Raw genomic sequence first — 115,233 nt, forward strand, 5'->3', positions numbered from 1 at the left:
AGCCTTGTACTATCCTTTTTATCCCTAAAAAGAAGAGAAACTATATGATGCTCGACCGTCAAACAACAAGGGCGGAGAGAGAGAAAACCCGCGCCCTTGATTTCTGATCCAGCAAAAAGTCAAAAAAGGGAGCCGGGTGGAGGGGTTCTCTCTCTCCGCCCTTGTTGTTTGACGGTCGGGCACCATATAAAATCTCACAAAAGAAACCCATCATCAATCTATAGAAACTTCTCCTCTCTAAGTTATCATTTTTCATTTGAAACCAAAGAAGAAGTTCCAACTTGTGCTCTTACCCCCTGTCACACGTGTGCAAGCCATGACCTCACATGTCCACTTAAAAGAGAAAATTTCAGCTATGTGATGAATACAACACCACCAATTGGAAAGAAAGAAAGAAATAGTTTATCCAATCCAAAGAAAGAAAAAGGGGTAATAAATGTGAGTATAATCCATCCTTTCCATGGTGTTTAAAACCAACCAACTAATGAACAGCCCCAAAAAGAATAAGAACACAAAAACAGGCGTGCATGAAAAGATAAGGGAAAAAAAAGGAAAAGTGTGAAAAGTCCAAGTTTTCACAGTCTATTATTTTTCACCCCTTTTGTAGGAAAGTGATGTTATAAGTGGGTGTCTATTTCTAGTTTGGTAACATGGTCTCAAGTCACTACCACGTCAGGCATTTGTAAACTAAAGCTAAGAGCGTTGAAATGGAGTCTTGCAAGAAAGAGAGAGAGAGAGAGAGAGAGAGAGATTGGGTGTTTTTATGATTGCACTTGTCTTTTCCCTTTTAATTAGCTTGTGAGAGTTTTTGGGAATTGTATTAAGCTTTGAGGTCTGCTTAAATAGTAAAAGTCAAGATGATCTAGTGCAATTATAAAATCATGGTAGTGCCAATATCAGTGGCCTTTCAGAAATAAAAAAGATGGAGAGAAGGAGAGGACTATAATTTCAGAAATAAAAAGATGGAAAGTTATATGATGAATGATACATGCCATTATTTATGGATATTGTCTTCTTTTAAAGCAGTTAGCTGCTAATATAAGGGTGGGGGTAGGAGAGATGTAAGAGCAGATTACAAATCCATCTAGAGAGAGAGAGAGAGAGAGAGCAATAAATTCATCCAATCCCTTCTGTTTTTGTTTTTTTTTCTCTACCCTTTTTGAGTTTTGATAGTATTGTTTTTTGTTTTTTTTTGTTATTCTTAGTGCAACCCATCTTCTGAATGGGTTCATAAGATCTGGTCAGAAAACAAGCTCAGTTGGCAGTGAAGTGAGGAGAGCAGAAAGCATGGAGGTGGTTCAGTTGCAGAGACGACTGATTGACCTGACATCATCTCTCTTTCGTGAGGTGAGTTTGAATTGCTAAAAAAAATTTCCCAGATTTTTTCTGGGTTTTGTTTTTTATTGTTGATTATTTCATGTTTTGTTTTTTTTTGAAGCCATGTTGATTATGGGTTTTTTTGTTAATGTTTGTTGATTATTTCATGTTTTGTTTGTTTGAAGTGATTTTGATGATGGGTTTTTTGTTAATATGAGAAGGGATTCCTGGATGATCAGTTTACCCAGTTGCACCAATTACAAGATGAGAGCAATCCAGATTTTGTGTTGGAAATAGTTTCTCTTTTCTTTGATGATTCAGAGAAGATTCTCAATGCTGTGAGCAGTGCCCTGTAAGAAAACTACTACTATTTTCTTTTCTTTCTTTTTTCTGGATTCTGGGTTTTGCTTGTTTTGGACTTAGTGATACTGAAAAGGAACTCGGTATTTATGTTCTTCTTTTGTGTGTGTGTGTGTTGAGATGGTGTCTTGAATTCAATCCGATTGGGGTCTGAAATATTGTGTGTGACCTACCTGGATGTGGCCATTATGCCCGACCCATTTTAAGTGATTTCTGCCCGATTAGAATAAATTGTGGCCCCCTTTATATGAAGGGGTTTTAGGGCTTATTTTTGTATTCTTGTCTAAGAAGAGGGATGGGAGCTCAAAATGCGGAAAAAAAGGTGTACCAAGGAGTTTTGGTAAGAGATACCGATCTTCTCTTGTAATCTCCTGTTTCTATAGTGGATTTTCTCATCGCCTCTGTGGACATAGGCTATGCCGAACCATGTAAATTTTTGTGTTTCTGTGTGTTTGCTTCTTTCGTTTTGCTTTGCCATTGAAATCGAAGATTGCTATTATGCGTTTTCATAACATTATGTTTTTTTTTTTTTTTGCTTCTTTTTACTTTCTTCATGAAGAGAGCAGCCGACGGTAGATTTCAAACAGATTGATGCCAATATTCACCAGTTGAAGGGCAGCAGCTCCAGGTATTTCATCATCCATCCAATATATATATATATGTCCAAAAAATAATAAAAAACTTTGAAATTTCTTGCAATAGGTGTGTATTTGTATTCTTAGAAAGGTATATTATTAAGCCCAAAGATTTCTTCGCTAACCCCAGAGTTAAGCTGCAGCGAAAGAAATTAAATTATAGCAATATGGCATTGTTTAATTTCTCTGTTTTAGCTTCTTACTTGATATATTTCGGTAGAAATAAAGTAAAAAAACTGGCTTGTGATGAAATGTATCTGAAAATGGCTTCTCTTGAACAGTATAGGTGCACCTAGAGTTAAAAATGTCTGTGCTGCATTTCGCAACTTCTACGAGGAGAATAACAGAGAAGGGTGAGTTTTGTTCAAATTTACAAACACAGATCACAAAATTATTCCTCCCATGAACATTAGTATGGAATAACCTTTCATTCCTAGATATCTAACACTATATGAAATATTCTTGTTATGTAGCTGTCTGAGATGTCTGCAGCAAGTGAAACATGAGTATTTTCTGGTTAAAAGCAAGCTTGAATCTCTATTTAGGGTAAGCTGAACTCTTTCTTAAAGCCCTTATGAAAATAAGCAAGATCTCTCTCTCTCTCTCTCTCTCTCTCTCTCTCTCTCTCTCTCTCTCTCTCTCTCTCTCTCTCTCTCTCTCTCTCTCTCTCATTTTTTCATCCATATTTGAGTGTAGCTGGAGCAACAGATATTGGCAGCTGGTGGATCAATTCCTCCCATGTAGTAATTTGCTTGCTATGTAATGTACATGATGCCAAGGAAATTCCCTGCAAAATAGGAGGAGAATGGAGGTGTAAAGATAGGTTATGGTTTCTACTGTTGAGAGTTTGGGTGGAAAAGAAAATATATAAGCCTCTTTCATACATGAGGGTTCTCTAACTGTTGAGTAAGAATTAGATTGTGTGAAAGACAAGAAAGTCTTATATGAAAAGCCCCTTTTATATCTCTTAATTAAGCATTTTCTCCTGTTGAATGCAGTACCATTGATCAACTATTATTCCTGGAGGCCCAATTTGGATTGCAGGATTTTCTGGAAAAGTTTGAAAAGGAAATTTTTTTTCCCAAAATTTCCAAATTTTCAATTGTTTGATTAAGCATGAAAAATAAAACTTAAGCTAACATGGCTCAAGTTTTATTTAGAGGGGACCTTCAATTTATGATGATCTCCCACTAAATACACCATAGCCATATCATTTCTCTCTAAATCATGAAAAGGAAATTTTCCACATAATTTTTTTTGTTAGAAATATTTTTCTTTCAATCCAAACAGGGCCTTATTTCCGTTATAATTGCCGTGGAACAAAATCAGAAGGCAGTTTTTTTATGTATATGCAGATATAGAAAATTTTATCTGAACAAAGACGTAAATCAGAAGGCAGATTTTCTTATAATTCATCACTGTTATGTTTTTCATTTTTTTCGATAAAATGGGTGTAAAAAGATTTTACACCCATTTTTCCTTATAAAAATGGATGTAAAAATTTTTTACACACATTTTACGTCAAAAGAAACAGTAGAGAAAAAGAGTTTCATGCCCAGAAATACTCAAGTAGATTCATAGTTGCATTACTTATAGCTTCCTGGTTCGTAGACAAAGCTGATTCGGAATCAAGTGGGGATAGCATTTTACATGCTCGAGACATATTCCTTCAGTTAGCATGTACGGCTTTACTGCCTTTTAAGTTGTTTGATTTGGCGTATCATGTTATGTACATTCGATCGTTGGATGATAATCATTGTGAACGAGAGTTATACAACATCTTTGTAGTAATGGCTTTATTTGTGTTAATCACTGAATCCTTTTATATTTGCAACAATTGAAGTAAAAGTAGACTTTCCTCTTTTGCTTTCAATAATAACTATGTTGAATCATTGAACAAAGTACATTGGAATATTTGGGGAGCTGCCTTGGTCAGTTCCATTCAAGGTATTAAGTAGGGAAAATGACCAAATAGAAGGGGTTTCTACTGACTATGACATTTGAAGAGAGGTGTTTTGTAAATCACCAATCAAGAGTGCATATGACTAAAATGCCATTGATTCTCTCTCTCTCTCTCCCTATCAAATCACCTTTTTGAAATGATTACATTTAGAATACAAATCCCAAAACCCACCTTTTTCTCTCTTCTTCTTCTTCCTCCCACCTACATACGTATGAAAAACCAAAAACCTCCATTTTTGAAACCCAAAAACCTCCATTGTTAGATGCCAAAAGCTCCATTCTATTGCTGAAAACCTCATTTTTAGATGTCAAAGCCTCCCTAACCCTTCATTGCATTGGAAAACGCCTCCATTTACAACAACTATTGCAAAAAAACGTTATTAGATTCCGAAATCGCAAAAATCTTTACTAGAAACCATCATTCCATTGCACAAAGCCTCCATTCAATGGAAATGTGTGTATTTCTAGCCCTCTCCCTTCTCTTTCAATTATAAGGCATGTTTATAAATTTGAATGAAAGTTTTTCATGTTAAACTACTGTTTTTCACTTTATAATCATTGTTATTTTACTGTTAACCACTAATTTCTTAAGTTAAACTATTATTTCACTACGATAAACCACTACTGAAGTGGGTGTTTATAAGTGGTTTATATAGCTTCTTTGGTTAAGAATCCTCAGTAGTGGTTTATAATCCTAAGTAGTGGTTTATTAAGGCTTACCAGTGGTTTAGAGTGTTTATAATTGGTTTATAAGGATTAACAATGGTTTAAAGTGTTTATAAGTGATTTATACAGGGTGAGCAGTAGTTTATAGTGTTTATAAGTGGTTTATACAGGCTTATCAGTGGTTTAGAGTGTTTACAACTGATTTATATAGGGTAAACAGTGGTTTATATAAGCCTATCAGTGATTTAGAGTATTTATAAGTGGTTTATATAGGCTTATCAGTGGTTTAGAGTGTTTATACATGGTTTATACAGGGTAAGAAGTAGTTTATAAGTGGTTTATATAGGCTTATCAGTGATTTAAAGTGTTTACAACTGGTTTATATAGGGTAAACAGTGGTTTATATAAGCGTATCAGTGATTTAAAGTGTTTATAAGTGGTTTATATAGGTTTATCAGTGGTTTAGAGTGTTTATACATGGTTTATACAGGGTAAGAAGTAGTTTATAGTGTTTATAAGTGGTTTATATAGGCTTATCAGTGGTTTAGAGTGTTTACAAGTGGTTTATATAGGGTAAACAGTGGTTTATCTAAGCCTATAAGTGGTTTATATAGGCTTATCAGTGGTTTATAGTGTTTATACATGGTTTATACAGGGGAAACAGTGGTTTAGAGTGTTCATAAGTATTTTATATAAGCCTGGCAGTGGTTTAGAGGATTTATAAGTGTATAATATATGGTAAACAATGGTTTAGAGTGTTTATAAGTTGTTTATATAAGCCTTACAGTGGTTTAGATTGTTTATAACTGGTTTATATAGGCTTAACAGTGGTTTAGAGTGTTTATAAGTTGTTTATACAGTATAAGCAGTGGTTTATATAGGGGTAAGCAGTAGTTTAGAGTATTTACAAGTGGTTTATATAGGGTAAACAATTGTTTAGAGTGTTTATAAGTTGTTTATACAGTGTAAGCACTGGGTTAGAGTGTTTATAAGTGGTTCATGTAAGCCTAGCAGCGGTTTAGAGTGTTTATAAGTTGTTAATATAAGCCTAACAGTGGTTTATAGTGTTTATAAGTGGTTTATATAGGCTTAACAGTGGTTTAGAGTATTTATAAGTTGTTTATACAGTGTAAGCAATGGTTTATAGTGTTTGTAAGTGGTTTATATAAGGGTAAGCAGTGGTTTAGAGTTTTTACAAGTTGTTCATATAGGGTAAACAGTGGTTTAGAGTATTTATAAGTTGTTTATACAGTGTAAGCACTAGTGTATATAGGGGTAAGCAGTGGTTTAGAGTATTTACAAGTGGTTTATATAGGGTAAACAGTTGTTTAGAGTGTTTATAAGTTGTTTATACAGTGTAAGCAGTGGTTTAGAGTGTTTATAAGTGGTTCATGTAAGCCTAACAGCAGTTTAGAGTGTTTATAAGTGGTTTATATAGGGTAAGCAGTGGTTTGGAGTATTTACAAGTGGTTTATATAAGGTAAACAGTGTTTTAGAGTGTTTATAAGTGTTTTATATAAGCCTAGGAGTGGTTTAGTGTGTTTACAAGTGTTTAATATAGGGTAATCACTGGCTTAAAGTGTTTATAAGTGGTTTATATAAGCCTATCAGTGGTTTAGAGTGTTTATAAGTGGTTTATATAGACTTAGCAGTGGTTTTAGAGTGTTTATAAGTTGTTTATTTAGGATTACCAATGGTTTAAACAACTGAGAGGGAGAGACTACCAACCTGTGAGAGGAGGTTCACTTAGAATCAGAGGATACCGGAGAGAGGTGCATGAACTTGCGGGGCATTGTGACCCTCTAATGGACGGTTGGGATCATCCCATGAGAGAAAGAGGGCATTGTGGCCCTCTAATGGACGGTTGGGATCATCCCATGAGAGAGAGAGAGGGGCATTGTGGCCCTCTAATGGAAGGTTGGGATCATCCCATGAGAGAGAGGGGGCATTGTGGCCCTGTAATGGACGGTTGGGATCATCCCATGAGAGAGAGAGGGGGGCATTGGGGCCCTCTAATGGACGGTTGGGATCATCCCATGAGAGAGAGAGGGGCATTGTGGCCCTCTAATGGAAGGTTGGGATCATCCCATGAGAGAGAGGGGGGCATTGTGGCCCTTTAATGGACGGTTGGGATCATCCCATGAGAGAGAGAGGGGGGCATTGGGGCCCTCTAATGGACGGTTGGGATCATCCCATGAGAGAGAGAGGGGCATTGTGGCCCTCTAATGGAAGGTTGGGATCATCCCATGAGAGAGAGGGGGGCATTGTGGCCCTTTAATGGACGGTTGGGATCATCCCATGAGAGAGAGAGAGGGGGGCATTGGGGCCCTCTAATGGACGGTTGGGATCATCCCACGAGAGAGAGAGAGAGGGGGCATTGTGCCCTCTAATGGACTGTTGGGATCATCCCATGAGAGAGAAAGAGAGGAATTGTGGCCCTCTAATTGATGGTTGGGATCATCCCATGAGAGAGAGAGAGAGAGAGGTGACGGTATTTTAAAAATGAGGGTATTTTTGTCCTAAACCCTTGCAAACCAGTCACCATCACTATAGATTGGTTATTTCCAAGTCTTCCCTCTTCAAATGTCATAGTCAGTAGAAAGCCCTTTCATTTGGTCATTTTCCCTATTAAGTATTATGCATTGCTTGTAGTTGATTTCTTTCCACGTATATAGTTGGTTGTTTCCTTTAAAGAGAAAATTTGACTTTTTGATAAATATTAATCGTTTCAAAGACTTGTTGAAAAACAAGTTATTCAAAATTCTCCAATCATACGAGGTCAATCGACGTATTCTTAATGAAAGAGTTTCTTGATCTCTTGGCCGATCATGGTATTCTCCATCAGTACGGGTGCAACTTGGGTCGGTTTTTCGAAATTTGGGTTGAGCTTTTACCATAAAATCAGGTACGGTTTGATTCCAATTCATTTTTAGCAAGACCTCAACCCAACCCGACCAAAGTTGCACCCCAATCCACTAGTCAAAGCAAAATGATGTATCCTGGGGTTGAGCCTCTAGCTCAATTGGTAAAAGACTATGTTCTTCAGCCCAGAGGTTGGAGTTTCAATCCCAGTTTGCATACCCAAATAAAAAATGATGTATCCTAATGTAAGCATGACATATCATTGAGATTGGTTTGACTATGATGTATCAAGTATAAATTGTTATTGCAATTTTTCTTATTAATCATTAATCCTCTCCTCACTTAAAAATGGACTATCCATATAGAAAGTTGTTCCACAAGGATCCAATCTATTTCTAATTGGGTAGTTTTATTTCACATTATTTTCTATACTTGTGCAATTGTAAAAATAAATTTGAACCTAGATCACTTGTGTATTTCTTAGCTATAGTGATAAGCACAAGGGGTACAACAGTTTGCACCACTCCACCATATGAGTTTACATCTCTCGTCGTATTGTTTTTAATAAATAAGTGTTCTCTTTCCCTTAAGACTCCGTTTATTTCGACGTCAAATGGCCGTAAAACAAATCTTACGACCATTTTCTTCACTTAAAAATGAACGTAAAATTTATTTTACCTTCTCTAGAGTTTAAAACAAGAGGTAGAGATGTCAATCTACAGAAAATGTCTTTTTGCATAGTTCAACTCTTCCAATTTTCGCTAAATATGGTTCTCATATATTTTAATTCAGCAGATTGCTCCCCTTCATCCATTATAGACAATCCTTCAAAAGACAGGTACGTCTAAAATAAAGAAAAAGGGTTTAAAGATGAAAATAAAGAGTACCAACATCAGCTCCAATGCTTAACTTCTAAACATAGTTTATACAAAAAAAGATTGATTAATTGTTGAAATGTTACATGCCAGTCATAGACAAGCCTTGGTACCTTCTTTTAATAGAGAGGATAGGCTCCAAGGGACAGAAAATTATCTATATAGTGGGAAAACTTGGGTGGCCACCTAAGGTTATTTTAAAGCTTATAAACGCAAGCTTTTCCTTATTTATTAAATATCTTATAAATGTAAATTTCCTCATCATCTATAGGGTTTTCATGTGCATATACATTGTGCTATGTGGGACCCAAAGTCAAATTAGTGTGTCCAACAAAAACATTAGTCATAAAAAGCATATGTTTTTTCAAGAGTCACCCACACCCATGAAGGGTTGGTGATGACAAATCCATCATCATCATCATCATAATCATCCTCCTCCTCAGGAGTTATGGGGCGCAAAAAGTACTTGTTGGAATTATCTCGAAGAACACTCTCCCAATGAAAATAATCCTTTGTTAATGTGCATACCGTAGCCTTAGAAGAACTTAGAAGAACATTACCTGGGCCAATGGTTTAAATTTCGGTTTCTGTACCGATTTCGGACCTCACCGAAACCGAAATTACGAAATTTTGGCCGAAATCCGTCGAAATGTAAAAAATAATATTTTATTTGTTACAAATTTTTTCCGAAATCACCAAAATTTCAGTAATTTCGGTCTAAATTTTAGGGAAATTAATAAAAAATTTAAAAATTGAGAATTTTGGTCGAATTTCCTAAAACTTCGAATGAAATATCGGTCGAAATAAAGTAACGTTTCGGGTACGTGTTATTTCGGTTTCGGTCGAAATTTAAAACAATGCCTGGGCCATATAGGCTAAGACAGGGGGTAGTGCCAATATCAGTAGCTTTCATAAATAAAAAGATAGAGAGAGAAAGAGATAATTTAGAAAGGATACTGATATTAGTGCTACCATGTTTTGATAATTGCCCTAACTGACCAAGTCTTTTTTTTTTTTTTTAATTAGCTTGTGACAGCTTTTTAGGAATTAATGAACTTTGACATTGGTTAAATAATAAAAGTCAAGATGATTTAGTGAAATTATAAAAACAAGGTAGTGCCAATATCAGTGGCCTTTAGAAATAAAAAGACGGAGAGAGATAATTAGATAATTAGATAATTTCAGAAAGGACGCCGATGTTGGCACTACCATGTTTTGATAATTGCCCTAACTGGCCTTCTCTTTTTTGTTTTAATTACCTTGTGCAGCTTTTTGGGAATCAATAAACTTTGAATTGGTTATATAATAAAAGTCAAGATGATTTAGTGAAATTATAAAAACAAGGTAGTGCCAATATCAGTGGCTTTCAGAAATAGAAAGGGGGAATCTCACTGCCCTATTGGGTTCTGTTTAAGCACTTTGCTGCTAATATAAGGGTGGAGGTGGGAGATGAGATGTGAGAGCGTAGCACAAATCCAGAGAGAAAGGAAACGAAGGGTAATTTTATGTCTGTACAAACCCTTTTGAGTTTTGAGACTATTTTTTGTTATTGGTTTACCGGGTTCTTCTCAAAACAAATAAATCCATCCAATCCCTTCTGTGTTTTTTTTCTCTACACTTTTGAGTTTTGAGACTATTTTTTGTTATTCTTAGTACAACCCATCTTCTGAGTTTTTGTTTGCAGTGGAGTAAGGAGAGCAGAAAGCATGAAGGTGTTTCAGTTGCAGAGACAACTGATTGATCTGACATCGTCTCTCTTTATTGAGGTTAGTTTGAATTGCTAAAAAATGTCCCAGATTTATCTGGTTTTTTTTATATTGTTGATTATTTCATGTTTTGTTTGTTTGAAGTGATTTTGATGATGGGTTTTTGTTTATATGAGAAGGGGTTTCTGGATGATCAGTTTACTCAGTTGCAGCAATTGCAAGATGAGAGAAATCCAGACTTTTTGTTTGAAGTTGTATCCGTTTTCTTTGATTATACAGAGAAGATTCTCAATGATGTGGGCAGTGCCTTGTAAGAAAACTTGTGCTTGTTTTGGACTTAGTGATACTGAAATGGAACTCAGTATTTATGTTCTTGTGTTTTTTTTTTTTTTTTCTGATTTTTGTGTCTTTTTCCTTTCTTCCTGAAGAGAGCTACAGACTGTAAATTTCAAACAGGTTGATGGCTATGTTTTCGAGATGAATGGAACCAGCTCAAGGTATTTCATCATCCATCTAATATTATTTCTTTCTTTTCTTTTGAGAGAACAAACCATCTAATAGATTTTCCACAGGAAAACATTTTGCACTTAAAACTTCTTTGAAATATCTTTTTAGTATTTGAGTGTATTTTTTATCTTAGAAAAGAATATTATTAAGCCCAAAGATTTCTTAGCTGTTGGCTTATGGGGGGCAGCGATGGCCTGTGCTGAAAGGGCTGTCCCAGTAGGGTGCTACTCAATAAAGATAATGGTTGTGCCTTTCCATATCAATTGGTTTTGGCATAGGTTTTTTTTCCCGGGTAAGCTAGGGTTTAGCGGGGACCCCTACTGATTTATTTGAAAAATAGAAAGATGATACAATAAAAACACAAAACCAACCCTAACTTGGAACATATGAGAGAGGGAGAACCAAGGCTCAGCACATATGAGCGACAAACACTAAACCTGAGAGATCAAAATGCTCAATACTTGTGAATTACATAATCAGCTAATTTGGAAGGGGTATGTTGGGCTCTTTGTGAGGGCCACGATCCTACATTAGCTAATTGAAAACAACAAAATATAAAAGGATAATTTTTTGTATAAGTGTGAATGAAACAATAGATAAAGAAAATAAATGAAATAAATGACTGGATGATTAAATGATATAAATAATTAATGATATATGCTTGAAGTTTAAGAAAAAAATAGATTAAAGAACTATAATATAAATAATTAAATAAACTAAAAGAATTCGGTGCTTCCCCAATCTATGCAGTTTGTTGGTCCGATCATTGACAGTGGATTCCTCGTGAGTAGATGAGGAGATGTGGTGGGCCGTGGGAAGCCCTGTGTGAAGATCGGAAAGGATGTCCGCTTTTGATGTGTTACTCCGGTTTAAAAGTAATTGAAAGGTGGAAAGAGTTGTAGAGAAAATATGAGACCTTTTCTTTTCTCTTCGTGAGGAAAGAGAAAAAAAAATAGATTGTTGTGAGACTTGGAGAGAGTGTGTATTCTCTTTGTCTTGTTTTTTTTTTTTTTTTGAAGAGATGAGTGCCAAAATGAACTTTGATGGGTCAAGTAGGGGGGGGGGGGAGGGGACCTCAGATTTCTCAGAGGTGTGAGGCTCCACCTATTGGGATGCTCAAAATGAACTTTGATGGGTCGAGTCTTGGAAACCCGGGACCGGGTGGGGTTGGCGATTTGTGCCGTGATGATTGTAGTAAAGTTGTGTGGGCTTATTCCGGCCCTATTGGGATTTGTGACACGTCAGAGGCCGAAGTGAAGGCGGTATATTACGGCATTAAGAGACTAGATAAAGAGAGTTTGAATCGTACCATTGTGGAGGGGTATTCACTTAATGTGATTCATTGGTTGAGAGGGGCACTGGTGCCCCCCTTGGAGATTTTTTTCTATTTTTGATGAAATAGAAGATTTAATCTCGGGCTCTGCTTTAGTGTTCAATCATGTGCGGTGATCGGCTAATGGAGAGGCGGATTTGTTGGTTGGGGGGGTGTTAGTCGTATGGGTTTGGAGTGGTTTGACTTCCTTCCTCCGTGAGAGTTGTATTGCTCTTTTTTCTGTGTTTTTTTGTATCTGTGTTTCTTGTACTCTTGTTGTGGTCCTCCTCGGCCCACTTCCTTTTTTTCATTAATGATATTATTCTGCCTTTTCAAAAAAAAAATTTGAGTGCCAAAATATATATATTTTTCTTTTGTAGAGAGAAGGGGGAGGAAAGAGACGTTGGAGAGTGGAAAAATTTAGGAAAAATGTCTATTTTGGGATTTGTGGGATCTCCTTTTGGGGAGAGAGATGCTTCTTGCTAAAAAAAAGTGAAACATTTAAGGAGAGTTTGAAAGATAAACATAGAAATGTTTTGAATTAAATTTTAAGAGTGTTTGGTCAAAAAAGGAAAGCAATAGATTTGCTAAAGTTATGGTAATTTTCTATCTTTTGATGTGATTTAGAATATTTGCTAAAGTTAGGTGTTTACATTTGCCCCTCTTTGTCACTTGTTGTAAGCGAACAAGTGGCAATGAAGTAAACACATAAGTTAAAGATGGTCTCAATTTTGAAATAAGGTGGGATTGGAAGAGTGAGACACCTATAGGATGCCCCTCTTGGATGCCTCATGTGAAAACGTGGGGTATCCAAGTAGATAGGCGTGAAAAAAAAAAGCAAAAACATGGGAATTGATGACTAATAGACAATGGATATGGGGCAACTACATACAACGTTATCCAGTGGATTGTGATCTTCGGGTTGATTTGACGAGTGTGGTAGGTGAGAACAACAAGAATGTTGGCTCGATCCATTGTACTTGTCTTGTAAATGCCACATTAATAGTAGAAAAATAAATAATAAAAGAAGATAATAATGAGAAAAATGAATAGCAAAAGTAGGTAGATATAAAGTAGAAGAATTTTGATTATGCAACTGAAAAATTATCAAAGTACATGATGAAAAGTTTAAGTGTGTAAGTGAAATGACAAAAGAATGCAAGTACATGCTATGAAGACGACTAGACGAGTAAGGGATTGCCCCAAATTACATTGGAGGTGAAATTTCTAAGTAACGAAGGAATAAGTACCAAATGTTTGAATCATAGAATAAAAGTAGTTAAGAATTATAAGTGTTAAAAGATGATGCCCCCAACATATGTGAATCATAGAACATAAATATTTCACCGTTAAAATGTCACTACGGATAAAACTTTAAAGGATAAAGGTTTTCTCTATGTATTTGTGGATGCAGATTTAAGGGGTGAGAATAAAAATGGGGAAACATAAGTGGATATGCAATATGAGATGGTGTAAATGAAGGACTCGTTAAATGATATTGTGGATGTTCAGAAAATGGGAAGTGGCAGCTCGCGATAGTGTTGTGATAGTTGTGTCTTAATGGTATTCTTTAAATTTGATGAGTATTAGGAGAGTTAGTTTTTAGAGAGTTAGAGTTGATCACAGAGGATTGAGTTGATTGTGGAGTTTGTAAATGGATGTGTTGACTATGTCTTTGTGGAGATTGTGGTTTCTTAGGATGAGTTAAAATGGGTATTTGATTTATTTAATTTAGTGAATATTGGTGTTGACCATGTAAAGTATTAGATTGATAACTTTGTAAAGAAGTTCTAGGTTTAGATGTTGAAAATTGAGGAGTGGAGATTTGAACAGGTATATTGGTTTGTGGTTTTGGCATAATTTGGACATGGTTGATTGCATGTCTAAGTGGAAAATTTATTGAAAACTGTGATATTTTTCGAATCAGATGGTTAGAGTGTGGGTGAAACAAAGTGTTTAGCAGAATGTCATTGAATGCAGAACTATGAGCTGAAGAAGATTGGAGTGAATGGAATAGGGAAATTTTATGAGCTAGTGGTAGAGTTGTTGGTATAGATTGCGTGTGAGAAGGCTGATCAGTGAGAGAGGGATGTGATTGTTGGGTGATTGGTGGTAACATTGTGAATAGAATTTTGTCTATATGGTTCTGTGATTGAGGGTTGACTTGGGGCTTGCGTAAGTGCGTGAGGGGTGTCATCAATGTCGAGTTTATTTTTAATGATTAAATCTTGTACAAAGTATTTGAATGCTATATAATTTTCTATTAAGTGTCCAGGTGTTTTGTGAAAGTGACAAGGTTGATTTTCATTATAATTTTTATGTTTAGGTGTATTAGGCTTGAGCTTTGGATGCTGAATCATGTTTTTGGAAAGTAAAGTGTGGAAGAGATCAATTTAGTTAATATTGAGTGGCCTAAGAGATGGTTTTCTTTTGGCATTTAGTTAGCTTTGTTTAAGGTTTGATGGCATATATTGTTAACTGCATGGGATTGAGGGTGTATTTTAGGTGAAGGATCTACATTTGATTTAAAAGGAAATTCTTCACTAGTTTCAAAAGCTTTTTGAATTTCAATACCATGTTGAAGGACTTTATCGAAGGAAGTGAGGCATAGAATAGATATCTGAAAGCGCATTTTAGGAGCAAGAGCACGAATAAAGATGGAAACGAGAAATGACTCGGGATAGTGGCCTGGTAGTTGGTTTGCGAGTGTTCTCCATCTAGAATAAAATTTAGAAAATGGTTCGTCAATTCTTTGTTTTGTGTTTAAGAGATCTTCAAGTGTAATTTCGGCGTCTATGTTGAATGCGAAATGATCAATAATAAGACGTGATACTGGACAAAGGAAATGATAGAATGGCTGGGGGGGGGGGGGGGGGGGTTGGAGTTATAAACCAAGTGAAAGCAAGGTCAATTAAGCTTTGGGGAAAAAGTTGTAATAAGAGTGCATCATTTTATGGTCATGCATTTAATTAGAAATGATTTTAGGTGGTGACGTGGGTTTCTGGTTCCATCATATAAGGCAAATTGAGGTATAATAAAAGTTGGCAGAAAGGTTACCAATGTTATAGATGGAAGGGAGTACAGTTCGTGAATTGATGTAAATTGATTTTTATCATTTTTATTTGCAAGTTGTTCTGTTAGAAGATTTTTTATAATTTTTTTAAGGTCAGTGTTTGACATTTCATGAATGTGCAGGGTATTGTTAGTGGCAGTCACAGGAGAGACTCTAGGAATGATAACGTGCTGTGCCATAGTGATATTCTCAAGAATTTAATGTGTTGATTTGAAGAAGTATTTTGTTAATAATTAGGGAAGATAGTTACGCGTATGATTATCACCAAGTCATATGAAAAGTGTTAAAGGACAATTGTATTATACCAATGATATATGTATTAGAATATATAGTAATGAGTGTGATACGTTAAGGATTACAAGAATTTATCAAAGTTAGATATATAGTAATAATGAGAGAATTTATATGGGAATAAATGCACAAACAAGGGGCTACTAAGAATTAACAACAGGCAATGTAAAAAAAAAGAAAAAAGAAATTAAATACATAAACAAAAATGTGAATATGGAGTGCAATAATAAAATTAAATAAACAATCAGGAGTGCGGGGAGCTTGGGCGTTCCAAATTGAAAACAACAAAATATAAAAGGATGATATTTTGTGTACAAGTGTTGTTAAAGTATAAAAAGATTAAATACTGCCTTTCTCCAACAGCTTACGCTTTTGGAGAAGTTGGTAAGTTTCAACATGGTATCAGAGCCAAAGGCCTCGAGTTCAAACCTCCCGGATAGCAAAAATCCACATGCAATGGCCGACCCAACATGGGACCATGTGCACATGTGCCACGTGTTTGCCAAGTAGTCTACATGTGAGCGGGAGTGTTAAAGTATAAAAAGATTAAATACTGCCTTTCTCCAACAGCTTAGCTTTTGGAGAAGTTAGTAAGTTTCAACAAGTGTGAATGTAGTCGATTAGTAAATAAGATATGAAACAATAGATAAAGAAAATAAATGAGATAAATGAATGGATGAACGTAACTGTTAAGTATGGATAATTAAATGATATAAATAACTAATGATATATGCTTGAAGCTTAAGAAAAAAATAGATTAAAGAATATAATATAAATAATTAAATAAACAAAAGAATTCGGTGCTTCCCCAATCTATGCGGTTTGTCGGTCCGATCATTGACAACGGATCTGTCGTGAGTAGATGAGGAGATGTGGTTGGCCGTGGGAAGCCCTATGTGAAGATCGGAAAGGATGTCCGCGATTGATGTGTTGCCTAGGTGTAAAAGTAATTGAAAGGTGAAAAGAGTTGTAAAGAATGGGACCTTTTCTTTTCTCTTTGTGAGGAAAGAGAGAAAAAGAAAAAAAAAAGAATGTTGTGAGACTTGGGGAGAGTATGTATTCTATTTGTCTTGTTGTTTGAAGAGATGAATGCCAAAACATTTTTTTTCTTTTGTAGAGAGAAGGGGGAGGAAAGAGATGTTGGAGAGTGGAAAAATTTAGGAAAAACGTCCCTTTTGGGATTTGTGGGATCTCCTTTTGGGGAGAGAGATGCTTCTTGCTAAAAAAAGTGAAACATTTGAGGAGAGTTTGAAGGATAACATAGAAATGTTTTGAATTAAATTTTAAGAGTGACTGGTCAAAAAAGCAATAGATTTGCTAAAGTTATGGTAATTTTCTTTTTTAAAATCACATCTTTTGATGTGATTTAGGAGATTTGCTTCTTTTTTTTAAAAAAAATTTAGGTGTTTACACTAACCCAAGATTTATGCTGGAGTTATAGTAATATGGCATCGTTTAATTTCTCTGTTTTTTGTTTCTTTCCTTCTATATTTTGGATTCACCTTCTGATGAAATGGAACTTGATACATTTAGGTTGAAATAAAGAAAAAATATATGGGTTGTGTTGAAATCTATCTGAAAATGACTTCTCTTGAACAGTATAGGTGTACTGAGATTTAAAAATGCCAGTGTTGCATTTGGCAACTTCTGTGAGGAGAATGACAGGGAAGGGTGAGTTTTGTTCAAATTTGTTCAAATTTACAAAAACAGATCACATAATTATTCCTGCCATGAATATTACTGATCTGAAATCAAAGTAAGATGATGGGTATAATCTTTCATTCCTTATACATCTAACACGATATGGAATTTCCGTCTTATGCAGCTGTCTGAGTTGTCTGCAGGAATTGAAACACGAGTATTCACTGGTGAAAAGCAAGTTTGATTCTCTATTCAGTGTAAGCTGAACTTTTCCTTGAATCCCTTTTGAAAATAAGAAAGATCTCTCTCTCTCTCTCTCTCTCTCTCTCTCTCTCTCTCTCATATTTTCTTCTGTCTTTGTGTAGCTGGAGCAACAGATACTGGCAGCTGGTGGAGCAATGCCAATGCTAAAGTAGTTCTTATTGCAATTTTCTTGTTAATAATTTATCTTCTCCTTTCTTAAAAATGGACTATCCATACAGAAAATTGTTCAACTAGTATCCAATCTATTTATCATTGGGGAGATTTATTTCACATTATTTTCTATACTTGTGCACTTGCAAAAATAAATTTGAACCTAGATCACTTGTGTGTTTCTTAGCTATAGCTATAACCACAAGGGGTACAACAGTTTGCACCACTCCACCGGATGAGTTTAAATCTCACATCATATTGTTTTCAGTAAAGAAGTGTTCTCTATTACTTAAGGCTCCATTTATTTCGATGTAAAATGGGCGTAAAACAAATCTTATACCCATTTTTTCACTTAAAAACACAATTCAACTTATTGCTCCCCTTCATTCATTATTGACAATCCTTCAAAAGACATGTAAGGAAGTTTCAAATAAAGAAAAAAGGGCGTAAAGATCAAAATAAAGAGTACCAATATCAGCTCCTTTGCTAAACTTCTGAACATGGTATATACAAAACAAGATTGATTAGTTGTTGAAATGTTACATGGCAGTGATAGAGAAGCCTTGGTATCTTCTTTTAATAAAGAGGATAGGCTCAGAGGAACATGAAAATATCTATACTATATATAATGGGAAAACTTGGGTGGCCACCTAAGATTATTTTAAAGGGGCGCAACAAGTACTTGTTGGAATTATCTCGAAGAACACTACGCCAAGGAAAATAGATGGGAGTCCAATGGGCAACTAAATAATTGGAAAAAAAAAGGTAGTTAGGGGGAGCAAATGGAATTTTTATTAAAGTTCATTTTACCAGATTTCATGACTTTTTAGAGTCTTACTTATTTTCAAAAGGTTGTAATTAGCTTTTGAGCAATGCTAGACTGAAGGGCGCCCTTGAAGAAATTGGAGGAAAGGCGCCCCCATTGGTTGCAACTTCACAAAGTGTATTTATAATATGTAAAACTCAAAGAGCATCTATTGCATTTTGTGAAGTTGCAACCACCGGGGTCGTCCTTTGCTACAATTTCTGCATGGGCGCCCCTCAGTCTAGCATTTCCCTTAGGTAAATTAAGTTTAGTTGAATTGGGAAGTTTTACTATTTTTGGTCAGGAGAGGAAAGTCATGATTCTTACCATTCTAGATTTAGAGTTGAGGTCTATAAATATCTCATTGTAACTCTATTTAGGTTTGAATAACATTGAAGTTTTTCAATTTTTCTCTCTTTTTTTTTTCTCTTGTGGCTTCAAGGTCTGTTCTTAGGTCCATATCCTCATCATCATCAACTGCCCCAAACCACTCTTTGCTCATCAAAGAAGATAAAATAATCCACCCAACATGATGCAAACTCAATTGACATGACTAACTAAAAAAACTCTTCTTGGATTCATATCCAAGAAAGATTTCTCTCTTTTTTTTCTCACATCTCTAACTAGAAAGGGCAGGCGGTGGCTCGCGGTACCTCTCCAAATTGTGTCTTGCGGCAATCTCCACCATACACATGGCATTGTTGGACAAGCCAATATGTGGGACGCACGATCAATGATCACGGGCGAAAAATGCATTAACCAGACCATCATAACCATTTGATCAATGGATTTCTTTGTACTAGTGGCAAATTTTTGTTTTATAATTCTCTGTTTGTCAAGTCTCCATGAAACAAACATGCATATGTGCAATGGTGACTTGGGTGACCCACAATTTGTGGTGGTATTGCGAGCGACCAAACCAGACTTACTTGTATTAATTTATTGGGTTGTAAGTCAACAGTTTACTTTGATGCCATTGATAAAACTATCACATGACATGGTCTATCGTATACAAAGGGGCCAAAAGAGTTGGTCGATTTGAAGGAGTGTCAGAGATGGCCTTTACTTTGGGGAAATGAAATTCAAACTCCCTTGTTTTGACACTGAAATTCTTAGATTTTTTTATTAATTTAACATGGAATTTTACAATTCCCAACAAGCTAGGAGACGATCATGGAGTTTCAAATAATGAAATTAAGTACCAATATCAAAACAAGGAGTGTAGATATAAGCTTTTTAGGGTAGCTAACAAGCTGTGACATGCAAATACTCAACTCAACTAAGCCTTTGTCCCAAACTAGTTGGGGTCGGCTAATAAATCCTTTAGAAAATTTTCATGAAAAAACTGCGACATGCAATGCAAAGGAGAAAAGTGGAAGCAAGGGCATTAATATGGGAAGAAATTTGGGTCACCTTCTTTAACCATTCTCGATCGGCGAAAATTCGCATGCTCTTGCTGTTTCTATATTTTTCGACTCTTACCGACATTTGTTGGTGATTTAGGATGAATTCTAAGAGCGAAGCCGAGTCGCTCCAAGCAATTCTCTACCACCCTTTCGCATGCTTGTTTAACCTATCATTGAAGCTAAGAGCATGAATGGACTAGAGGTGAGGCATGGAATTTAAGGATGTACTCTCTCTTTTTTTGGCGAAAAAGATATCATTAATTAAATCAAAGAAGATAACAAATGCACTTCAGGGAGGAGAGAATACCCCATATACAAGTGAGCTCTAGGAGATCCTGATTTGACAAGGTTATCAGCCAAATTGTTGGCACTTCTAGGAATGAGAGAAAAAGAACAAGCAAACATAGATTTTTTTTATCTCATCCAATAGATTTGCGAGTTGGACCACTGCTATTCCCTTTGACCCATGACACAGTATTGGAAGAGTCGATTTCCACTTCCAAACTCCCTTACATTTAGTTGAAGGAGATAGACAATCCCTGGTAGAGGGCACGGACCTCAGCTTACATAGAATCAACGGTTCCGATAGCTCCAGCAAAAGCATTGATGATGTCACCCAAAGAGTTCCCAAAAACACCACCAATGCCTCACATGCCTGAGTTGCTTATCTTCCAAACATTTCACTTGAGAGATGAGCCTCTACCGATTATGAAAACCAATTGTGAGTTCAAAACCTATTATTTTTTTTGGTAGGCAAGTTGGGATGAAACCTCGACCTCAAGGTTGATGAATAAAGCCTTAACCATTGAGCTAGAGGCTCAAAACCTATTATTGGACTCAAAATTAAACGTAATTTTGAGTCCAATAATAGGTTTGGGACTCACAATCGGTTGTCATGATCTAAAACGAAAAAGGCAAGCTTCTATTTCTTTCTCTCTCATCGAAATTATAATTCTTGCCTCATGAGATGGCGAAAGTTTGTATCATTTCTTACCCTTTCATGTCTGACCCACAAAAATGATGAAAAAAAAGAGAGGAAAAGGTTTCAGTTTCTAGGAAAAATGTTAGTTACTATAAAATCCGGACATATGGTCTTTACCCATTCATATGAAGTGTCATTCTCAAAACAATCAGTTGTCTATTTTTCCTTTCTTTTGTAGCCTTGTCAAAGAAAGATAGGAAAAGAAGCAAACATACTAACAAAATGGATAACAATGATCTTATTCTAGCTAAAATGACTAACAGTGATCACCAAGATTGTATATTTTCAAACATGATTCTCAAGGGAACGACTGAGTCTATGGATTGGAGTATGGTGTGTACCTAACATATTCACTGTGTGATGGGGTCACCAGGAGATGCTTTCTTTCGGCGCGATCTGAAAAGGTACTTGATACGGCCTTGATCTCGACGAATTATATCTTCCGAAGTAAGATGATTCGGAGACGCTTTCTTTAGGAGTGATTCGGAGCACTGGAGAAGGGCATTTTTCAGAGACTGTTTGTTTCGGAGGATCCATTCAAAGTACTCAGGACTGCAGATATCTTCATTAATTTGATCGCCCATAGTAGGACTAATTTGATCTTGCTTAGGAGCATTTGGGTTATAGAAAGGTACACCAAAGCTATGAGAAACGAGGAGGATGAAGAGTAAATTGATGAGTGTGGGAGTGGTGACTGTCATGTCTGTCAAATAAAATGAAAGATATGGTAAGAAAAATATGAGTATAACTAGTATGAATCAACTGTAATATAGAATGAATGGCGTAGAACGTTTTGATTCTTTAGGAATAGTAGCGCACGTTTACTAACGCGAAAAATAACTCGAATTCTTATGAATTCATGGTCACATATATGTTACTAGTAAAGATAAGCCGTGCGCAATGGGCAAAGCAACCAAAAAAAAAATGAATTCGAAAAAAACATCCATTCCATGGGATGATCCAAACCGTCCATTTGTTGAAATCATTTCCATAGGATGATCCTAACCCTCCGATTTATAGAGGGACTCACAGTCAAGTGCATGCTACTAAAAGAAATGGATCTTCACAATCACACTAATCATTCCAGTACCATTACTTGAGATTCAATTAGAAAGAAAAAACTTGGCAAATGGTTCATGAAAACAAGGTGCAAAGTGAGCACAAAGTTCATAAATTGATCGAATTTAGTTGACACAATCTGTTCATGCAAGTAGATCAACAACTTCCACGCCCCCCCTCCCCGAGTCGACTCTCGTTTACCTTACTCGTGTTCGTTTGATCGAGTTTGCGTATTGCCCTACAAAGTCAATCAAAACTCCTTTTAAGTCTTCCGAGTTTTGACTTCTTCAACTGAGTACTCAGCCTCTCTACTCAACTAAAATTTGCCTTGGCTGTTTTTTTGACCTGCATCCACATTTTGAAACATTGCTTCAAACACCCAGAACAAATGAACAGGGTAGAGCTTTATTACTTTTTTTATGAAGAAAACAATTTTATGAAATAATATTATATTACAAGTAGACGAACCCAACTAGTGTCAGGATTAGACTTAATCATTTTGAGCCGGATAGATCCTTTCACCTTCTTCAAGAAAATTTTCTAAATGATTCATTAGCCGACCCCAACTAGTTTGGGACAAAAGCTTAGTCGAGTTGACTTGAGAATAATAGATTACAAGTGAACTTCAGGGGTTTGGATTGCTCCATATAAAATGACTCATCAGAAGCTCCTGATTTAGCTTAGGCCGTGTTCGTTTTGGATTGTGAGAACCGGTTGTGATTCCAAATCTGATTATTGGACTGAATATTATACATAATTTTGAGTCTAATAATCGGATTTGATCACACAATCAGTTGTAACAATCTAAAATGAACAGGGCAAAGCGATCAGCCAAATAACAATGGATTAAAAGGCAGAAATTTATAACATATTGAGCATATTGCTTTGGGTAACAAAACTAAAATAAATTTAGTAATCTCTTGTAACTTTCAAAGATACAAATTGGTTGATGATATTCCATATATATGGAGTAAGAAGCAAAACTATAGATTCTAATAGATTCTAATACTCACACCCATGGAGGGTCGGTGACCACAACTCTATCATCATCAAACTCTGCCTCCAAACCACTCTTCGCTCAGCAAAAATAAGCTAGAATAATTAGCCCAAAATTATGCAAAATTAATTGACATGACTAAGACTCGTCTTGGATCCTATGTAACCAAGATTTCTCATATTTTTTCTCTCATCTCTAACTAGAAAGGGTAGGCAGTGGCTCACCGGACCTTACCAAGTTGTGTCTTGCACCAATCTCCACCATTCACATGTCTTCGTTGGATAAGCCAATAGGCTGTCAAGATACAAAACGAACAAGGCTTACCTCTCTCTCTCTCTCTCTCTCTCTCTCTCTCTCACACACACACACACACACACATAGAAATTATAATTCTTGCCTAATGAGGCAGCATAAGATTGTATCATTTGTTTCCCTTTCATGTCTGACCCACAAAAATGATGAAAAAAAGAGTAAATTGTTTCAGTTACTAGGAAAAATTAATGTTAGGTACTGTAAAATCTGGAAATATGTTCCACTTTACCCATTGATATGAAATGCCATTCTCAAAGCAATCACTTGCCTTTTTTTCCTTTATTTTGTAGTCAAGGAAAGATGGGGAAAAAAAAAAACAAGCAGACTAACAAATTGGATGACAGTGATCTTATTCAAACATTGATCACCGAGATTGAATAATTTCAAACATGGTTCTCATTGGAGCGACTGAGTCGATGGATTGGTGCCAAGACATAATCAATGTGTGATGGGGTCATGACCATTAGGATTCCTCATGATCAATGGTATTCTAGGACGAATAGGTAGTCTAGGACGAATACGTATTCTAGGCAGAATTTCTTCCAAAGCCATTCAGAGACGCTTCCCTTCGGAGTGATTTAATGCACTGGACCTAGTACCGGACTTAGTACTCGTAACTGAAGACGCACTTCTTTGGGATCATGAAGTAGTTGACACGAGCTTTGTCTCGGGCCATAGTTGCACTAATTTGATCTTTCTTGGTGGCATTTGGGTTATAGAAAGGAGAGAGAGTGAAATTGTGGCGGATCAAAAGTACAATGAAGCCGACGAGGGTGACGAGCAAAATGATGATTGTGGGAATGGTTACTGACATGTCTGTCAAACCTTCCTTTTCCTGATCCTCTCGGCTGGAATCTAAAATGGTTGTCTCCCTGTACTTCCTGTAGAGGAACTCTGACTATACCTTTACTGGCTCGTTACATTTACTGAACTCGCTCCTCCCTCTACCTCTACTCACCGAAACAAGTAGAGTTCACCGACTCACTATACCTTCAGCCTACCTCGCTACGTTCACTCAGGCTTATCTTGAGGAGAATCCCTTCTTTCGCTTGTTATTTATAGCCGCGCCCCCTCTGATATGGGAAGAAAATGTGAGTATAACAAGTATGAATCAGCTGTATTATAGAATGAATGAAGTAGAACATTTTGATTCTTTAGGAATAGTAGGGCGCCTATAGTAACACATAAAAAATAACTCAAATTCCTATGAATTCACTGAAATTTGAAATGAATTGGGAAAAAAGACGTAAATAACAACATTAAGAGAACTTAGATTTCGATGCATCCAACTCCTGCAATTCAACACAATTCAACACGTCGATGAAGAAGAAATAGATCAAAAAGCATATATATCTCTTTGTCAAAACAACAAAACCTAGCTTAGTGGATGGATTGTAGTATGGTGTGTCCACCTATCCACTTTACTGATGTGGGATCTTTGCTTTCACATGGAACCCCGAACAGATAGGACCATTAGGGGGCACTTTCTTCACCTGCGAAATGAAAAAAGGCACTCGGCACCTGAAAGGAACTCGGCACGGGCCATAACACTTCTCATAATTTGATCGTTCATGGTAAAAGTATCAATCAGAAACACTTTCTTTTGGAGCCATATGAAGTAGTAGACAGTTGCACTGATATAATCTTGAATAGTTGGATCATTCGTAGACCAAGATTTGACACGGCGAATAGCTTCACTAATTTCATCATTCAGAGTCCCTTTCTTTATGCGTGATTTATAAAGGCACTCGACACAGGCTTTTTCTTGAAGGAGACTTGCTCTAATTTGATCTTCCAATATAGTTGTACAAATTCCATCTCGATTAATAGGAGTGATAGGAGAAATGAGGAGGTTGAACAGCAAAATGATGATAGTTGTTAGGCCTAAAATCGGTAACAGATATGACAGTGACGTAAGAGCCGAGCTGGAGGACCCAAAAGACCGAGGTGAGGGAGCTGAGTAGCTGAGCCCGGCCGCGTTCTGCACAGAAGCAAACGAGGTCAGAATGACCAACCGGAGTGTTACTCCGGACAGGCCCTTCGACACTCAAGTCAGTATGAGCAAGAGTGCAGAGCTAGTTTGGAGTGGTGGGTGAAGAAGTTATTACCCTGTTTATGAGCTTTGGGAGCCCTTTTATGGAGGAAAAATGGGGTAGTTGGGGAGTTAATGCTCCAAGACAGGTGCCGACCAGCTAGAGGTTCAAGCTCACCTACTCTGCTATAATTATCAAACTACCCCTGCTGACGCGGGGTCTACGGCGGGCCCCCTCGAGACACGTGTCGACTGCTAATAGGTTGGTATGTGGTGTCTGTGGCGGGCCCTCCCCGGGACACGTGTCGACGGTTGATAGGCTGGTCTTTTTACACCCCATCAATAGTGGAAACGGTGACATCCATGACTGTCAAACAAAATGAAAGATATGGTCAGAAAAATGTGTGTATAACAGCTATGAATCAACTGTATTATAGAATGAATGAAGTAGAAGGTTTTGATTCTACAAGAATAATTTTAGAGAGTAACACATAAAAAAATAACTCAAATTCCTATGAATTACAATACAGGACGCACCAAAAAAGGAAATGAATTGGGAAAAAAGAAATAAGAGAACTTGGATTTTGATCCCTTCAGCTCACCTATACAAAAAAAAAACATAGATCAATAAGCATTAAAATCTCTCTAAGAAGCATAGATACCTGGACCGCCACAACTTTCTAGTTATTCGACTCCAAGAACCTCCTCAGAACATGAATTTTACAGCTTATTTAAAAGGGATTTTGATAGGGACCTTTGCAAAAGGCATTTCGCTGAACGTCTTTCTCATGAGAGCAGCCACCTCATGAATAATGACAAAATCTGTTGAAAAGTGAGCCTATGTGGCTGCTCTCTCATGCAACAGGCGTTCTGCGAAATGCCATACGCGATGGTCCCTAGCAAATCCCTAATTAAAATAGAAAGAGAGGGATATATGAAGAACAACAGGCACATACATCCCTTTCTCAAGAACACCAAAACCCAACGGTCAAAAGAGCATCCTTTATTGTTTTTGAAAAAAATCTTTAGAAACAAATTGTTATAGGGCAGTGGTAAATCCACTCCTCAAATGGATAAATCGACTCCCCATGTGTCTATCTCTCTCCTCTTTCTCTCTCTAACCTAGAGGAGAGAGAAAGACACATGGGAGTCGATTTATCACTCCCATTGTTATATTATAATAGATAGAAGCTTGGGGATGAAGAAAAAATATAATAAATCAGCTTCTCATTAATTTTGGGGACAGACTTAAACAATACCACCTAATACGAATCACACCCATCTAGTTCTACAAAGGTGTTTGCCTTGTCCTATCCATTTAATTAGGACGAATTAAATGATTGAATCATGACTGTAGGGGTAAATTAAACATGGGGAACATTAATAGCCTATAGCTATCTATTCAAGGACAAAAAACCCCCATTAAACGCATGTTTTCCAAGTTAAACATGGGGGACTGTTCAACACTGAAATCCCTATAAAATCACCATTCTAATTAATAGAATCTCGATCAAGTACTTAAGAAAGAGTTGAATGGACTCAATCCGGATTAAGGATGGCTAAAAGAGATGAACTCACTTCTTATAAAGCAGAAAAACTTGATCATGTTGTCGAATAACTCAAGCATATCATTGTATAATCAAGCTCTTTAAACTCAAGGTCAAGTTTAAGAGAATCCCACTTGGCTTCTGAATTCAATTATCAAAGCGTTCGTCTACTTTCTATTAAGAACCCAAATCGGTTCGTAACGGAATTGATCTTCTTAGAGGGAAGATCTGTTGGGAAGCAAGGCTTTCCTATTTGTGTTTGAATCAAAGATCAAAGGAACCCAACCCACAAATGATTATACGTATATGCCAAGAACATAAACCACACTTGTAAAAAAGTAATGTGAAATCGGAAAGCAAGAACAATAATAAAATGCAACTACAAGCCAACCACAACACCAGATTTATCCACTTTCCTTTTTCAGTGGGTTTCCTATTTCCTATTAGAAATAGGTTTCTAATGAGTTTTGTGTGGATGTGTGGGCCCACAACAAGATCAACCTCTTGACCCAATTCGAGGGAAAGGTCCATCCTCGTTCTTGTGCAAAAACACAATTTCTAGGATAAATTTCTTCACTCACTCGAAAAAGACTAATTGAAGATCATTTATACCAAATAGAAAATCAACTTGCAGCCACTTAACTACTTCCTCTAAAACTCCTAACAAATAGAAACACTAACCCTTGTCTCTAACAATCCTACACTTACCAAACAACTAAGAAAGCAAACTCTAAAAGGTACATAATCAAAACTAATTTATTCCACCCCCAAGCTAATCTTGGCACATAGCATTTTCATTGTGAAAGGGTAGCTTAAACAGAATATTGGCATACCTGGATCAGTACGGAGGTCACTGCTTTGAAAAAGATTGATGGGCATAAGGAGAGTTAAAGGAAAGAGAAGGGATTTGCCTTAATAAAATGGTATTAAGATGGGGATGATATGTTAAAATAGTTACTAAAATCGTGGAATAGAGATGAGAACTAGGGGTGTCAACGGATCCACTTCGGGTCGGATCCACCTATGTCACAGTCGCGATCCATTCAAATTCCTTATCGGTCAAGTTGGAGTCGGATTATTTTTCGGATCCTACTTTCCACGTCATGATCACGATCCATTTTAATTCGGATCGTCATCAGAGTGTCCTATTATGTCCCACTAAGCTAAGTAAACAATTAATTTTTTTAAGGCGAGCAATTTAACAGCTTGAAGAGATCTCAGTATAGAGGGATCGATCTCGTTGATGGCGAGCTGCAGAGGAAAGAGAAATCAGAACCCCAGATCTAAGTTTTTTATGTTAAAAAAATGAAATGGAATAAAAACCTGAAAGCTTCCTAGGGAAATGTAAGATCTACGAACAAGGGAGTCTCTCTGGATGGAGTCCTCTTGAGTTTCTTGTCTTCTTGAGAGAGATTGGGATTTGGAATTGCCGTTGTTGTTAATGACAGACGGGTAGCCAAAAGAACAAAACCCTAAAACCCCTCTCTCTTTTCCTTCTTGAAAGTATGAAATGAAACGACTGAAATGAGTGAAGTCGCATTCCCGTCAGATTCATTAAGTGATAAGAGAGGTTTTGACCAAAATACCCTTCATAGAACGGTTATCACAAACAAAATTTGGAGGGTATTTTTGCAAAACATTTCGGATCGTGACTATCCAATGGGCATCTGTGGCGTGCCCATACCCAATCCGAAATTTTTCGGATCCGAGATTTGATTATCTGAAATATGCCCATGGATCCTATTCATATGTTTAGATCCGTTCATTAAATTTCAGATTCGGACGATCCATTGGACCGTCTGGATCCATTGGCACCCCTAATAAGAACCAGAAACTAAAATTGTGGAACATTTTAAGTGTATTAAATTGAATGGGAAGGAGAGGGATTTTAGGAAATTTTCTAAAAATTAGAAAAAAAATTAATAAATAAAAAATTTCCATTGCCTATTAAATTTGTTGAAGGGGAGAGATTTTAGGAGGGATTTTAGGAAAGTTTCTAAGATTTTGGAAATAAATAGATTTAGGGAAATGTTATCAGCACTGCTCCATTTTGATGAGGGCACTCCTGATCACTTTATTAAAAGAACGGTATGGCCCGCATCATAGGATGATCTAAACTTTCCATTAGATGGGCCACAGCCTAAATAGGTTGTGCGCCAAAAATCATTTGATCCTAACCCTCCGATTTGAATGTTAGAGGGTTGACCCTAACCCCCTATAGATCATGCCTTTAAGCATTTACTTTTTCTTATCTCCACCTTCACCACAATCCATATTATCCAACACCCTTCACCCACAACATCGTATTTGAAGAGCCACTTTCCACTTCCAAGCGCCCCTCCATTTGGTTGAAGAAGATAGACAACCCCCTTGTAGAAGGCGTGGACCTCTACTTATGTGGAATCAGTGGCTCCAATTGGTCCAGCAAAAACGCCACCAATACCTCCCATGACTGTTCCCGATCCTCCAAACTACGGGTGCAACTCAAGTCAATTTTGAGAAATTGGTGTTGAGCTTTTACCTTAAAATCAGGTCGGGTTCAGGTTCGGGTTGATTTCAATTCATTTTTTAACCAAAAGCTGAACCTGACCAGACCCAAGTTGCACCCATATTCTAAACCATACACTAGAGAGATGAGCCTCTACCTTTAAAACCTATTATGACAATTGAATGTGAATCCAAAACCTATTTTTTTGGTCGTTAAGTTGGGATTGAACCTCCAACCTCTAAGTTGAAAAATAATGGGATTGAACCTCCAACCTCTAAGTTGAAAAATAAAGCGTTAACAATTGAGCTTGAGGCTCAAAACCTAATATTGGACTCAGAATTAAATGTAGTCACTAGCCATCTTCTCCTTTATTTTGCAGTCTTCTCAAGGAAAGATGAGAAAAAAAAACAAGCAGACTAACAAAATGGATAACAGTGATCTTATTCCAGCTAAATTGATCAACATTGATCACTGAGGTTGAATAATTTCAAATATGGTTCTCATTGGAGAGACTGAGTCAATGGATTGGAGTTTGGTGTGTAACTAAAATGCCATGACATAATCAATGTGTGATGGGGTCATGAACATTAGGATTTCTTATAACGAATATAGGATTTCTCATTACGAATAGGTATTCTAGGACGAACACGTATTCTAGGCCGAATTTCTTCCCAATTAAGACCTTTCAGATACGCTTTCCTTCGGAGTGATTCGAGGCACTGATCATAGTACTCGGAACGGATGCACTTCTCTGGTATCACGAAGTAGTCGTCGACACGAACTAGGTCTAGGGATATAGTTGCCCTAATTTGATCTTGCTTAGTAGCATTTGGGTTATAGAAAGGAGAGAGAGTGAAGTTGTAGTGGATCAGAAGTAGCATGACGCCGACGAGGGTGAAGAGCAAAATGATGATTGTGGGAAGGGTTACCGCCATGTCTGTCAAGTAAAATAAAAGATATGGAAAGAAAATGTGAGTATAACAACAAGTATGAATCAGCTGTATTATAGAATGAATGAAGTAGAACATTTTGATTCTTTAGGAATATTATGGCGTGTATAGTAACGCATAAAAAATAACTCAAATTCCTATGAATTCATTGAAATTTGAAATGAAATGGGAAAAATACGTAAATAACAACATTAAGAGAACTTAGATTTCGATCCATCCAACTCCTGCAATTCAACACAATTCAACGTGTAGATGAAGAAAAAATAGATCAATAAGCATTAAAATTCCTCTAAAAACATGGATAGTAATTGGAAATTTCAAGAGGACCTCTACAAATTTCTTGTTGTTTGAATCCGAGAACCGCCTCAAAACATGAATTTTACAGTTAAATTTTAAAAAAAAAGGAAAGACATATATGCAAAGACGTATATATTTCTTTCTCATAACACCAAAACCCGCCTTAGGTCAAAAGAGCCTCCTTTTAATTGTTTTTGAAAACAACCCTAGAACTTACCATAAAAATTCTTTAGAAACACCATTCAAAAAAAAAAAAAAAAAACTTTAGAAACAGATTGTTATAGGGAAATGATATCAGCACTGCCATGTTTTTATTTTTCCACTAACCTTCTTGTCTTTTATTATTTTAAAGACTGTCGAAAGGATATTTCAGTTCCCAAAAAGCTCTGAAAAGCCAATTAACAAAGAAAAGACAAGCTAGGATCGCAGAAATATCAAAACATGACAGTGCTGATATCATTTCCCTTGTTATAATATAATAGATAGAAGCTTGGGGATGAAGAAGGAATCTAATAAAACAGATTCCCATCAATTTTGGGGTGTGACTTGAATAAAAACACCTAATATGAATATGTTACGTACTCAAGATTAGCTGGAAGATCTTCTTGATTTCCTTAGTAGTAGATTTCCTTATTTCTTGCTATAGCTAGGATATTCTCCTTAATATTAGTTTCTTTTTATTATTATCTTGTTTCCTAAGCATCCTTTAGAATTTGGGAAGTTTGGATTGTTTCCTAAACAATAGAAATGCTAATTCTATAAGTACGTAATCTTAACGTATGAATGGAAAAGCAAGGACTGTTTTAGGAGATTTGGCCATCTCGAATAGGCCTACATTGTTTATTTCTCTCTTATTTTTACTTTTATCCAAGGGGTCGTATCAGAATCACACCCATCTAGTCTACAAAGGTTTTTGGCTTGTCCTATCCATTTAATTAGGACGAATTAAATTATTGAATCATGACTGTACAGGCAAATTAATCATGGGGAACATTAATAGCTTTATAGCTATGAAAAAAAAAAGAAGCTTGGGGATGGAAACTGAATATAATAAATCAGATTTCTTATAAAGAAGCAATGTCATAAATTACTTTAAATACAAAAAATAAGAAATATCTATCAAAAATTTCCAATGGAAGGAAAATCATTCAATTTCCCAAGAACTCCCCCAACTGATTCCTTTCAAAAATAGTTATAAATTAAACTATTTCCTTAAATTACTCTCACAATCTCATTCTTCTCCCAGTTGTACAATTCTAGACCCCAAAATTCAGAGAAAGGTGGGGAAAAAAAGGGAAAACATAAGAACATTCAAAACCAAAAACCAAATGATTCCTCTCCAAAAGCACAAAAACCCCCATTCTGATTAATAAGAATCTCGATCAAGTACTTAAACACTGGCTTTGAATCGACTCAATCCGGATTAAGGATGGCTAAAAGAGAGGAACCCACTTCTTATAAAGCAGAAAAAAATTTGATCATGTTGTCGAATAACTAAAGCATATAGAGATTTAATATGATGTTTGTACGTATAAACCCGTATCTTTCAAAAAGTACACTACGGCACACAACATAGGATAATCCAAACCGTCCATTTGATCCTAACCCTCAGTCCTAAAGAGTGGACTGCACAGCCTATTTACGTTGTGGCCCAACAAATGGACGGTTTGGATCATCCTATGATGTGGGTCGTACTGTACCTTTCGGAAAAGACTGGTTTACATGGCCACACATCATATAAAATCTCCATTGTAAAAGCTCTTTAAAAACTGAAGGTATTGAGAAAGGGTAGCTTAAACAAAATATTGTCATACCTGGATGAGGAGGAAGGTCACTGCTTTGAAAAGGATTAATGGGTAGAAGGAGAAGAAGTTTAAGAGATATAGAAGAGAGGAAAAAAGGGATTTGCCCTATTAAAATGGTATTGAGATAGGTTTGAATGGGAAGGAGAGGTATTTTAGGAAGGGAAATGTAATCAGCACTACTGTATTTTGATGATCACACTCCTCACTTTATTAAAAGTATAGTTTGGCCCGCAATGATCCAAACCGTCCATTAAATGAACCGCACCCTAAATAGGTTGATCCTAACCCTCTGATCTATTAGGGTTAAGATCAACCCTCTGACATTCAGATCGGAGGGTTAGGATCAACCTATGGAAATGATTTTTGGGGCACAACCTATTTACGTTGTGGCCCATCTAATGGAAGGTTTGGATCATCCTATGGTGCGGGCCATACCGTACTTTTAATAAATTGTGGAGTGCCATCATCAAAATACAGTAGTGCAAAGGAATATTTCTAAAAATTAGAAAAAATTCCAGAGAGAGAGATTTATCAGTAATGAAAATTTTTCATTGGAGAGAGATTTTAGGAGGAATTCTAAATATTTGGAAAGAAAGAGACTTAATAATAAGAAAAAATTTCCCTTAAAGATACTAGTGGAGAGAGAGAGAGAGAGTGAGAGATTTAATAGTAATAAGAGATTTATACGGATATTTTGATCTTTTTACAAGGTAATTTAGGGAGAAAGTGAGAGATTTATACGGATATTTTTATCTTTTCACAAGGTAAAAAATGTTAGAGTTATGGCTTAAGATAAAAAAAATGGGTAAATGTTAGGGTTAGTCTAATACTTATGAAGTAATTTCGAGATCTACAGTTTAATGATATTCAAACTTTAAGATGACCCAGAAGGTTGGATGGATCATCCGAATCCAAACTTAAACAGGACCTAGAGACATTACCATGATCCATGGACACATTTCGGGACCCTCTCATAAGATCCAAAATTATTACAGATCGGATCAAGACGACCATCTAATACCCTCAAATTTTTATTAGTTTAAACATTATTTTAGGGGTATTTTAGTATTTTTTTTCATTCATCTCAAGTCTCAAGCCACCCTCTTCTCTCCTTCTCTAACTATTGAACCCAAGTCCATAGCCCATTGTGTGGCCGCCATTGCGGCTAACAGCAGCAGCTATTGCCCACAGTTGCATTCGCCCTCTTTTGAGAATTTTAATGTGTAAAATGTAAGTACGACCCACTAGGAGAACTCTATTGTTAGAGAATATCTTAGGTTGTGTTGGCAGATTTCGTTGTAAGTATAGATAAATCTCTTGATCTTATCTATACTAACTACGCAATCGGCCAACACAACCTAAGTGCTCTAAGATTTCTATTAAGCTTGGATGGATTTCATTAACACTATCATGTGCTTAAATAATGATAAGGATAAGATCAAGCGAATCCTTTTCTAAACAACTTGTCTTATACTAACTACCCAACCTACCAACACAACCTAATGGTAGATATTCTCTAATACCTATGGATGGTCCGATTTGAAATGGATTGTGACTAAGAAATGAGAAGTAGGACCAAATTTTATCCAACAGATAAGAGATTGAATGGATCGTGACTAAGACATAGATGGGTCCGATCCAAAGTGGAACCATGGACACTCCTAGAGGCATGGTTTTAAATTTCGGGCAAGACCGAAACTGAAACGTTCTGAAATCGAAATTGGCGAAACGTACAAAATTTATGCCTAAATTTCGGAAATTTTGTCAATTTATGTAAAATTTGTAAAAAATGTTAATTTTTTATTCCTTGGCCAAATTTCAGCCTAAATTACCGAATTTCGGCTGAAATTTCGGTTTCGTCAGGGTCCGAAATTTATGCCGAAACCGAAATTTCAAACCATGTTTAGAGGTAATTGGGAAAGAGAACAAACCATAGATTATATTTCTACCACACTATTGTTTCTAAGAACACCCCCTCTCATTCGTCCTTACCTCCAAAACTCAGTCGCTATTACTTATGACTTTATGCTGTTCTAAGTTCTAACCTCTGCAGCATCACGTGCTCCTCGTTGCCACCAATTTGATGAGCTGTCATCCGAACCTCAGCCTCCGCCCTCCACCTAGGCTTGGTTAAACGTTAACTTTTCCCGAACCTAATCCCCAGAAATACAAATAAAATAATAAGATAAAACAATTAAGAAAACGGAAATGATATCAGCACAACCATGTTTCAAGAGTTGCACTAAACCATCTTGTCTTTTATTATACTGCCTAAGGCCTAATAGACCTGCATTTTTTTAACAAGTACTGTACGGACCACTATATGATGATCCAAACCGTCCATGTGATGGGCCATAACGCAAATAGGTTGTGCCCAAGCAAAACATTTCTATAGAATGATCCCAACCCTCCGATCCATAGAGGAACTCTATATTACTGAAACCTCTATAGATCAGAGGCTAGTATCATCCTATGGAATTGATTTTTGAGGCATAACCTATTTACATTGTGTTCCATCACATGGACGGTTTGGATCATCCTGTAGTGTGGTCCCTACAGTACAGACAAGCTGAGTTCGTGCAATTATTAAAACATGGTTGTGTTAATATCACTTCCCTAGAGAGAATAAAAAATAGAAGAAAAATAAAACCCAGGTTAGTAGTCGTTACAGCTCTCTTCCAAAACCCAAAATAATGCAAACAGAGACCATCAAACAAAAAGAAAACTCTCTCACCTTCAAGCTTTCAATTCCTCTTCTCTTCTTCTCCTTCATCTCTGTTCACCTGTTTTCTCCATTAAATCCCTCACGGATTTCTCACAAAAAACTGACATTTCACCTTTCCCTACACTACCCATTAAAAACCCATCTCCTCTCCCACCAAAAAAAAAAAAAAAAACCAGACCTTCTCTCACCAAAAAAAATGGAGCTCCACAAACCCAGTGGCGGAATCGTAATTCTCTTCTTCTTCTTCTACGGGCAAATAATAGCATTTGCTCAACTAAACCCTCTCGATTTCCTTTCCCTACAAACTATCCGTAATTCCCTTTCCGACCTACCAGGTTCAAATTTTTTCTCCTCTTGGGATTTTACTTCCGACCCTTGTAATTTCCCCGGTGTTTTTTGCTCCTCCAACAAAATTTTCGCCCTAAATCTCGGTGACCCAAAAGCCGGTTCACCCGGTTTAACCGGCCGGCTCGACCCGGCTTTTGGAAACCTCTCTTCTCTAACTGAACTCTCAATCGTTCCTGGTCGAATTACCGGTTCTCTACCTCAAACCCTTTCCCAATGTAAAAACCTCCGGTTCATCGCCATCAGTAAAAATTTTCTCTCCGGTTCGATCCCAACCGGATTTTTTTCAAACCTCCAAACCCTCCAAACCCTAGATCTAAGTTTCAATTTATTAACCGGTTTTATTGAACCGGACTTAGCCGGTATCCCGTCCTTAACAAATCTAATCCTTAGCCATAACCGGTTCTCCGGTTCAATCCCACCTTTTATCTCCCAAACCCTAACCCGGTTCGATTTAAAAAACAATAATTTTTCCGGTTCTCTTCCCCTTTTTTTTTCTCCTTCTCTTAAATACCTTTCTCTTTCTCAGAACCGGTTAACCGGACCTGTAGACCGGGTTCTTAACCGGCTCAACCGGTTAAATTACTTAGACTTGAGTAATAACCGGTTCACGGGTAGGATCCCGGGCAGTCTCTTTTCTTTCCCAATATCTATGCTTCAACTGCAGAGAAATCTTTTTACCGGGCAGATCCAACCGTTGGATCGAGTTACGATCTCGACCGTTGATTTAAGCTACAATGGGTTATTGGGTGAGATCTCGCCGTTGTTTTCTTCTGTGGAGAATTTGTATTTGAATAATAATAAGTTTTCCGGGCAGGTCCCGGGCAGCTTTGTGGAGAGGTTATTGGAGGCGGGTATTCAGGTATTGTATCTTCAGCATAATTATTTGACTGGGATTGAGATTAATCCGACGGCTGAGATTCCTTTGAGTAGTTCTCTTTGTTTGATGTATAATTGTATGGTCCCACCACTTGAGACTCCTTGCCCACTCAATGCTGGGAGTCAGAAGAGTAGGCCCACGGCGCAATGTAGTGAGTGGAGGGGTTAGAGATAGGGGGGGTAGAGAAGGGAAATGGTTAGAAGTAGAAGGGTAAAGTTGGAAGAGAAAAAAATATTTTTAGTTGTTATTTTTATTTTATTTTTATTCTTTTATTTATTTTTTTGTCATATGAATTCGTATGATTTTATCATAATAAAAGAGAAAATTCTTGGGGGAATGATATATTCGCCCCTTTTTCTTACTTGGGACACCATCCTCTAGTAAAAGAGTACTAGAGGGGGCTGTCCCAAGTAAGGAAATGGGGCGAATATATCACTTCCCAAATCCTGTGCAATTTTTGGTCATGTCATGTGAAGATGTATGTATAGTTGATGTGTAGTAGCTAATGTGTGCTATTGAGGGCATCAGATACACCTACTACCCCCATTTGGAATGTGTTGCTTGTAACTTTATGAATGGAATCATAGATACAAAAAATAGTAAAGTTTTTGTATCTATGATACTTTTTGCAATTTTTGGTCATGTCATGTGAAGATGTATGTATAGTTGATGTGTACTAGCCAATGTATGATGTGTAGTAGTAGCCAATGGATGTGTTACGTGCCTAATAATTGACAGTAACCATGGTTTTAAATTTCGACCGAAATCCGAGATTTCAGACCGAAATTTCTGATTTTGGTGGAGACCGACACCGAAATCACCCAAAACCGAAACGGTCATTTATTTCGGTTTTTCCGAAATTTGACCCCAAAAATCTGTTTTTTTTTTTAATATTAATTTAATATTTCACCGAAATTTTGACCGAAATTACCGAAATTTAATATTGAATAAAATATTGGTTTTGGGTTTTGTACCAGATTTCGACCGAAATTTTGAAATTTCAGGGTCCGAAACCAAATTTCAAACCTTGGCAGTAACACAAATGAACAAAGGAAAAGAGAGGGGAGGGATTGATTCGAGGCCACCAGACATGATAAAGAGGAACCATACTCCTAAGAAAAGTTATTTGTTGATACTAAATTCATCCCCCCTTACATCCGTTTACAGTACATATTTAAACAACAAACGCCACCTTTAACTACTAAAGATGCTTGAACCAATGATAACCCTGCGACACATCTACATAACTACACCATTACGACATGTCAATATAACAAACTGCCAAAAGGAGATCATTACTCTACAGGCCGTTTGGATAATCGGATTTTAGAATCTTAGATTTCCTCCAAATCGTAGTTGGGAGACGAGAGAAGAAGGAGACCAGCCATTGTTTTCTGTTTCATCACCCTTCTTTTTGTAAGCAAAGAGAGCAGGAGATCATCCCATCTTCCCTAGTTTTAGAAATCTCAGGTTGTGGGAGAGATTTCTTACTTAAAATCCAAGAACCTAAAGAAAGTGAAGCAGTAGGTCTCTCCTTCCTCTCCCATCGTCTCCCAACTACAATTTTGAGGAAATCTAAGATTCTATGATCCGCGTTCACAATCACTACTCACTACATCCCTCTATTTCAAACTAATTGGAATCCCCACAGAAACTGGGACTATGCCCATATCAATATGCGAATGAGGGCACCAGATACCACACCTACCCCCATTTGGAATGTGCTGCTTGTAACTTTATGAATGGAATCACAGACACAAAAAATAGTTTGGCTTCATAGCTAGTGGAGTAACTTATTAATCTGAGAATGATGGTGGGTTGGTTTTGTTGCAACCCACTTCTCCTTACCTGGCCTTTGGGGTGATTGCAGAGTTTCAATGGATCTTTCGTTAGTAACCATTCAAAAAAGTAAAAAAAAAAAAGGATCTTTTCTTGGTATCAGACTTCGAGTACTTTTGTCTTGTCTTGATTTAAGGAAAGCAGATCCTCTCATTAGCCTTTTAATCCTTTGTTTGCTTTCTTGTTTGGCTTCTATTCATTCAATTATTCTTTTGTAAACAAATAGTTAACAAATCATAAGCCATGTGATTAAGGTACGAGGTTATTTGTTTGACAAGACTGTCTACATTCACGGGCGAGCAACAAGCACAAGTCACGGTATGCTCCCTGTTGACGAGTGTTCGAATCCCACCTCCGACTTACCTGATACACATGGTGTGTGTCGTTGCGTGTATCTGTAGGGACTAGTCCTACTCCCGAAGGGGGTGGGGACATCCTACGTCATTAAAAAAAAAAAAAAAAAAAACAAGCACAAGATATGAAACAAATAAATTTTTTTTTTTTTTGTTTTGAAAGTGTATACACGGGGTATACAAATGGTAGGGACAAGGGGTATACAAATGGTAGACAATCCTTAGAAGTGTATACACGAGAAAAGAGAGGTACTCTTAGCCCGTATGGTAGGGCCCACATTATAGGATGATCCAAACCGGTCATTTGCTGGGCCACAACATAAATAGGAAGTACACCATAGATCATCTAAAAGGATGATCCTAACCCTCCGATCTATAGAGCTTTCTATAATGTGCAGACCCTTTATAGATCGGAGAGTTAGGATCATCTTATTGAAATGATTCATGGGGTACAGCTTATTTACGTTGTGACCCAACAAATAAATGGCATGGATCATCCTATAAAGTGGGCCCCACCATATTTTCAAATCGGAGGGTTTGGATCATCCCATGGAGATGATTTATGGGATACGGCCTGTTTACGTTGTGGCCCACCAAATGAATGGTTTGGATGATCTTAAGAAGTGGCCCCACTGTACTTTCTGTAAAATACTGTTCACAGATACTTATCATGTAGAATCTCCGAAGAACTATACTTCAAATGACGCCTTCCTTGCCTTGGGTTGCCAAACTACAAAGCATCTTGTCTAATGAGGCCCAAAACATTGACTTCTCCAGCTTACTGTTGGGGGTGGAAGTTGGAAATGGCACCCATAAATTTTAGCCCATATAAAACAAACCCATATATGGTGCCTAAAATTTATGGGTGCCATTACCAGCAGCCACCCCAAATACTGAAAGCTGTAGAAGTCAATGTTCTGGACCTCATTTTAAATAGGGCTGTAATAAATTCACCCTCTTCTATGATGAATTCACCCCCTCTTTTTCAAAATGGATGGTACAACCCACACCATAGGATGATCCAAACTGTCCATTTAATGGGCCACAATGTCAATATGTTGTGCCCCAAAAATCATTTCCATAGAATGATCCTAAACCTCCGATCTAAAGAGGTTTAGAATCATCCTATGGTAATGATTTTTGGGGCACAACCTATGTGTTGTGGCCCATTAAATGGACGGTTTGGATTATCCTATGGTGTGGGCTGTACTGTCCGTTTTGAAACATTGGGGTGAATTCATCATAGAATGGGGTGAATTTATCACGGCCCTTTAAATATTTTATTTGGGATACTTACATTGGCACTTTCATGTTTTGATAATAACACTAACTGACCTTGTCCTTTCTTCTTTAATTGGCTGCTGAAAACTTTTTGAGAATCATATTAGCCTTCGATAGCTTGTTAAAATATAAAAGACAAGGTGATTTCATCTTATTATCAAAACATGGTAGTGCGAATATCATTAGCCTTTATTTATTGTAGTGTGCTATAAAATCCCAACCAAAAGAATTTGTATCCGATGTTTCAATAATTGCACAAACTAAGCTTGTCTTTTCTTTTTAATTGGCCTATCAGAGCTTTTTGGGAACCATAATAATAACTTTCGACAGCTGTTTAAGTAATAAAAGACAATATGAGTTAGTGTAATTATCAAAACCTGGTAGTGCCAATATTAGTAGCTTAGAAAAAATGAACCCAAATGTTATTATGGAGGTGAGTCTAGTTTTCTTTTGGTGCCAAGATAGTTGAATATTTGTTTGCCAAACACAATTTTTTTCGTGGTTGGTTATCTCACCGTCCATGATGATCCACAAAATCAATGGTTTCGATTACAAACACGTCCAATGTGGGGCCCAATTTTGATCCTTAAGAGGAATAATTTAGGGAAATGTTATTTTGATGAGGGCACTCCTCACTTTATTCAAAGTAAGGTATGGCCCACACCATAGGATGATCCAAACTGTCCATTAGATGGGCCATAGCCTAAATAGGTTGTGCCCCAAAAATCATTTCCGTAGGTTGATCCTAACCCTCTGATCCCAATGTTAGAGGGTTGATCCTAACCCTCTATAGAAATAATTTTGTGGGCACAACCTATTTAGGCTGTGGCTCATCTAATGGACGGTTTGGATCATCTTATGGTGCGTGTCGTACCTTACTTTGAATAAAGTGAGAGTGCCCTCATAAAAATACAGTAGTGCTGATAACATTTCCCATAATTTATTTTCTCGAATTCATGTCCATAACCTTTGATATTCCCACGGAAAACCTTTTCCCATTCCAAAAAAAACCCTCTGAAATTCCTTCCCACAAGATAAATGCGAACCTTCTAAAATAAACTATATCCAATTAAAAAACTTCCACGTCGATATGACCGTTATCCGACCGTTCAGTTTCGTGGACTTTTAAAACTCCAACGTTCCGATCTTCGTGCCACAAATTCAAATTCCGCAAGTACTCTCTCTCTCTCTCTCTCCACATTTAAACCCTAAAACACAAGACCCTAAAACGCAAAACCCTAGATTTTCAAGTCCTCTCATATCCTATCCCCATTTCATCCCTACTTTCTTCCGTTCTACAAAACCCTAAAAAAACCCCTACATTTTCAAGTCCTCTCATATCCTATCCCCATTCCTTCTCTCTTTTGGTCCGCTTTACAGAACCCTAAAAAAACACATCATTTTCAAATCATCCTCTCATTTCTCTCTGCTTTGTTCTTCTCTACAAAACCCCAAAACCCCAAAACCCATCACTATCATTCATACCCTCACCCTAAAACCCAGTCCATAGAGAGAGATATGGCCAAGAACAAAGTAGCCAAAGTAGCCTCAACTAATCAAGAAAAAGCCCAAAAAACCACAACCCAAGAAGATCAGTTAGTAAACCTCAAAACCCTCAACAATCTCCTCATCAAAGAGACAGTCGAGAAAAGAGAACAGGTCGACTCGCTTATTCGCTCTAAAGAGATGATCGAGATGGAGTTCGCCCGTTCTTTCGCCGAGAATCAAAGGCTGAAAGATGAGAATTCACTCTACAAAGATCAAATTTTAACGGCTGAGATCGAACGCAGTATAGGCGTAACTCTAGTGTCTTCCCAAATGGCAGAGGCCTTGGCCATGGGAGAAGCAGAGGCCAAATTGGCACTGGCCCAGAAATTGAAAATGGCGGAGGCCATGGGGGATTTGTTGAAGAGAGACAATGAAGAAGTGAAAAGGCAAGTTTTGGTTTTCGAAACCGCGATGAAAGAGAATATTAGAGAGAAGGAAGAGATGGAAAGGGACAGAGGTGAGAAAAAGATTCAGATAAGGGTTTTTCGGGAAGAGAGGGATCGAGTTCTTCGCGAGATGGATGGGGTTCTAAAGGAGGCTGATGGGTTGAGATTGAGAGTTTTGGAGCTGGAGAAAATCAATGTAGGGATTCAAGAGGAGAAAAAACTGTTGGCAATGGAGAAGGATGGACTAGTGGAAGAAAAAGGTGAGATGGAGAGAAGTTTCAATTTGTTGATGGATGAGAAATCTTTGTTACATACAAATTTGGAAGAGTCCTTGCATCAGTTTGAGGTTCTGAAGAGGGAGATGGAGGTTACTGTTAGGGAAAAGAATGAGATCGAGCAAACGAGGATTGAACAAGATTTTGTGATAACTGAGTTGAGGAAAGAGGTGGGGCTGCTTAGGTCTGAAATTAGTCATGATAAAGATGCTTTTGATTGTGTACTTCGCGAGAGGGATGCGGTTCAAAAGGATCTTGATGTCCAGAAAGAGGAGACAGAGGAACTAAAATTGGAAGTTTTTGAGTTGGAGAAGAGTAATGCCTTGATTAAGGAGGAGGTTCAGAGGCTAGAAATGGAGCGTGATCGACTAGTCGTAGTAACGAAGGAGAGGGAGAGAAACATGGAATCATTGATGGCAGAGAAAATTTCAATCCAGAGAAATGTGGTGGAGTTGTCTCATTTAATTGAGGGTCTGAAGATCAAGATAAATGAAACTGTTGGAGATGCTGAAAAGATCGAGCAGGCGAGGGCTGCTCAAGAGCTTAAGATAAACGAGTTGAATGTGGTTCTTAGTCATCATAAAGATTCACTTGATCGTGCTCTTTGCGAGAGGGATGCGGCTGAAGCGAATATCAATCTGCTGAAGGAGGAGAAAGAAGGTTTGCAATCAAAAGTTTTTGAGCTGGAAAAGAGTAACGATGAGGTTCAAGTTGAACTCAGTCGGATACTAATGGAGTTCAATGGAGTAGTGGAAGAGAAAAAGGAGAAGGAAAGAAACTTGGAAACATTGGTGGAGGAGAAGATTATAATGCAGAAAAGTTTGGTGGAGTCCTCGGAGCGATTCAAAGATTTGATGAGAAAAATGGATGAAATTATCAGGGAGAAGGACGGGATTGAGCAAGTGAGAATTAAGGAGAAGTCCCAAATCTCTGAATTGCAAACAGAGGTGAGTCAGCTCAACACCACCATATCTGTACTACATGACTCATGTAGAAACCATAAAGAAGCAAATGATCTACTGAAAGCTGATATTCGTCGTCACAAAGATGCCTTTGATATGCTTATGGAGGAGAAAACTTTGATACAAAGAAACTTGGGAGAGACTCAAAAAAGTTTTGTTGATCTACAAATGAAGTTGAAGGGTGCTGAAAATTGTTCTGAAAGAGCCATATCTATGTTGAAGAACACTGTGAAAAGGATGAATGAGTCGGAAGATGAAGAAAAGGATGGGAAAGGAGTTGGAATCGAGGGAGGGGAGATGGAAGAGGAGATTATGATTCAACCATTTGTGGCAGAGTTGGAAGGTATCAAGAGGGCTTTCAAAAGCAGAGTCCTCAAGGTGCAAGAAGTGAGCCAAAAGCTCGAGATTTTGCAAACATCGGCTGCGGAGGCACAGAAGAAGAGGAATTGGTGGGCATTGCTGTCTTCTGCTACAACTGTTTTGGCTGCTGCTTCAGTTGCATATGTCGCTCGAGGCCGCTGATGATTTGTTTCCCTTTTGCAGTTTCAATAAATTTTGTAGCAGGTTGTAGGGTTTTGAAACTTTCTTTTCATCAATTTTGTTGTTATCCTTTTAAAGTTTCTCAACACCTGTAGCAGGTTGTAGTTTTGTTTGTAGCTGAAATTATCATTTCAGACTTTTGCTATTTGAAATGTCTATGCTATTTGGTTTCTTTTTGGTGGGACTCTAAAAACAAAGAACGGAGTCCTTCCCTTAGGTTTTAGGAAACCTAGTTACATAGGACACGAGTGGCAGAAAACAAGAGACGGCTTTCTCTTGGTGCGCGCGCGCGAGTGAGAGAGAGAGTCTCCTCTTGGGTCTTCTCGAGTTACTCGTGTATGGTCTTGGTTGAGAGGACAAGGGAAGGGTTGCGGTTTGCGAGTCAGCAAGTTAATCTTGTTGTAATCCTTGCATTTTGTTCCCATAGAGGAAGATCGTGTTCTTGCCTGTGGACGGAGGCATCTTGGCCAAATCACTTAAGAACTTGGTGCGCGCGCGTGTGTGTGAGAGAGAGAGAGTCTCCTCTTGGGTCTCCTCGAGTTACTCGTGTATGGTCTTGGTTGAGAGGACAAGGGAAGGGTTGCGGTTTGTGAGACAGCAAGTTAATCTTGTTGTAATCCTTGCATTTTGTTCGCATAGAGTCTTGGCCAAATCACTTAAGAACTTGGTGTGCATTTTGTGGCTTGTTTATTTTTTACTATTCTTTTTATTTGTCCACGATCAAATCGGATTTTGCCCAGGCGGTTTTCTCTACAGTCTACATTGTCATTTATGCCTACATGGTTCTCATATGTATCTTCTGTTCTTGTCTGACCTTAGTACTCTTGCCAAATATCTTAAAACAAAATCAGTAAGAATATCACAGAATTTGTATATTAGGAAAAGGATTCAAGTGGAAAGGAAGCTTTCAGCTTGTATCTTCCAAGCTGAAATAAAGCCTACCTTGATGGGTTCAAGTTGCAGTACCATTCATCTGCCTGCCTCTGACCAAGCTCCAAACAAGAAACAAATGGGGAAAAAAAAAAGTTGGGCCTATTTAAAGTTAGGATTCCTAATTACAGTGTTTGGGATTCTTCTATTTGGGTGAAACTGAAACAAGATTGGCTTCGATTGAGTCATGGGTGAAGTGCTAGTAGATGGGCAACTCGGGAGTTTGGGTATGAATATCACAGATTTAGAAACTTCAGATTATATTTAAGTTGTGTTTGCAAAGATGTGTACGAAAGCAAAAATGCAAAAGAGGAGATAGAAGAGGTAAAAGAACTTGTATCCAGCAACCTTTGCCTGATGAACTTACCACAAAATTGAATCCTCATGAACAAACCTCCCTGATGGAACTTGACACCATTTGCAATGTTTCCAAAGCCTACCCCAAAATTCAAATCAAGCACGATTTCTTTACCCCGTTCTTTAGATAGTGCAGGGCAATTTTATCCTTTCAATTGGAAAGCCCACTAATCAATTAATCAAGACAATATTTTCAATTTGTCTTCTTCTCAACATTTTCTGGTTTTAAAGGGGATGTTGAGAATTTTCAGCTCTGCCTTGAGGTTTCAATATACTCTATTCCTCTTTAGAGCTTGGATTTCAGTATCCTCTCCGCCCTCCTTGTGTGACTCATAAACAGGCAGAGACCATTTTTTTTTTAACGGAAGTTGTCAATGATATGCCCAAAATACACGAGGGTTTGGCACAAATAACACCATTTCATTTATCTATCCTCGTACTAAACAGCCCCGTTAGAAACATCCCTGAGAAAGGAAAGTAAAATGTATCATTTCCTCTTTCCCAAGGACGAGTGTGGGTTGTTGCTACCAAGGTTTTAAATTTCGATTTCGGCAATAATTTCGGTCTTTACCGAAACCGAAATTTCGGTCGAAATTCGGTAGAAGCTAATGAAATGTCGGATTTTTCTCCTGAAATTTCGAAATTTCGGTAATTTCAGCTGAAATTATGTAAGGGCCCGTTTGGGTACCTTATGCATTTGTATTTTGATTTGGATTTGAGTTTTGGATACAAAACACATCAATCATCTCCGTGATCATGTTTTAAGAGAGGGAGGGATGTCTCGCTGCCGCCGGAGCTACGTCGAGAAGCAGCGATGGTGAAGGAAATTGCCACAAATATTGATTTCCAAATAATGTCTCGCAGAAAAGATTTGAAAATCGGAATTTTTTGAACTGTTGTAGTTGATTTGGAAATTTAAGGATATGATCCAGTTCAAAATATCAACTAAATCCAAATCTAAATCTTGTTGGTGTGTGTGTGTGTGTGTGTCTGTATATATATATATATATATATATATATATATATATATATATATATATATATATATATATATATATATATAGAGAGAGAGAGAGAGAGAGAGAGAGAGAGAGAAAAAACTGTTGGTGCGCTTAAGCTCACCATTTTTTTGGTGCGCTTAAGTTGTTATAACGCTTCCCATTCGTTTAAATGTTTGGGTCCCTCTTAAGCGCACCAATGGGAAGCGTTATAACAACTTAAGCGCACCAAAAAATGGTGTGCTTAAGCTCACCAACAGTTTTCTCATATATATTATTGAAATTCAAAATTGACGAAATTCCGAAATATCGACCGAAATTTGTTAGGTTTCAGGGATTTCTGTTTCGGTCGAAATTTAAAACCTTGGATGCTACTTTTCTTGTCCGCAAGGAATTTTTCGAAATTTAAAACCTTGGATGCTACTTTTCTTGTCCGCAAGGAATTTTTCAAATAATAGCCTCTCGAGTACTCTATGGAATCAATAGAAAACAAGATTATTAACTACTTCATATTTATTTGAAAAATAATCTCATTTTACTCTCCTGCTACTTTATAGAGGTAAACAAGCCCCATTGGCATGTGAGAAAGAAGGCAAGAACTACAATGAAGAAGAAGAAGAGAAACAGGATACCATATGTATCTTTATCATTTTAGCTTTTTCTTTCAAGTGCTTTGTACAATGCTGATGATGGGTAAAGTCTTTATAGAGGTACCTGATTCTTTATTGTCACAGTACGGAAAACAAACGATGCAAAAAGGGCTAATCCATAAGCCCTGTCCCAGTTTATATACCAAAGATATTCCGGTTCCAAAGTAAATTATATATCATTTTGGGCTAATCCATCAGCCCTGTCCCCGTTTGTATTTCATATATTTATTCATATTCCACAGTAATTTATATCATTTTCAGTTACTACTCACCATCGGATTTCGTAATACATCCAACTGAATGACCAAGATCCTTTTGAAGTCTTCAATATCGATTATGTCGCCTCCGTTCCTCAAGGACCAAGGCCGGTAGTGCTTCACCATTTCCTGGGAATTCCCATCTTGCAATCGTGCCGTCCCAAGATGAGGTCACAAGCATAGGGTAAAACGGGTGCCAGCTACAATCTCTTACGATCGATTCATGGCGTACGAGTTTCCCAACTTGGGCTCCAGTTACCTAAAAGGTTGCCAAGTTCAACATTTGTGAAAGTTAAATGTTATAATGAATTGCAATCTGCCAATCTCCAAAACAAAAACTTAAAACTAGGTTCAAAATTGTGAAAACAACCAATTACTCCAAAAGCTTAAGCTTTTATAGTCGGTGTTATTTAATCATTTATACTTCGACACTCCACCTCACGTGTGGCCCCTCTTTTGGGGTTGGTCGTACACGTGGCACATGTGGGCCCTCTTTTGGGTTGGCCGTACACATGGATTTTTAATATCAAGGATTTGTTGGGTTTTGAACCCACGACCTGCCTTGAGGCTACGGTGAGGCAACAACTCTAATATCATGTGAAAACAACCAAGTATTGCAAAAGCTTAAGCTTTGAGAGTTGGTGTTATTTAATCATTCATACTTCAACAAAAAACGATGAATTTAAATAGTAAAAGAGACGTGGTGAGCGCAATACGTACTATATCATAAATATAAACGTTGGTGTCATGAGATCCAGTATAGATGTACTTCTGACCAGTGCTGCGACAAGAGATAATAAGTTAATAATGGATTCTTTGAACTGATACCACTATTAAATTTAATGGGTAGATTTTACCTAGTCTAGTAAGCCTTGTCCTATCCAGTCACAAAAAATATCACGGTACTATACCTATTTTGATTGAAATTGATGTTGTGGTTAGTATAATACCTGTATGCGGGGGAGAAATAACAGCGTATGAGAGTACGCAAGACTGAATGACCTCTGTATGTAGCCAGTGATTGATCACATGGATGTTTCCAATCTTTTGCATGGTAAGGGACGTTCATTGATCTATAATCCCATCGATAGTTGGTGAATGTGGGACTGGAGCATATGGAGACATAACATCAATACAGTTACTAAATTCAATTTAATATTGATCATCTGCATAAGTATAAATATCTGGACAATAGTAGAAACCATATCTACATATATCTGTGGGCCATCATAGAAACCATACTTTTGGAAAAGAATATCTGAAGGTGAGAAATGCTGATTTAGCAGAATTAAGAAGTAATTAAAATAATCATTCTATTATATGCCTATGGCTTGCATCATTTATCAACACATGGTCCCTGAAAATGCAACCATTACGCAGGTTTCCATGCATCCTCTGTCTATCGATGATGCATGCATATTTAGCTTCTCTCAACAAAGCATATGCATTTATGTATTCATAGATGATAGCTAATGCATAAATATGTAGCTTCTCTCAACATAGCATGTACATTTTTGTATATGTAGATGATAGATCATCTTTCATAAGCATGGAGAGTTGTATACATACCTTAGTAAATACATACCTTAGTAAATACACACTAAGCTCAATTATTTAATGCAAGAATACATATAATACACGTGTAAACACCTAAATATGTGCATGTAGGTACATGCTCACACACATCTCCAGTGCATATCAATGTGTGGTTGTGTGAATTAATGTTTCATTAAAGGCTATATTAGCCGCTGTTCTGGGTGCTCATGGATTAATCACGATTAGCAAAAACACAAAAGAGCGCCCAGAACAGCGGCTTTTGATGAAAACAAGAGGAAAGGGATGAAATGATCCCAACAATCTAGAAATAGTAGCACACACATACACGTACATACATGTAAAGTTATTGACACTTCTAGCAGTACATTTAAAAGTGTCTAAAGGAGTGGGGACATGGGTGTCATGTCGGACATGACATGACACGTGTGTCGGCAATAAATTCAATGTGTCGGCCAAATCATAGGTCTAAATGTGTGATATCAAATTATGTGTTTATCTGGACCAAATATTGATGAAAACAGAAGTGCAAAAATGCAGAAGGCACGATGAGAAATAAACAACAAAATCTTAAAATGTTAACAAGTGTTTTATTCGAGAAAATATAAACAAGAACTCTTACGTCAAATGGAAGTAACAATTATCATCGCATGTGATAACATCAAGTGGGATTGTTATTGCGATATTATAGGCAAGGTCATATTCTCAAGAATTTATCACGTATTTATTTACAATACTGAATTAGCAATCTTTTATATAGAAATACAGACTATCGCAAGAAGTATTTTGTTTTTTGTTTTTTTTATGTGATGATATATAAGAACGAGGGTGGTTCGACCTTGAGGCTAACTTGTCTCAGATGATCGTTCTACATTCCGAGGCAACTACATGAATCCGCACAAGTAGTAAAAAACATTAAGAGGAAGAAAATGCCAATACACCCTGCAATGCATCATTTTCATTTCTTATCTCGTTACCCGGCAAGAAAGCCTAAGCCCTGCACCAACAGGGTTCAGGGTTAAGAGATTTAGATATTTATTTGTATGGTCGGTTCCAGCCATGTTCGACGAAAAAAAGTAGGTATAAACCAATGTAAATGAGAAGGGAATAGGTCTTTTATCAATTTTTCGGAAACTAGCAGACCACCTTTCACAGGCTCCAGCCTTCTACAGTGTGGTATCATGGTTCGGACCAATCAGTTTTTAAAAACTCGTTGACTCGACTCGGAACTCGCCCGAGTAGACACCTTTTACTTAGGCCGCGTACCACATTGCACCGCATCTGCATTCCGAGCTTTGCCCTACAGAGTCAATAAAAACTCCTTTGACTCCTCCCGAGTTAGGACCGCGTCAATCGCGTTCTTGGCCGGATCCGCGCCGAGTCGACAAGGATTTTTCTTGGCTGCGTTCCGCGTCACATCCGCATTTTTAAACACTGGAACCAACATTGGCTTTATCTGGTGGCTGAATGAATCATCTATAAGAATGCAAATGCAATGGAAAGAGACGGATTGTTGCTTCAGTGAAGGAGAAGCGGTCGGCGAAGCCTCCCCTTATGCTCGCATGTACTCATATTCAAAGGTTTTCAGGTCTATGGAATGACGGTTGCTTAGAACTTCCGTTTCTCAATTACAGGCCGCTCTATCATTGTCTGGTTTTCGGTTGTCTGATAACACTCGATGTTGCAGGGTACAAAACCCACATGGTGTGGATTCATCATTCATCATCATGAAGTGAAGAAAATAAACCACAGAAACCCCCTCACCAGGGTTCACATGAGCACTCGTTTCAGTGCACCTCGCATAGGAGTAACACATACTTTTGATTGGAAGGCTATTTTCATCATTTTGAGGGAAAAACAAGACTGCCTGGAGTACTCATTCTAGTTGCTATTTGACACATGGAGACCACCACCAGCTCCGCGTTAGCCTCAACGGTGAACCGACAATGTCTTCCTGGCCTAAGTCACAAATATAGTTCTCTGGAGTTTCTCGGCAAGGGAAAATATCAAGAGATATTAATTTTTTTTAATTTTTTCGGGTTTATATCGGGAAAATGATAAATAAATAAATAAATAAAAAAAGACATTGTGTACTATTATATCTTTTTGTTAAAAGACTATTTTAAGGAAATAAAAGACATTGTGATAGTTCTCAAATATCCTTTCGCCGCATTAGAAGATCGGCAAATGGTGGATGAGCTTGCAAGGTTAGGTTCGTTTGGAGGCATTGGAGCAATTCAATTTTCTTCCCCCCCTGACTATCGTATTTCATTTTATTGTTTCATGTTTCTTTATAGCTTTGTTATATTTTTCTCTTTGTTTCTTGACCATCTCGCTCTCTTTTAATGAAATCTTTGACCATTAAAAAAAAATGATAAAAAATAAAATTATTTAAAAGTATATAAAAATAGAGTTTAAGAAAAATACAAAATAAAAATATCATAAAAAGTATCGCGGTATTTTTCACGGTAAATTATTAAAATGAAAATATTGTTATAATTTTAAAATCTCATGATTTTGTCGTTTTATCAAAGGGAAGTGATATATCCGCCCCTTTTTATTACTTCGGACAGCCAGCAGCAGTGTATCAATGACTGCAGAGGGGCTGATGTACTTCACGTCAGAAAGATTCAATGGGGTTGATTGCCACATACACTGGCCCTGGTTGTCCCAAGTAATCAAAAGGGGTGGACATATCACTTCCCTTTATCAAAATGTCGCGATAAAATCGCTATATTTTGAAAATATCAGAGATATTTGTGACATAGTTAGCATTACTCTTGCTATAATCAAAGAAAACAACTCACTAAGAATGATTATTTTCTGCTCTTGAATTGATACTAAAATAGCTCTGATTAATTGTTGGATATTTCTTATCAAGTTTCTTTCTACTATTCTTTTTGGTCAACTATTGTTTTTGCATTCAGAAAATTTTTAAATAACAGATATGACCGAAATTCATTTATTTTCATGGGATAATATCTGTAATACCCGGTAAAAATAACAATTATTATGCATAAAAACTATTCACATGTTACTATTCCCCTCAGTTTTTCCTATAAAGAGAGCAGCCAGGAAGAGAAAAAGAGAAAAGAGAAGAGAGGAAAAGGAGAGAAAGAAAAGGCCTCAGAGAGGGAGAAGAAGGAAAAGGCTAGGAGAATCACTTCTCCCTGATCATTGTCATCTTCAAGGTCAAGCATCTTCAAATTTCCACTTGTCAGGTTTGATAAGGCAGGTGATAGCTAGACCCAACTGGTATCTTTTCTCAATGAAAGTGATAGGGATATGATTATATGATGTTTTATTCAGATATTTCTTATCCGTTTTACTTCAAATATTCATTGTTTACATTTGGAAAATATCAAATCATATTTGTTTCAAAATGATGAAATGTGTTTAATTTTGGAAAATGAAATGAAATGTTAGATTTCATATGCACGAAAAGTTTGAACGAAAATGAGAAATGGAAGAGGTAAATGTACGATAGTCTCTCTCGTGTGAAGTGTTTGTACCTCTGAGCCGTCGACTTACCCAAAAGCGGAAGCGGGCCAAGTCCAAAACAGACAATACAAGGGTGAGGCGGATCGTTACAGGAAACTTCAGAAATAGAAACTATTGGAAACTATTGGGCTTTAAATGGTTTGTTTTACTATCTGATTAAATTGTTTCTATAAAAAAATCCTATTAGTATTAGTTTTAAATTCGCATTATGTTCTATACAAAATACTGCATATTTTATAGAACTGTCTCTTATTATTGATTTCAGCTACTTGTCGAAGCTTCTATATATCTGTTCTCCTAACCCACTTTTTCCCACCAGGATTTAAAAATTTGGATGCGGAAGTATTTGTCAATGAGGAACCTTAATTATGAGAAGTGTGAAAGCAACTTGAGGAAATACGAAAATGATGAACCTAGTCAATCTCCTCAAATGTAAAACGGTTTTAAATATGTCATACTTGGGATTTTTGTAAATTCAGGATGTACTTTAACCTTCCTCTGTGTAATTACAAGAATAAATATGTTTTGTTGCCCGTAGCGATCCGTGCAGTAAAAATCTGGGTCGTTACAATATCGGATTTATTGTGATACATTGGACGATAATACAGGTGGTTTATTTTATCACAACATTACCACCACAAATTGACAAAAAAAGTAAGGTATTGTTACTAAACTTCTAATGAACATGGCAACTGCATTATGTTCTTGCAATGTGAAAGGCTGAAACGAAGAGCTTTAACCATCGAGGACATTTCTTCGTGTCTGGAGTTATGTGACTTGCCTGCACGACAATCATTAAGATACAATATTTGTGATTCATCATGGCAACCAATACATACCTTGTGGCATTTGAGGACATTTTCCGGATGTCCCAAAGTTTGATGCTCTGATCTTTACCATTTGAAATAAAATAGCGGCTATCCCCACGGCTGTCAAGAAACGTAATGCCTTCCACATGCCCCATCATGATCCCTGCTGGTTGGCCTTTGGCAATAAAACAGCGCCTGTCCCACACCTGAAGATGCAAAATAGTTTATTTTTCTAATTTCATGATCAAACAAATTGAGCCTTCAGTGCCCAGCAATTATTCACAAAGCTGCAACGAATACTTCACACACTAATTATCCACATACTTGGTCCTATTGAAACTAAATGATTAAGATGTTAATGCTAAGAACAACCAGAGGTTCTTTTTTTCTAAGAAATAATGAGGATTTATTAGAGAGGTAAAAAAAACACAATAAAGAAAGGGATGAAATGATCCCAACAAGAGGAAGAAAGACAAAAAATACAAGAACAAGAAACCAAGTAACCGACTACTAGCTTGCCACAAAAGAGACAAAACATTACACAAATCAAGCCTTAAAACAGAACGTCTATCACAAAATATGCCCACAAGAGTTCCCTAAAACTAAAACTACAAGGTAACACAAATATGAGTGAGAAACAAATGAACCTAAAATAGTGACTTGTGAGTTGTAACATTAATAATATAAATACTATCACGGTCCATGGTTTTTATGTCTCTCCATAAGCATGCCTGAGTTTGGAACACCAACTTGCAAAGCTTTGCTAAGAATTCAAATCTAGAACTACTCAAAACACCCCCAGGTAAAAGTGCTTTTTATGCTAATGTTCAGTTACAGGAATTAGACTATAGTTGTAGTTGTAGTAGTTGTTGTTGATTGTGTGTGTGTGTGTGTGTGGGGGGGGGGGGGGGGGGGTGTTTGTTGTTGTTGTTGGGGCGGGGGAAGGGGGGTTCTTTTCAATGTCATGTAGGGTTTTATCATTAATACACAAAAGTAACACAGATAGGGAACTATTTCACACTCTCTCTCTCTCTCTCTCTCTCTCTCTCTCTCTCTCTCTACTATTCAAATCTCCAAAAACTCCATTTTGGTATCAGAGAGATTTTTCACATTTTTTCTAAAAGAATCAACGTCCTTGAATGTCCATCGGCGGTTGTACAGCCATGGAGTAGGCCTGAAATCTCACATATGTTTCTTGTTATTAAGGTGAATTTTTAGAAATATTTTAGGAGTTATTTGATTTTTTCTAATTTTTCTAGAATAAAACTTAGAAACTCCGTTTGTTGGGTTGATGAGAGTTTTCTCTCAAATAGGTACGACTTTGGAAGGGGGGTTACAAACTTTTAGGCCGTTTTTTGCATAGAAACACAGTGTTGGTGTCGTCTTTACGATTGGAGCTCGTGTGAGGGAGTTCTATCGACTTTTATGGCTTCATCCAGAAATCCTGTTTATTTTTATTAGGTTGACAGAAGTTTTCTTTCTTTTTTTGTTTTTTTGAATGGTGATAAGAATATTATTAATAACTAAAATAAGAGATGAGCTCCAAAGACCACAGCCATAGGTGTGCAAGCAATAAGCCTAAAAAAGAGAAAAACGGTACAAGAAGAGGAAGACAAGGGGGCGATCTCAAGGGGAAAGGAAGACGCAAAGCTCCAAATGAAGGCTAGAAACAGTGTTTAAAAACGGGGATGTGGCGCGAAACGTGGCCAAGAAAAATCCTTGTCGACTTGGCGGGGACGCAGCCAAGAATGCAGTTGACGCGGTCATAACTCAGGAGAGTCAAAGGAGTTTTTATTGACTCTTTAGGGCAAAACACTGAATGCGGATGTGGAGCAATGTACAGCACGACCAAGAAAAATCCTTGTTGACTCGGGCGAGTTCCTTGTAGTGTCAACGAGTTTTTAAACACTGGCTAGACACATCATTGTGAGCTGGACGACATGCTTCTAAATGCTGAAAGTGCACTTTTTGGCCTTCGATTCAGTCAAAGATTTCGTCGATCGAATCGGCAAATCTCCATGGGATTGGTTGGTTCCATTTTTTGAGTCACCGAATGACGTTTAATGAATGCCCCTCAAAAATGGCGTTATTTAATGCCTGAAAAAATCGATCAAACAGACTCCTTGCAATACCGCTTGAACTTCCACTTCATTTGAGTATGTTCGACCTATAGGCCCCAAGAAGGCTGACTTGATCAAGTCACTGTTATCCTGAAGGATACCCCCCACCCCAGCTGGGCCGGGATTCCTTGAACTTGAGCCATCAAAATTCAGTTTGGTCATAGTTCACCATCGGTCCCCTAACAATAGGTTGTTCCATACCTAACATCATGTGTCTTTAAGGGAAGATGTTATGCTTGTATTTTTGGGAGTTGAGGGTACAATTTCTCTAATTAAAGCACCTTCACTTCTCACTAAAAGGTGTGGAAAAGAAACAATCAAGGAAACAGTGTAAAAAATGACTAGATGCTAAGGTTGTATGCACCCATGGGGAAGGCTAAAAAGTTATATGTAATCGAAAATAGATAGGTCTAGTGGAAAATTGTAGTAAATGTGGGTGTTCATTTTCTGTAATTTTTTCCTTCCTTATCGAGTTTTTAGACTACTTTCAGACTGCAATTTGACACTCTCTCAAGATATTTCTCTGTGGTTTAATTTTCCACCCTTGATTGGACTAGTGTGTAGCAGTTCCTCGCCAGTCGTAAGTTTCATATTTTAAAGATTGTCTTCAATGTTTATAAATAAGGTAGTCAATACAACAAAGATGCACTTGAAGAGATGTAGATCATCTATCAAGAATGTTAAAGTATAAAAGATAAATAACACCTTTCTCCAACAGCTTAGCTTTTGGAGAAGTTGGTAAGTTAACATGGTATCAAAGCCAAAGGTCTCGAGTTCAAACCTCCCGGATAGCAAAAATCCACATGCGATGGTCGGCCCAAAGTGGGACCACATGTGACATGTGTTTGACAAGTTGGCCACACGTGCGGGGGAGTGTTAGAGTATAAAAGATAAATAACGCCTTTCTCCAACAGCTAAAGCTTTTGCAGAAGTTGGTAAGTTAACAAAGAAAAAATCAGAAGGATTTAGTTCAGTATGGGGGCGCACAAGGGTCCATGCAGCCCAGAAATTTCAAGAACCAATTGCTTTTATTGGCAATCTTTTAGTATTTTTTCTAGAATTCTCCATCAAAGTTCTGATTGCTTCTAAAATTCATTAACTTGCTGGGTTCATGAATACAGAAAAGTGGGAAGTTAGGTGTGTTTCTAACGGGGGAAAGTTTCCTGCAACAACAGTTGAATTACTTTGCTGGGTTCAACTTCAACAAAGCCGTATTTGCTAAATTCAAACAGGGAGCAAATAGAAAATTTGAGTTTGATTAAAATACAGAATCTTTCCAAGAAGTAGAGAGGTAGATCTAGGTTGTGAATCTGATCAACTGATAATTATAGAATGAAGGGGGGAAAGAGAAGGATTTGAGTTTGGAAAAGAGTTGTAACATCTATGGAGAGTTTTTCTATAGGAATTGGAGGGCATTTTTAGTGTTTCTGGACTGTCTATACAATAGTCACAATTTTAGTATTTTCAGAATATAATAGAGTTTCTACTTTTGAGATTTTGTGTCATTTGAGAAGTTAGGAACACTACCGATTTGATCTTGTATTGATCCATCATTAGAAATAGGAGATTTGGGAGGTTTAGAGACGTCTATATATGCTGTCATGTAGCAGATTCATGCATTCTCCATTTATTCCTGCGTTATTATTTTGTTCTAGTTGAAGCAATTTTGAGTAGTTTTTTAACATCTCACGTGTTTTATTCATTCTCAGGGGATGATCCTCCTTTCTATTACTTTGATTTATTTTCTGCACCAAAAGAATACTCAGGCTTGGTCATAATTAATTCATGAAGGGCCCTATGTAGATGTTGAATCATGCTATAGAATGTCTAGATGTGAAATATAAGATGCAAATTTTACCTAATTAGTACCACAAGATAGATAATTATGGTTTAGAAAGTACCTTGCAGAGAGTATCATCACTTCCAGAATATATGAGATGACCAGTTTCATCAGCAAAGGATACAGTGTTCACATCAGACTGGAAAATGAAACAAATCGAAGCTCAGTCACTCCAAATCAATGTCATCGAAAGTTGGCACTACCAATACAGATAAAATGCATGTCCACTTCAAATATAAAAAAAACTTTATATGAACAAAAGTTCAGGACTAAACAAAAGTCAATAGAAAACCAAAAGACTTCATTCAATTTCAAATCACCCTTCATGCACGTCAAAATTCAGAACATTTACAACATTTTTTTTACAAAACAATTAGACAACAAGCTTCCCTACGAAAAAAAAAAGGTAGACTAAAAAGTAAAAAGTTACATTATGCATCTTAGACCGCATGAGGTTTTTCCAGGCTTGCATCTGTAAGGGGTGGTGCGTCAAGAGCCTCGAGGTGAACCCCATACAGCAGCTACATCAATGTACAAGATTGTACCTTAGCACAAAGAGGTTGTGGAAAGGTGTGAGAAGATGTGGATGAGATGTATGTGAAGAGTGTCCAGGAGCAAATCTCTAACTTTAGACCCAAGTAACATAAAGGGCAGCCAATCAGTATCTGCTCCTCTCTTCTGGAGGAACCTTAACCTCAATGACTCCAATTGCGGAGAAGGTAACATCCACAATGCATGACTCCGATAGTGGACAAGGCAATTATGGCTAAGGTCTGAACAACTCTGACATAGAACTATAGGAGAAAGTAAGATCCACAAGACAAAAAGAAAAGAGAGAAGTTAGTCCATGCCTTGACTTTGCTCGAATACCTTGTTGAAGTTAGAAGATCACCTCGAGGAAGAAAGGAGAAGAGATCCTTTTTCTTTTTTTTTGAATGGTAGGAGAAGAGATCTTTTTTTTAAGGGTTGAATTCCCAACCCTATGAAATAATATATTTATATTGAAAAGTCACACATTTTTACAAGAGAAGCCACTAGGTTCATCCAATGATGGGCCCTATTACATAAACAATAAATTTAACTGATTAAAAAAAAAATTAAGTGAGTGGGCCCTACGAGAGGAGCTGTAATGTGTCTGCTGAAGGGTATATTCGTCATGCAATTAAACTTCTGTCGAGGGCCAAGATAGAAGTTCCCACACTTGCTCAGTCTCTCAGTTAAAGATTCTAGCCTCATGTTATTTTCATGGACATATAAATTATACCTGTGTTGAACAATTTACATCAGTTTAGCAATGAATCTAGTTGAAAACCATTTTATACGCATGGAACAAAGGTGAGAACTCATTTTAGCAAAGAAAGTAACGGAAATAACTGATTATAGTTCAGACATACAGCTGCCAAAGTAGCAACTTGCAAGGTAGAATGCAGAAAGTAACAACAGATCAGACTCGATAAGAAATTATTATCCTTTCGAAATTAAACTGTCTTGGCTTACAAAAGCAAAATTTGACCATGACCCCGCAAAGAAACTTCCACAAGGGATTTAGTTTGGGAAACGTCCTCCAGATGCACTTCTATTAAACAAAGGATTATCTACTTTATTCAAATAAATTAAAGATGAAAGAGAAAAAACTGTAGTTAAGAAACGCAACTAAAGAACAAAAATAGCTGCAAGCCATTACCGACTTAGTAAGATAAAATCAGAATGGAATTAAATAGCTTTCAACCGCAAAAGTCAGAAGTGATACCGAGTGGGCTGAAATTCGTAGTGTCAATTTATTTGCTTCAAGGTCATAAACATATATAGAATGGTCATTAGTTCCAGCTACAAGCTCTCGCCCATCAGTTGAGAATTTCACAGAAAAGATTCCAAAAGAGTCATCGTCACCATTGGGAGAAAAGTCCAAACCCTCATGAATCTCCTGCACACCAGAAAGGCTCCATCTAGTAAGCATTTCTCACATTTGAGAGAGATGGAGATTCCTTAAAATCTTATTCCGCAACATCATGTTCAAAAATTCCTAGTGAACAAACTACAGCGACTTTCACCAATGGATTCAAAGAAAGGAGCAAGTTTGTTCATGGAGCCCATATCTAGAAATGATATCCATTAATTCTCAAGCACGTGACTCAAAAAATGAAATGTCGTGAAACCATTGCTAAATTGTATGGTGAACAAAATTCTTTCCAGCCATGACAATGACAAAGAAAAAATGGTCATGGAACATTGTTTCTCATTCTTTCCTTTCTTCATTGCTATTTTATAGATCTTGTTTAGCTTCCCATTCTTTTCTTTCTTTATTGCTATTTTGTACATCTGGTTTAGCCTCTCATTCTTTACTTTTGTAGTTTCATGTCATGTAGAGCATTGCAAGCATATTAAGAATTGAGAAGCTGAAAAAAAAAAAAAAAAATTCCTATTTGTTTAAGACTTGTTTGGTAAAATTGTTCTTATATACAGCTGGCACTCTCATATTTTATATTCTTGGTGACATCTTTTTATATAAAATACTAGAGAATATTAAGTATTAAAAACTAAGTCTATCACCACTGCCCCTTTTTGGTCTGGAAAAAACTTAATTTCCCTTTGGATTAAGTGTATAAACAGATGTTTCATTTGATTGTTTCTAACAAAGGCATTTTATCTTCGAGTGATCTAGGCTAAGAGATGGATTGATTTAACCAGAGTTTTCTTGACTATAATAGCTATGAAATTTTTCATCATCTAAAATTCTATACAAATAAGGAAGTAGAAAGTTACAATTAATTCGCCTCAATGCGTGTGCCTGTGACAATAGTGAATGCTTGACTCAGAAAAGAGTATTATCAGTACTTAACTGATGATCAAAACTGAAACTATTACCAACTTCTCCTATATTGAACCAACATATAGTATTACAAAGTATATGTGCTTCTAACAACATTTTCTAAGAAGATACTCTCTTATATCTTATAGCACTCTAAAATTTTCTATTAAGTACTAGAAATAAGAGATAATAAATTACCAAAGTAGGAAAAATGTCAATTCCTGAGTGTGAGCATAAGATATAAGAGATTATAAATTTATGGAGCATTAATTATAAGAGCAACAACAACCATTCAAAAAAATTATGAGCGTTCCAACTGTATCTTGCATATCCTATTGCCTTCCACAATGAGGGTTAGTAGAGTTGTGATAAGGATTGGTGATCAATTTGTTTCATAAAATATTTATTTCAATAAAACATAGATTGATTTTTTTCCCTTTCTGAGGATTTTTTTTACCTTTTAGCATTCACTAATCCGGCTTCTAATCTTAGGTACTAGGCAAAGTATCTCAAACCTAACTCAAAAGACTTTCAATGATGATAAATAGAATAACACAACTCAACTCAACTAAGCCTTTGTCCCTAACTAGTTGGGGTCGGCTAAATGAATCATTTAGAAAATTTTCATGAAGAACGTGAGAATCTACCCGGCTCAAATTGACTAAGTCTAATCCTGACACTAGTTGGGTTCGTCTACATGGATCATTTTCTTCCATTCTCTCCTATCCAAGGCCATGTTCTCTGTTATGATCCCAGCCATCAAGTCTTTCCTCACTATTTACCCAAGTTGTTTTCGGCATGCCCCTACCTCTTTTTACTCCATCAACTTGGCATGAGTCACTTCTTCTCACTGGAGCATCCAAAGGCCTACATTGGATATGCCCAAACCATCTTAAGCGATGCTCTCTCATCTTCTCCTCAATTGGTGCCACCCCCACCTTTCTATGGATGTCTCCATTTTTTACTCTATCTAACCTTGTGTCGCCGCACATCAATCTAAGCATTCACATCCCCGCTGCATTCATCTTATGCACATGCTGCTTCTTGGTGGCCCAACATTCTGAGCCGTACAGCATGGCTGGCCTCACAGTTTTCTTATAAAACTTTCCCTTCAACTTGGTAGGTATTTTACGGTCGCACAAAACTCCCGAAGCATGCTTCCACTTCAACCAACCTGCTCTTATTCTGTGGTTAACATCCTCTTTAATCTCTCCTTTCTTATGTAGGATTGAACCAAGATAGCGAAAGATATCCCTCGTAGGTACCTCCTGTCCAGTCATATTTACTACATCCTCACCCCGCCTCCTTACATTACTAAAGTTGCACTCCATATACTCTTTCTTAGTCCTACTCAGTCTAAAACCTTTGGATTCCAAAGTAGTTTTCCATACCTTTAACTTGGCATTAACTCCTGCTTTGGTTTCGTCAATTAATACTATGCCATCTGCAAATAACATACACCACGGCACCTCATCCTGGATACCCTCCGTAAGTTCATCCATAACTAGCGTAAAAAGATAAGGGCTTAGAGCTGATCCTTGGTGCAGTCCTATTGTAATTGGAAACTCACTAGACTTGACATCCGTAGTTCTAACACTAGCTACTGCTCCATCGTACATATCCTTCATCACATCAACATATTTAGCATGCACTTTTTTCCTTTCAAGGACCCACCACATAACACTCCTGTGAATCCTATCATACGCTATCATAGTTATTCTATGATTCAAATAAACAGAAGTGATGTTGCCATCTCAAAACTGTAGATTCTGTGCCACACACTTAATTTTGCTCATTTCCTTATTTATGTTTCTCTTATTCTCCCCTTTCTTTCCTTTTCTTTTTATTTGTGCACCCATTAATTTCATGGAGTAGATGGGAACAATGGTATTTAGAAATCCGTCCATATGAAGCATGAGGCAGCACAGATTGTAGACAAATTAAACAATAAAACTTTCAATGGCCGCCAATGGTGCATAGAGATCTAACCACTGATGACATTTTGCACTCCAGCAAATATGTTCAAATTTTCCAAGTCCAATGAAAATCCTTCAACAACAATAAATTTTCTGTTGCCTATGAAAATATCAACATATAGAAATGGAAATGTCACAAAAATGTGGTCCATTCAAAAAAATATGTAAATGAATAGAAAATGATTTAAGAATTTATTAAAAAAAATATAGTGGGGTAGCTGCGGAAGCAATGCTCAAGAAAGAAAGATAGGTAATTAGACTTGCTCCAAAACAGTTAAGGAAGCACATGTGCCTAGTGACAAATAGCCCGGAAGGAGTTAATTGTCTATCTGAACGATAGTTACCAGGGTGGGAAACGAATTCGGGAAACGAAACGTGAAACGGAAACGTGAAATGATTGAAAAAATATTAGGGAACAAGAAACGAGAAAACAATAGAAAATCGTATGAGAAACGTCTTAGGAAACACATTAGAAGCGTTGCAGAAACGATAGAAAAAACACACATGAAACATAATTAAAACACGAAATATTTGGTTTTGTAGATTTAAATTTGTTAATTTGAAATTTCTATTTGAATTTTTCTTATTTTTATTTTTCTTACAATATATGCTATTGTTTTCTCTTTTAATATCTATTCCACAATTTTTGATGTGTTTTTTCTAAAATGATTTTCGTAAGTTCCACATATGTCTCCTACACATTTCACATGCGTTTTCTACGAGTGTTGCATACGTTAATCGTGCGTTTCACACATGATTTACATGAGTTTCTCATATGTTCATATGCATTTCGGAAACATTTCTCTAATTTTTTTTATCATATTTCGGAAACGTTTCCGAAACGTGTTTCCCACGTTTTAGGGCAAACGAGTTTCCCACCCACGAGAAACGCGTTTTAGGGGAAACGGGTTTCCCACCGGCACAAGGAGTTTCTGGCAACTGATTCTGAACCATGGATCCGGTAATAAAAAAAGTATTATTTTATTCTTTCCAGAATTTTGGCAGAAATTTGGGAAATCCGAAATTTCGGATTTCGTGAAATTTCGGTTTTGGTCCCAACCGAAATCGGACGAAATTTAAAACCATGATCTGAACTAAGCCAAGAAGCTACCTTGGTTCAGTTCTCGTCTGCCAATTCTGAAATGTTAAAAACCAAATTATTCTCAAATTGATGTGACACTTGTTAAATTGGATAAAGAAAATCTGTATAAGAGGTATCCACGAATTCCAAATGTAATACTACTCTCAGCTGGGACCAAGAAACCAATATTCACATTCAAATGAGTCTTGTTATCAGGTATAAATAGCATTCAGTGGGAAAACTATGGAGTTAATAGTGGCTTAAGCTTCAGGGTCCTCTGATTATAAGAAGAAAATTGAGCCAGCTTGGATTAAGAGTTTCAAATATCTGCAAGTAAAACCTGGAAACATATTAACAACATCCACTACACAAGAATTCAGTTTTCACAAGGCAGAACAGAATCCTGCTCCAATTGAGGCGCTGGTTCAATTTTTAGGCATACATTCTGATTTGAGAGATATAAACCGAGTACAGAATGCTTCTTTTTATCCCTTAGGGCTGAGATTCAAGTCATCGTTCATTTTCTCTTAGCATAAATTCCGTACAATTCTGTAATGAAAGGCAAGAACTCCATATCTCTTTGCATTCTAACAATTGAGTTTCTAACTCAACCATAAGCCACTTCACAAGAGATGGTATTCTTAAATGCAGAGGTAATGTGATTAACACTAGTATCCAGCAACTCGAATCCTTTTCTAAATACCTTGGTCACTGATCGAAAGGAGATGAGCTTTTAGATCTGAAGAGCTTCCTTCAATTGATCCCTTAGATCCACTCGAAATTGGACAGTTTCTTTGCAAGTTATGTGATGCATGCGGTTGTGCTATGTAGTTCTCCAAGGAAATAGCTATGACTGATTAAAACCTACCAGAATGGATAGAGTTTCATAGAGGTACCTGTAGTTATCTAACTGAAGTAAAATTCCAGTAAAAAGGGTTGGCAAAGATCCAATCGTGCAAGAAAGGGCAGAATTCTATTCTTTTATTCTTCCTCAATTGCTAGAAATTACAGTGATCTCGTAGATAAATCCAGGTGAGGAGACGCTAGGATTTCAAAAGAGAAGAAACGAACTTGACAACAACATGGTTTACCTTCGATCTCACAAGACCTCAGCAGAAGACAGCCGAAAAACTAGAACTCCTAGTTCACAACAGCTAAATCTTGTAAAGTGATTCCCACGACTGCAACTCTCAGCTCCTTCTAAAACTGTCTCAGGAGCAAATCACACCCCCCCCCCCCCCACCCCACCTCTCCCCCCACACCAAACAAATATATATATATATATATATATATATATATATCTCTCTCTTTAAACGCACGTGCGAAGTAACTAAAGAAGCATGTGAACAAATGGCATGTAGGTGGCCTGCTAAGTGTTCTTGCCTTCGACCTTGACATTGTTCTCGGATGTTCCTAAATCGCATAGCCACCCTAGAAATTCTTCATAAGAAAATACCACTTCTACCATCTTCCATTTGCACATACAATCGGGATTACTTTCTTAGCCTATTATTTTTTAGGCATGATTAAAGAATTCATCTTGAAACTCATGGTCAGTACACAAGAAAAAGAATCAGATTCTCAAGAAAATCATATAAAATATAAACACTTGCAACCATTTCTAATATTTACAGCATGTTTAGTGACCTAATTTATGCAATAAGCAAATTCATAACGCGTTAGAACAAGTGTATCCATCTAGCAAATACCTAGCAACACCCAAACAAGAATATTATAAATTCAATGAAACATTAGTATCTGACAGAATACCAGTTTCCATTATGTATAGTGACGTGAAAAATGATGGAACCATGGGTGGGAGTATATGCCCGACTCTATTAAATTTTGAGAAAGATGAGCAGTATCCATACAGTGATGTTTGCATGTGACTCTACAGAAGCGGATCCCACATTAACAATATGAATGGTAGGTGTCAAACTGGCATAAACCTGCAATAAAATTAAGCAAAAAATAGAATGTTAAAAGAAAGTTTGATTAAGATTAACCCACTGAAAACTAAAATAATATTCATCTAGACCAAAACCAAATAGGTATATCCAACTGAGAACCATAACATATTAAAAAACTAACCAAGTAGAATCAAAACCAAAATACCACGTATGATATATCTGTCAAACTGAAAGATGTCAAAATAGAAATAAATTCATCAATAAATGACACAATGTGATACTGTAACATGTTCTGTCCAAAAACATTCAAGTTCAAGTGGAAGAAAATAACAAGTTGAGCTGTCCAAAGTCAAAGAAAGAAGGTCTCTATCTTGCAAGAAGATAACGAAATGATAACGGTCGAAGGTCATAAGGCATTCGAGTACAATAAAGGGCATAACGGTTGAAGGTCATAAGGCATTCAAGTACAATAAAGGGCCACACAACAAAAATCAAGTAGGTATGAACATTATCACATGACCCGATCAATTCGATCAGGCACTCGCCATCTATTTTCATTGTTCAACTGTTTGACAACATGAAAAAACCAAAAGCTCCAAGGCCCACCCCATGGCATCCAAGTTGAGAGAGATAAATTGAACAAGTATGGTCGTCCCCTATTGGGATGTACTATTAAACCAAAATTGGGGTTATCCGCCAAGAACTAAAGAATGTTGGCTCTTTGTTGGGAGTGGCCGATTTGTAGATGACAGCAGCTACAAAGATGACTGTCGTTGAGGAAAAGAAAGTAAGAAAGATCTGGAGGGGACTGATCTTGAGGCTGGAAGAAAGGGAAATGAGGCTTTTGGTTGCAGCCTACTAGATGTGATGGCCGACGGCTATAGTAAAAGCAAGGGGAGAAGGATATAGAGGAAAGGAAGTAGAGAGAGAGAAATGTGGGGAGGACTGTTGGCTGCAAGGGGAGGGCCAAAACTGCAAGCCGGAAGTAGGGGACAGAGAAAATCGGCACAGAGAAAGAGGAAAGGAAAGAGAGGAAGAGAAAAAGAGGGAAAGGAGAATAAAGAGAGAAAAGGGAGAAATAAGGGGGGAGGAGAAGAGACAGAGGGAAGAAAGAAGACAAGATGGAGGGCACGGCTGCTCACCTTGTGGCTGCCAAGGGAAAGAGGGGAAACTATTTCTAGGGGTGTAACGACCCGATTCCCGTGACCGGATCGCTACAAGCAAACACCAGTCAAAATACTCACAATATTTTTTTTTTAAACAAACCATCTATGAAACTTAAACAACTGCCATTCTTATTCCATAACTAAAATGTTCCTTACAATAACATCGACATTTCAATAACATGTTCTACTAAATAAAATTCAAACTAGAAATTTCTTAAATAAAACCGAGACGTCGACGAAGGTATCGTCATTTCAATTATTTCTCCCATCGCTCTATGCTCCTAAACGTCCTCGTGCGCAAACGCACCCTCGTGGGCATCCTCTAATCCTGGGGAGAAAACAACGTCAAGCAGAGTGATAGTAACCTGGCAGGTATGATAGTTCAATCTAAACAACAGATCAAGATCCATTTTTATTTATCAATTCAAATAAACTGAACAAATACTTTTCCAACATGATAATTTATAGAGATTTTCGAAACCAGAATAAGAGAATTCATTTTAACATATAATATAAAAGACATAATTTCATTTATTTATAGAATAACTTAGAATCAATATAAATCAAATACTTCACCATTCTTGTTGGATAAATTGAAAGCCATACGAGCAAAATTAGGTATCACCTGCCTTGTAAAGACCTCGGATGTATATATTGGGACGGCCTCTAAGTGAAAGTGTGAGGGGAATCAGCCCGAAGATAAAATCATATCAATGTTCTTTTAAGTCGATGTAAAGAATTGATAAGGGGTTGAAAAGTCTCAACGCACACAAGGGTTTTGAATTGATGAAATAATTCAACTTTGTGTGACGCTCCAAGATAAAACAGCCAAAGTTGGCTCCAGTCCACGTGCACTCGCTGACTGGTCCACCCAGAATCACCGTAGAACTGTGCTCAGATCAGAACGGAGGAAAGGAAGAAGACAAGCAGAAACTTTGATGTTTTCTGTAAAAACTATATCTCCAATGGTGCTGTTCTCTTCTTTTTATAGATGAGAATTTGACTGTTGGAGGATAATTAATCACCATTAAAAGAAAAAAAAACGTTTCTCTCTTAATTACCATTAAAAGACAAAAACGTTTCTCTTTTAATCACCATTAAAAGACAAAAACGTTTCTCTCTTAATTACCATTAAAAGACAAAAACGTTTCTCTCTTAATTACCATTAAAAGACATAAACGTTTCTCTCTTAATTACCATTAAAAGACAAAAACGTTTCTCTCTTAATTACCATTAAAAGACATAAACGTTTCTCTCTTAATTACCATTAAAAGACAAAAACGTTTCTCTCTTAATTACCATTAAAAGACAAAAACGTTTCTCTCTTAATTACCATTAAAAGACATAAACGTTTCTCTCTTAATTACCATTAAAAGACATAAACGTTTCTCTCTTAATTACCATTAAAAGACAAAAACGTTTCTCTCTTAATTACCATTAAAAGACATAAACGTTTTTGGTTTTGAAAACACACCACAAGCACATTCACCAAGGTCTTGGGTTCAAGTCCCCACATATGCAAGTCTTTTGCTTTAAAACAAGAGAGGGAAACATAATTTGAATCTTCCCTCCAAAATCTTTTCAAATCTTTTTATTATTTTGTTTAAAAATTCTAACAATTCAGTCTTGAAATTTAGATCCATCGATCCAAAGCCTAAATCTTAGGGTTATTAAAGAAAAGTTAATCGCAGTCATTACAAGGGGTCTCCTCCTTTGGCTTTTATAAGGAGAGTTGATGGGTCTTTTGCCAATCTTCAGATTTACTAAAACATAGTAAATTTATCTTTACTAAAAATAATGAGTACATATTTTGTTTCTTATTGTCACTTAACTGGTAGTGGTGTGTGGGCCATAGCACGGGTTAGGGTAAAAGGGAAATAAGAAAATAAGAAGGGAATTAAGGTGTGAGCCCTGGATGATGTAGATAGCTGATAGCCTCACATCTAGGATAACAACCATGCAAAATACATTGATAAATTCAAAATAAAAATAAATAAATCAAATCAAATCAAGTATCAAATATTAAATAATGACAATCCGCTCTCAAGTGGGCTGGATCACATCATCAGGTGTCCTTAAGAATACAAGAGAAAGTGCTGGTTCGACGAATTGAGAGGGTAAACATGTATGATTTCCTGGTGATGCCATGTGCCATCACCAAAGAGCCACAATGCATGTCTTCCTATAGTGTAGTATAGTAGTACATCTAGTGCATGCAATCCAAGAAAAGAGGTTAAGAACTTAGTTGTGCTTAGTCAAACTTTTCCAGGAAAAAAGAAGATACATCTTGAAGTGGCATTTTTGTAACAAGTGCTAAAAACTTACAAGAAAGCGTTGATCCGGTGAAAGAGATGTATCAGTAACTGTCCATCGCAAGCTCCTAGCAAGAATGTCCTTCTGAACTTTCCACCCATTATCAACATTATATATCCTTATGTGGCTTGCCTATTAAAACAAATATCAAACCAATGTTGTGTGCTCAGTTAGCAGGTATAAATGTAATTATTACCTTTAGTAGATAACTTAGTAGGTTACCTTCCTTTCTGAAATTAATTATGGATTTGAGGCAGTACCTGAAACCCAGCAACAAAAAGGGACCCATCCGCAGAAAACTGTGACACATATGCTCGGCTATTCATCGTATCCACAAGTGATGGACCATTGACAGGCAGATACCTGCTGAGAACATGACGACAATCTGCTGAAGAGAACCTCCCTTTTCCAGAATAATTTGCTTCTCTTGCAGACAACATTTTAATTGTTGAGATCGGAGTTTTGGCCTTCTGTTCAGTAGGCATGTTTTGGTTAGTGGGAATGGATTTCCGAATCATTTCACTAGGCGCTGATCTGAACTTAGTAAGATGAGAAATTTCATGATCAAGGGCTGGTAGTTGATGGTCCCTTTGACTAGCAGAAGCTTCATCAGTAGACATCCCTGTGTACATGTAGGATTCTAACGCAAGTCGTCTACTCATTACATCACCCATATTATCATTCGTGGGGCCCCAGATGTTACATACACATCAATTCAAATCTACACATCTCCTCGTGTTCCAATAGCCTCAACATCTATAATTCAGTTTATATTAACAATAGGAACTGAACCATGCAAACCTGCTAAAGGCAGGTCTTAGGGTGATCACCTACATAGGGTAAACAATTGAAGATTGGTGATGAACTAAAATATAATATAGAAACAACATAGAAGAAATCAATCCATAGTTTTAAAACATCAGGATGTAAAAGACACAGCAAAGTCAAGAATCTCAAGTTAAATTGTATTAAGAAGCAACTTGTCAAGAAATTGTTGTAATCGATACCAATATATATTCTTAACTCTAAAGAGTAAAGACACGTGGTCTGTGTTTTCTCCTATAGTGGTTCAAGTAGGTATTAGGAGTGTCAAGAGCCCAAACCTGAAGAAGAGGGGTTTGACTTTTGAGATGGATTTGCATGTGTCCATGACTCGATTATTGTATTGAAACACCAACCATGCAACACAAATCCAACCCCACATTCATTAGGGTGGACGGGTGTTAAGTAGATGAATATGTTCCTGAAACCAAATGATTCCAAGAGCATCATGACAGTGTAAATTCTATTCGATGACAGATTTAGGGTTCCAGCATTTATGCCTCATATGGATTGACCAGAGTCCACACGGGCTGCAAGGAAGGAATCTTAGTTTAATTATTTTAATGTTTTATGGTATCATTTGTGTAGGTTAATGTATTCCTTTGATCTATATGTACTATCTTTGTGTGTGGGAACCCCGAATTACGCTTTCTGGTGTCATGTGAATTATCTGATCAACATTTCAAATGAAATTTTCCAGGTGCTCAAGCACAAAGATAGTTACAAGTTACTCTTCAGAAATTCAATTTATAGACCCTGTTCGTTGTGCATTTTGGGAACCAATTGTGAGTTCAAAACTGAATATTGGACTCACAAAACTGATTATTCAACTCAATCCAATAATCAGTTTTGGACTCAATCGGTCCTCAAAAACAAAAACAAACAGGGCGTAAACTAGACACAGAAATTCTCACCTCCAACTGCAAAAAAAAAAAAATTATTTCAAAGGGCGATGATTTTTTCGCCCCCTGTAGGATAATGCACCCCTTTTTAACTCGATTTGACATCAAAAAACGTTAAAGTCTGCCCACAATTCACGTTAAAAAGGGGGCGTATTATCCTTAGGGGGGTGAAAAAATAATCTCCCTATTTCAAAAAAAATCAGTAAAACCTAAGAACAAGTAGCATCGAAACTTCCAACCCTAAGCAAAACCAGAAAAAAAATTGAGTAATCAGCCACACAATCACGATCAGATCCACATGCATTTATACTAGAACAAGAGTCGACGATTACACGATCAATCATAAACCGTTAATCTGATAATTAACCACAAAAAACAGCACAAAAAAAAAATCTTTTCTGAGATTACAAAATATAGAGCATCTGGTATGAACTACTTTTCTTTTCCTAAAACACTACTCGATTCATTCGTAAATCTCAGCAAAGAAAGAATGAATTGTAAGAATCTAAAAAAATCAATGAAAAAGGAATTAAAGAATTATAAGAAGAACCTTGAGAGACGATGAACAAGAGAAAAAGGGGATTTTTCTGATAGGGTTTGGAGGAATCTGAGTTTTAATGGTAGGTGTCAGAGTGGGGCCCACCATGATATGGCGAGACAAGAATCGTTCGAAGCTTGTGTAAGATTGTCATGATTTGTCTAAAACGAGGAGCTTATGTGGATGCTCTCTCATGCAACAGCAGGACTGCGAACTGGGTTTTGTGATGGTCCCTAGCAAAATTCTATCTCATAAAATTTATCGTTTGGTAGCCGGAATTTTTTTGAGTCTTGGGATTTTTGTGGAACAAAAAACTTCTTGTGGGAAAAAAAACTCCCTGGAAGTATCCCGGTAAAATAAAAATCCCATGTTTGGTTGACCTGACTGACTATCGTGAGAAAAAAAAAAGCTTTGTTTGGTTGCTTGAACTGTTGGAAGAAAAAAAATCTTCTGCAAGCTTATTTTTGGTTCCTGGGAGTTTTTTTTTTTTTTTTTCCTTCCTAGGTTTGGTGCGGCGTTATTTTGGTTCCTAGGTTTGGGCACATCAACCAAACATGAGTTTCCTGCGGAAATTCCACAAAAAGTCCCAAGTATTAAAAAAATCACGGCAGCCAAACGTAGAAAAATTATAGAATGAAGGGTGTCCTTGCGAAAACCAGCTTCAAGGACGCCACTATTGGTTAATTTTTGTATAGTCAGAGTAAAAGCTGTCAAAGTGAAGTTACCACATAATGAGCCGTCAAGGATAGTAGATGCAAAAGCGTGGTGAAAATGTTATGGTCCTAAGTGGGGCTCGGATATGGGACATGTTTAAAGGGCTTAGCTTAACACCCTATTTTAAAGGTCATATCGGACTTGGGTCGATATATCAAGATACCTGTTGCAGGGCTAGAGTTCTATGAACACCGAAATGATTATACGGGTTATTTTTACAAAAATACGAGTCACATAACACTTGCTATTACGAAGATTTTGAGGGTATTTCTAAAATATGAGCCTGGTTGTGACTATTGCCTTGATCCGATCTGAAAAATGTTGAATCCTATGATTGGGGATTCCAAATATATTTGTGGATCTAAGTTCGGATTTAGAGGATCCATCGGATCATTTGGGTCCATTGACTTCCCTAAAAATCCTTACTATTCTAAAAGCCTAAACCTTGAAATTTCGTCAACCATCTTTTGCCATTATTCCATACCCCTGTCGTTTAAATCTTCCTCCTACGACCCCATTTTCCAGGGCATTTTCGCTATTTCCTTGTTGCTTCCACTGAAAGTTCGTCAGCTATCTTTCACCAAAATTCCCTACCCTTCTTTACTTAATTATTCCCGCCATGTCCAATCCTTACGGGGCATTTTTTCCATTTCCTTGCTGCCTAGCCCTTGAAGATACGTGTCATAAACACGCCACCTGTAAGCCTTATCCTTCCATTCCCAGGCCACGTGTGTTTTTGCCCATTTTCTACAACTTTCTCTCAGGTGCTTGTAAAATCATTTTCATGTTGTTTCCTTTTTTTTCCTGTTTTACTCAGTAACAAATATTTTTCAACCGGAGATTTTAGGATTAGATTCGAGAAATTTGTTTCAGAGCATTTGACAGAGCAACCATCAAGTTTTGGGTCGCCATGCAGGTATCAATTTCAATCTTGATGATTATGAGGATGATTTGAAGCAGGTGAGATAGAGATAGTTTTGGGTTTTTTTTATTTTCTTCGCTTTCATTGATTTTTTAGTTTTTTCTTATCTTTGAGCACTCTTAGAAGCAGGGAGTTAATGTTCTTTTTTAACCATAGGTAGTTTTGGTTGTTAAATTAGATGTGACCCATTTTCTCCTTTATCCTTTAATAGGACCTGCTTATATTTTTGACAGCAGAAACTCATTAATGTGAACATATGTTAGTAGGAGAGAGTTTTATTATGTCTTCTTTGGTTAATCGGAGAACTTATCAGTTGGTACATGGTTTTCTAATATTGAACATCGGCAGTTCCTGTGTACACAGAACCTATGGTATTATTAATAAATGCTTCCATACCTTGTTTTAACTTAGTTTCTGAAGATATTGACTTCAATTTATGCGTAGAAATTCTTGTGTCCACAGCATGTGGGTATTGGATGCTTCTATACCTTGTGTTAACTTAGTTTATGAAGATATTGACTTCAATTCATATGTAGATGCACAGGAACTCGAGCAATTGCAGGTTAAGATTGAGCAGGGCACTTATTACATAGGAATGACTGGTATCGTAATGTCTCAGGATGATGCCGACATTACATTGGTTATTGTGACAGACGGTTTGGTGTTAGAGCTTGGAAGATCCTTTGATGAAACACTACGCATTCAAGATGATGTTCAGGGAGGTGCACTTTACCATGTTGTAACTTCGGATAGGGATGAGATAGGTCATTCAGAGGGCATGATGTACTCAGGGTTGTTAATTACCACAGACGAATGGCATGGAATGTTGTAAACTAAAGAAAATTTGTAGCTTGGTTGGAACTATGCAGGCTCTTCTTTATCCGTATTGATTTGTTCTTTTGGATGATTTTCTTCTTGGATTTTGGTATTTTGGTGAATGGGTTTGATTGAACAGGGCAGCAGACTAAGTGTCTCATTTTGACATGCACAAATTGCACATTGAAGTTCAGGTTCTTCAGGATGTTGGGAGTTCTATATTTTACCATGGCAGATATATAATCCAATAGCATGCAAATTGTAGCGTGGTTGGTATAGTGATAGAATCATGATTACACTATATTCATCTTTAGAATGAGCTAAAAATCATTTTAGACAATTTCACACCTGCCATTTCTAAGCCAAGTTACAATTACTCTGGTCTGTAATTTATGTTTAGTTTTGGGAAAAAGCTTATGGAGTTTTCACACATTTTATTTCTTCAAGTTCAAAGATTTAACCATGGTTGAGAATATTTTGGTCATCGCTAGATATGAGGGAAAATTTCCTATAGAATATCACTCACTCAAGCTTCTTTCATATTTTAAATCTTTTCCATGTATAGGAAACCGAGATAGAAGAACATGGGGAGTATCGTACTTAAAGTTAGGCCTCTCTTACACTAATTGGTCTGTTAATGAACTTGATGTAGCTGTTTCGATTTACTCTTGCTATCTTAATAGGAAGAACAAATTTGTTTACACACTTGTGTCTTCTTAGATTGACTCATTTTTTCCTTTTTCCTTTCATTTCTCAGGGTTAACAATAAAAGAGTAAGGTTAGGGTTTTGAATTTTACCTCATTTATCACTACATGAAATTTCTTTTTGTTTCCTTTTTTCAATTTTCAATTTGTAGCGTAATTAGTTGCATTGGAATGTAGATTGCGTAAAGAAATTTCAACAGTCGATATCGACACTTCATTTTATGCAAATTAAAAATGAAAGGATCCTATATAGAAGCTTGCTAGGTTCATTTGGATGGATTAGGGATTTATGGTAGAGAAGCATCTTCAAGCCCTTCGTCTGGTATTAGTTGTTTTTTGTGAAGGCCAACATAGCTCGGCAGAAAGCCAGGCTTCAAGACCGAATGTTGGGGGGGGGGGGCGCTCAGTGAGGTATACTGGAGAAACTTCATTCATGAGTAGCTGAAATTTTATTTAATGGCAAAAGAAACCATTCTCATATGTTTAATGTTACTATAAGGATAGTCTTCAAATCTTTTGTTATTCACAGGCAAGCCCACGTCATTGCTGGTCTGGCAGATTATGCCTTTCTAGATCGATTGGGGATTTGGATGTGGGAGAGTTTGTTTTTTTTTTTTTTTAGATGGATGTGGGAGAGTTTGTTGTTCCTATACCACATGTTAATCAAGTGAAGGTGAGTTTTCTAGGTTGATCTTTCATGTTGGGTCGAAGTTTCTCATTTATCTTTCTTATGGGTTTCTTATTATTTTATTTACATGGTTCTGAATATGTTATGAAGTTTTGACATGTTAGGCTGTGTAGCTTTCGAATGCCGGAGGAGGAATGCTACCTTTAAATGTCATGCTCTGAAATATAGAAAAGGGGGTTTACAGTGACACTCCTAAACGGGTAAAATATAAATAGATCTGATGTTTCCGCTATTGTTTGGTTTGTACCTTTGAGTGGCATGCGCTGAAATATACACAGAAAAGAGGTTCAATTAGACTCCCAAATGAGTTAAAATGGAAGTAAGCATTGATTAAAGCCATAGCTTTCAACCTTGGTATTTATCACGGGCTATGTGATATTTTTTAAATTGCATTACATTATTAGAAATTGATAAAATGCAAAGACAATTTTTTTTTTATGAGTAGGCTAGGGTTTGGCGGGGACCCTATCTGTTTTATTAGATAAAGATAATGTAGAGACAATTGTGGTATTCTAAAAGAAGTATATAAGCTTCTAACCAGATCATTCAAAAAAGAAGGAAAAAGCTTCTAACCAATCTGGCAAATATCTCCATAAATTGTAACTTGTTTCTACTCAAAATATAACTCAAGAATTCAAGATCTGTTAATTCCGGATCATGTTCCAAAACAAATATGATATATATTGTAAAGCTATTAATCTTCGGATCCATGTTCACTTTAATTTCATAGATTTTTAGATTTTGATTGAAATCACATGATAAATCTTTAGAATCATGTCTTCTACTTATTATAAACATGAATTGATGCATTTATAGGTAGTGGCCATTGGTACATTATTTTAAATTAATTTACATTTAAATATCCTTACTAGCTTGCATTTTACTTTCTCTTCCATTTTTTTGAATGCTTATGTTTTAGATTTATGCTTTAATAATATTGTCCTGGGTTTGTTTTGTTTGTTCTTACAACATATTTGTTCTGATGATTTAGCGCCAAATTCTACCATTTTCTTGTTGTCTTTTCAGCTCTTTAAAATAAAGGCGAGAAAGTATTTCTGCTCTTATAGTTCGATCAGTTCTCACAATTGTTCATTTTCCCCCCTCTCTTTCATCACTATACCGTAAAAGCAAACGAAATTGAGAATTGAGTTTTTTTTAGAACTCAAATCATGTTAACCTGAATTGGCAATCAATAATAATTCTCCAGTTCATTTCCTTCCATTTTCTATGTAGGGTTTTTTGTTGAATGGAAATTTTTTATGTGTTTTGGATTTTCTAGATTACTTTTCCATCTACATCAAAGAACCACCTTCTGTTAGGGTTATATCTAGGCAAGAAAGGGTTTTTGTTGAGCTATGTTGTTTTGGGTTTCTACTTGAATTTTTTGGTTGAGGATTTCCATGTTTCATTTCTTCTTTATTGAGTTTCATGGAGAAATGTAATTGACATCAAACCATGAAATTTCAGAGGGTGTTCAGGACTTGTTTTTTCTTTATCAATGAGGGAACTGCTCTTGGTCTTCCTTCTCATGGAAGTTCTTCTGATTTAGGACATATTTATAATGAGGTAATTTTCCTCTCATTTTCTCCGCTTTTTCTCTAATTTGCTTCTACTGATGTTCAACCCACTTGCTTTCTAAAGTTTTGTTTTTTCTTGATGCAATTTTCATTTTTTGGAGTTCGAGTGATATGGGTTTTAATTTTTACTTGGTTGAATTATCGCAGATCCATATTTGGATTTTGATTTGTTTTTTTAATTTCTATCCTCTTTTATTGGATGTTGTCAGATATGTGATTTTTGAGGCATGATATACTTTTAATGTTCCATAAGCTTTAAAGAAAATTGTAGCTTCTCTCTGTTTATGTATTGGCACTGTCTTTAGATAGTGATTATTATTAAAAGCTTAATTCCTTGGTTAATACATATCTGTTATGATTAACTTTGGTATTTATCATGGACTGTGTGATATTTTTTAAGTAGCATTACATTAATAGAAATCGATAAAATACAGAGACAATTGTTTTTTTTTTTTTTTGCAAAGACAATTGTTTTATTTATGAGTAAATTGGGGTTTGGCGGGGACCCCTACTGGTTTTATTAGATAAAGATAATGCAAAGACAATTGTGGTATTCTAAAAGGAGTATATAAGCTTCTAACCAGATCATCCAGAAGAAAAAAAGATGCTTCTAACCAATTGTGACTTGTTGCTACTCAAAATATAACTAAAAAACTTGGCTGGTATCTACGACCCCACCTCCTTGGTACTTCTCTTTGCACGCTAATACATTTGGCACTATGGCAAGCACAAGATTCTTATAAATGTCATGCAATTCTTCCTGCAAAGTTATGGCGCTTTGGAAGTTTTCTTCAATGGTGAATTAGTCAGAGACCTTTTCTTTTGCCTTCTCTTTCAAATCTTTATGAGTGTTCAGACATTAATCATCCAGTACGTAGCATTAGGTCTTGACATTTAATCAAAATATTTGCCTTCTGTTTTTGGTTTGGTAGGTATTTGATTAAATTTTAATTAAAGTAAGATTATTGTGGCAGATAAGAAACTATAGTCTGGTTTACTTTTAGTGTTTGATATTCAGTGCATTCTTTTGTACCATTTTATCTGTGTTCCTCAAACGTTACTTACTGTGCAAATATTGACAAAAGGGACTATTTACCTATATATATATATATATATATATATATATATATATATATATATAGCTTTGAATTGGTCTTAGGAAGTGGATGCCAAACCCATTTCTAATTTATTTGTTCATTTGGTGTAAGGTTTCCCGAGCAGATGTTACTCTTCTTTGGAATAGTACGTTGATTTGTTGGTTGCTGTTAGTTAACGAACTTCAAATTTGTTTTCTCATGATCTAATTATGCTGCCTTCAAAAAAGATAGCCTGATGAAGTACACCTTATATGACTTAGAGACTATAAACGTCCCACGTGTGTTGCTTCTGTCAATTTTGTAAATGTAAGTATTTCTTATTTTTCTTTATTCATACAGAAGTTCTACTACCTCTTTATGTTATTTTGTCACGGAAATTGCTATTTGTACACAAAATGAAGTCCAAATGGACGTTGAAGAGATCTCAATAGATGTTTATGAGATTGAAAAAATCTTGATATTTCCCGGGCTTTTTTCAAATGGAACAATTATTTTTCATTTATTTTTATTATTAAAAATGATATTTAAAATTTTCCAATCTTCTGAAGAAAAAAAAATCTAGGACAACATGGTACCTACAATACAAAATATATTGATGCTTATACGTTTCTCTTGGAATGACAGATATGAGTTAATAATTGTATGTTCTCTTTATTTTTTTTTGAAGAATTGTATGCTCTCTTTATTAATGTTCTCTAAATATGTATTATGGATTATGGCTTTTCAAGGTGAAAGATTTATGTATGACACAATGAAATAAAAGTTATGCTGAAGATGTGAAAACATTTGGAGCAGATGCCGCAATCTTTCCCATCCCCCCTTGGTGTTTCTGAAAGCCATAAAGCTTGAGCCAAGTCTTTCTAAATGGAAAGAAGAGGCAATCATGGACCTTGCAGTTGGAACTGAGAACACGATTGCTTTTCACGTTGACAAGTTTTTTTTCTTTTTGACTTTTCTTATTTTTGTGAGTACAAATATTGTGTTTTGGGGTAGTTGCAGCCACATCTGTTGAATGCGGTTATCTCCTTCAATGTTTACATGCCTACTAGCGAGGGGAGATGGAAAGCTATATGTAGTAAAATAAAAATGTATTTTTGCACTTATGTGTCGTCAAAAAAACCTTGGTCCCACGTGCACTTTTACTAGTAAAGAATAATACCACGTAGGGTAGCTGGTCATCTGTAAAAAACCGTGACATTTTAGCCATACCTTCTTGAATTTTTCTCAGGTCACCTGTGTATCTGGATAAAAAGAAGGCTACTGTTATTGGGCACTACAATGTTTTTTATAGTAGCACTAAATCATCTTGTATCTTATTAATTAACACCTGTCAAAGTTAATTACAATTCCCAAAAAGCTGTTAGAAGCCAATTAAAATAAAAGAAACAAGGTCATTTTGTACAATTATCAAAACATGGTAGTGCCAATATAAGTTACCAATAAGGTTTAAAATTTTGGTTTCGGTACCGGTTTCGGCCCCTGGAATTTCGAAATTTCGACCGAAATCTGGTACATAACCTGAAACGAATATTTTATTCCATATTAAATTTCGGCCCAAAATTTCGATGAAATATTAAATTAATATAAAAAAAACAGATTTTTTAGGTCAAATTTCGAAAAAACCAAAATTTCGACCGAAATTCAGAAATTTGGGCCGAAATAAATGACCGTTTCGGTTTTCATGCATTTCAGTGTTGGTCGGATTTCGGTCGAAATTTAAAACCATGGTTACCAAAAAGAATTGTATGAAAACAAAATCCAAGGTCAGGTAAGGTTGCAATTTTCCTAGAAAATTAAAAAAATCACGGAAAATAGTTACCCAAACGATGGAAAACATATTTTCTGTGTAGACAGGCCATAGGGAAAATTTTTTGAAAAATTACAGCGAAAACGAGATACCGCCAAAAAAAGGGGGCAATGATAAATTCGCATCCCTGTAGGATAATTCGCACCCTTGTAGCGTGACAATTCACGTTATAAACTTATAATAGGGCGAATTATCTTACTGCCGGTGCGAATTTATCATCTCCCTGTATCAGAAAATATATGAAGAAAAATAACGCGCCAATAAAAGTTCGTATTTTTTTGAACTTCGCGCCTGCCACGTTGGCAATCCGCGTGAAAAACCATCAGCCAATAGGAAAAGAGAACCCCTCTCTATATAAACATCTCTCAAACCCCCATTTTCTCACAAACTCTCTCTGTTCAAACCTGTACTCTTCAAAAGCCAAAAACTAGGGTTAGGGTTAGGGTTAGGGTTTGATTCATTTTCAAACAGAGAAAGAAGATGAGTTCTGGGGCTTCAACAAAAGGGGGGCGAGGAAAGCCAAAGGCTTCAAAATCGGTCTCTAGATCTTCAAAGGCCGGATTACAGTTCCCCGTTGGGAGGATTGCGAGATTTCTCAAGGCCGGAAAGTATGCTGAGCGTGTCGGTGCCGGAGCTCCGGTCTATCTCTCGGCCGTTCTTGAATACCTTGCTGCAGAGGTATGTGTAAACCCTGATGTTTTTCCTCTTTCTAAATTATCTTCTTGTCTCGATTTTCTCAGTTAGGGTTTTAATATTTTTTTTACATGGTTGAACTTGCGGAGATTTTCTTCTAGGGTTAGGTTTGTTTTTTAGGTTCTTTTAACTTGCAGAGATTTCGTTATTCTTTTATGTTTCTGAGATGGGTTAGGGTTTTTTAGGTCATCGAACTTGCCGAGATTTTCTTCTTCTTTTGTTTCTGCGGTAGGGTTAGGGGTTTTTTAGGCTCTCTAACTTGCATAGATTTTCTCAACTTGCACAGATATTTGTCTTGTTTTATGTTTCTGAGATAGGGTTAGGGTTTTTTGCACAGATTTTTTAGGCTTTTGAAATTACTTGCGTAGATTTTCTTCTTGTGTTGTTTTTTCTGGAATAGGGTTGGGGTTTTTGACATTACTTTTGTTTTTGTTTAGGTTCTTGAACTTGCAGGAAATGCAGCGAGGGATAACAAGAAGAATCGGATTGTTCCAAGGCATATACAACTTGCAGTGAGGAATGATGAAGAACTTAGTAAGCTTTTGGGGACTGTTACTATTGCTAATGGAGGAGTTCTTCCAAACATTCATCAGAATTTATTGCCTAAAAAACAGGGCAAAGGAAAGGGGGGAGAGATTGGGTCTGTTTCACAGGAGTTTTAGGGTTTTGTTATGTTTTGTTCTGAAACTTGATGGGTTTATTTTGTGGATGTAATCATGGGATTTTTAACCTTTCATTTACCTTTTAAATGAAATCTATCAGTTTTTTTGTCCTCTTGTTCCTTTCATTTACCTTAGTGATGATATCAGTACCCAAATATCCCTGTTTAATGTGGCACTATTTAAACTTGGTAGTGTTAATATCAGTATATATATCTAGTAAAAGAGCGTCTTCTCAGCTTAGATCTTTATGTCAATGGTTGGCCTCATAATGCTTGGCTTGGACTTCAAGTTATTTCAATGACTTTGGTAACCTCTAATATGTTGGAACTTGGTGTAATTGATGTGACAATGTCTAACATCTAATGCTTCTTGCCTAAGATATTGCATTTCTTGAATCCCCTTCAGTAATCAAATGACTTTTCCAATGCTTTGTGACCCATTTCAATCCCCGAAGAAGGGCTTTCTTGCCTCACATCACAAGAGACTTTTGAACCTAAGGAAAACAATTGTGCCTATTTGAGTCTTGGAACTTTTGTTGAAGTTGATGGCAAAGAGAAACCCAAGAAAAATAAAGTGCTAAAGCAGAAAGAGACACCAAGGTTCCAAGACTCAAATAGGCACCATTGTTTTCATGATTGTCATTCTCTGGTAAATCATTATCTATTTACTGTAGCAAAGATGAACTGAGACCTTGATCCTCTGGTGAATCATCATATTCTATTTAGGGATGCAACTCAGGGCGAGTTGGGCCGGGTTGAGGTCAACCCTAACCCAACCTGCTGGGTTGGTTTGAGTTGGGTTCATCTTAGGCCAAATAGAAAAATACAAGGAAAAAAGCATAATCTTAGAAAAACTTTAGAAAAGTAGAGGATAGAGATTGGGTTCGGGTTGGGTCAGGTTGCTAAGGCCTCAACCCTATCCCAACCTGAAATTAATTGGGTTGGCCAACCCAACCCGAGCCAAAATCGGGTTGAGCCTGACCTAAGTTGCACCCCTAATTCTATTTAGAGAAGCAAAGAAGAACTGAGTGACTGATCCTCCGGTGACCTTTGTAGGAACTCTTATTACAGACGGACTCTTAGTTGTTTCTTTTGAAAGAAAGTTGTAATGGGGTTTCGGATTTTTCTTGTTCAAAACTATTGAATATATGACCTAATGATGTTTTGTTAAGAAGATTTGACGTAGGGGGGTCAAATAAATCGTATAATGACACAGGGTCTAGCTATAGCCAAAATGACATAAGGCGGTCAAAATTTGGTTTTCAAAATTTTCAATGACGAGAATGCCCTTGTGGTAGAAATAGGTGATATGACTTAAAAGTATTTCAGTTTCCCTCTCTTTCTCTTCCCTCTTCTTTCTTCTCTCTTCTCTCCTCCCGTCTGTGTTAATTTTTTTTCCGTCCTCTTCTCCGGCGATCTCTACGGCTCTGTTTGGTTCGTGAATCTCGGCGGGAAGAGGAAGGGGAAGTGAAAGGGGATTTGTGCAGAATGGCAATGAAAGGACCTTATGGGGGTGGGTGTAGACACCCCATTTTGACAAGGCCCTAAACCCGCATATTCGAATAAAATCCCGAGGTCAGACGGAAAATGAATGAAATTAATCCGAGCAAAAGAGAATGTGGGGCCCGCTTGTGTGGGACCCGTTTGTGTGGGACCCGCCTGTGTGGGACCCGCTTTTGTGGGGCCCGTTTGTGTGGGACCTGCTGATGTGGGGCCCGCTGATGTGGGACCCGCTTGCGTGGGGCCCGCTTGTGTGGGGCCCGCTGTTGTGGGACCCGCTTATGTGGTCAAAGAGAGAATAAGGACGGTCATCATTTTCTTCGTTTTTAAAAATGGGCGTAATGAGTAGTTTTGGTTTTCGTATGGCATCCGATGCCATTTGAAAATTGTTTTCTATTTTTTTTATTTATTTTTTTGCAAAATTTAAGGGAATTAGGGGGGACAAGAGGGGGACAAAAGACTCTCATTTTCTCCCCTCATGATGACGAGTCATCATGGGTCTTCTGATCTCTCTCTCTCGCAGAAAAAAAAAGAAAACAAAAAAGAAAAAAAGGACGGGTGGGAAAACAGCAAGGGAAAAACCAGAGGAGAACCAGGAGAGGGAAGAGAAAAAAAAAAAAAAAAGAAGAAAAAACCAGAGGGGAGAGGGAGAGAGAGGGAGATCTGCAGAGGGGAGAGAGAGAGGAGAGATCTGTAGAGAGAGAGAGAGAGAGAGAGTCTTCTCCTCCGGCAACCCAGCCGGAATCCGGCGAGGCCAAACCCATTTCCGACCGGCCATCCACCGATCACCACCACCTTCTCCGACATCCTCCCAACCAACCACCGGAGCTCCACCGGCATCCACATCTCCTCCACCCCACCTCCAGCGGGCCCCACCTCCAGCGGGTCCCACATCAGAGGGTCCCACATCAGCGGGCCCCACACAAGCACGACTCTGTCAACACCTTCCTGGATCTCTTGTGGCGTAAGTTCATTTTTTTTATTTTTTATTTTTTAATTATTCATTCTTTGCACTACATGGGTCCCACAGTGGGTCCCACAACGGGTCCTACAGCGGGTCCCACATCAGTAGGTCCCACAGCGGGTCCCAGCGGGTCCCACAACAGCGGGTCCCACAACGGGTCCCACAACAGTGGGTCCCACAACAGTGGGTCCCACAGCAGTGGGTCCCACATTAGCGGGTCCCACATCAGCGGGTCCCACATCAACGGGTCCCACAACAGCGGGTCCCGCAGCGGGTCCCACAACAGCGGGTCCCACAACAGTGGGTCCCACATCAACGGGTCCCACATCAACGGGTCCCACAGCGGGTCCCACATCAACGGGTCCCACAGAGGGTCCCACATCCGTGGGTCCCACAGCGGGTCCCACATCAGCGGGTCCCACAACGGGTCCCAAAGCGGGTCCCACAGAGGGTCCCACATCCGCGGGTCCCACATCAGCGGGTCCCACAGCGGGTCCCACAACGGGTCCCACAACGGGTCCCGCAACGGGTCCCACAACAGCGGGTCCCACAACAGCGGGTCCCACATCAACGAGTCCTACTATGAATAGTAGTTTTGAATAGTACTTATAAATAGTAATTATGAATAGTAGTTTTGAATAGTACTTATAAATAGTAATTATGAATAGTAGTTTTGAATAGTACCTATAAATAGTAATTATGAATAGTATTTTTGAATAGTAATCTTGTATAGTAATTATAAATAGTAATTATAACAGTCTTCAGCACAGGAGTCAGTCCTTCAGTCAGTCCAGGAGTTTTTCCTATCATCATAGGGGTTAGGATTCTGTCCATCCTCTCATCAAGTCGTGATCTTTACCCGCTCCTGCAAGGTATAGGATGCTGTCCAACCCTTGCCGAGTTATTTTCCTGTTCGTTCCCCCGCAAAGCATAGGATGCTATCCAACCTTTGCGGGATTCCAGAAGTCTCCCTACCCGTATGATGATAGGATTTTATTCTCTGGTGTCAAAAAACAATAAAAACATTTCAAAAATACTTGAAAACAACAAAAATATTCCAAAAACACTTGAAAATTCAAAAACATCTCAAAAACAACTCAAAATCCAAAAACATTTTAAAAATCAAAAATCTCAAAAAATCTTGAGTCATTTGCAGAGTAGTTAGGAATTCGGTCCGAACTACGGATGGCTTGATCCCTAGCTGAGGGGTACGTAGGCAGCTCAGGCGTGCTGCTGGCACCCTGAGTTCAGTCACCATTTTTTACACTCTTTCACCCTTTACACACCACTTTACCATTATTTCTCACCTTTCCGTCCGAACTACGGATGGCTTGATCCCTAGCTGAGGGGTACGTAGGCAGCTCAGGCGTGCTGCTGGCACCCTGAGTTCAGTCACCATTTTTAGACACCATTTTTACACCCTTTCACCATTTTCAGTCACCATTTTTTTGTAAATATTTCTCACAACTTTCACCATTTTTCATAACTTCAAAACCTCCAAAAAATACAAAAAAACTTCAAAACCTTTTCAAAAAGATCTTCCCCTAGATTTAGGAGTCTGTCCTAGATATTTAGGGTGTTTTAGAGTTAGGAGTCGGTCTTGATTTGTATTGATGTGGTGTGTCCTGTCGTGTGAGTGTCCCTAGAGTTAGGAGGCCTCGAGTCGATCGGTCAGACACTTAGTCGAACCGATGGCTAGACTAGGAAGCATATAGTCAGCCCATGGTTTTCTTTATGTTGCACAGCCTAGATACACATAGGATGTAGGGCCCACCTGCATTAGCTTAAGGCTAAACAACCTGCATTAGTTAGGACATATAGAGAGTCCTAAAAATCACAATCCACTTGAATTTAAGCAATCGCACAAAAAGCTTTAAAAACTAGTCGAGTCTAGTTGATCGAGTCTAGGATAGCGGTCCTAGAGGTTTAGGCATTGTAGTTTAGCATAGGACACCGAACTACGTTGGCTCTGATTCTTCCCGAGGCCGGGATACGTAGTGCAGCTAGGATGGATGGCCATCCTGGTCCGAGTCAAGTCCTACATTAGAATTTTAGGATTTGTCTTGTTGAGTCGTGTGTTGCGTATTTTGCTGTGTTTTCTTATTTTCATGTACAGATCCTATACCTTTAGCTGTAGCATGCATGTGCTTGTCCACCAGAACTTAGACACCAATTAGGCATGTCACATATAATCTAACTATTCTTAGGCGACATATCTTTCATTTCTTTTGTGTGTGCTTCTTATTCATCTCCGAGACATGCATGATTAGCTAGACGTTATCTCGGAGATATTCGTTCCCATTTCACATGATTTTCGCCCAAAACTCTTCAAAATTAATAATAAATGGCATAAGAGACCAGGTGCTAGCACTTGGGCGAATTGGGGGCGCCTAATCCCTTCCCCATTCGTCATCAGGCACGAACCCTATTTTATATCTCTGGTTATCCGTTGCAACAGAGCACAGCATGGGATCTAGGGCCCACTTCCTTGGATGGCGACTCTTCTTTGTTTAAGGTACGCCTCGAATCTGGGCTAGTCCCCGAATCGAGAGGTATCTCACTTTATATCGCCGCTCATGCTGTGAGGGGCACTCTTTCGAGAGTTCCTTGGTGGGGCTCTCCTTCACGTGGACGATCTAGAGAGACTCGCGCGGGGGCCCGTCCCCTCACGCCCGTCCCGGATCTGGTTCCACAGACTGGCGACTCTGCTGGGGAAAACTTGGAACATTGCCTAACTCTGTAAAAATGCCATTTTTATTAATTTTGAAGAAATTTGGGTCAAAACCAAGTTAAATGGGAACTTTATCGTTAGAAATCCAGGGGCACCAATTAGGTGCGTAAATAAAACAAGGGATTCACACACTGCACATCATGCATTGTCATATTCTTTATTTCTTTCATTATTTTCATTATTGGCCTCAGGGAATAGATATGACGCGCACCAGATGGGAGCCGTTGTATCTATTTCCGAGCTATGCGCCAGAGCTGCAGCCGTAGACACTGGGTGTGCTGGTGTTCTACAGCAGCCGATGAGCAATGAACATACTCTGTATAATGCCGGGTGTGCTGGCGTTATACATCAAGGGTATGGTCATAGGCATAGTACCCTGCAGAAATGCCTGGGCCCTACTTTCATTTCATTATATTATGTATATATATTAGTTGCTCCCTTTAGAACCAAAATTAGGGAACCCTTGCTAGGACACTATATATATGTACTCATATAGGACGAACATGTGTTGCTCACACGTGTGGAGCCTAGAGTTAGGAGCTTTGTCCCCTTTGTAGACTAGGGTAGTTCATTTTGACATGGCTACAACGGTCCTAGTACACTCATCAGTCTGTCTTGAGTCGAGACTTCCTTGACTCCGCTAGTTAGACTAGGGTTGGTGCCCCTGGTTAGGATGTATATATATATATATATATATGTATATATTTATTATTAGATTAGGGCTTGCTTCTTAGTTAGGTTTCCTTCTAATCTAATCAATTTTTCCCCATCTATCCATTCTGTGGATTATCATCAGATTCTTGGCTCTTTTAGTCATGATCTGTCTTCCGTGAGCTTGATCATTTGATTGATCCTGATCAGACCGTGTTCCACATGTCGATTGTGAGTCTATCTTGCCATTATCATTATCGGAGTGTGTGTTCTTGCTGAGAACCCTGCTTTATCTTGACCATGACGGCATACTCTTCATGTTTAGTTGCTGAGACCCTCCTAGTATAGCCGTCATGCTGCCAATTTTTTTTAGAACCCTTGAGCGTAATCATTATCCTTTTGGGTTCATTGACAAACCATGTGCTTACCTTACCACATCTCCTGGTATAGCCGTTATGCTGCCGAATTTTCTCCAAATACCTTGAGTGTGGTCATCATCCTTTTAGGCTTGTTGACAAACCATGTACTTGTCGTACCACATCTTCATGCACAACCGTTAAGCTGTCGGATTTTGATCCAAGGGAAGGATGTGTTGGCGCTACCTTTTGTCTCAACTTGCACATTACATTGCTATGGGATTAATTCTCATTGAGCCTAGTGTTTATGATGTCCATGACAGGAGTCTTAGTCACTCGTTTACCATCAACCCCAAAAAGCTTTCATCTCTAAACTCGCTTGGTCTAGCCCGCTATACCTTTTTCCTCTCACATTGCCCAGATGGCTGAGTATGCTGAAAGTCTCGTCTTGAGAGAAATGAGAGAGATGGTGATGACATCCATGACCTGATAGACGGGGATCCCCTCAGTCTTCTCGAACTCAAATGCTTCTGAGAACCCTGCACATAACCGTGTTGCACTTCTTTCACCCACCATGGGAACCATTCAACTCATTCAACCCTTCACAGATCTTACCACCTCTACCTATACCACCTCTGGGCTGGAAAATGATTAGGAAGGGAAAAGAAAAATGTCAGCGCTTGAACTCCTTGAAAACATTATACCAGAGAAAGCCTTGCCATTGTCAGGTGCTAAAGAACAATTTGAGCTGGATCAACAGAAACCAAAGAGGCCCTCTCTTCTGAGATTCTAACTCCAGGATTGCTCTCTCCAATCATTATCAATGAAGGCACGTTGTCCTTGAACTTTCAGCGCCAATCCGTTGCCTCCGATGAAGTGTCTCATCTTTGAAATTTGTTTGGAAGAGTGTATACCAACCCTCCTGTCAAAGTTGGTAAGCCTAACCATGTCAATATCAATTCTACGTACGTTGTGTTTATTGGTCTCTCTCATTGTGAACCAATGTCCAATCTTTTGTTGAATTTGATGGAGAGCCTATCGTGGCGCGTCAAAAATCAATGTATGTACTTCAAACATTCAATGCAACGAACATTTGATTCCAGTGTCGTCATTATTCTTGTATATGTTCACTCTTGGATCTAATGTTAATAAACAAATTAAGACACCCTCCTCAGACGAGGATGCCGATGAAATTCTCCTCGAGATTTGAAAGCTGATCAAACGAGGGGAAGAGCGTCGAGCAAAGCCACTCGAAGATGAAATCGATACCGTGGATAGTGGTATCCAAATCCGAAACTCGGGAAATAAGGATTGGCAAAATCTCCCGAAGAGCGCAAAGAATCGATAAACCTATTTAGAGGGTTCAAAGAAGTGTTGCTTGGTCCTATGAGGATAAACCAGAAGCGTGCCTTGGCATTGTTCAACGTAAGTCACCCTCAGCTTCAGACATCGGGTCGAAAAAGTGAAAATTTCAAACGAAGAATCTGGACCAGACATCAAGTGAAGTTAATGAAAAATTGAGAGAAGACTTTCGGACAACAAAGTCATGAGCATAGAGCATGAACCCCAAAAAGAATACTTGGGCTATACATTGCGATGGAATTTCAAGTTAAAGCATTCCAGGCGTAGGGGCATTCCCCACATCCAAGCAAAAAAATAAAAATCAGAATGAACAAAGAAAAATAAGATAGAATCCAGAGAAGAAAGGAGAAGGGAGCATGCCCCACGTCAACTCCTCAAGAACGTCAGAATCGCAGGAAGCAGAGTCGATAAATGGATTGAAAATTTCAAAATCATCTTCAGCATTCATAGAAGACCCAGAGCCGTAGAATCCCGAATATCAGTGCGAGATCCCAAAGAAAAAGTGGGAATTCAATCAGTCTAGCTTGCACAGTGCAGATGAAGTCTTGCCAGGAAATGCCGCCGGACTCCTCAAAAAAAAAAGAGAAAGAAAAAAAAAAAAAAGTTCAAAGCCATTGAACCTTAGCCATTCAAAAAGCTTGTATGCCAAAACACCAGAAGGCCATCCTTGGACGCCTGAGCCTTAAATGCCAAAATCCCAAGTTTTTTTTTTTAAAAAAAAAAATCCTTTTGCAAACACCTTTGAGCCTCAACAAAATCAAACATTCTTTTCAAACACCCACAAACCAGGGGTAGTTCGTTTCGAACTACGTCTGACCTGATCCCCAACTCTTCGGGGGTACGTAGGCAACCTGATCAACTCAGGTTCGGTCAAATCCTTGGGGATAAAAGCTAAATCGTCCCCTTTTTCAAACTTTTGAAGCTAAAAAGATAAACCATTCATTGTAAACCCAAAACGAACTACGCGGATCTGATCCTCCATTTTTTGGGTACGTAGGTAGTCTGGCAAGACCAGATTCGGTCCAAATCGTTTGAACTTTTGATATCTACCCCTTTTGAACCCGAGCCTACCTATAAAGTTCTTCTGGTGAAACGAGCAAAGGTTCAAGGCAATTGAAAGCAAAAACAGAAAGAAATGAAAGAAAAAAAAACGATGGAGTCTGAAGACCCGCTAGGCTGAAAACCCGGGAGGGCGGTCTAGGCAAAATTTAGGGTCATTCACCCGCTAAGTTGACAACTGAAAAGTCAGCTTAGGCAAAAGTTAGGGTAGCAGGCCCGCTGGATTGAAAACCCGAAAGGGCGAACCAGGCCAAAGTTAGGGCAAGCGGTCCGTCAGATTGAAAACCTGAAAAGGCAATCTGATCAATGGCAATGACTTCCAACAAAAAAGCGAATCATTGAGATGGAGAAACAGCCTTCAACCAGCGTAAAATCTCGGGGTCCAAGTAGTGCCAGCAAGCTTACTTTAACATTCCTCTAAACTGGGGCATTGAAACCGAGCAATCCAAAAGGGATAATAACCATGACCTAAACACCGAAAAAGGAGAGTAGTGCCTCTTGACACGGTCTTCGAAATACTCTAAGAGTGACTAAGCCATACCCTTAAAAAATGACACATCAGATCCAAGAGCGAAGTCGAAAGCGAGTCGAGTCCTTCGAGCAATAAGAGTCTTCTTTGATTGAGTCCTTGGAAATCTGTTCCTCCTTCATATTTGTGTTCCCTTTCCTTGCAAAGTCCAAACTGTCAGGTGCTGGAAGAATGGGAGTGTGTCCTCCAAAATGCGAAGAAAATTCAGAGTAAATCCTGGTTTAGGTATCAGAAGGGGCGGGAGACATCTTGTTCAAACCTACCCGAGACCTTAAGCCTCCAAAAGTGAGCCATGCGAAAGAAGAGATTTTCAGACTCAGCCATCATGGTTATTGTCCTATTCTCTCCATACAAAAAAAAAAAAAACTTTGCATCCTCAAGCCTTCATTAAACGAAACATCTTTTCTTCAACCATCATTGTCTTGCCTTCTTAAAACTCCTGTCATGGAAACACAATATACTAGGGGCATCTTTTATGACTTGCGTCATAAAAGATGTCAAGCGCACAAAGGCAATCAGTAACAATGTCTCAAGCAAGTAAGGATAAGAGGGGTACAAGCACATCTCAAGCCTAACCTCTAAACTCCTCAGTTGAGTCCTCTCTTCGGAAGAGTCAATTCTCTAAGAAAATCAGTTTCCCAAGCGGAGTCTAGAATTTGCTCGCGCAGCCTTCAATCCCCGGCAAAATCAGAAAAAATGGTCAATATCCAAATCCCTGCAAGTTATCTGAGTCCAATTCTCAGCAAGGAACTCATACTCCCAATTTCCTCGGCAAGAGGCAATCAGTCTAAAAAAAAAAAATCATCATTCGAAATCAATCAATTCTCAGCAATATCACTGTCCTTCCAAGGCTCTTCGTGGTTTGTCAGGCAGGCACATCATGGACCCTTGCTCCCTGAATGGCTCTTCGTGATCTGTCCTTTAGGATATATCATGGACCCGCTCTCCATGCTCATTTCATTCATCTCCATTACTTGTTATTCTTGTTGGGCTCTTCGTGGCTTATTGTCATGGACCCCAAATTTCATTCTAGGCTCTTCGTGGCTTATTGCCATGGACCTTAGATTCATTGCGTGGCTCTTCACGGTTTGTTGCCGTGGACCCTCGATTACTTCTTGGCTCTTCATGGTCTACCATTCAGGTATACTACGGACCCATGCTCCCCGATTGGCTCTTCGTGATATGTCCTTCCAGAAATATCATGGACCCACTATTCATAGTCATTCCATTCATATCTTTTACATGTCATTTGTTTCTGCATGTTGGGCTCTTCATGGCTTATTGTCATGGACCCCAAATTCAATGTTTGGCTCTTCACGGAGTATTGCCGTGGACCCTTGATTCCTTTCTGCTGGGCTCTTCATGGTTTCTTGCCATGGACCTTAGATTCATTGCGTGGCTCTTCACGGTTTGTTGCCGTGGACCCCCGATTACTTCTTGGCTCTTCATGGTCTACCATTCAGGTATACTACGGACCCATGCTCCCCGATTGGCTCTTCGTGATATGTCCTTCCAGAAATATCATGGACCCACTATTCATAGTCATTCCATTCATATCTTTTACATGTCATTTGTTTCTGCATGTTGGGCTCTTCATGGCTTATTGTCATGGACCCCAAATTCAATGTTTGGCTCTTCACGGAGTATTGCCGTGGACCCTTGATTCCTTTCTGCTGGGCTCTTCATGGTTTCTTGCCATGGACCTTAGATTCATTGCGTGGCTCTTCACGGTTTGTTGCCGTGGACCCTCGATTACTTCTTGGCTCTTCATGGTCTACCATTCAGGTATACTACGGACCCATGCTCCCCGATTGGCTCTTCGTGATATGTCCTTCCAGAAATATCATGGACCCACTATTCATAGTCATTCCATTCATATCTTTTACATGTCATTTGTTTCTGCATGTTGGGCTCTTCATGGCTTATTGTCATGGACCCCAAATTCAATGTTTGGCTCTTCACGGAGTATTGCCGTGGACCCTTGATTCCTTTCTGCTGGGCTCTTCATGGTTTCTTGCCATGGACCTTAGATTCATTGCGTGGCTCTTCACGGTTTGTTGCCGTGGACCCTCGATTACTTCTTGGCTCTTCATGGTCTACCATTCAGGTATACTACGGACCCATGCTCCCCGATTGGCTCTTCGTGATATGTCCTTCCAGAAATATCATGGACCCACTATTCATAGTCATTCCATTCATATCTTTTACATGTCATTTGTTTCTGCATGTTGGGCTCTTCATGGCTTATTGTCATGGACCCCAAATTCAATGTTTGGCTCTTCACGGAGTATTGCCGTGGACCCTTGATTCCTTTCTGCTGGGCTCTTCATGGTTTCTTGCCATGGACCTTAGATTCATTGCGTGGCTCTTCACGGTTTGTTGCCGTGGACCCTCGATTACTTCTTGGCTCTTCATGGTCTACCATTCAGGTATACTATGGACCCATGCTCCCCGATTGGCTCTTCGTGATATGTCCTTCCAGAAATATCATGGACCCACTATTCATAGTCATTCCATTCATATCTTTTACATATCATTTGTTTCTGCATGTTGGGCTCTTCATGGCTTATTGTCATGGACCCCAAATTCAATGTTTGGCTCTTCACGGAGTATTGCCGTGGACCCTAAATTCCTTTCTGCTGGGCTCTTCATGGTTTCTTGCCATGGACCCTAGATTCATTGCGTGGCTCTTCACGGCTGGTCACCGTGGACCCTCGATTACTTCTTGGCTCTTCATAGCTTATGGCTATGAACCCTTGATTCTCAGTTTTTCTAATCCATTAATCACTCAATATCTTTCTTGCAAGGTTCTTCGTGGCTTATTACCACGGACCCCAGATTATGGCTTGGCTCTTCGCGGTTTGTTGCCGTGGACCCTCGATTTCTAGTTTCCTAAAAATAAAAAAATATAAATAAATTTCGTTCCGCGAGGCTCTTCATGGCTTACTACCATGGACCCTCGATTCCCGTTTGCTTGGCTCTTCACGGTTCACCACCGTGGACCCTCGTTTTCTGCAAGGCTCTTCATGGCTTATTACCATGGACCCCTGATCAAAATTTTCATTCAACTGTTGTTCTTCCTTGTCTAATTTGGTGAAAAGCTGGACAACAACTCTCTCTAGTTATTTTGTTGTCAAGTCATGGTCCGTCGTTCCACAGTGTGCCGTCACCCAAGTGCGGAGTCAGGAATACCTGTGTGACCGATGTGTTACTCGAGTGTGACCGATGTGTTACTCGAGTTATTTCTCTGGTGGGAGGCTATCTCACCAATATGTTTTGAATGCTGAGTTATGTGTCCAGCATTTCACCAAATTAATATTAAGTCATGTTGAATGTGAAATTTTAAAACGAAAGTCTCTCTGAGAGCATCTTTGAGAGCATCAAGCCAATAATCAAAATCCTTTTCATTCAAAACCCCTGAGGCATCCCTTCCCTCCAATTCGAGTGAGACCCCTGAGACATCTATTCCCTCCACGAGTTCAATCTTTGTAAAATAAATTTTGGGCCAGTCAAAATGTGTTGTCTGTTCAGCTTTGACATTCGCGCGACAAGCACACTCTGCCAAAGAGGGGCATCTGTAGACACCCCATTTTGACAAGGCCCTAAACCCGCATATTCGAATAAAATCCCGAGGTCAGACGGAAAATGAATGAAATTAATCCGAGCAAAAGAGAATGTGGGGCCCGCTTGTGTGGGACCCGTTTGTGTGGGACCCGCCTGTGTGGGACCCGCTTTTGTGGGGCCCGCTTTTGTGGGGCCCGTTTGTGTGGGACCTGCTGATGTGGGGCCCGCTGATGTGGGACCCGCTTGCATGGGGCCCGCTTGTGTGGGGCCCGCTGTTGTGGGACCCGCTTATGTGGTCAAAGAGAGAATAAGGACGGTCATCATTTTCTTCGTTTTTAAAAATGGGCGTAATGAGTAGTTTTGGTTTTCGTATGGCATCCGATGCCATTTGAAAATTGTTTTCTATTTTTTTTATTTATTTTTTTGCAAAATTTAAGGGAATTAGGGGGGACAAGAGGGGGACAAAAGACTCTCATTTTCTCCCCTCATGATGACGAGTCATCATGGGTCTTCTGATCTCTCTCTCTCGCAGAAAAAAAAAAGAAAACAAAAAAGAAAAAAAGGACGGGTGGGAAAACAGCAAGGGAAAAACCAGAGGAGAACCAGGAGAGGGAAGAGAAAAAAAAAAAAAAAAGAAGAAAAAACCAGAGGGGAGAGGGAGAGAGAGGGAGATCTGCAGAGGGGAGAGAGAGAGGAGAGATCTGTAGAGAGAGAGAGAGAGAGAGAGTCTTCTCCTCCGGCAACCCAGCCGGAATCCGGCGAGGCCAAACCCATTTCCGACCGGCCATCCACCGATCACCACCACCTTCTCCGACATCCTCCCAACCAACCACCGGAGCTCCACCGGCATCCACATCTCCTCCACCCCACCTCCAGCGGGCCCCACCTCCAGCGGGTCCCACATCAGAGGGTCCCACATCAGCGGGCCCCACACAAGCACGACTCTGTCAACACCTTCCTGGATCTCTTGTGGCGTAAGTTCATTTTTTTTATTTTTTATTTTTTAATTATTCATTCTTTGCACTACATGGGTCCCACAGTGGGTCCCACAACGGGTCCTACAGCGGGTCCCACATCAGTAGGTCCCACAGCGGGTCCCAGCGGGTCCCACAACAGCGGGTCCCACAACGGGTCCCACAACAGTGGGTCCCACAGCAGTGGGTCCCACATTAGCGGGTCCCACATCAGCGGGTCCCACATCAACGGGTCCCACAACAGCGGGTCCCGCAGCGGGTCCCACAACAGCGGGTCCCACAACAGTGGGTCCCACATCAACGGGTCCCACATCAACGGGTCCCACAGCGGGTCCCACATCAACGGGTCCCACAGAGGGTCCCACATCCGTGGGTCCCACAGCGGGTCCCACATCAGCGGGTCCCACAACGGGTCCCAAAGCGGGTCCCACAGAGGGTCCCACATCCGCGGGTCCCACATCAGCGGGTCCCACAGCGGGTCCCACAACGGGTCCCACAACGGGTCCCGCAACGGGTCCCACAACAGCGGGTCCCACAACAGCGGGTCCCACATCAACGAGTCCTACTATGAATAGTAGTTTTGAATAGTACTTATAAATAGTAATTATGAATAGTAGTTTTGAATAGTACTTATAAATAGTAATTATGAATAGTAGTTTTGAATAGTACCTATAAATAGTAATTATGAATAGTATTTTTGAATAGTAATCTTGTATAGTAATTATAAATAGTAATTATAACAGTCTTCAGCACAGGAGTCAGTCCTTCAGTCAGTCCAGGAGTTTTTCCTATCATCATAGGGGTTAGGATTCTGTCCATCCTCTCATCAAGTCGTGATCTTTACCCGCTCCTGCAAGGTATAGGATGCTGTCCAACCCTTGCCGAGTTATTTTCCTGTTCGTTCCCCCGCAAAGCATAGGATGCTATCCAACCTTTGCGGGATTCCAGAAGTCTCCCTACCCGTATGATGATAGGATTTTATTCTCTGGTGTCAAAAAACAATAAAAACATTTCAAAAATACTTGAAAACAACAAAAATATTCCAAAAACACTTGAAAATTCAAAAACATCTCAAAAACAACTCAAAATCCAAAAACATTTTAAAAATCAAAAATCTCAAAAAATCTTGAGTCATTTGCAGAGTAGTTAGGAATTCGGTCCGAACTACGGATGGCTTGATCCCTAGCTGAGGGGTACGTAGGCAGCTCAGGCGTGCTGCTGGCACCCTGAGTTCAGTCACCATTTTTTACACTCTTTCACCCTTTACACACCACTTTACCATTATTTCTCACCTTTCCGTCCGAACTACGGATGGCTTGATCCCTAGCTGAGGGGTACGTAGGCAGCTCAGGCGTGCTGCTGGCACCCTGAGTTCAGTCACCATTTTTAGACACCATTTTTACACCCTTTCACCATTTTCAGTCACCATTTTTTTGTAAATATTTCTCACAACTTTCACCATTTTTCATAACTTCAAAACCTCCAAAAAATACAAAAAAACTTCAAAACCTTTTCAAAAAGATCTTCCCCTAGATTTAGGAGTCTGTCCTAGATATTTAGGGTGTTTTAGAGTTAGGAGTCGGTCTTGATTTGTATTGATGTGGTGTGTCCTGTCGTGTGAGTGTCCCTAGAGTTAGGAGGCCTCGAGTCGATCGGTCAGACACTTAGTCGAACCGATGGCTAGACTAGGAAGCATATAGTCAGCCCATGGTTTTCTTTATGTTGCACAGCCTAGATACACATAGGATGTAGGGCCCACCTGCATTAGCTTAAGGCTAAACAACCTGCATTAGTTAGGACATATAGAGAGTCCTAAAAATCACAATCCACTTGAATTTAAGCAATCGCACAAAAAGCTTTAAAAACTAGTCGAGTCTAGTTGATCGAGTCTAGGATAGCGGTCCTAGAGGTTTAGGCATTGTAGTTTAGCATAGGACACCGAACTACGTTGGCTCTGATTCTTCCCGAGGCCGGGATACGTAGTGCAGCTAGGATGGATGGCCATCCTGGTCCGAGTCAAGTCCTACATTAGAATTTTAGGATTTGTCTTGTTGAGTCGTGTGTTGCGTATTTTGCTGTGTTTTCTTATTTTCATGTACAGATCCTATACCTTTAGCTGTAGCATGCATGTGCTTGTCCACCAGAACTTAGACACCAATTAGGCATGTCACATATAATCTAACTATTCTTAGGCGACATATCTTTCATTTCTTTTGTGTGTGCTTCTTATTCATCTCCGAGACATGCATGATTAGCTAGACGTTATCTCGGAGATATTCGTTCCCATTTCACATGATTTTCGCCCAAAACTCTTCAAAATTAATAATAAATGGCATAAGAGACCAGGTGCTAGCACTTGGGCGAATTGGGGGCGCCTAATCCCTTCCCCATTCGTCATCAGGCACGAACCCTATTTTATATCTCTGGTTATCCGTTGCAACAGAGCACAGCATGGGATCTAGGGCCCACTTCCTTGGATGGCGACTCTTCTTTGTTTAAGGTACGCCTCGAATCTGGGCTAGTCCCCGAATCGAGAGGTATCTCACTTTATATCGCCGCTCATGCTGTGAGGGGCACTCTTTCGAGAGTTCCTTGGTGGGGCTCTCCTTCACGTGGACGATCTAGAGAGACTCGCGCGGGGGCCCGTCCCCTCACGCCCGTCCCGGATCTGGTTCCACAGTGGGGTTTTGAAATAACGTTTGGTTGTAGGGATGCTTACTAGGATTTTGTTGGAACTAAATTCCCAAATGCCATTTGATTACAAGAATTTAGCGGAAGATATGCGACGAAGCAGTGCGTGGAGCCTCATCCGTCGTTTGAGAAGGCCATTCCTGTTGAAATTCTAATACAGAAACTCGGTTTTGGGGGTTTGCCATTCGGTTCTCATTGGAGAGCCACGTGGGCCGACCGTATCCCGACATTGTTGTGGGTGTTTTGACCATCGGGTTTGAAAAACACAACCAAACGACGTGCCGGCATCTAAAATTCCCACGAAATTCTAATGAGATGCCTGATTTTTGACAACCAAACAGAGCCGTAGGCAATCTCTCCGGCGATCTCGACGAAGGTGAAGCACGTATGAAACCTGGAAAACAGTAAACCCTACCTGGTCTCAGTTTATTTTTCATGATTTGTCTTCGGTGTGAGTACGAAGTAGAGATGTAGTTTGTAGTCAGTTGAGAAAATTTGTATTCTCACCTGTCATAGTAGAGATGTAGATGTAGTTTGTAGTCTCACCTCTCATACTAAAAGCTTTTGAACTACATTTATGCTTTTGAACTTTCCATGAATAAAAGCTTTCTTAACATCCATTTATTTTGAGCAACAAATTGTTGAAAAGATAAACATTAAAGAAATTGATGCTATAACAATAGGAGTTGAGTGTATATTTAGAGAAAAAATAAACCATTTGTGGCAAACACACCGTTCTTACAGTTGGGGTACATGTTTCCAGATGGCATTCTTATACAATCACATATATTTCTCCGTTGCCTTCACCCCCTTGTTATCTTTCATATTATTTTCTTTACTATCTGAAAGAAATAATTTGCAAAGATTTTATTTAAGAGAAATGTGGCAGTGTGATATGATAATACGCAAAGGGTGGTTGTGCTCCATAAGATATTGCTATTATTAGTATTTCAAAACTCATGCTATCCCATTTAGCTTTGGTGTTAAATGTGAAAGTGCTTGCGAAAAGAAGACAGACATGAGTTTGAAGAGTGTAGGGATTGAATTTTTGAGGGCCCATAATCCCTTCTCTAATACTATGCATAGCTCCCCTCTATTGCCCTTGAGAAGCCCCCCTTAGGTACTAATAACCCCTTCTTTGTAGCTGAAAACCCATGCCTTTCAACTTGAGCACCATCTTTGGATTTGCTGCACCCTCCAAGGGTACTTCTCCTACCCCATGTGAGGGCCCATAATCCCTTCTCTAATACCATCCATAGGTCCCCTCTATTGGCCTTGAGAAGCCCCCCATAGGTACTAATAACTCCTTCTTTGTAGCTGAAAACCCATGACTTTCAACTTGACGACCATCTTCTGGATTTGATGGACCCTCCAAGGGTACTTCTTCTACCCCATTTGAGGGCCCATAATCCCTTCTCTAATACCATGCATAGCTCCCCTCTATTGCCCTTGAGAAGCCCTCCTTAGGTACTAATAACCCATTTTTTGTAGCTGAAAACCCATGACTTTCAACTTGACGACCATCTTCTGGATTTGATGGACCCTCCAAGGGTACTTCTTCTACCCCATTTGAGTGCCCATAATCCCTTCTCTAATACCATGCATAGCTCCCCTCTATTGCCCTTGAGAAGCCCCCCTTAGGTACTAATAACCCCCTTTTTGTAGCTGAAAACCCATGACTTTCAACTTCAGGACTTTCTTCTGGATTTGATGGACCCTCCAAGGGTACTTCTTCTACCCCATTTGAGTGCCCATAATCCCTTCTCTAATACCATGCATAGCTCCCCTCGGTTGCCCTTGAGAAGCCCCCCTTAGGTACTAATAACGCATTCGTTGTAGCTGAAAACCCATGCCTTTCACCTTGAGGACCTTCTTCTGGATTTGATGGACCCTCTGAGGGTACTTCTCCTACCCCATTTGAGTGCCCATAATCCCTTCTCTAATACCATCCATAGGTCCCCTCTATTGCCCTTGAGAAGCCCCCCTTACGTACTAATAACCCCTTTTTTGTAGCTGAAAACCCATGACTTTCATGGACCCCCCAAGGGTACTTCTTCTACCCCATTTGAGGGCCCATAATCCCTTCTCTAATACCATGCATAGCTCCCCTCTATTGCCCTTGAGAAGCCCCCCTTAGGTACTAATAACCCCTTTTTTGTAGCTGAAAACCCATGACTTTCAACTTGAAGACCATCTTCTGGATTTGATGGACCCTCCAAGGGTACTTCTTCTACCCCATTTGAGGGCCCATAATCCCTTCTCTAATACCATGCATAGCTCCCCTCTATTGCCCTTGAGAAGCCCCCCTTAGGTACTAATAACCCCCTTTTTTGTAGCTGAAAACCCATGACTTTCAACTTCAGGACTTTCTTCTGGATTTGATGGACCCTCCAAGGGTACTTCTTCTACCCTATTTGAGTGCTCATAATCCCTTCTCTAATACCATGCATAGCTCCCCTCGGTTGCCCTTGAGAAGCCCCCCTTAGGTACTAATAACCCATTCGTTGTAGCTGAAAACCCATGCCTTTCACCTTGAGGACCTTCTTCTGGATTTGATAGACCCTCTGAGGGTACTTCTCCTACCCCATTTGAGTGCCCATAATCCCTTCTCTAATACCATCCATAGGTCCCCTCTATTGCCCTTGAGAAGCCCCCCTTACGTACTAATAACCCCTTTTTTGTAGCTGAAAACCCATGACTTTCATGGACCCCCCAAGGGTACTTCTTCTACCCCATTTGAGGGCCCATAATCCCTTCTCTAATACCATGCATAGCTCCCCTCTATTGCCCTTGAGAAGCCCCCCTTACGTACTAATAACCCCTTTTTTGTAGCTGAAAACCCATGACTTTCAACTTCAGGACTATCTTCTGGATTTGATGGACCCTCCAAGGGTACTTCTTCTACCCCATTTGAGTGCCCATAATCCCTTCTCTAATACCATGCATAGCTCCCCTCGGTTGCCCTTGAGAAGCCCCCCTTAGGTACTAATAACCCCTTTTTTGTAGCTGAAAACCCATGACTTTCAACTTCAGGACTTTCTTCTGGATTTGATGGACCCTCCAAGGGTACTTCTTCTACCCCATTTGAGTGCCCATAATCCCTTCTCTAATACCATGCATAGCTCCCCTCGGTTGCCCTTGAGAAGCCCCCTTAGGTACTAATAACCCCTTCTTTGTAGCTGAAAACCCATGCCTTTCACCTTGAGGACCTTCTTCTGGATTTGATGGACCCTCTGAGGGTACTTCTCCTACCCCATTTGAGTGCCCATAATCCCTTCTCTAATACCATCCATAGGTCCCCTCTATTGCCCTTGAGAAGCCCCCCTTACGTACTAATAACCCCTTTTTTGTAGCTGAAAACCCATGACTTTCAACTTCAGGACCATCTTATGGATTTGATGGACCCTCCAAGGGTACTTCTTCTACCCCATTTGAGGGCCCATAATCCCTTCTCTAATACCATGCATAGCTCCCCTCTATTGCCCTTGAGAAGCCCCCCTTAGGTACTAATAACCTCCTTTTTTGTAGCTGAAAACCCATGACTTTCAACTTCAGGACTTTCTTCTGGATTTGATGGACCCTCCAAGGGTACTTCTTCTACCCCATTTGAGTGCCCATAATGCCTTCTCTAATACCATGCATAGCTCCCCTCGGTTGCCCTTGAGAAGCCCCCCTTAGGTACTAATAACCCCTTCTTTGTAGCTGAAAACCCATGCCTTTCACCTTGAGGACCTTCTTCTGGATTTGATGGACCCTCTGAGGGTACTTCTCCTACCCCATTTGAGTGCCCATAATCCCTTCTCTAATACCATCCATAGGTCCCCTCTATTGCCCTTGAGAAGCCCCCCTTACGTACTAATAACCCCTTTTTTGTAGCTGAAAACCCATGACTTTCAACTTCAGGACCATCTTATGGATTTGATGGACCCTCCAAGGGTACTTCTTCTACCCCATTTGAGGGCCCATAATCCCTTCTCTAATACCATGCATAGCTCCCCTCTATTGCCCTTGAGAAGCCCCCCTTAGGTACTAATAACCCCCTTTTTTGTAGCTGAAAACCCATGACTTTCAACTTCAGGACTTTCTTCTGGATTTGATGGACCCTCCAAGGTTACTTCTTCTACCCCATTTGAGTGCCCATAATCCCTTCTCTAATACCATGCATAGCTCCCCTCGGTTGCCCTTGAGAAGCCCCCCTTAGGTACTAATAACCCCTTCTTTGTAGCTGAAAACCCATGCCTTTCACCTTGAGGACCTTCTTCTGGATTTGATGGACCCTCTGAGGGTACTTCTCCTACCCCATTTGAGTGCCCATAATCCCTTCTCTAATACCATCCATAGGTCCCCTCTATTGCCCTTGAGAAGCCCCCCTTACGTACTAATAACCCCTTTTTTGTAGCTGAAAACCCATGACTTTCAACTTCAGGACCATCTTATGGATTTGATGGACCCTCCAAGGGTACTTCTTCTACCCCATTTGAGGGCCCATAATCCCTTCTCTAATACCATGCATAGCTCCCCTCTACTGCCCTTGAGAAGCCCCCCTTAGGTACTAATAACCCCTTCTTTGTAGCTGAAAACCCATGCCTTTCACCTTGAGGACCTTCTTCTGGATTTGATGGACCCTCCGAGGGTACTTCTCCTACCCCATTTGAGGGCCCATAATCCCTTTTGCTGTAATTTAATTAAGAAAATATTATATCCTTGCCAGATGTAACATGTTAAACTAATTTCTCGTAGATTTCGTCTTTAAACTAGATTTCGTACTGTGACCTGTGTACTTGAAATGCAATGTTCACTTATGTTAAATTATTTCCATGCTTCAGTCTGGTATTAAATGTACTGAGAATCAAAATATGTTATCATCTTCTTCTCATGTTTAAGTCTTAACCATATCATATACTCCTTTTGCAGACAAGTTTTCAATCAGGAAGGTCATATTTTCTTCTTTCAACGTGTGCCTCCGAAGGTTTTGCTTATGTCGGCCTCTACTTATTCGCCTTGAGAAGCCCTCTTTACGTACTGCTTCTTATCATATCTTGTCTGCCCTTTGCAGGTCTTCGTAAACTGGCACGCACAATGCTTTCTCTGCTGTTACACTATGATGGCATACTGAAGGATGAAGTTAATTGGGAATATGTTGGTGGGAGTAAGAAATTGTTATTGGTAAGTCCCCGAATGAATCTTAAAGAATTGGAGGCTCTAATCCACAGTCGAATTGGGAGTATTGGAGGAGGGGTGTCACTATCCATCAAATGTCGATATGTTGTTGATCCATATATAAGCACTCTAATCGACGTCGATAGCGATGAAATCTTCCAATCGTTGGTTAAGGTGCTTGAGAAAGATAATTTCAACTCTGTGATGCTATACATAACAAAAATTGACAATGGCCTAAATTCATCTTATTCTTCAATTCTGCCCACAAACAATGTCATACCTTCTACTTCCTTTTCACCTCGAAATCCCTCTCATAACCTGCCCATACGTTTGACTTCTGTACCACCGATTCCCTCTCAAAATCCCTCTCATAATGCATGCATACCTCCTACTTCCGTTCCACCGATTCCACACCTAAGATATCCATTAGAACGAGTAACTGTCACTCCCGACTCTCGTTTTGAAGTAGACTTAGAAAGAGAATATGAAACAGAATTGGGTAATACAAGCATAGGAGGTGACTCGGCACAATTTAGTTCAAGGTATGTCTTGTACAATTTTATTTATATTGAAGTACTCAATCTACTATCCTAATTTTATATTGTTGAACTGTGTAGGGTACGAGTTGGCCTAAATGAAAACTTCTCGGACGATATGTATGAGAACCCTACCTCCGAAGATATCATTGTCCCCGGGAATGATGCAGATGTGCCGTTGGAGCATATTAACGTTTTGGAGGATGATTTTCATGTCTTCGGTTGTGATTTCGAAGAATTTAGAACTGAAGATGACAATGATGATGATCCTGCAGAGGATGATGATGAGGATGATGACGAGGCTGAGGTTCAGAATGAGGAGGGTGATGAGGCCGCCCATGATCCTGAAAATTATAATGGAAATGAAAATCAGAACGAAGATTCTGGTGAAAATCTTAGGCCAACAGAAGTGGCTCCCCCTACCGCCAATGGTTGGCCATTTCTACCTGCTGGCACAAGTCGGCCACTGGAAGTAGACGACATGTATGTTGGGGCTGATGAGGTAGATGCAGATAATCTTCAGTTCGATGAGTTAACTGTTGGGGCTATGTATCCAAATATGAAGCAGTTCAAGAAGGCCGTTAAGGAGTATGCAATTCGGCAGCGATTCATGTTCAAGAAGTCACGGTCAACTCCCAAGAAGTATGCCGTTGTATGCAAAGAACCAGGTTGCAAGTGGCGTATATCAGGCATTAGCCGTATGACTTATGTGTTAGTGAAGAAGTTTGTGAGCGACCATACGTGTACATCTCACTTAAAGGGCAATGATAATCATCTAGCTACATCCCCATGGGTTGCCGAGACATGCTTACCCCTATTTGACCGTCCAGAAGATGTGGGGACAAGGATCATAAGACAGTACATGAAGTCGCACTGGGGTATAACCATGACCTACCGTAGAGCACACCTTGCGATGAACATCATCCTTGAAATAAAGTGTGGAAATGTGGAGGACTCGTACCGCTTGCTCCCTGCACTGATAGTTGAGAAGATGAGAACAAACCCGGGCACCTACATGCGTGTTTTTCGAGCGAGAGATCTACGTCCAGGGGGAGATGATAAATTTGCTCGCTTATTCTGGGCATTTGGTCCCAGCATACGTTCTTTCCAACGAACACTCAGATCGATAGTTTTGGTCGATGGGACGCATCTACGTGGAAAGTATCTTGGAATCTTACTGATCGCAGTTGGGGTAGACGGGAACAACGGCTTAGTTCCATTAGCTTTTGGTGTTGTCAAGACTGAGAACGAAGATAGCTGGTGCTGGTTCCTCTATTTGGTGAAGCGGCACGTATTGCCTGAGGGGATAGGCGCATTGACCCTGTGCTCCAATCGACAAAAGGGGTTGATGCAAGTAGTGCCTAAAGTAATGCCTATTGCAAACCATAGCTACTGCATGCGTCACCTCGCCGCCAATCTGTACACCGACTTCAAAGACCCTTTACTTAAGAAATTGTTCTCGAGAGCTGCTAGGGCTTTGAGAGAGAGTGTTTTCATAGACACAATGGAAAAAATTAAGGCGAGGAATGAAAATGCACACAACTGGATAGCCGCTATTCCGAAGGAAAACTGGGCTAGTTTCTACTTCAAGGGGGAAAGATATGATGTGTTGACCACCAATAGATCGGAGTGTTACAATGCAGTGCTAAAGGATGCCAGAAAATTGCCGATTGCAGCTGCGGTGGAGCTGACTCGTTTTAAGAGCTCCGAATACATACAGAAACGTCAAGCGATGGGCCTTCAATGGGAAACAAAGTGCACGCATTATGCAGAAAAACATTTGGGACTGGCCAGGTGTAGACACCCCATTTTGACAAGGCCCTAAACCCGCATATTCGAATAAAATCCCGAGGTTGAATAAGGTCTCGAAGTGCGAAATAAACCCGAAAAATCTGAAAAATACTGTTGTTACCAAGCCCTTTGATCGATGTTCGTAACCCAAGAAATCCCCTTTAATTTGAAGCCCTGATCCCCACTCATGTCCCCAGGATTGGTAAAATTCCCGAAGTAACCTCCACCTCTGATATTGGCACCCCTTTATTTGAACCCTGAATTGTTGGTGTTGATATTTTGCGCTTAAGTCTATAGATTGGATCGGGTCAGGCCAAGGTTTCGCGGAAAATGAATGGAATAGATTTCAAGTTGAAAATCCCAACCCGAGCTTCATAAATCGACCCAAGCCCCCCCTATCGAAGAAAATAGTAGTTAAAATACATTAGGTGGTGGTTGCCCATGGAGGATGGGGGGGGAGAAAATTCACCATTTCCCCCTATATATCATCGAACTAGGGTTTAGAGAAGGGGAGGCCTCATTCCAAAAATAAAAATAAAAATAAAACAGAGAGAGGGAGAAGAACCCACAGCCACCACCTAGCCTCTTCCCCAAAACCCATTCTGCCCGAACCCACCACAACCAGCCACCATCGAACCCTCCTCCACCGGCCATTCCATCTCCTCCACCTAGCCTCCATCAGCAAAACCAATTTTTTTTTAAAAAAAAGAAGGGGGCAGCCAACACCATCTTCTCCGGCAAGCTTGCCGGAATCCGGCAAGCCTACCGTCGGCCCCCACCTTCCTCTTCTTACCCTCTTCTCAACACCTAAAAAAACAAAAAAAACCACAGCCAACACCATCTTCTCCGGTAAGCTTGCCGGAATCCGGCAAGCCTACCGTCGGCACCCACCTTCTTCTGTCTCCTCCCTACTCCGGCCACCCTCCACCTCCTCCCTACTCCGGCCCCTCTCCACCTCCAGCCGCCCACCGATTCTAGCCACCTCCACCTCTGCAAACCCGAGCCACCACCAAAACCCATTTAAACAAAAAACAAAAAAAAAACAGTAGCCCATCTTCTTCCACCTCCAGCCGAGCCTCCTCCATAGCCACCCACTTTCTTCCCTAACCCTCCACCTTCTTCTCCTTCTCCAACCCCTAACCTCCATTACATCCCTCACAAAACCCGAAACCCATTTTCGAAAAACCAACAACCCAAACCCATTTCGGAAAAAAAATCAACAACCGCCACCACCCACACCACCAATAGCCACCCAAACCCTTCGAAAATCCTCCACCATGCCCAACCTCCATTAAACCACCACCCCCACCAAGCTTCTCCACCGCCACCCCCTCTTTTACCCAAAACCCAAAAAAAAAAACCGAGAAACAGAGGAGAGAAAAAAAAAAGAAGAAGAAGAAGAAGACCCACTCCGGCCGTGCCTCCCCCCTTTGTCTCCATCAGCCACCACCGCAACCCTCCCCGTTTCTTCTCTTCCACCACCCTCGGCACCACCACCACCATTTTTATTTTCTTTATTTTTTTTTAAAAAAAAAACCCCAAACCCAAGAATCCGACCCACCGGCCCTCCTCTCCTCCCTCATCCCCATCGGCCGCCGTCACCACCGGCCACCCTCTGCCCTTTTCCCCAACCCATTTCAAAAACCCAAATTTCTTCTACCTCCCCCACAGCCGCCGCACCTCCCTCTCTGTTGTTGGCGATATTTATCGCAAAATAATAAAAAAAAGAGAGAGAGAAAGAAAGAGAGAGAGAAAGAGAGAGAGAAAGAGAGAGAAAGAAAGAGAGAGAGAGGGAGCTCTCCAAACCCTTTTTTTTTTTTTCTTTTTCCAAGTCTTCTCCGCACCTCCCTCTCGGATTTTGCGATATCTGTCGCGAAAGAAAAAGAGAGAGAGAGAGAGAGAGAGAGAGAGAGAGAGAGAGAGAGAGGAGGGGGAGCTCGACCCCCAACTTCGTCTCCTCCAGCCGGCCTCTGCCCGTCCGCCAATCGCACCCATTTCCACCGATCATCCCGTTTTGGCATCCCGCCATCAGACCTGGGTTCGTAGCGATCTTCAGGTATGTCATTCCTCCTCCTCTAACAGCTCGGGTAACATTTCCATTTATTGCTAATATTGATCGCACTAGATGTTTATCCTTGCTTCGTTTCTTTCGATTGAATGGTGTCTATTGCATCTATTTTGGCCCTGAGCATCGTGTAATGATTGTGATCGTCGGTCCTCTTTAGTTGTGGCTTTGATATATGTATTTGAATGCCCTGAAATTGCAGATGGAATGGGCTATGATTGGGGTTTGCAAATAAACTTCAGTTGTATTATACTTTGATTACAAACTAATTTGGGACTGCTCGGTCCTCGCAAGTTGGTCTGGGTTTTTTAATGCACTCTGCAATTCTAACTTGTTTTTTTGGATACCTCTGTGCTTACAAATCGAATTTAGTTGTATTACTTTTGATTACCCTTGCCACCTGTTAATGATATCAGGCTTGTGATTCCCAATAGATTCGGCCATCCAGTTGGCCTATGGGGTATTCTTCCCTTCAGATGCTCTTGGCCAATATTGATATATTCACTCAGGGCATCGGTAATTCTTGGTCATTTTGTCTGACTAGCCGGTTGTGTGGTGAGGCCCTAAGACCATTTTTCTTCTCCCTGCTAATTGGGCTTTCTTTGTGTACTTCTAATTGAATCGTAGGAATCTCGGAGCCTGCCCTTCCCTTTTCACTCATTCTTTTGGGGTTTGTGTTGATGCTTGGGTTTCGTCTTCTAGAGTTTCCTTTCGTTTTTAGAGTCTTCGCAGGTTAAGGGATTCCTTTCTCTATAGAGTCAGTCGTAGAGAGTTTAGAGGTCTGTCCTACCGTCCTAGGGTTTAGGAGCCTGTCCTACCCTTGTAGAGTTTAGGATTCTGTCCTATCCCTTCATAAAGTTTGGGATTCCGCCTTTCCATCTTCCAGAGTCCGTTTTCAGCGTAGGAGTCAGTCCTTCAGTCTTTCAGGAGTCTGTCCTATCATCATAGGGGTTAGGATTCTGTCCATCCTCTCATCAAGTCGCGTAAATTTTTATCCGCTCCTGCAAGGTATAGGATGCTGTCCAACCCTTGCAGAGTTGTTATTCTGTTCATCCCCCCCCGCAAAGCATAGGATGCTGTCCAACCTTTGCGGGATATCAGGAGTCTGTCCTCCCCTTGTGATGATAGGATTCCGTCCTCTTGTGTGAAAAAAACATCAAAAACATCTAAACATCAAAAATCTCAAAAATCCCGAGTCATTAGAGTGTAGTTAGGAAAATCTGGTCCGAACTACGGATGGCTTGATCCCTAGCTGAGGGGTACGTAGGCAGCTCAGGCGTGCTGCTGGCACCCTGAGTTCAGTCACTCTTTTTTATACCACTTTACCATTATTTCTCACATTTCCTTCCGAACTACGAATGGCTTGATCCCTAGCTGAGGGGTACGTAGGCAGCTCAGGCGTGCAGCTGGCATCCTGAGTTCAGTCACAATTTCCACAATTCCTTGACTTTCACAAATTTCAAAAACTTCCATAAGCTTCAAGACCTTTCAAGTCTTCTCAAAATACAAAAATCCTTCAAAATAACCTTGCAAACAATTTTCAAAAGATCTTCCCATAGAGTTAGGAGGCTGTCCTAGGCGTTTGGGGTGTCATAGAGTGAGGAGTCTGTCCTGACTGTGTTGCTTTGTGTGTCTGGTCGTGTGAGTGTCCCTAGAGTTAGGAGGCCTCGAGTCGTGGTCGGTTAGACACTTAGTCGAGCCGATGACTAGACTAGAATACGCTTAGATAGCCCATGGTTTTCCTTAGGACACGCAGCCTAGTCACACTTAGGGTGTAGGTCCACCTGCATTAGTTAGGGCATATAGGGAGTCCTAAAAATTACCATTCACTTGAACTTAAGTAATGGCGCAAGAAGCTTTAAAAACTAGTCAGGTCTAGTTGATCGAGTCTAGGATAGCGGTCCTAGAAGGTTAGGCATTGTAGTTTAGCATAGGTCGCCGAACTACGTTGGCTCTGATTCTTCCCGAGGCCGGGATACGTAGTGCAGCTAAGATGGATGGCCATCTTGGTCCGAGTCAATTATCGCATTAGAGTCTAGGGTTTGTCATATTGTATGTTTTGCTGTGTCTTCTTACTTTCATGTACAGATCCTATACTTTTAGTTGTAGCATGCATGTGTTTGTCCACCAGAACATAGACACCAATTAGGCATGACACTCATAACCTAGCTATTCTTAGGTGTCATATCTTTCATTTCTTTTTGTATGTGCTTCTTATTCATCTCCGAGATATGCATGATTAGCTAGACGTTATCTCGGAGATATTCGTTCCCATTTCACATGATTTTTACCCAAAACTCTTCAAAGTTAATAATAAATGGCATAAGAGACCAGGTGCTCGCACTTGGGCGAATCGGGGGCGCCTAATCCCTTCCCCATTCGTCATCAGGCACGGACCTTTTATATCTCTGGTTATCTGTTGCGACAGAGCACAGCATGGGATCCAGGGCCCACTTCCTTGGATGGCGACTCTTTCTTTGTTTAAGGTGCGTCTCGAATCTGGGCTAGTCCCCGAATCGAGAGGTATCTCACTTCACATCGCCGCTCATGCTGTGAGGGGCACTCTTTCGAGAGTTCCTTGGCGGGGCTCTCCTTCACGTGGACGATCTAGAGAGACTCGCGCGGGGGCCCGTCCCCTCACGCCCGTCCCGGATCTGGTTCCACAGGCTGGCGACTCTGCTGGGGAAATTTTGAAACATTGCCTAACTCTGTAAAAATGCCATTTTTAATTAATTTTGAGGAAATTTGGGTCAAAACCAAGTTAAATGGGAACTTTATCGTTAGAAATCCAGGGGCACCAAGTAGGTGCGTAAATAAAACAAGGGATTCACACACTGCACATCATGCATTATCATATTCTTTACTTCTTTCATTATTTTCATTATTGGCCTCAGGGAATAGATATGACGCGCACCAGATGGGAGCCGTTGTATCTATTTCCGAGCTATGCGCCGGAGCTGCAGCCGTAGACACTGGGTGTGCTGGTGTTCTACAGCAGCCGATGAGCAATGAACATACTCTGTATAATGCTGGGTGTGCTGGCGTTATACATCAAGGGTATGGTCATAAGCATAGTACCCTGCAGAAATGCCTGGGCCCTACTTTGTTTTATATATTATGTATATACTTACTGGCTTAGTGAAAACCAACTAGGAAGTACCCGTGCTTATATACATCTATATTGCATTCATATGAGGACGAACATGTGTTGCTTACACATGTGAAGCCTAGAGTTAGGAGTCTTGTCCCATTTATAGACTAGGATGGCTCACCTTGCGTGGCTACAGCGCGGTTCTAGTACACTCATCAGTCTGTCACGAGTCGAGACCTCCTTGGCTCCGCTAGATTAGACTAGGGTTGGTGCCCCTGGTTAGTATGTATATATATATATATATATACATATTTGTTATTAGATTAGGGTTTACTTCCTAGTTAAGTTTTTCTTCATAATCATATCAATTATTCTTCTCTATCCATTCTGTGGATTATCATCAGATGCTTGGCTCTCTTAGCCATGATCTATCCCCCATGAGTCTGATCCTTTGATTGATCCTGATCAGACCGTGTTCCACATGTCGATTGTGAGTCTATCTTGCCATTATCATTATCGGAGTGTGTGTTCTTGCTGAGAACCCTGCTTTATCTTGACCATGACGGCATACTCTTCATGTTTAGTTGCTGAGACCCTCCTAGTATAGCCGTCATGCTGCCAATTTTTTTTAGAACCCTTGAGCGAAATCATTATCCTTTTGGGTTCATTGACAAACCATGTGCTTACCTTACCACATCTCCTGGTATAGCCGTTATGCTGTCGAATTTTCTCCAAATACCTTAAGTGTGGTCATCATCCTTTTAGGCTTGTTGACAAACCATGTACTTGTCGTACCACATCTTCATGTACAACCGTTAAGCTGTCGGATTTTGATCCAAGGGAAGGATGTGTTGGCGCTACCTTTTGTCTCAACTTGCACATTACATTGCTATGGGATTAATTCTCATTGAGCCTAGTGTTTATGATGTCCATGACAGGAGTCTTAGTCACTCGTCTACCATCAACCCCAAAAAGCTTTCATCTCTAAACTCGCTTGGTCTAGCCCGCTATACCTTTTTCCTCTCACATTGCCCAGATGGCTGAGTATGCTGAAAGTCTCGTCTTGAGAGAAATGAGAGAGATGGTGATGACATCCATGACCTGATAGACGGGGATCCCCTCAGTCTTCTCGAACTCAAATGCTTCTGAGAACCCTGCACATAACCGTGTTGCACTTCTTTCACCCACCATGGGAACCATTCAACTCATTCAACCCTTCACAGATCTTACCACCTCTACCTATACCACCTCTGGGCTGGAAAATGATTAGGAAGGGAAAAGAAAAATGTCAGAGCTTGAACTCCTTGAAAACATTATACCAGAGAAAGCCTTGCCATTGTCAGGTGCTAAAGAACAATTTGACCTGGATCAACAGAAACCAAAGAGGCCCTCTCTTCTGAGATTCTAACGCCAGGATTGCTCTCTCCAATCATTATCAATGAAGGCACGTTGTCCTTGAACTTTCAGCGCCAATCCGTTGCCTCCGATGAAGTGTCTCATCTTTGAAATTTGTTTGGAAGAGTGTATACCAACCCTCCTGTCAAAGTTGGTAAGCCTAACCATGTCAATATCAATTCTACGTACGTTGTGTTTATTGGTCTCTCTCATTGTGAACCAATGTCCAATCTTTTGTTGAATTTGATGGAGAGCCTATCGTGGCGCGTCAAAAATCAATGTATGTACTTCAAACATTCAATGCAACGAACATTTGATTCCAGTGTCGTCATTATTCTTGTATATGTTCACTCTTGGATCTAATGTTAATAAACAAATTAAGACACCCTCCTCAGACGAGGATGCCGATGAAATTCTCCTCGAGATTTGAAAGCTGATCAAACGAGGGGAAGAGCGTCGAGCAAAGCCACTCGAAGATGAAATCGATACCGTGGATAGTGGTATCCAAATCCGAAACTCGGGAAATAAGGATTGGCAAAATCTCCCGAAGAGCGCAAAGAATCGATAAACCTATTTAGAGGGTTCAAATAAGTGTTGCTTGGTCATATGAGGATAAACCAGAAGCATGCCTTGGCACTGTTCAACGTAAGTCACCCTCAGCTTCAGACATCGGGTCGAAAAAGTGAAAATTTCAAACGAAGAATACCAGACATCAAGTGAAGTTAATGAAAAATTGAGAGAAGACTTTCGGACAACAAAGTCATGAGCATAGAACATGAACCCCAAAAAGAATACTTGGGCTATACATTCCGATGGAATTTCAAGTTAGAACATTCAAGGAGTAGGGGCCTCCCCGACATCCAATAAAAAAAAAAAAGATAGAATCCAGAGAAGAAAGGAGAGGGGAGCATGCCCCACGTCAACTCCTCAAGAACGTCAGAATCTCAAAAAGCAAAGCTGATAAATAGATTGAAAATTTCAAAATCATCTTCAGCATTTAGAGAAGACCCAGAGTCGTAGAATCCCGAATATCAGTGCGAGATCTCAAAGACAAAGTGGGAATTCAATCAGTCTAGCTCGCACAGTGCAGATGAAGTCTTGCCAGGAAATGCCGCCAGACTCCTCAAAAAAAAAGAGAAAGAGAAAAAGTTCAAAGCCATTGAACCTTAGCCATTCAAGAAGCTTGTATGCCAAAACACCAGAAGGCCATCATTGGACGCCTGAGCCTTAAATGCCAAAATCCCAAGTTTAAAAAAAAAAATCCTTTTACAAACACCTTTGAGCCTCAACAAAATCAAACATTCTTTTCAAACACCCACAAACCAGGGGTAGTTCGTTTCGAACTACGTCTGACCTGATCCCTTTCTATAGGGTACGTAGGCAACCTGATCAATTCAGGTTCGGTCAACCTTTGGAATAAAAGTCAAATTATTCCCTTTCAACCTTTGGAATAAAAATCAAATTATTCCCTTTCAACTTTTGAGCTTAAAGCCAAATCATTGTGTTCCAAACCCCAGCAAACTACGCGGACCTGATCCTCCATTTTTGGGGTACTTAGGCAACCTGACCAATCCAGGTTCGGTTGAAACTTTGAAATTCAAAGGAAATATCCAACCCTTTTGAACCCAATCCCGCCTAGAAAGTCCTTCTGGTGAACAAGCAGAGGTTCAAAGTTAAGAAGAAAAATAGACGGAGTCTGAAGACCCGCTAGGCTGAAAACCCGAGAGGGCGGTCTAGGCAAAATTTAGGGTCATTCACCCGCTAAGTTGACAACTGAAAAGTCGGCTTAGGCAAAAATTAGGGTATCAAACCCGCTGGATTGAAAACCCGAAAGGGCGAACCAGGCAAAAGTTAGGGCAAGCGGTCCGTCAGATTGAAAACCTGAAAAGGCAATCTGGTCAATGACAATGACTTCCAACGAAAAAGCGAATCATTGAGATGGAGAAACAGTCTTCAACCAGCGTAAAATCTCGGAGTCCAAGTAGTGCCAGCGAGCTTACTTTAACATTCCTCTGAACTAGGGGCATTGAAACCGAGCAATCTGAAAGGGATAATAACCATGACATGAGCACCAAAAGAGGAGAGTAGTGCCTCTTGACACGGTCTTCGAAATACTCTAAGAGTGGCTAAGCCAAACCCTTAAAAAATGACACATCCGATCCAAGAATGAGTCGAAAGTGAGTCGAGTCCTTCGAGCAATAAGAGGCTTCTTTGATTGAGTCCTTGGAAATCTGTTCCTCCTTCATATTTGTGTTCCCTTTCCTTGCAAAGTCCAAACTGTCGGGTGCTGAAAGAATGGGAGCGTGTCCTCCAAAATGCGAACAAAATTCAGAGTAAATCCTGATTTAGGTATCAGAAGGGGCGGGAGACATCTTGTTCAAACCTGCCAAAGACCATAAGCCTCCAAAAGTGAGCACTGCGAAAGAAGGGATTCTCAGACTCAGTCATCATGGTGATTGTCTTACTCTCTCCATACAAAAAAATACTGTGCAACCTCAAGCCTTCATGAAATGAAGCATCTTTTCTTCAACCATCATTGTCCTGCCTCCTTAAAACTCTTGTCATGGAAACACAATATACTAGGGGCATCTTTTATGACTTGCGTCATAAGAGATGTCAAGAGCACAAAGGCAATCAGTAATAATGTCTCCAGCAAGTTAAGATAAGAGGGGTACAAGCACATCTCAAGCCAAACCTCTAAACTCCTCAGTTGAGTTCATTCTTCAGAAGAGTCAATTCTCCAAGATAATCAGTTTTCCCAGCGAAATCTAGAATTTGCTCCCACAACCGTCCATCTCCAGCAGAATTCAGTTCTCTCAGAAAAAAAAGCAGTCAATACTCAAAACCTCAGCAAGTTACCTGTGTCTGGTTCTCAACAGAGATCGCACACTCCTAAAGTTCTCGGCAAGAGACAATCAATCCTGTAATGGAATCGATCGAAATCTCGATTTCTTGAATCAAAATTATTCCTTCTTGAGTTTCGTGTTCTTGATTCCTAGAGTGGTTTGATCATGATGCTGTCTAATCATTCCGCTCTGTTCATCTGTCAAGATGCTGTCTTCTCAGATCCCAATTTAGGTTTGATCATGATGCTGTCTAATCATTCCGCTGTGTTCATCTGTCAAGATGCTGTCTTCTCAGATCCCAATTTAGGTTTGATCATGATGCTGTCTAATCATTCCGCTGTTTTCATCTGTCAAGATGCTGTCTTCTCAGATCCAAATTTAGGTTTGATCATGATGCTGTCTAATCATTCCGCTGTGTTCATCTGTCAAGATGCTGTCTTCTCAGATCCCAATTCAGGTTTGATCATGATGCTGTCTAATCATTCCGCTTTGTTCATCTGTCAAGATGCTGTCTTCTCAGATCCCAATTCAGGTTTGATCATGATGCTGTCTAATCATTCCGCTGTGTTCATCTGTCAAGATGCTGTCTTCTCAGATCCCAATTCAGGTTTGATCATGATGCTGTCTAATCATTCCGCTGTGTTCATCTGTCAAGATGCTGTCTTCTCAGATCCCAATTCAGGTTTGATCATGATGCTGTCTAATCATTCCGCTGTGTTCATCTGTCAAGATGCTGTCTTCTCAGATCCAAATTCAGGTTTGATCATGATGCTGTCTAATCATTCCACTGTGTTCATCTGTCAAGATGCTGTCTTCTCATATCCAAATTTAGGTTTGATCATGATGCTGTCTAATCATTCCGCTGTGTTCATCTGTCAAGATGCTGTCTTCTCAGATCCTAATTCAGGTTTGATCATGATGCTGTCTAATCATTCCGCTGTGTTCATCTGTCAAGATGCTGTCTTCTCAGATCCTAATTTAGGTTTGATCATGATGCTGTCTAATCATTCCGCTGTGTTCATCTGTCAAGATGCTGTCTTCTCAGATCCAAATTTAGGTTTGATCATGATGCTGTCTAATCATTCCGCTGTGTTCATCTGTCAAGATGCTGTCTTCTCAGATCCTAATTCAGGTTTGATCATGATGCTGTCTAATCATTCTGCTGTGTTCATCTGTCAAGATGCTGTCTTCTCAGATCCTAATTCAGGTTTGATCATGATGCTGTCTAATCATTCCGCTTTGTCGATCTGTCAAGATACTGTCTTCTTAGATCCTAAATCAGGTTTGATCATGATGCTGTCTAATCATTCCGCTTTGTTGATCTGTCAAGATGTTGTCTTCTCAGATCCTAAATTAGGTTTGATCATGATGCTGTCTAATCATTCCGCTTTGTTGATCTGTCAAGATGTTGTCTTCTCAGATCCTAAATTAGGTTTGATCATGATGCTGTCTAATCATTCCGCTTTGTAATCTTCTAAAACCCTGAATGGCTTAATTAGAGGCTGTCCAATCATTCCATGGTCTTTTCACTGAGAATCTGTCTCGCTGTCCCATTGAAAGCCCGTCTCACTATCCTTCCGAGAATCCGTCTCGTCATCCATCTTATCATTCATTCTCGATGAGAATCTGTCTTGTCGATCCATTTCGTCACTCCCTTGCATCCCTTTTGTTTAAAGTCTTGGGCCAGTCAAAATGTGTTGTCTGTTCGGCTTTGGCTTTCGTGCGACAAGCGCACTCTGCCAAAGAGGGGCATCTGTAGACACCCCATTTTGACAAGGCCCTAAACCCGCATATTCGAATAAAATCCCGAGGTTGAATAAGGTCTCGAAGTGCGAAATAAACCCGAAAAATCTGAAAAATACTGTTGTTACCAAGCCCTTTGATCGATGTTCGTAACCCAAGAAATCCCCTTTAATTTGAAGCCCTGATCCCCACTCATGTCCCCAGGATTGGTAAAATTCCCGAAGTAACCTCCACCTCTGATATTGGCACCCCTTTATTTGAACCCTGAATTGTTGGTGTTGATATTTTGCGCTTAAGTCTATAGATTGGATCGGGTCAGGCCAAGGTTTCGCGGAAAATGAATGGAATAGATTTCAAGTTGAAAATCCCAACCCGAGCTTCATAAATCGACCCAAGCCCCCCCTATCGAAGAAAATAGTAGTTAAAATACATTAGGTGGTGGTTGCCCATGGAGGATGGGGGGGGAGAAAATTCACCATTTCCCCCTATATATCATCGAACTAGGGTTTAGAGAAGGGGAGGCCTCATTCCAAAAATAAAAATAAAAATAAAACAGAGAGAGGGAGAAGAACCCACA

At 39.1% G+C, this 115,233-nt stretch overlaps 6 protein-coding genes and 3 long non-coding RNA genes across 9 annotated transcripts; 7 read left to right on the plus strand and 2 right to left on the minus strand.

The window, feature by feature from the left end:
- The first annotated feature begins 716 nt into the window (after positions 1–716).
- LOC143884091 (histidine-containing phosphotransfer protein 1-like) lies at positions 717–3,290 on the plus strand. Its single transcript, XM_077387481.1, has 7 exons — positions 717–1,061; positions 1,206–1,347; positions 1,539–1,669; positions 2,237–2,305; positions 2,594–2,665; positions 2,786–2,858; positions 3,009–3,290. Exons 1-7 carry the CDS (start codon positions 982–984, stop codon positions 3,054–3,056), a joined length of 615 nt encoding a protein of 204 aa, XP_077243596.1. The 5' UTR covers positions 717–981; the 3' UTR covers positions 3,057–3,290.
- Positions 3,291–10,026: 6,736 nt separating this feature from the next.
- On the plus strand, positions 10,027–17,746 carry LOC143869725 (histidine-containing phosphotransfer protein 1-like). The gene is made up of 7 exons (XM_077376288.1): positions 10,027–10,174; positions 10,362–10,443; positions 10,563–10,693; positions 10,812–10,880; positions 17,166–17,237; positions 17,392–17,464; positions 17,573–17,746. The coding sequence occupies exons 2-7, from the start codon at positions 10,384–10,386 to the stop codon at positions 17,621–17,623; spliced, it is 456 nt and encodes a 151-aa protein (XP_077232403.1). The 5' UTR covers positions 10,027–10,174; positions 10,362–10,383; the 3' UTR covers positions 17,624–17,746.
- A 5,745-nt stretch (positions 17,747–23,491) lies between these two features.
- Positions 23,492–27,094, minus strand: LOC143884099 (uncharacterized). The gene is made up of 3 exons (XR_013252738.1): positions 26,793–27,094; positions 25,752–25,816; positions 23,492–25,581 (listed from the first exon to the last, which is right to left on the minus strand). It is a non-coding gene; the product is annotated as an uncharacterized LOC143884099 (long non-coding RNA).
- A 7,891-nt stretch (positions 27,095–34,985) lies between these two features.
- LOC143884104 (uncharacterized) lies at positions 34,986–36,705 on the plus strand. The gene has a single exon (XM_077387500.1). It carries the CDS (start codon positions 34,995–34,997, stop codon positions 36,417–36,419), a length of 1,425 nt encoding a protein of 474 aa, XP_077243615.1. The 5' UTR covers positions 34,986–34,994; the 3' UTR covers positions 36,420–36,705.
- A 4,217-nt stretch (positions 36,706–40,922) lies between these two features.
- On the plus strand, positions 40,923–43,606 carry LOC143869730 (uncharacterized). The gene has a single exon (XM_077376294.1). The coding sequence runs from the start codon at positions 41,243–41,245 to the stop codon at positions 43,415–43,417; it is 2,175 nt and encodes a 724-aa protein (XP_077232409.1). The 5' UTR covers positions 40,923–41,242; the 3' UTR covers positions 43,418–43,606.
- A 2,719-nt stretch (positions 43,607–46,325) lies between these two features.
- Positions 46,326–70,135, minus strand: LOC143869737 (LEC14B homolog). Its single transcript, XM_077376298.1, has 10 exons — positions 69,981–70,135; positions 67,967–68,536; positions 67,719–67,838; positions 64,189–64,266; positions 58,202–58,375; positions 56,513–56,590; positions 52,522–52,697; positions 47,578–47,733; positions 47,348–47,408; positions 46,326–46,886 (listed from the first exon to the last, which is right to left on the minus strand). Exons 2-10 carry the CDS (start codon positions 68,378–68,380, stop codon positions 46,695–46,697), a joined length of 1,449 nt encoding a protein of 482 aa, XP_077232413.1. The 5' UTR covers positions 68,381–68,536; positions 69,981–70,135; the 3' UTR covers positions 46,326–46,694.
- Positions 70,136–71,474: 1,339 nt separating this feature from the next.
- LOC143884112 (uncharacterized) lies at positions 71,475–72,511 on the plus strand. The gene is made up of 2 exons (XR_013252741.1): positions 71,475–71,642; positions 72,141–72,511. It is a non-coding gene; the product is annotated as an uncharacterized LOC143884112 (long non-coding RNA).
- A 1,144-nt stretch (positions 72,512–73,655) lies between these two features.
- On the plus strand, positions 73,656–77,588 carry LOC143884116 (uncharacterized). Its single transcript, XR_013252744.1, has 3 exons — positions 73,656–73,798; positions 75,281–75,379; positions 77,216–77,588. It is a non-coding gene; the product is annotated as an uncharacterized LOC143884116 (long non-coding RNA).
- A 1,079-nt stretch (positions 77,589–78,667) lies between these two features.
- Positions 78,668–79,760, plus strand: LOC143869742 (histone H2AX-like). The gene is made up of 2 exons (XM_077376304.1): positions 78,668–78,972; positions 79,425–79,760. Exons 1-2 carry the CDS (start codon positions 78,775–78,777, stop codon positions 79,647–79,649), a joined length of 423 nt encoding a protein of 140 aa, XP_077232419.1. The 5' UTR covers positions 78,668–78,774; the 3' UTR covers positions 79,650–79,760.
- The last annotated feature ends 35,473 nt before the right edge of the window (positions 79,761–115,233 follow it).

Source organism: Tasmannia lanceolata, unplaced genomic scaffold, assembly GCF_043159265.1.
Source record: "Tasmannia lanceolata isolate RefF3 unplaced genomic scaffold, GAP_Taslan_0.1 ptg000002l, whole genome shotgun sequence".
Lineage (NCBI taxonomy): Eukaryota > Viridiplantae > Streptophyta > Magnoliopsida > Canellales > Winteraceae > Tasmannia > Tasmannia lanceolata.

What these genes read in the sequence shown, in the direction of transcription:
- LOC143884104 (XM_077387500.1), top strand. Translation starts at nt 34,995, where the DNA reads ATGCAAACAGAGACCATCAAACAAAAAGAAAACTCTCTCACCTTCAAG.
- LOC143869737 (XM_077376298.1), bottom strand. Translation starts at nt 68,380, where the DNA reads ATGGGTGATGTAATGAGTAGACGACTTGCGTTAGAATCCTACATGTAC. An exon ending in TTTTTGTTGCTGGGTTTCAG is followed by an intron (nt 67,839 to 67,966) that starts GTACTGCCTCAA and finishes TTGTTTTAATAG; the next exon opens with GCAAGCCACATAAGGATATA. An exon ending in AGTCACATGCAAACATCACT is followed by an intron (nt 58,376 to 64,188) that starts GTATGGATACTG and finishes TCTGGTGTGCAG; the next exon opens with GAGATTCATGAGGGTTTGGA.
- LOC143869742 (XM_077376304.1), top strand. Translation starts at nt 78,775, where the DNA reads ATGAGTTCTGGGGCTTCAACAAAAGGGGGGCGAGGAAAGCCAAAGGCT. An exon ending in TTGAATACCTTGCTGCAGAG is followed by an intron (nt 78,973 to 79,424) that starts GTATGTGTAAAC and finishes GTTTTTGTTTAG; the next exon opens with GTTCTTGAACTTGCAGGAAA.
- LOC143869725 (XM_077376288.1), top strand. Translation starts at nt 10,384, where the DNA reads ATGAAGGTGTTTCAGTTGCAGAGACAACTGATTGATCTGACATCGTCT. An exon ending in CATCGTCTCTCTTTATTGAG is followed by an intron (nt 10,444 to 10,562) that starts GTTAGTTTGAAT and finishes TTATATGAGAAG; the next exon opens with GGGTTTCTGGATGATCAGTT. An exon ending in AGTTTGATTCTCTATTCAGT is followed by an intron (nt 17,465 to 17,572) that starts GTAAGCTGAACT and finishes GTCTTTGTGTAG; the next exon opens with CTGGAGCAACAGATACTGGC.
- LOC143869730 (XM_077376294.1), top strand. Translation starts at nt 41,243, where the DNA reads ATGGCCAAGAACAAAGTAGCCAAAGTAGCCTCAACTAATCAAGAAAAA.
- LOC143884091 (XM_077387481.1), top strand. Translation starts at nt 982, where the DNA reads ATGATACATGCCATTATTTATGGATATTGTCTTCTTTTAAAGCAGTTA. An exon ending in AGGGTGGGGGTAGGAGAGAT is followed by an intron (nt 1,062 to 1,205) that starts GTAAGAGCAGAT and finishes TGTTATTCTTAG; the next exon opens with TGCAACCCATCTTCTGAATG. An exon ending in GAGGAGAATAACAGAGAAGG is followed by an intron (nt 2,666 to 2,785) that starts GTGAGTTTTGTT and finishes CTTGTTATGTAG; the next exon opens with CTGTCTGAGATGTCTGCAGC.